This window comes from Sphaeramia orbicularis, chromosome 4 (assembly GCF_902148855.1).
Source record: "Sphaeramia orbicularis chromosome 4, fSphaOr1.1, whole genome shotgun sequence".
Taxonomy (NCBI): Eukaryota; Metazoa; Chordata; class Actinopteri; order Kurtiformes; family Apogonidae; genus Sphaeramia; species Sphaeramia orbicularis.
In genome coordinates, this window is record NC_043960.1 from 39,650,393 (window position 1) to 39,766,783 (window position 116,391).

Below are 116,391 nucleotides of genomic sequence, written 5' to 3' on the forward strand. Positions count from 1 at the left end.
TGATTCATCAGTAAAACCCACAGAGTTTAATAAATGACAGTGGACGGAGGCAGTTGGTTTATGTTCAGTTAATGATATATTTTGGTGAAACTGTGACTTTTTCTTCCATTTTCTCTCTTTCTGATATAATAACTCTCAACTTTAATTTGAGCTTTTATGAAAATCTATATGAGCAGTGCATTAAATATCAGAAAGTACCTGATTTTTACTGGAAAAATGCAAAATACAGACAATTATTTTATAATAAATGGTGACAAATAACATAAGAAATGTCAAACATAGAGAAAAATACATTTGGGACCTGCCAATGAATAGCACTGGGTCTTTATGGGTTAAAAAGTCTGACACATTTTTCATAGATCACTTTGATTTATCATAAATAATTTAAAGTATTTATATAAATCTTGAAAATGAAGAGATGTGTTATTGAGTGGAAATAGGCAATGTGGCAACAAAATGACAATAAATGTCAATAAATCTACATTTACCTGAATGTACATTACATTACATTAAATATTTCAGGCTAAATCAAGTATTTTACTCCCAGCTGAAACATATTAATCACTGCGGTAAATATACAGTGGAAGGATCTGAACTGTTTGTTTAGTTAAAGGGGTCATATTCTGCTAAACCCACTTTTATTGTGTATTTGGACCCTAATAGTTGAAAAAGTTTGAATTTGAACCCTCCAGGTGCTGCAAAGCTATATTTATATTTATTTTTGGCAAAAATCAAGTGGATTTCTACAATTCATTTTAATTCCTGCTTAATTTGTTACGTCTAGAACTAGTTACGTCACAACATTTGCACATATAAGGTCCAGACTTCCGATGAACATTTCTCCAAGTACGACGTAATTATTTATCAGTAGCAGCGGTTGTAGTAAAAACTGAAAATATGCCCAAACTTTGAGCCAATTAGCTAAAATGTTCAGTTGTTGGTTGAACGGGACAGAACAGCACAGCCAACAACCTGGAGGGGGTGGGGCCTGAGGTGGCTCATTTGCATTTAAAGGGCCAGTGCTCAAAACGACCTTTCTGGTGTCATTACTCAGAAATAGGGTTGAAGATGGACCTGTGGAGTTGAATTAAAGCTATACCTACCAATGTGGCACTTCTCACAGCACTTAGTAAAAGTTTGAACATGAACAACCCGCCTCCCTCCAAAGCCCCGCCCACTTCCCTCTGCCTGAGCTCTGAGGCTCCTCCTCCTCTCTCCTCCTCTCACCTGATGCGTGCGGAGGAAGCAGAGGTGGAGTTCTGGTCCGCTTTGTTGTGTCCACGGACCCCTCCCTCAGTAATCACATACATCATCCACCTGCCGCAGGCCCGCGGCCCCTGCTCCATGAGAAGACCCTGTATTTAAGGGTGTGGTCTGTGCAGTACTGGGTCAGTGTCTTCACTGCACCACAGAGATGAGGTGTCTAGGCGTTGGGAGCATGCACTGTGAACGCGTGGCCTCCGCAAATTTTTCCGTGGACATTTGAGGTTTCATAGTCCATACATTTATCATCATACACTGTGTGACACCATGTTACATGTACCTGTTTGAGTCCCACGGTCATAAAAGCTGAGCTTTATGCAGACCTGTTCAGTCCAGTCCACCAGACTTCCGGACTTTTATCTCCATCCTTCATTCATCAGACTCCTGTTTGTTCCCCTTGGTTGTTATTTCTGTTAATAAATCTGTTTTTTCCCTTCCACATGTGCATGTCAGTTCTGTCCAAACACATCCTACACAGTAGACTGTGGTCAGTGACAGGAGAAGCACCGGGAGTGAAGTGTCAGATTCAGAGGGACACATATCGGATGCGGGGATGGCGATAATGGATACGATGCTGGACGGCCGTAATGGATGATTGACAGGAGGCTCAGTCAGGTTCGGCCAATTATTTCATTCGGACCGAATAAAATGATTGATCAGACTTTTATCAGAAATATATGAGAATTAAACATTTTTAAGTTTCAATACCTGGTGGATTTCTTTTACATTTTAGTTTGACACATGCTTATTAGGAGCATTTTAAGATGACAAAAGAAAAGTGTCAAAATGCCACATCATACGGTATAGCTTTAATGAAGAATTCAGACCCAAGCAGAGCATTTACAGTTTATGTAGACCACAGGGAAATGTTTTAAAATGCATAATTCCATTTAAAAAAGCAAAATATGACTCCTTTAAATCCAGGTGAATATGTAACTAAATGTCTGCACACACGCCCCTCACACACAGACAGTGGTGTGGTGCTTTTAGCCTGTTGTTGATTCCAGCAGTAGCCGTGGACACCACAGACGTGTTAGTCACTATCTACCAGGCATACCAGAGCTGGAAACCACTCGGTGATAGCTGGGCCACTCACACTCACTGAGAGCACTTTGATTTCCATGCCAGACTCCTGGGCTGTTCCGGCCTATCTCCTGCCCCATGGCGTCATCAGTGCCAGGCACTCAGCAGCAGCAGCGGTGGCGGGGGGGAGTGGGAGTGGGGGGTGCAGGGGGTGCAGACAGGCCCAGAGTGAACAAACATGGTTCGCTGTCAGCAGGGGAGAGGAGGGAAGGGGGGATGGTGTTGGCAGGTAGGACAGGTACATCTGTTTTAGTGCCCTCCCTCTGACCTTTGACCTCAGACAGACAGGAAAGAACTACCTAACACTCTAACCTAGAGGGAAAAAAACATGGCTTTTAACGTAATCCCTGATTGGAAAACTTCCACATCACTGTTCAAAGTTTTTTCAGTTTCTCTTTCGGAGACCATCTGTCCCATTTGTACAGGGACAATCCCAAAACGGTTTATTTAATCCTAAGAACAAAGTTAGATGTTTAAGCAAGATGTAGGTGGTGCTGCCCAATCTACAAAGGCATTCACAGTTTTCCAACTCATCCTCAGGATCAGAAGAGTTGAAAGCTGCCTTAGAATTGGTACATTATGTAAGCAGGATGCAGTCAAAGCAAAAGCCCTTTTATTTTCCATTATGCAGATATGGACAGTTACAGCTAGAAACGACTTTATATATGGTGATTATGAAGTATTTCTTGAACTAGTAGAACCTTATTAATAATACATTTTATTTGGTGGCGCCTTTCAAGTCACCCAAGGTCACCTTACAGACAATAAAAAGCGCAAAATAACTACATCAAACATAATTACAAATAAAATACTGTTTTATTTCTTCTCTTCATGTGGGTAGCAAAGTTTTATATATGAAACTGGTCCCTAAAAACAGGACAGAGGGGCTACAAATTCAAACCAGACATAGACTAGTTATGAAGCAAGTTTGGAAGCACTTTCGGTCTGTTTTCAGATTCAGATTCAGACCAGATTTATTAATTGTCATTTAATAAGAACATCCCAGATGCTGTTACAGAACAAAATAGCAAAATGCACAGCACAAAATAAAAACACAGAAAAACATCCTAAAAACACCAACTTAAAAACAACCTAAATATATGATAAAAATATAACTGGACTAAAATAAATAAATACATAGGTTTTTTTATTTTAAAAATATTATATTTACTGAGATAAAAGAGAAAGTATTTGTCAGATAAAACACATTTTTATATTATTTTACATTATATTTAATACCAAAATCTGCATTTAACACGGTCAAAAGGACATGAAAATTACGTGCTACTATTTTTTGGAATAACTCTTTATTCTCTCACAGGTACATTTTGGGACTCAAACTAATTATGCAATGCAGTGTTTCACAAAAATGAGCACTGTTGCAAAATCATTCGCAATTTATATGTGTTTAACTGGGCAAGTTCTGCATGTAACGCAAGTGGACACGATGGTTTACACACAAAACCTGGAATGAGACTGAGATTCATGAAAAACCTGCATGTCTGGATTAGAAAAACAACTAGGATCAACAAATTTAACACAGCATCTTTATTTATTTTACTGAATATAAATATTTTATTTATTTATAACGGTATATAAGACCAAGCCATGTGGTCCAGATAAAATGCACTGACACCCTGGTATTTTGGGTGCATATTTTATTAAAAATTCAGTAATTTTGGGATGGCTTAGAGCAAGAGTAATTTTTTTTTTTTTTGCGTTTATCTGAGGTCATCATTAGGTACATCCTGTGGGGAAATATGTCTAAATTTCTCTTTTATTATTGGCTCTAAAAAGCTGGAAAATTGCCAGGTACCAAAATGTGCCCAGTTTCATAGAAGCACTCAAATTATTCAATACTTTTCCAATACTCACTTTTAATTAGAGCTTCCTTTGGCTTTTTTATTCATAAGTACATGCTCTGGGTGTACACTGTTGCCCATAAAGTTGTAATAATATGTTTTTACTTCTCATGATTGTGAAAATGTGAATTAGTCTTGATGCAGTGTAAGTGGGACTCAGTATGTTATCATTGCATCAGGTCAAAGGTGATTACTGATGTGAATAAATAGGAGTAAAAAGAGTAATGTGTGTGAAAACAAAATGATTCCAACTTTACAGGAGACAGTGTAGTTGTAAATGCTTTTTCAGGTCATTTGCCATTGCCCCCGGTGGTGAAGTAGTAAGTGCTCCGAACACAGTCAGTTTAGACAAGGTTTCATATGTTTAACTCATTAATAAGTGATTCCTAAAGTGTTTCGAGGTTTGACAAAGGCCTGCGGTGGTGTGTGCTCTGAAAACGGTCCATTTACACAGAGTTCGCATTATGTTCCTACAGTATTTAAGATAATTGCCAAGGCATTAACACATCCCCCTGAGGTGTTTCAGTTTGTTTCCATAGGTTTTTCAGGTGATCACCCACCACTTCTGGTGACTGCTAGGGGATTTTAGAAGAGCTAGGGGTGTTTTGAGGGTGGATTAACTCCTTATTTTAATACAATTATAAGAAAACAGTTACGGAGATTCAACTGAACCATAGAATAGGAACAGCTAATGGTTAAAACATCTAGTAATGTGCGCCCACTGGGTTAAAAAAATAACAAATGACCTACTGGTTTTCAGTGCAGTGGTTCACATGACAGGGCCTGGTACGCTAAATGTCAACTTTCTATCGTATGGAAATATACTTCAGTTGAATGCAGCAGCTGCAACCTCCACTGTCCACTACCTCTGACTGATAAAAAGCTTCATTTTATTTATCTTTGCTTTTATTCAAGTGACAATCATCTCTATTATATACACGTCAGAGAGAAATAGACTTGAATGAGCAATAATCAGTACTAATAAATGTATTATGTGACATGTAATTATCTATCTTCTTTATCTTCTTTATGAACAAACACAAATTACACTAGAAAAATAATGTATGATTAGTGTTAGCGACAACAAAAATCACAAAAAACTGCAAAACGTCCCTGATACAAATTTATTGCCTCATTCATTTCCAAACAGGAATATGTTATTAAAATAATTACTGTGTCAGGTTACTTTTGAGCCAGTTCCCAAATGGATTTTTCTGTGTATTGAACATTTCTTAAGTGATTTATCACCATTTATTGTAATATTATCCACTGTATTTTGTCTTTCTTCAGTAAACATCAGGTTTTTTCCTAGACTTAATTCACTGATCATGTAAACGTTCATTAAAGCTCAGATTAACCCTTTCATGCATGAATTATGAGAACCTTAATCAAGATTTTTTTTCCTGAGTGTTTTTATTCCTCTTTAGGCATGAAAAAAAAACAATGTGATTGAATTTTTTTTTTTTTTTTTTAAATCAACCTGTTTTTCATGGAGTTACAAAAATGTCCACTCAGCTACACCATGAATTTTATTCTTGAAGCAAAGAAACATGTATTTAAAACCCAATATCATAAAGTGATATGAAAACAGTGAAATGAAACCATGTTTAATACAGCTAATCTGATGTTTTCTCACATTTTAACATATTCTAATACTAGTTATTACTCACTTCATGGAGATAATATGCAAAAAATAAATATTAACAATGGATTTCCACTCAAGAACCAATCAAGAATAGCAAAGTTACAATAATGGTATGAATTGCAGTTTATGAGATGATGCATAAGTGTCCACTGTGTTGGTTGATATGGAACTAAAACAACAAAACCCATGAATATACAAGATTAAAGCTGTAGAGTAACTGTCCTCTGTAGTGACCACTAAGCATGAAAGGGTTAAAGTTGAGGGTAATTATATCAGAAACTGACAAAACTGAAGAAAAAGTGACTTTTTCAGTAAAATATATCATTAACTGGACATAAACCAAATGTCTCCATCCGCTGTCATTGATCCAACTCCATGGGTTTTACTGGTGAATCAGTGTTGTAGAAGATGATGGTGTTTCCATGGTAACTACAGAGCCTCTGAATGTCCAAATGGGTCATATCTGATGACCATGAAAAGATGACAAACTGTATTTTACACCAATTATTACACACAAGATTTACATAAATGCTTTAAATTATTTATAATAAATCAAAGTGATCTATGAAAAATGTGTCAGACTTTTCAACCCATAAAGACCCTGTGCTTTTTTTGTGGCATGTCCCACATGATTTTTTTTCTCTATGTTTAACATTTCTTAAGTGATTTGTCACCATTTATTATAAAATAATCAACTATACAGGGTGGGGAAGCAAAATTTACAATATTTTGAGGCAGGGATTGAAAGACAGTGTATGACCAATTAGTTTATTGAAAGTCATGAGAATTTATTTGCCACAAGAAAATGTACATAATAGAAAATGTTTTTATTCTATGTGTCCTCCTTCTTTCTCAATAACTGCCTTCACACGCTTCCTGAAACTTGCGCAAGTGTTCCTCAAATATTCGGGTGACAACTTCTCCCATTGTTCTTTAATAGTATCTTCCAGACTTTCTCGTAATAGTTTTGCTCATAGTCATTCTCTTCTTTCCATTATAAACAGTCTTTATGGACACTCCAACTATTTTTGAAATCTCCTTTGGTGTGACGAGTGCATTCAGCAAATCACACACTCTTTGACGTTTGCTTTCTTGATTACTCATATGGGCAAAAGTTTCTGAAAAGGTATGGATAATAGTGTTAGGTATGATTATGACATCAATATATGTTTGGTTTCAAAACAATTGACGTAGTGCCTGCTGAGAAAAAACAACTAAATGTTCATTGTAAATTTTGCTTCCCCTCCCTGTATTTTGCATTTTTCCAGTAAAAATCAGGTACTTTCCAATATTTAATGTACTGATCATATAGATTTTCATAAAAGCTCAGATTAAAGTTGAGAGTGATTATATCAGAAAGAGTGAAAACTGAAGAAAAACTTACATTTTAATCAAAATTTATCATTAACTGAACACAGACCACGTATCTCCATCCACTGTCATTGATCAAACTCCATGGGTTTTACTGGTGAATCAATGTTGTAGAAGATGATGGTGTTTCCACGGTAACTACAGAGCCTCTGACCATCCAAATGGGTCATATCTGATGACTATGAAAAGATGACAAACTGCATTTTACACCAATTATTTACATGTATTGATAGGATTAATGGATCAACAGCTATTGAACAGTTTACATGACTAGATAGCTTTGATTGCCAGTGGATGTTTGGGTTTTTAGGGGTTAATGTGGAAACATGGCTGAAACAGGTCACCAGACTTCAGGCCTTATTTGGGTCTGTTTGGATGTCGATACTTAGCTCAGTGTTAAGTTTATTAAGTTCAAGTATTAAATAAGTTTAATGTTCTTTCCGTTTCCCTTAGAGCAGACAGAGGCACTTTGAAATGTCTCAAACATTTCTTTTAAAACTGCCGTTACTCTGAGGTCATTTTCAACCACTGCACCATATTTACCACAAATATAACAGCATTTGTCATCAATGATACAATTCAACCCCTAAAACAAAGTGACTTACAGATTTTGACTTCTGATCCTCGAAGTGACAGGAGTTACATCCACTGTCCAATTAAACCCAATAATGAATCAGGGTAGACATTTGTATTCAAATCTAGAAAAACTCACTATTTACATTGTTTGTTTGTTTTTTTTAAATAATAACCTCTAAACCTCTAAAGTGTTTACGTCAGACATGATATTCAACCAAATCTCCTTTCCTGAATGGTGAAAAGTTTTTGTTGATTCGAGGGACCACCTGTGATGCAGGACCTGTTTTTGAGGTCTACCCTGAGTCAAATTCACGTTTTGCTGACTGATCTTGAATATTTTTCTGCTTAACCCTAATAGTCCTAGAACTATTTTTGTGATAACTTCTCTTTGCTGTGTGATTTATCGCCATTTGTTATAATATTGGCCTCTGCGTTTTGCATTTTTCATGTATTTTGACATTTAATTTACTGATCATGTAGATGTTCATAAAACTGAATACATTAAAAGGTTATTAGATTAAAACAGAGGAAACATAAGAAAAAACAAACTTTTCTGCAAAATATATTATTAATAGAACATTAAAAAAACATTTTTTTTTTTAAATCAAACTTTTCCGGCACAAAGAAAGGAGGATGGATTTTGTAAATAATGAGCGTCTCTGGTGAGTAGGCTATGATGTTTTGTATTTAAATTTTGTATGTTTTTGTCATGTTATTAGATAAATATTGAATCAAAACTGGACCGGCCCCACAGTACATCACAGACCTCCAAATTTATACCCCAGCGCACGCACTGAGGTCTGAGGGCCAGCTCCAGCTCGTGATGCCGAAGATGCGGCTTAAAACCAGGGGAGGCGGGGCTTTGTCTGTGGTCGGCCCCAGACTCTGGAACACCCCCCCCCCCCCCATGTCTGAACAGCTCGTCTTAAGACCCACTTTTATTCTCTGGCTTTTAACTCTGCATGAATTGTGTGGTCCTCTGTGTCTTTTATTTATTTATTTATTTATTTATTTTTACTTTTAGCTATTTGATTTTATTGTTTTGTTTATAGCATTGCTGTAGTTTTATGTACTTATTTAGTGTTTTTAGTGTATTTCTTTTCATTTTTAAATTGTTTTTATGATGTGCAGCATTTTGGAAACGTTCTTCATGTTTAAATGTGCGATATACAGGGTGGGGAAGCAAAATTTACAATATTTTGAGGCAGGGATTGAAAGACAGTGTATGACCAATTAGTTTATTGAAAATCATGAGAATTTATTTGCCACAAGAAAATGTACATAATAGAAAATGTTTTTATTCTATGTGTCCTCCTTCTTTCTCAATAACTGCCTTCACACGCTTCCTGAAACTTGCGCAAGTGTTCCTCAAATATTCGGGTGATAACTTCTCCCATTCTTCTTTAATAGTATCTTCCAGACTTTCTCGTAATGGTTTTGCTCATAGTCATTCTCTTCTTTCCATTATAAACAGTCTTTATGGACACTCCAACTATTTTTGAAATCTCCTTTGGTGTGACGAGTGCATTCAGCAAATCACACACTCTTTGACGTTTGCTTTCCTGATTACTCATATGGGCAAAAGTTTGTGAAAAGGTATGGATAATAGTGTTAGGTATGATTATGACATCAATATATGTTTGGTTTCAAAACAATTGACGTAGTGCCTGCTGAGAAAAAACAACTAAATGTTCATTGTAAATTTTGCTTCCCCACCCTGTAAATAAAGTGGATTGGATTGGAATGAAACTGCTCCAGATGATGTACATGGCACAGTTGTGGTTGTAGTGTAGAGGTTTGGAGTTTCTTGTTTTTTTTTATAATAATGGGATTCACTGTCACTATGCCAAATGTCTCTCTCTCTATTTAATGCCACACCTTGTTATTTTGTGTTTTTTTTATATATTATTGATGGTTTCTAATATTGTGATGTCATAGTGGTGGTATTAGGAGGTGGATTAGGTACCAAATGCACAGGGACTAGTGAATCAAAATGTATGTTCAAGAAATCAAAGGCAAGGACCAACATGAAAGGCAAATGCATATCTGTAACTGGAATAAAATTATGGAACAACTTTGACAAAGAATTAAAAACATGCTCATCAGTCACCACATTTAAAAGGATATTTAAAACTAAGGCATTCAATAAATATAAAATATTACATTTACATTTATGCATTTGGCAGATGCTTTTTTCCAAAGCGACAAATCAATCATCCATCCATCCATTCTCTTCCGCTTATCCGGGGCCGGGTCGCGGGGGTAACAGTCTAAGCAGGGATGCCCAGACTTCCCTCTCCCCAGACACCTCCTCCAGCTCTTCCGGGGGGATCCCGAGGCGTTCCCAGGCCAGCCGAGAGACATAGTCTCTCCAACGTGTCCTGGGTCTTCCCCGAGGTCTCCTCCCGGTGGGACATGCCCGGAACACTTCCCTAGGGAGGCGTCCAGGAGGCATCCGAAACAGATGCCCGAGCCACCTCAGCTGGCCCCTCTCGACGCGGAGGAGCAGCGGCTCTACTCCGAGCTCCTCCCTGGTGACTGAGCTCCTCACCCTATCCCCAAGGGTGCGCCCAGCCACCCCACAGAGGAAACTCATTTTGACCGCTTGTATCCGGGATCTTGTCCTTTCGGTCATGACCCAAAGCTCATGACCATAGGTGAGGGTAGGAACGTAGATTGACCGGTAAATCGAGAGCTTCGCCTCTCGGCTCAGCTCCTTCTTCACCACAACCGACCGGTACAGCGACTGCATCACTGCAGACGCTGCACAAATCAATCAATCAATCAAATTTTATTTATATAGCGCCAAATCATAACAAAAGTTATCCCATGACACTTTACATATAGAGTTGGTCTAAACCAGACTCTAAGCCAATTTACAGAAACCCAACAGAATTAGGATAAAGTAAGCCAATTATCAGTATAAATCTAAGATTTTCCTTAGATTATATTATTTGATTATATTATTTGTTTTATCTATATTATTGTTTAAAACTGTGCCATCTTGTTATCTTGTTTTGTTTCTGCAACTTTCCTTCTTGTAAATAGCATAGGCATAAATAAGCTGTTACATCAGCCTACGCCTTTTCGCCCATGTTTAATATAGAAATCCAAACTGTATATATGTATATATCATGTTTTGTTACATGGACAAATAAATTACTACTACTACTAAAAAATGTATTAAACATTTTAGGTCAGTTGATGCTTTTGGGTTTGGTCTATTTAGGTTTTTAAGGGTTAAATGTACCAAAGTTAAATACTCAACAATTAGGTGCATTTTTAATAACTGCATGAATTCAGTATGCTCACTGCACTCACTTTTATTATTATTATTATTATTATTATTATTATTATTATTATTATTATTATTATTATTATATTTATTTATTCATTTATTTATTTTTTCTGTTGTTGTTGATATTATTATTGTAATTGTTTTGTATTGTGTGCTGTTGCTGATTTTTGGTTTTGTGTTGTTGTGTTGAGTGTATGTACATCCTGTTTGTTGAGTGAGTTGTGGGAAATTGTTGGTGCTTTGTTTTTGTGTTGATGATGACCCCAGGAAGAGTAGCTGCTGGGGTATACAGCAGCTAATGGGGATCAAACCAATAAACTAAACTAAACTAAACTGCATGAATTCAGTATGCTTATTCAGAACTCTGCTGCTAGAGTCCTCACTAAGACCAGCAAAGTGGACCACATTAGTCCAACTCTGAGGTCCTTACACTGGCTGCCTGTCCGTCTGAGGATAGACTTTAAAGTTCTGTTTCTGGTCTATAAAGCTCTGAATGGTTTAGGACCAAAATACATCAGTGACCTCCTGACCCAGTATGAACCCCCCAGACCCCTCAGGTCATCTGAATCCGGTCTGTTGTCAGTTCCCAGAGTCAGAACCAGACATGGAGAAGCTGCGTTCAGCTTCTATGCTCCACATGTCTGGAACAAACTCCCAGAAAACCTCAGATCAGCTGAAACACTCAGTTTATTTAAATCCAGGTTAAAGACCCACCTGTTCTCAGCTGCATTTGAATAGAGTTTGTATTCATCAGTTCACATCTGCACTGTTCCTTTTAAGACAAAAGTTTTTATCTGTTTAATCTGCTTGTCTCTTTTATCTGTTTTACCTATTTATCAGATTTTTGTTTGTTTATTTGTTTGTTTTTCTCATGCCTTCTGCTGTAATGCTTTTAATGTTTTATGTAAAGCACTTTGAATTGTCTTGAACATGAAATGTGCTACAGAAATAAAGCTGCCTTGCCTTACCTTGCCACAAAACAGATACTGCAAATCTTTACTCCATTTGGTTTTATTCTCCACTTTTTATGTCCAAGTAGATTGTGGTGTCAGAAACCAGTATTTTTTCATCAAAGGTACTCAATTTGTATTCAAAAGTATTTAACCTGTATTCATTTGCATGCCAGAAGTTATTCATAGTGTCATGTGAAGATTGTACCAGAGTAGCTGACTTTTTTTCCTTGGAGAACCGCTATAAAAAGACACGTGCGCCCATGGAAAGTTTTCAGATCATGGTGGTCAAAAGTACGCGTGAGTGGAAATTTTGGACATTCTGGGAAATAATTTACATATTCTAGGAAAATGTTAAATATTTATATATGATAAATTAATACTGGGATATAGTTGCATATGTATATATACTGTCCAATTTAGATAGAGACCAGTAAAAATTTACCGTATCATGGACAAAGCCAAAGAGGTGGGCTCTAACGTAACTAGAATACTGTTCTAAATATGGTAAAAAGGGAAGGTCTATAGCGAAAACCCAACCTATTTTTGGGCAAATAAAAATGGTCTCCCAGAGCGAAAAGTCAGTTGTTTCTGCAGATATCAACTCAGTGTTTATTTTGCGTGTGAATAAACACTTTATGCAGCTCGAATTCTGCTTGATCTCCGATTTTGACTTGACTCTGTGTGCATTTACTTGACGAGGCTCCGCTGCATAGATTAGGGAGGACAGAGAATAAATAAATTTAACATTCCAGAGTACAGTGTGGAAGAGCGTCAAAGGGACCAAAGATGTCTCCCACCTGCGGCCGTAAATTTTACACAAGATAATCACTGAATCAGAATGAAGGTAAAGAATCATTACACTGGGTTACAAAAAAATGTTTTTTGCAAGTTGTCTAGGTTTTTTCAACTGAATTAGGACCATTTTGCACCGCTAAATCCAAAAATGACATCTGTTTTTCTCAATCAGGTCAGGTTTTTTTGCTAATTTGATTTTGAAAAATTTGATCTTCTCACAGTCTGCGCCCAAACTTTATCTTGGTCACCAAGTTTAATACCAAAATAAGATTGGTAAGCACACTTCATGAAACTTGTGACTTGATTCCTGTTAGGTACAATGGTGTATTCACCACAGATGTAGCAGAATACATCAGGTTTATTTTTGCAAGATCTTCTAGTCGAAGCCATTTCATTCACCTGTAATATTAAAAAAAAACATTAATCATAAATTGGCAAAAGTAAAATCTTCAGAACTCGTTTATTACAAGAAATATGAAAGAATTTTGTATCATATGATGTGAAAATGCCCATAAATGTAAGCAAAAATGTTAAAAAGCTAATATGTAGCATAGTTCAGAAAGTTGACCTGATTGAGCAAAATGAATGTGATTTTTGGATTCAGCACACCAAAATGATCCTAAATCAACTCAAAAAACTTAAACAATAAATTGTTGTTGACCAGTGTTATCAGAGATTCTGAGCCCATTATAACCTTTACACATGTTCGATAACACCATTAGTAACAGAACTCAAATGCATTCACTATCACATGCCTTTATTGCCATAGAACATCTGTTTCTATAAGAAATATACATAAATATGAACTCATAACCTATTTGTGCTTTATCCACCATATCTGTCCAACATAATGACCTAAACATGAAGGAGTGGAATCATACTGTATTCAAATACAATTTATTTGTTTTACTTTGTACATGTATTGCAGTGGGATATTATAACTGACAGTAATGTTGGCATTGTGAGGAGTTTGCATTTTTTTTTTTTTTTTTTTACAGCCGCACACACACAAAGAATATAATACATGTATGTGGAGACTAAAGTATATGCCAGGCACTAGGTATGCACACTACATGACATGGGACATGACAACTGTAGAGTGTGAAAGATGAGACGAGAAGTGCTTTAAAGCAAAAACAGGTCCTATCTTCTGTAAGGTTTCATTTCAGCAGCAGTAGACATGTTTCCATAAGATGTGAATTTGAAGATGTTTTGAAGAATTGCAGAAGAGAAAAAGCATGAAAACGCAACTTGTCATTTCCATAAAGGTTTTTCTAATGCAATATTTCCAAACACACATAAAATCGGTTTATGGAAACATGGCTGGTGACAGTTTGAGATCAGTGGGTTAAATGAAAGGGATTCGATAGAACTGGTGAAGATCTCAGCATTAACTATAGTTTACAGTACATTTGTCTTTGGGTTTTAGTTGATTTTGATGCTTGGATTGGCTTTGTGCTCAGTCGCTTTATTAGTGAACAGAATAACACACACACACACACACACACACACACACACATACACACACACACACATCTGTGATCTGAGAGTAAAAATAGAAAAGACTAAAACTAGCAAAATAAAATTATGTAAGGGTGGCTGTCACGCTGTTGGTATTGTTTCATATCGGTACAGTAATCTGGAAGAACATATCCACAACCATCACAGGAAAATATGCATTCTGTATTTTTCAGCATGACCGTTTTCATTAGTGTCTTAAAACACTGGTCTACAATTGTTTTTATGAATTATCTGCCTCAAACATTAAATGTGATAAATCTAGAATACTTTAATAAGAGAAATTGGAAAACAAATGACAAAAGTGCTGGTTAGCTGATGTTTTCAATGGTGTTATAACATGTATATCAGTTTATGTACATTTATACAATAGACTTATGAATCTTCCACTGAAAGAACCTGAAAAGTGAATGTATTGTAATGTACAGAAAGTGTTTTGAAGTATATGAAGTGCTGTGTTTTCACCTGGAATTCAAATGGGGTCACCTGAAATTTCTAGGAATTGATAAAAAATAAATAAATAAAAAATACTAAGTAAAAAATACATGGTGAGTTGAGAGAGACAATCACAGTACATAAAAGACATGACAAACTCTGAAGCTGAAACTGAAGCACTGTGGTACTGTTTATCTGTCAAATGTTCACTGTGGTCAGTTTCAGATGCTGCAGCTCTTTCATAATTCATAGTTTGAGTTCTTGTTTGTTCAGTATTAATTGTCAGCCTTGTAAATCCAAGTTGGACTGAATGTACATATCCTGACCAAGGAAAATAAAATTCTCACTTTGTGCAGTAATCTACACCTGGCTTTTCTGCCTCCGTCCATAATAATATATATTATATAGACTAAATGACATCTAAAATTAAAGTTTATTCGCAACATAGTATTGCAAACTATTACATGATCAAAAACAAATTAATTTTAGCAACAACAACAAAAAAAAAAATCCCAATTTTGAATGTCTGAGGTCAGAAATTTGTGATGATAAAATGGAGTCATGAGCCCAAAAAGGTTGAGAAACACTGATCTAGTAGCTCTGAAACAATCATTCCTTTGGAGTTAAACCCATTCTCTTATTAATTTTCAGAATTTAACATTTTGACCCAAAACTGTATCTTGGAAACGACAACCAACCAGCATTTTTGACCATTTCTCTTTATTAGTGACTCAAATTTGGTAAAGTTCTGGAGTTATTTTACTTGTAGACCAGTGTAATCTGAATTCAGTGTTGGTAAAACCATCTCCATGCCAAGCAACAGCTCATGTCCTTAAGCATTTAAACAAAATAAAGATCTCTCAGTAAAGTTTAAATCATCTTCATTTATCTGGGAATACAGCATACTCTCAAAAGGAAAAAAAGATATATGAACAACAGGTTCTAAAAGTGGACTTCACAACCTGGAAAATACAGATGCTTCTGTTGATGTTACTATGCGTGGTAGTGGCACAGATGCTTTCCTTCCAAAGCCTGGAGGGTGCACTGAACACGTTAACAGCTGAGTTGTTGTAACATTTTACATTGCATGTTTTTTAAGTTGCAATATGAGGGGAAAAAAGTGCATTTACAGATTTGTGGGCAACATGCTTTTTAAATAACAGAGGTAACGCATAGAAGCAATAAAAAACAAAACAAAAAAAATAGAGAGAGGAAAGAAAAAGCATTGTTGGTCAAAGTACAAGAATTTGCCAATGGTCTGAGGTGAGAGAATACAAAATAAATAAACAAATGAAACACTTATACAATAGAAGAAACCATGCCGACTTTCTCACAGCAGCTGGCACAGGATTCTATACAAACTGTGGGCGGTGCTGCGAGAAACTGTAGAAAAAGTGATACATCTTCTGTAACGCAAATGTGTTTTGTTCTGCTGTAATTATATATTCAAGTAATACCATTTCATACCAGATGATAATATGCGATTCATCAGATATTAAAAAGAGATTCCATTTCCTTATTTTAGTATATCTACGGTTACAGTAAACTAGGCTAAATAAATAGTCTGTGTTACATGTTTTACACATAGAAATAACAACCCAGTCAAGCTGTTTTCAATAAGAGATCGTCTGCTTAAAACCTCCCAGAACAAATTTGTACGAATTCAGTCGAAAACGTGAAATATTGCATCTCCGAGAACAATTGAAGGATACAACAGATCCTCATCTGCATAAAGTGACCCCTCACTCATTTTCAAGTGGTTATTGCTTTGATATATGAGCGTTAGGTGATATGATATATGTGTGAATAGTAGAATATTTGATTTGAAGCCTTAAAACTTTGGTTTAGTAACATTAAGGCTACGTTCAGACTGCAGGCAAATGTGGCCCAAAATACGATTTTTTTTTTTTTTACCTGTATCCGATCTGTTAGCGACAGTTTGAACAGCGACAGTCTAGTTTATTCAAATCCGACCCAGGCCAGCTTTCATATGTGGTTCTAAATCCGATACATATCTGATATTTTGCAATGTGACTTCAATCACATTTATTCGATCTTTACATCGTTGAAATGCGACAAATGTTACAATTCTGCATCCCTCCATATTTACTTCTGTAAACACAGTGCGCGCCTGCATGGACATGTATTACATCAGGACGTCTTTTGAGCATGTGGGTCACTTCACGCTCGCATTCAGTTCATACTGAAAACTGACAGAAATCGCATTTAATGGGTAATATGAACGAGTACACAAAAAAAATGAGATTTCACCAAAAACTCCGAATTGTGCATTAAGACCTGCTGTCTGAACGTAGCCTTAGTATCAATAGGCTTGAGTTACGTACATCTGCTACTGATTTGAATCAACCTGTTTATTCTCTGTTCAGTGCATTTTACCTATAACTCTTTCTTCGTCGTGTGTTTGGAAATTAGGCCAAAAATGTCCAAAACCTCATTCTGTTCCTTGTCCCAAAGACAAGACCTCCAGAACAGAATACAATTTAAAGTTCAGCAAAACACAATTCTCATAACAAGCCTGTGTATTAATTATTTTTGAGCAAATAGGTTCCACGGGGCATAATTTGGGCATGAAACAAAAACACAATAGGCCCTAAAAGCACTATATAAAAAGACTTACAAACCTCCAACTTTGTCCCATTTGGAACTCTCAAGGTGGATAACAACGCAAGGAAGTGAAACTAAACAAAATGAAAATGCAAAATGATCACAGGAGAGGAACTCATTATTGGCACTGTATAATGAAATCCAATCGAAGGAGAATAATAACAGTCCCAAACAGACCCGAGGGATTCCAATTTCCACTCTCATTACCCAGTAATAGTTTAGGCATTAGTGAGATGAGGTGAAAAGAATGTCAGGTCAGGAGGAAAGGTTCTCATCCAAATGATTTTGGACACAAATCTGCGGCATCCGATGAACTCTTATTGAGACATTAATGACAGAGGCACACTGCAAAATAAATCCTGCACAGTATCTGTCCTGTCCTTGGCTGTTGCTCACTACTGTGGCGTTTACAGTACGAGCTTCACTTGACGCAGGAGTTTTCATCATTATCTGTATGAATCCACTTTGGCATAGTGACACGTTACCCAAACTGCTAAATGAAAATGAGATTCAGGGTTAGAAAAGAATGGATTTACATTTTGATGATTATGATTATGATGATGATGATGATGATGATGATGTGAGAGTGAATGGGTTTTGACTTTTATAAAAATCTGGCAGTGAATTATAATTTCTGAGATTCAATAGCAGATACTTTTGAAAAGGGTCGGATATTACTACTCACATGACTCACACTCATAAACGCATTGTTTACTGAAATCAAATCTGCTTTCGAGAGGGAATTTTTTTTTTGTCATTGTTTCTCATGATCATAAAAGCTGCATTAATCAATGTTTGGACAAAACAAAACAAAATGTGACATCCACAATCTGGACGTCTTATTGATCCTATAATTTCCCAAAATGGGTTGTGGATCTATTTTTGTTGGGTTGCTAATTGGCAGGGTAGAATACACCACCCTGCCGAATAATAAAAATAATAAAAAATCCTTGCAAAATTTTATTCGTCACATTATTTACATCCGTCGTTGAACTAACATTTGGAAAAGATCTTGTATTGATGATTGAGATTTTGGACTCAAATCAAATGAACCCTTTTTGACACATTAACCCATAAAGACCCAGTGCTGCTTTTGTGGAAATTCCCAAATGATTTTTACTTTATTTTTAACCTTTCTTAAATGATTTATCACCATTTCCTGTAATATTATGCTTTGTATTTTGCATTTTTAAGTAAAAATCTGTTATTTTCCTATATTTAAGGTACTGATTATGTAGATTATTCATGAAAGCTCAGACTCAAGTTGAAAGTTACTGTATCCAAAACAGAGAAAATTCATGAAAAAGAATATTTTTTCAGAAAGATCAATCATTAGCTGAACATAAACTAAATGTCTCCATCCACTGTCATTGATCAAACTCCATGGGTTTTACTGGTGAATCAATGTTGTAGAACACAGGTGTCAAACATGCGGCCTGGGGGCCAAATCCAGCCCGCCACAAGATCCAATCTGGCCCTTGGGATGAATTTGTGAAATGCAAAAATTACACTTAAGTTATTAATAATCAGTGGTGTCAAAATCATTTTAATTCAGGTTCCACATACAAATATAATCTCAAATGGGTCAATCCAGTATAATACTATCGTAGTAACCTATAAATAATGACAACCTCAAATTTTCTTGTTGTTTTGGTGTAAAAAAAGTTAAATTACATCAAATGTTTACATCGACAAACTTTCCTTTTTCAAAAAATGTGAATAACCTCAATAAATATGAACAATCTGAAACATCTTAAGAGAAGTGAGTGCAATTTTACCAATGTTTTTCCTGTTAGTAAATATTTTGTGTTTTTGTAATTGTAAAGTAAGTTGTAATGCACACGTGTAAATGATAAACCGAGGCAGGATATTGGTAAAATTGCACCTGTTTTTCTTAAGACATTTCAAGTTGTCTATGTTATTCAGATTTTTAAGTAAACTTTATAGATGTAAACATTGACATCATTTAATTTTTTTTTACTTTTGTCACTGTTATTTCACTGGTCCGGCCCACTTGAGATCATATTGGGCTGAATGTGGTCCCTGAACTAAAATGAGTTTGACACCCCTGTTGTAGAAGATGACAGTGTTTCCATGGTAACTACAAAGCCTCTGAATATCCAAATGGGTCATTTCTGATGACCATGAAAAGATGACAAACTGCATTTTACACCAGTAATTTACATGGATTCATACAATTAGTGGATCAACAGCTATTATTGGTAACCAATGTATGTTTGGGTCTTTATGAGTTAATGACAGAGGTATATCCATGACGTCACAGGTGTTCTCCTGTACATCCTATGCATTCTCACTGTTGATCAGGTCTGATCCATGTGTTAAAATGACATCTCATGCTCGTGAACCACTCGTTCACATAACAGTATGAGCCTGATGAATCCTGATGGTGTCCAACCTTTATGCTTTTTATTAAAACTGATGGTTGTTTAAGGAAAAAAGGATTGCCACTGGCGACCAAAATGATCTACTGTTCTAAAATGTTTAATACCTGTTGATCCACTAATCCTATCAATACATGTAAATATTGGTGTAAATACAATCTGTCATCTTTTCATGGTCATCAGATATGACCCATTTGGATGTTCAGAGGCTCCGTAGTTGCCGTGGAAACACCATCATCTTCTACAACATTGATTCACCAGTAAAACCCATGGAGTTGGATCAATGACAGTGGATGGAAACACTTGGTTTAGGTTCAGATAATGATAGATTTTGTTGAAAAAGTCACACTTTCTTCATTTTTTAAAAATTCCTGATATTGTGACAATCATTTAATCTGAGCTTTTATGAATGTCTACATGATCATTAAAATAAAAATGGGAAAATACCTGCATTTCATTGAAAAAAATGCAAAATAAAGAGGATAATTTTATATTAAACAGTGATAAATCACTTAAGAAAGGTTAAAATAGAGAAAAAATAATAATTTGGGAACAGCCACAAAGGTAGCACTGGGTCGTTATGGGTTAAAGAACTTGTTTCCAATCTAAACATATTCATCACTGTGTTAATTTTCCAATGGAAGGATCTGAACTGTTTTCCGAGTTAAATCCAGGTGTGGAGTTTTTTGGCCATGCTTCTTTTATAATTATGCAATAGTATGTCATGTGTTTGCAAATATTTCTTTCATATCTGTTTGTTGCTGACTAGTTGGCATTATTTTTCTATAGCTGTTGTCACTGTCTGATCTGTGCCTGAATCCTGTTATATTTGGATTTACCAGCCTGTTCAGATAACCATCAGACTATTAACACATGATTCTCAGATTGTTTTCATCCCAAAAGCCTGATTTTTTTAGGTGGAACTGAAAATTATAAATATTTTTGCTATATTGTAGTTGCATTTACTCTGAAACATTACATTTGATAATTACTCTCACATTTCTACATAAATGTCACAGGTGTTATATGTATTTTGAGCCCATATTTATTGAGAAAATGTTGTTGTTTATGAAATATACTCATATATTCATTTTGGGAATGTCATTTTCAGGGCTAGATATGCAGATTTAATGTATTTCTCAGTAAACTTAAAAATGAGCTACATATTTTAGCTTGTTAAGTATCTAATACAGGGTGACCCAAAAAAACGGGAATTTTTGAAGTGCGTATTGGCAGACATGAGCAAGTGGCAGCACTGCGAGACAGTGACCTTGAGCAAGTAAACACACCCCCATTTTAGGAACCATTGGCGGCTGTGCGAGAATTGTTCGGTAACCGTGTGATCTCAAGATTCGGTAACGTTCCCTGGCCCCCTAGATCGCCAGATTTGTCCGTTTGTGATTTTTTCTTGTGGGGCTATCTCAAGGGTAAAGTGTACACGACTCGACCAAGAACTCTGGATGAGTTAAAACAGAATTCAGGATGAAATTCACAGTATCCCAGCTGAGATGTTGCAGCGGTCAATGAGGAATCTCAACAGCAGATTTCAAGAATGCATTCGTACAGGAGGACGCCATCTACAGGAAGTCATTTTTAAAAAATGAAAATTCCATCATTGTTTCTTAAATGGCATGTTTTAAGGTTTCAATTACTATGAATAAAATATTTTTCTTCCATCACTCTTGGTTTTATTGGATTCTTAAAAAGTTCTGTTTTTTTGTATCACCCTGTATATGCTACTAACACTGAATATCTGCTACAGACAAGCCCTGTGATGAGCTGTCATATCATCATTATAGGATTATGACACCTCCTCATAAGACCTAAAATGAATAAAACGATTATCGTGTCAGACAAGTGATAAGTTATAGTTCTTGTGAAATTCAGGATTCATTTACAACAGCTCACCCATGGACCAAACACATATGCTCTTGTATGGCTCCTCTCTTCCTTAAATCATCAAAACAAAAGTAAAAAAAATAATCAAACTCACCAAACATATCACTAATTTCTTCTATCACAACTAAGAAATTCACTCATTTATGTACAATCATGCCATTTTGGGGATGTGTGAAATTCAGTCAGAGGGCAAGAATTATAAAGTACTAACAAGTGGTTCCAGGCACAACAAACCCCGTCCCTCACACGTATTGTAGCTTATTTTGGCATCGATCCAGCTGATGTCATCATGTCTATATGTGTGGTGATGTCAGCGTATCAATTGCCTCTATATATGTGCCAAGTTTGGAGTTAATTGAAACAAACTTGATGTTTTATACATATTCGAAATTTCACCCATTATAAGTAAATGGGAGAAGAAAAAAGATTTTAAAAATTTGAAAAAATTTTTAACTTTGACCTACTTTTCCCAAAAATAAAACCACATCTATTCTGGGTCACTGGTAATCTATAAACCAAATTTGGTATGAATGCAACCACTAGTTTTGCTGCTACAGACATTTGAAATTTCGCCCATTATAAGTAAATGGGGAAAAAAAAAAATATTTTAAAAATGTATAAAAAAATTTGACCTTTGACCTACTGTTCCCAAAATGTAATCAGATCTATTCTGGGTTACTAGTAACCTTTAAACCCAATTTGGCATGAATTCAACCAATATTTTTGGCTGCTACAGTGTTAAAAACAAAGCAAACAAACCGACCAGAAACAATCCCCCTTGCCTCCCCTTTGGGTGGTGGGGTTATATAATAAAAAAATCACAGCATATGTTGGAGGTGATCTTTATCCTAATTTGATGCTTTGGAAAAATTTGGGTGATGTCAGAGACCTGGTCCCATTGGATCACAATAATACATGTGACTGATGTTTTCATTTTTATTACTTTACATTTTCATCAGTGGCTAACCAGTGTAAGAGCAAAGAGGCAAAACTCTGGCAACTGTTTTCAGTCCAAAAAAGTGGAGCGTATCTCTGCTGCAATGCACTGATGTAGCCATTAAACAGAAATTTAGCTTCACTATAAATTGTGTAGCAGTAGTTAACCCTTTATTGGGCAAGTGACTATTTTTGGTAATTTTCACATACATTACAAGACAGTTACAGTGAGGACAGTGAGTCAACTCAGTCATCTCAGGTCCGATGTGGTCTACAGGGTCTGTAAGGTCCACCTCTGCATGAACAGTGAGTGGACCTGCTTTGTTCGGTACCATGAAGTAATGGTACTAATGTAAGGAATGATGTTCAAAGGGATCATGTGGATGTGGGCAGGGGTCTGGATCAGCACTGATGTTGTTGAAATGTTCTAAAAGTGATGTTCCTTTCACCTTACATGCATTTTTCTTTTATTTTTTATATATATTTCTTGGATTTTTTTTTTTTAAATCACTCGTGGGCAAGGAACCAAATATAGTAACTTCACTGGCCTTGATTTTCTACATAACAATAAAACATTTTGGACAATTTCACAAAAGTAACGCATTCGTTTTATGTCCTCCAATAACATATTAACCTCCTGAGACCCAGAAAATGTCAGAAAAGTACAAGTTTTGGCTTTTTTTTTTATTAAATAATTATCTATATTGGAAACATCATGATGCAACATTTTTTTTCAGATGCATTATTAAAATTTTTATGGACTGTCCTTTGCGGTGGACAGATTTTTTTGTGGGTTTTTTGTATAAAGCTGTGAAACTCTTGTCCACAAACGGGGACAGAAAACACATAACTGGGTCACAGGAGGCTAAGGCTGAAATTTTGAATTTCAGAGTATTTCTGTGAGTGCCTTATAAAGGGTTAAGAGTGCAGACACAAAGATTAGAAGAAAGAGATGAAACTGTGTGGTGCTATGGGGGAACCACTTTCAGCCAATGATGGTAGAAAAACAGTTATGTTGCTTTTCTGTTCTGTTTCAATGAACCTGTATGTTGAGTTTCAGTTCTTGACAAATCTAAGTTCTTTGGTGACACAGCCGAAATTTGTCATCCGTCATCTTTAGTTTGGACTCATTGCTGTTGGTTCACTAGCTCACTTGACACTTAAAAATATAAAAAATTTCCACAACAAAAAACAAAGATGAGATTTATATTAACTTTCTTCAAGTTATAAAAATAATTCAGAAATACTGTTGATAGGAATTAATGTTGTGCACATGTGTGAATTAGGTTTTCAGTTTGGATGGGGTAAGGGCAAGACATTTATTAAATTGATTTGACAGTGAAAGACTGTAAAAACTGTAGATTCTATGGCAGTTTTAGGTGTACCAAGGAGACACTGAATAGCACTTTTAGCTTTTAAGGCCAAGACACACCAACTGAATTTCTGGCGTTCAGACGTCATCGTGCCATCGTTAATGCCGTCGCCAGTCTTTTTGGCCGATTCAACATGTGTAATTAACCACTACTCATCATTCAGTCAGACCAATCTGATTGGTGGAGGGATAGCCCTTGATTAGTGAATCAGTGAGCGAGCAGTTTCCATGTGAATACAGCTATGCCAAGGTACTTCACACTATTATTGCCTCCTGTAATAGGCCATTAACTGCTTGTGTTGTATCTGAATGAGTACCAGTCAGTGTCGCCAGTGGACTTTATTCATTTCATGAAGTGAACACTGTTAGCATTGTTAGCATAGTGCGATTTTCCTTAGTTTTCGCCTGCAACATCTTTTTTCTTCCACATGAAGAAGCCCAAGAGCTGACAACGCCAGTATCTTCTTATTACTAGCCATTTGTTCAACAAGTACAACAACAACAACCCTTCTGGACGACTCAACACTCTCTGCTGACAACAATGACTGACGACAGTGCTCTGAGTTTAGAGAGATGTTCCGTCATTTTCCGTTTTTACGTCTCATGCAGCGCAGAATGTACGCTGAAGTTGGTAGTTGATCTGGTGTGTTCTTCACACTTTTTTGACCAAGTCAGAGAGACGGGAGCTGACTTTCTGGCGATGGTCATAAGTTGGGTTGGTGTGTTTTCGCCTTAAAAGGAATGATATTTTGCTTTGTTTAAAAAAAAAAAAAAAGGAATTATGCCTTTTAAAACATTTCCCTATGGTCTACATAAACTATAAATGCTATGGTTAGGTCTGAATTCTTCATTAATTCAACTCCGCAGGTCCATCTTCTACCCTATTTCTGAGTAATGACACCAGAAAGGTCATTTTGAGCGCTGGCCCTTTAAATGCAAATGAGCCACTTCAGGCCCCACCCCCTCCAGGTTGTTGTTGGTTCAACCAAAAACTGAACATTTTAGGTAATCGGCTCAATGTTTGGACATATTTCCAGTAAGGACTACAACCGCTGCTGGCAAACAATTATGTCGTACTCTGAGAAATGTTCGTCGGAGATCTTGACCTTATATGTGCAAATGTCGTGATGTAACTAGTTATAGACGTAACAAATTAAGCAGGAATTGAAATTGGTTGTAGAAATCCACTTGATTTTTGCCAAAATGAATATAAATATAGCTTTGCAGCACCTGGAGGGTTCAAATTCAAACTTTTTGAACTGTTAGGGTCCAAATACACAAATAAATGAACCAAAGACTAATAAAAGTGGGTTTAGCAAAATATGACCCCTTTAAGTTGGAAAAGTCTGGGATCCTCTGCTTATTAGGCATTTTTTACTGCTGTTTAGTTGCACATTACACACTGTACATGCCTTTGTATCCCACTGAAATGGTTTGTGTGCCTTCAGGATAAATATACGTTTAATATTCATTACCCTGTTTGCTGTAGTTTAGTCTCAAAGGAGTCGTGAGAAAATCATTTGGTTTTATCTCTAAATACCCATCTTTCCTCACGGCTAATGTATTGGAACTAGGACCCAAAAAAGCCAAATCAATCAACTAAAACAGGTTAACAAGTTTCACAAATATACTGAGATGAGCCGCAACAAATGACTCTCATCATATTCCACCTTCTTTTTTGATTTACAGTTTACATTGATTAATGCAGCTTTAAATTAAACACACATGTAGACACTTTGTGTGGAAATCAATGGCTTTTCAGGAGCAAGGTAATTTTTCCACTTTTGTAATTTCAGACAGAAGGATGCTCATTATCTGTTTATTTGAATAGATTATCGCAGACTGGCGGGATTTTACAAAAGAGGCCGACAAGATTCCGATTTATAATGTACTCAACTACAATTTATATCAATAGCCTCGAGAAAAATATGGCTTTAAATACTGACGTAAAATCGCAAGGCAGAGTGCGTTTGTCTCTCTATTCTTACACTTAGGTAAGCGCATTTTAGCCAGCCTACTGATAAAATTAGATATATAAAAGTGCCAATTTCGGATGCTATTTGTTATGTGAAGCAGGTCCCTGATTTTCGTTTGGTCTCATTCAATCTGCATTAAATGAGAGGACATGAATGAGAGGACAATGAAGCAGGGATGTCCAGATGCTGTTAACAAAAAGGGCGGAGATGGGAAGAGATGGGAAGATGCTACTTTACCACTACTGTTCTGTGCATCTATGTCTGTGAGTAGAAACATCTCAAAACTGCAGATTCAAAAGTCACCATACAGACTTTATTATTACAGTCTCCTTTCAGGTCCTCCTTGATGCCACTCATTTAACATTCATACATTCAGATAGTCAAACTGGAGTGGGCAGCGAGAGGGGAACTGAAGGACGGACAGAGTTCCTGCAATTGAACCTCTCACGCCTTCCAGTAGAGTTTAATTAAGATCACAAGTTTGAGGATAACCTGGATCTCACTTTGATGTGGTCTGTTTCAGGAAGGCTCACTATTGAGTCCTTCTTGGGTAGCCCTGAGTCCCCCGGACCTGTTCCCAAACCCCCTACCGCCAGCCCTGCACCAGCCCCAAAACCATGAACTGAAGTGGGCAGGGATGCTACAGGGAAGGACCCCACAGACATTTGGTGGGGCAACACCACCCTGTGTGGTATTGCACTCCGAATGCTTGTGTGGCCAGATGGGGTCTGAGGGGGTCCAATGGAAGAAGAGGAGACTCGTGCAGACTGGGGTGGACTTGGAGCTCCTGGTTGTAAACCCTCATGAGGCAGGGAGGGCTGTGAAGCTGACAGCGCCCTGGCGTCTTGGCTCAGGCTGCCCATTTGTAAGGAATGGGTGCTCTTGTGTGTGCTGGGCCGGTGTGCGGGGCTGGCTATGTGCTGGGTTAGAGAAAGCTGGGAGCCTGAGGCCGGACCAGCTAGGGCGCTGGCTCCATACTGGAATGATCGTCCTCCGGCTGCCAGCGGGCTCTGGATAGTGGGGCTGGATAGGACTGGAGCAAAGGCACCAGAAGCGAGAAGCTGAGACTGCAGTGGAGAGGCTGAAATAGGACTGGAAACATTTTGCATCACCTGGAATCTCCTCACCATCCTAGGAGACTGCAGGTTCCCCACTGAGTTCCCTTGCATGGGTGAACAAAAGTTCATAGCTACAGCCTGCTGCAGGGTGGCGATTGCTGAATTCTGCGGCTGGGTGGAGGAACCTGGAGGAAAGATCCCACCAGATAGAGAAGGAGTCATGGACATGGCTCGTGGGCGTGGTACATCCACCTGCTGAACCATCTCCCGATCGTATTTGACTATTTCCTGGATCATCTCATTTTCACGGTTGTTGAAAACACCTGAGTTGAGATCATGCTGAACTTTGTGCATCAGGATCGAGTTCTTCTTGCCTGCAATAACATAGAAACAGCAAAGAATTTTAGTCACCTTTATCAAAAATGTTGGTCATAGTAGAAAAATTAACTAAAATATCATATTTCTAAGTATTTATAACATCTCAGCAACCACTGGTTGAGATTCAATGATCAGCTGTTTAACTTTTGTCGGTTCATGTCTCATCACATACTCAATAATCTGTTTAATACCACTGCGTTTTCCAACTTTTTATGCAAGATGTATGAGGTAAATAACACTGGTCTACAATTTTTTAGAAATGATTTGCTTCAGACATTAAATGTGCTAAATGTTACGTATTTTAATAAGATTAATTGGAAAATAAATGACAAAAGTGCCGGTTTGCTAATGTTTTCAAGGTATATGATTAAGTGTTATTACACATATATATATTGGTTTATGTACATTTATATAATAGTTTTAGAAATCTTCCACTAAATAGAACCTGTAAAGTGAATGTATTCTAATGTGCAGACAGTGTTTTGAAGTAGATCTTGTAGCTCTGAGACAAATATTCCTTTTGAGTCAAACCCATTCTCTCGTTAATTCTTGAGTTTCACATTTTGACCCAAGGCTGTATCTTGGAAAGTTCAGCCAACCAGCATTTTTGACTTGATTTTTCTTTATCATTGACTCTCATGTGGTAAAATTTCATTACTTTTATTCTGGAAGCATTTTCCTTGTAGACCAGTGTAATCCATATGTTTAAGATGGTTTCACAGTTCAAAACTGTACTGAACTTTAAATACAGCGTTGATAAAAATGTTGTGTTCAATTACTTAATAAGTACTGAACATAAGATTTTGAAATTATACAAATACACAATGTCAGGGAGATCATGTCTAGTCCCATTGTGTATTTTCTGTATTCGAACTAGAAAATGATAACTGGCACACATTGGCCTGAATAAATACAACTTATAATGTAATGTCTGACCTGGTTCTGTGTCTGTTTTTACAATAGTCAGGGGGAAAGAATCCATGTGTTTTTTTTTTTGTTTTTTTTTTACTATAAATGTATAAAAAAAATCCCCAAATTTGTTTCTTACATCCAAACATGGAGCATTGAAATATATTTACTCAGTAAGTATTGGACAAAATATGGGGAGAACTTGTCCAACTTGGACAGAGCACAAATGGATTAAACAGAACCACGAAGGCCATGCCACACTGGAATGACTGAGGACACTCTGCTTGAATGGATCATTTATCACCTACTCTCAGAAAACCCTGGGGCACAGTACACAAGTCAGTTTTTGGATGCACTATAACCACATATCACTGCTATTTTAAAATATTAGTTTAAATTAAAATAAAAATATACAGTATGTGTTTTAGGTCATTTATTTTTTATATGTAAATTTCACCTGTCTATCCTTCAAACATGCATAGTTTTCCATGATTCTATTGTTAAAGTCAGGCATGTCCCTGACAAGTGTCTTTTCCACTGCTAATGCATTTAGACCAGGGGCGAAGAGGTAGATCGCATGGCATTAAAAAATAGAAAATCAGTGGAAGGGTTAAAAGATGTCAATGTTACCATTCGAGCTGGGAATGAAAACCCGTCCACCCACACCTTAAGCCATAGTGCTACCCACTGAACTACTCAGCCGCTTGGTGAAAGCTCACTAGTATTAATTATGGACTTATTCACTGATTCAATTTCTGAGGAAGGTCTTGATCCTTTTCGGGATGAGACGTTTATTCCTGTGGTTGGTACTTCATAGACATGTGCTTGGGAGCCCTGAGGCTCTCCTATCTCATGTATTGGAGGGGGTCTACTGCACATGCACCATTTATAATGAGAGTCTATTACGGTATACGGAGAGCCTTGGGTGCAGATTTTTGCGCCCCAAACAGGAAACACTTGACTTGACAGCTCACTAAATGACTGAAAACATTTTAAAACTACACTTAAATGCAGATTATACATGGACACGGGCTGTATCATGTATAGCTCATTTATTTAAATATTGTTTTTGTACAGTTATTTTAGGTGATTCCTATTGTCGTCTTTTTCTTTGTGTGAGACGGTTTTGGCAGCACCACTGAGGTCCACTGGTTCACGCCTGCATTCATGTGATTTTGGTGGCTCACAGCAGCTTAAATGTGACTGCAACGACATGTGACACTAAACTGTGGAAAGATTTGGACCAAAGTGACTTCACTAATAATTACTACTGTCAATTTGGCTTCTTTTTTTTTGGGGGGGGGGGGGGGCAGATGTAAAGCTTCTGCTTAACTCATTGAGTTAGAAAAAAATGAAAGCAGGGAAGTGAGTGAGACACTCATCACATGTGATCTCATCATTAAGATAAAACTGTCAGTGGAAGGAGACGGTGTGTGTCACAAGGCTGCGAAGCTCAAACTCACTTTGTTGTCGTCACTGTCAGACGATGACAACAAAGAGGTGAGGAGATGTGTTTGTTAGAAACTGTTTTGGTGGAAATTTCCAGAGAGTTTCATTCAGATTCCTGCTCTTTTATATAATAACTAAAAAGTTGATAAAGAGAAGAGAAGAGGATGCCTCCTTGGAAACCAGTTTTATCTAACAACTGAATTAACTGCTTCAAAATATGAAAAGAACAACGTGCAAAACCCTTTAACATCTGATAAAAGAGGAGGTGGAAAGATGTTCCCTGAGCTGTTCTGTGTTGTTCAGCAACCCCTTGTTTCAACATAACGTACACCATGCTGGCAGTGAAATTGTAAAGTTAGAGTATCTGGTGCAGCCAGCCTGTGTTGATGATCATTATCTTGCTAAAGGGCACTCTGTGGTCAGCAACTGCTGCTGGTGATGGATGATGCGAAGATTGGGACTGAATACAAGAATTCACCCGCCTGCTGGCCTTCTCAGCTGCATCTGAATGCTTGACCATCTGCTGCTGCCAGAGAAGATCACGCCGACCACAGACAGCTTGAAGAAATGTGCGTGTATCAGTAGGTGACAGATATTCACTTGTTTAAGGTAGAGGCTTATCACAGACTTTAGTGTGGATTTTCCAATGCAGCGAGTGGTCTGTTATTTAGAGCAAACAGGAGAAATAGAGCAGGTGGGGAGTGTAACAAAAGCCCATTGAAGACCAGGCTTTAACATGTGACCTGACTGGTGTGACATTAACCATCCACTAATGTAACCTGTTTAATACATGTCAATCCACTAATCCTATCAATACAAGTAAATAATTGGTGTAAAATACAGTTTGTCATCTTTTCATGGTCATCAGATATGACCCATTTGGACGTTCAGAGGCTCCGTAGTGAACGTGAAAACACCAACATCTTCAACAACATTGATTCATCAATAAAACCCATGGAGTTGGATCAATGACAGGGGATGGAGACACTTGTTTTATGTTCAGTTAATGAAATCTATGCTGAAAACTTTTCTTCATTTTTCTCTGTTTTGATATAGTTAGCTTTGAATGTACTTTGACTTTTCATGAACATCTAAATTAAATATTTGAAATTAAATATAAGAAAATACATGATCTACAGTGAAAAATGCAAAATACAGAGGATAATATTATTATAAATAGTGATAAATCATTTAAGAAAGATTAAATAGAGAGAAAAAAATCATTTGAGAACTGCCACAAAAGTAGCAGTGGGTCTTTATGGGTTAAAACATATCGTTGGCCTCATACCATAATCATGTAAGTCATATTTTTTGCCAAATTATGATATCTGCATATCTCCTAACACTGCTGCTTCATTTTACATCATTAGCTATAATCTGAGCTAATTATGCTATGAGGCTAACGATGTGAATCCTTAGAAAAGCCAGAAGTAGTGCGACACATTTCTAACAGGAGACCCTGTTGTGCTTACCTTATGCTCTAGGTTGATTTTTAAAATTTATTTATTTATTTTTGCCATTGTAACTGTAGACTTCTGAAATACTTATCACAATCTGACCATAAATAATCATTTTAAACCACAAGCAACTATCTAGTTTCTTCAACTCTCACTCAGAAAAAAAACAATCAGCTTTTAACCTCAAAAGAAATCATTATCCATTTGATATTTATCTAAATGGCCTTTGGATGTGAACAGTTATTCGTAAGTGTATGTCTGCTGATGGGTCCGGGGTGAACTCCACCTTTGCCTGATGGTTGTGGGGATAGGCTCCGGCACCAGTCTAGAGGATTAAAAGGTTTGGAAAATCAGTGAATGAATCTGACGTTTATTGTGATACTTACTGATGACAACTGACATAATCAGGAGAATTTTTCAAAGCAGGGTCATGAGAAGTCCTACAAGATGTGCAGTAGGTGTGATGTGTCTGAACATTTGTGTCCATGTTGTGCTTCATAGATGCAGAACTGATTTAGCACAAAAGAATAACACCCATTTTTTCTCTTCATGAGGAAATAGAATATGAGGCCTAAGGTGTATGCTATGCAAGAAAGTGGATACCAACATTTTATTGAGTGGTTAAAACTCCTCATGCAGCAAATAACAGGCACAGGAACGTTCCACCTTAAAAGCTACTTGATGTTTTTGTGCCCCGCAGTGAATTAAAATTAGAGCTGAAACAATTCATTTGCTCAAATCGATTAAAACAATCGTTTGATTACAATTTTCCTGAATCAAAGCTTCATTTCCTTAATTTCGCTGTGGCTAAACATTGGTTCCTTTGCTGTGTTTCACACGGACACATATTGTGACGCACATGACACCAGGATCAACACAAACAACATGGAATGTAGCTCAGAAGAGACGAGGATGAAAAGGCAGAAAATGTCTATATGCTCAGTTTCCCTCATTGTAACCATCACTTACTCCTTTAAACCTTTAACCTTTCACACAAATAAAAAAATTTTTGGCTTTAGTATTTTTTTTAAAAGTTGTATGTTAGTTCCATCTTAAGTTGTTAGTAAGTTACAAATTTGTTGAAGACTGTTGTTTGTAGACATCATTTGATTTGTTTGTTGTTTATATAAATAGATAGATAGATAGATAGATAGATAGATAGATAGATAGATAGATAGATAGATAGATAGATAGATAGATAGATAGATAGATAGATAGATAGATAGATAGATAGATAGATCATCTAATATTATAAAAGGGAAGTGGACTGTGTGTGTGTGTGTGTGTGTGTGTGTGTGTGCGTGTGTGTGTGTTTGTGTGTGTGTCTCAGGCGTCACACAAAATCCAGACAGAGCTGACTGCTGCAGTTTGTCAAACTAATGTATTTTTGTTCAAGGAAGAGACAAATTATTACAGCAAGTTGATAGGACCAATATTTTGGGCAATATTAGTAATTTTGAAATACAATAGCCTTACAATCACTTTGCTATGCCCATGATGGGTGACGGGAAGTGCAGTACCATGCTGCATGATGGGAAATGAAGTTGAAAACAGGACCAATGCATTTACTAACTTCAGACCCTAGATATCGGTATTAATGTATTTATTGTTGTTTAAATTTTAAAGCATAATTTACCAAACAATTTTTGTCAGAATTTATAAAATATAGACTAAGATCTTTTCCCAAAAGTCAGCTCTCCCCAGCAGAAAAACTACCACATCTAGAACCCGTGGTTCCCCATGGGTCAACGCTAGTTTTATATATACTGTGCCTTTATACTGTTATTATTGTTGTTATCCTACTATAATGGACGTTTCTGTGTCCGGCATGTGTTTGTATTTGCCCGGCATGTGTTTGTCCGATGCGTGTCCCGATGATGCAGCACGGGAGGGCGTACGGGTGCAATGCCACTGTTTCACCACGGGATGGTGCTATTGTACAATGGCACCACAGGTACAATGCCGCTAGTTTATATAAATCTATTTTATATAACTTTTACTTTTAGACTTTTTGTGGTTTCTGCTGGTTCTGGAATAAAGGATAAGTTATTTTCAGACACATCTTTTTCACGTTTTTGCTATTTTTTGCTTATTCAGACAACCATTTAATTGAACCAAATCAAAGAGAAAAATTTATTGATCAGTTGCTTATGAAAATAATTGACAGCTTTAGCTCTAATTAAAATACCACTAAAAAGAAACATCAATAAGCCAGTGCGTTAAACTTAAAATTAAAGTTTAAGCTATGACTACAGATGATCTTGGTTATTTGCATGTAGAGAGTTGAAGTTACTTGTCTATTGAATGAAGTACACTGTACTGGACAGTTTTATGTGAAATATGTTGTTTTATGTAGGGACTAAAGATGGAAATTCGCCTTGGCTATAATCTTGCGTATTGGCACATATTATGTTTATTAATATGCACTGTCCCTTAGAAAAAAACAAAAACAAAACAAAAACAAAACCTTCAAATGATGTGAAGATGCCAGGTGTAAACAGACATACGTTGAACTGGCCACTTGGGATCAGGGCCCGTATTCCTACAGATTCTGAGAATCCTCTCATAGAACTCCTAACGTAGCCTAAAAATTCCTAGCAAGGAGTCTTAGCTTAGGAGTGATTCCAGAACACTCTCAGAGAACTCTGAGCAAGGAATGGACAGAAATTCCTATCTTAGTGAGGAGGTGTGGCTGACCCTGTTGCTAGGTATGAGTCATCATTTCAAAAGCTGTGATTGGTTGATCCTAAAAGCTAGAAAAAAATGTACTTTTGGTGAAAATGGGCAAGAGATGGACCTTCAAATCAATAAACTTAATCATAGAATCTAATCTTATGAAGACTGTGTAATTGTAAATAATATTTCACATAAAAGAAAATATCTGGTCAATGAATAGTAAGCTATACTTTAAAATTATCCTACAAAATGTGCGAAAAAACTCAGGCCCACTTGCACGGCATTCACATAGTGACAGTTATATTTATATGCTCATATTAACTGGCACACTGTAAAAAAAAAATCTGTTATTTAACAGAATTTTTACTGTTTATTTTACAGATTTTTCCTGTATTTTTAAGATACAGGAAAATATCTATGAAATGATAAAAACAGACTGTGATTTTACATGCCAAGTGTAAAACAACACAAAAAAACTGTAACTGTGAATAACCATAAAATTTCCATTTTTTAAAAGATTTTTTTTTTCCCACAGAAAAATAGTTATAATGCATTTGCAAATGTATCGTAATTTCACAAATATTTATTTTCTATTCATGAGATTAAACTGTTAATTTAAAGTTTAATACTGTAAAAAATAATCAAATGAGATAAAATTACTGATAATTAACTGTAAAAGAAGTATTTGTTCTGTAAGCTTAACAAGACTTGTTTGTTAATTGACAAATATCTTGTGTAATTATGGGAGGTTTCACAACAAAAATGTTGAATAAATGTATTTTTGTGAATGTATAACATGTATAAGCACTGATAAACTGTCCAAATACAGTTTTTATCAGTGGATTGCACAACTTAGTCTCATGGAAAATTATTTTATATATATATATATATATATATATATATATATATATATATATATATATATATATATATATATATATATATATATATGTATATATAGGTAATTTGATTGTTTTAATACATGTAAATATTCTTTATTAAACATTAAAAAGTCAAAAAATATGCACAATCCCATGTAAAGTTAGGACAAAAAACTCTATTTTAATTATGGAAAATTACTGTATTTTTATGAGATGGTTATTTTCCATTATTTAACAGTATTTTTTTGGTACCCCTGCTGCCAGAATAATACAATTTTTTTTACTTTTTTTTTTTACAATGCAATCTGTAGCGTTTAATTAATACACTGTCATCCAGTATTTGGAGAATATCCCTCCTGCCTCTTCCGTCGGCCATTTTGTCCTCTGCTTAGGGAACTCCTAAGCCCCTTAAAAGTCCTCTTCCCTGCACTTAGCAGATCTCACCTTAAGGTGACCATGCACTGTGCGATTATTTCGATCGTTGCACGCAGCTCTATCTCAAACTGTGCGAATCAATCGTAAAGTCAGGTTCACGATTCATGTTCTCACACTGTACGGACCGATGCTCGTATGCGACCTGACTGCTCACACTGTAGGACCATACACCAGAGGACGCACGACACGTTCCAGTGTTGTATCTGGAAATACAACGTTAAAATACCAAGGGATCTGTAACAGTGCATAGACGATTGTGTATTGGCGTGAATCACGAAATGGTAGTGCTAAACAAAAACCAACGAGCTGCTTTGGTAATATGTGTCATTATCTGCGGGGAATCAAAAAAGAGGAAAAGATGACGACGTGTTTGGTGCAGGAATTGGTTGTCCAGACGTGGACAGTATGGGCTGTCAATCCTACAGCAAAGGGAACTAGAGGTATGCTGCAACTCCTAAATTGCACGAGGACAATAGGCAGCTACTGTTAGCTTGTACGCTACTGTACGCTTCTGTATTCACGCATGCACAGTGTGAGAATTTGAGGCCCATCGGCTCGTGGCACTGCTTTGACAGTGCGATACCCTCACGAGGAGCGAGCAGGATTTCAAACAGCTCCGTTTTCCTTGCGAACACATGATTGCTGGTCATGAGGTGGTCGTGAGGTGTTAATCGCTTCTCCTCACCTCATTGTACACTGCACGACGCATGACACACAATTAGAGGCACATCTGGCCCGATCCCAGAAATAGTCGTACGAGTGAGAAATCATCTCTAAAATCGCACAGTGTATGGCCGCCTTAAGGAGCTCTCTTAAGGGCTAGCATTCTTTAGGAATAGCTTTTATTTTTACTAGGATCTACTCTTAATTTTTAGGGGAAATTCTAAGAAAACATCATGATTCTAAGAATTTTCTTAGAATTTGGCCACTAGGAGCAACTCTTTGTACTAAGAATATTTAGGAATACGGGCCCAGATCAGCAAAATCTCATGTTGATGCCAGGTCTGAACAGGTCTGAACAGGTCACAGAGGTCACAAACTTGTCTTGCATGAATACAGTCAGCAGGAAAGAAAATAATAGGAGAGGGGAGTCATGACTGTAGGGACCGCCTCAGCATGTTTCAGTCTGTGGATGGGAAACATACACGCTGTGGTGAACAAGTCTCTCAGGGTTTGAATGAAAGAAACAGACAGAGGGTTTCCCATATGCAGCCTGGAAAAAACCCAGGGGTAAGAGTTGTTCCTTGGGAGGTTTAACACTTCATTTCTTCTGTGGAGATAAAGCAGGGGCACCGGCCTCTGCCTGGTACTGCAACGAACAGCAACACAAAGGCAGGCCAGCTGTCCTGAGCAACAAACCCACGCTACAGGTAATCTCACAATCGATTAGCGACACTTTGCGGTGACAGTATCTTGATGACAGTACTTGAAGGTGAATTGAGCGACAACAGGACAGGGCATACAACCATTTGAAAGGCAGGTCTCAAGTGCCAAAGCTTTGCTGGGAATTGCTATGCCCTTTCTAGACACAACCACATAGAGGTTGCACAGCTAACACACACGCTGCTGAAGCTTTCACAACATGGCAATTTACCATAGAGATGGAACTTCACCATCAAATCACAGCATTGCAGCTTATAACCAAGGTTGTTACCGTTAACGAAAACTAATGAAATGACGAAAACTAGAATTGAAAAAAAATCTTCGTTAACTGAAATAAATAAAAACTACAATTAAAAGAAAAAATTATAACTAACTGAAATTGTATTGTGTGCTTACAAAACTAACTAAAACATAAAAATTGTGGATAAAATTCCCTTCGTTTTCATCTTTGTCAATGTCGGATTGATATGAAAGCGATTTATGTCGCTCTATAATTTTAGCTAGCGGCACAATACCGCACTTCACGGTCCGCCACTTCTCGTCACTTGTCGTTTAGAGTTGTTTTCTCATCCCCACTCTACCTGGAAACATGGAGACTAAAGTTGGGAGAAAGCAGCAGAGTCCTGTATGAGATTTATTTGAATATGATGGTGAAAAAGATAAAAGATACGACAAAACTAAAATTAATACTAAAATTAAACTACAACTAAGCATTTAGAAAAAAAATGAAAGCTAATAAAAACTAGCAAATCTGCTCTAAAAACAAATTAAAACTAAATGAATTAGAGAAAAAAAAAGTCAGAACTAAATAAAACTAAACTATAATGAAAAATCCAAAACTATTATAACTTTGCTTATAACACTGTGGAACAAAGGCCACAAAAATAGAACTGGTCAGAAACATTTGTAGAAATGTGTTGATGGCAAATCACCGTTTCACACTCCAAGCTTAGTTTACATTTATTGCTCAGGTTGTTTTTTTCGATTTAGCATTTCTCTCTATTTCTTAAATCGTTAGCCTCGTAACATAATTGCCTAAGTCATACACTATATGGACAAAAGTATTGGGACACGTTGAATTCAGGGGTTTCTTTTCTAATAGGTCTGGGATACACAACAACAGTGACAAATGTCATAAAAAATTTTTATATTGGGATAAATATTACATTTATTATTGATATTAGTCAACCTAAACTATGGAACGATCTGCCTCTCCATATCAGACAGACCTCCTCTCTGTCTGTTTTTAAATCCCTTCTTAAAATCCATCTTTTCTCCTTGGAACCATGTGAGATGTTGGAAGGTACTATCTTTATTCTATTGTTTTTATTTGGTAGTGGTTTATTGTTCTTATTTATCTATTTTATTTATTTATTTATTTTGTTTTTAATTGTATGACTTTTTAATCTATTCTTGTATTTTATTCTTTTTATTTGGGTTTTATTTATTCTTCTGTATAGCACTTTTTTTCTTTTTTGTACAGTTTCTATGTCTTTAAATCTGTTCTGTACGTTATTCTTCTATTTTGGTTTTAATTATTCTTCTGTGCAGCACTTTGGTCCACTGCAGTTGTTTTAAAGTGCTTTACAAATAAAGTTGGATTGGATTGGAACCTAAAATTGTCCGTAGGTGTGAATGCGATCATGATTGGTTGTTCATCTCTATATGTCGGCCCTGCGATAAACTGGCGACTCGTCCAGGGTGTACCCCGCCTTCGCCCATAGCTACACTACCAGTCAAAAGTTTGGACTCACCTCCTCATTTAAATGACATCAGATGGACCTCAGATGGCCACAAGTGCTCAACATAACTGGGAACTCCTTCAAGACTTTTGGTAAACATTTCAGGTGACTACCTCATGAAGCTCATTGAGAGAATGCCAAAAATGTACAAAGCAGTAATAAAAGCAAAATATAGCTATTTTGAAGAATCTAAAACATAAAACAAGTTTTGAGTTATGTCACATTTTTTTAACTACATAATTCCATATATGTTCATTCATAGTTTTGATGCCTTCAGTGAGAATCTACAATGTAAACAGTCATGAAAATAAAGAAAAACCATGTGAGTTCAAACTTTTAACTGGTAGTGTAGCTGGGATAGGCTGCAGCGACCCCCGTGAAATTAGTGAGGATAAAGAGGGTTCAGAAGATGAATTAATTAATTATTAATTATTGATATTGATGTTTTTTTAAATCTCAGATCAGCATGAACAGGACACCTTATAGCTATAGCCATGTTGTGCCCCAATAGTGTTGTCCATATAGTTTATAAACATCAATATTTCTTTCAAATTTAATCAGAGATTTTTCTTCCTAAGTGAGATGCAAAGAAAGTAGATGGTTAGTTGTAGTAGAAAATTATTATTTACAGTTAGAGCATGACAAATATTTTAGAAATTTTGAGATAGAACATGTAAAATATTAGTCATGAATAAAAAAATGTAAAAAAAAAAAAATCAGTGTTGCGAGAAATTAAGTAAAAACCATCTCTCTGGCATTTTGGAAGCAAAGATAACAATATAAACCAAACTAACCAATGCAATGATATTTATCCCAATATAAAACTATATTATGACATTTGTCATTATTGTTTTGTATCCCAGACCCCTGTTAGAATAGAAACACCTGAATTCAACGTGTCCACATATTTATGTCCATATAGTGTATGACTTAGGCAGTTATGCTCTGAGGCTAATGAAATGGGGCCAATATCAGATACCAGTATGAACAGGGCATGAACACAGTTTTCATGTATTGACACCCACCAGCAATGAATTAGTTGTGATGTTGTTGTGTGTTTTATTTGACTGTTGTTTGTTTTCATATCCAACTAATTCTGTAAAGCCCTGTTAGGCAACCTTGTTGTGATATAGGGCTCTACAAATAAAATTGAATTGAATTGATGACTGTTGATCTACAGCAGTGGTTCTCAATCTTTTTCTGTCGGGCCCCGAAAAATCTCCAGGCCCCCTCAACATTGTAACAGTGGCGCAATTGTAACTTTTATTGAAAAAAACATTAATATTGAAACAATACTTTTGGTTTTACTTGAATAATTTTTGTTCAGATTAAAAATAACTTCAATTTTTGCTTGGACAATACAAATAAACTCAACCAGACTGCCCCCTGAGACAATATGTTTCCAAATAAAAATAGGAAATGCGTAATTATCTTCCAACTATGACAATAAAGCTACTTTTTTTTTTTTTTTTTTTTAGAAAAACAAACAAATTTTGGTAGCAAAGATGAACATTTTAACAATCTCAGTGGCTGCAATGAGCCTGTTTCCATTGCACATCTCAGAACATTAAAGTGCAAACTGTATAAACTGTGCAAAAACAGAAACCTTGTGCATTTTTCTTTTCCAGTCCAATCCTTGTCCATTCTACAAACCTAAACTCTTTGTCTAGTCCAGTGACAGGTCACCATGGCAGTAGATTGGTTTGTTGTACGTCCCTAAAATGAGTCCAGGGTGCTCCAGTGCTAAAACATTAGTTCCACCTGCTACATGTCCTATCCTGAAGGAAAAAAAAACAAAACAAAAAACTCACAGTTTGAGAAACAGTGATCTAAAGTGATATAAAAGTCTGTCCGACCATGAATTTTTAGATAAAAAAGTTGAATCTGTATCTGATTCATAACCACATACAGTATGAAGTGGTGAGTAATTACAGTTTATCATGCTGAATGTGTTCTAAATAAGTCACCCTGGTCACACCCAATCAGCAGAAGACCTTATGAAGATGCATCCAACACTCACTTTTTACACTTAAAAGGAACCGAGTGTCATTAATCCTGCATTTGTGCTTAGATTTCATTTTCTTAGTGTGGCCTTGTCAGTGTTTGATCCAACAAGAACAAAGTGAAACAAACAAACTCACACAAAATCAGTAATTAATATTCATCCAGTGCTAAATGGAGTCCGGTGAGAGTATGTGGTTGGTGGTTAGTTCTCAGAGCAGACATGTCAGTCTCTCTGTAACTATGTGAGCTGACTGACTGAAGGCTGCTCATGTCTGCAATCCGGCTGCTATGGCAACAGCTGGCAGGTGGTGGATCCAGGGCTCTTTTTTAAACATGTGAAGCATGGTCATGTGACAAAGGCATGTGACGTCAGCAGCACTTTGGGGGCATTGTGGGAGGGGAAAGTTATTTGTATTGTGAAAAAAAAATTACATGTTTGAGTGTACTCGCTGGCAAAGGGGCTTCCAGTGTTTTTCTACAATAAAGCAGCGTCTGTGCATGTTTGTGTGTGTTTGTGAACTGAAGGATGCCGGATGCCGGAAGGATGTTCACATGGAGACGCTGCTGAGCAATCGTTTTAACATATCAAAACAAATGAAACCAGAGAAAGAAAAGAAGTGAAAAAAAAAAAAAAACAAGAGACAGTGCTCAGCAGTTTAGGTAAAGATACCAGTGATAAAATGTCATAGAATCCATAGATAAGTGTTCTCCAAAAAGAAAGATATCCAGAGGTATTCATCTGCAGTTACATGAATGTGCTCAGGAAATACCCTATAAATGATTCACAGCCTTGAATAAATTTGCACCCTCCACTTGCTTCCCATACAGCTCCTGTTAGGATACATCACAGCTGTCAGAAGAGCATGGTGTTTTGACAGAGATCGCATTAATGAATGAATACATTCTCCTCACACCTCATTTCATTTTATGAATGACTCATTTGCTTATCAAGACACTATACCTGTGGCTTTCATCAGACAGAGGAAATGCTAATTGTCTGAGACTAAATCCTTACGAAGCGTGATGGATTCGGTTCTATCTTTTACTTATCCTCTTTCTTTTATTGCTTTTGGTTCAACAGACACAGTTAAAACGCTTACAGGACACATGGATTCTAAGAACTAAAAGACTAAAACATTAAAATAAGCCTGTGGGATTTACATTACCGCTCAGTGCTATAGTATTAGTGTAGCAATAGCCTGATAATATGGGTAATAATTAAGTAAAAATGCTAATATTTAGAGCAGTGTTTTTTAGGCCTGCAACAGTAAACGTACCGAACCAAACCGTTTCGGTACACACCTGTTCGGTTCGGTACACAGCTGTACCGAAACAACACAGTATGTTGAGAAAAAGAAAAAGAAACGAAAGACGTTGTTTGATGCGGAACTTTAAATCCTCGCAAGTTCCACACGGACATATTGAAGGACGCGCACATTGACCCGAAATACGAAATAGCAACTGATATAAGGTAAAAAAAAAACAACAAATATGATATGAACCTGGAAGGAAGAGACTGAAGACCCTCCGCCATCAGTACAGTCCAGTTTGGGATCAGTTCAGGTCCCAGTGAAAGACAACAACGGGGAAAGAGACAGTGATAAGATGAACGTTGTTTGGCCCCTAGGAACTACGGTAGTTCTAAAACACTTACACTAACTCTGTCTGTCTGTCTGTCTGTCTGTCTGTCTGTCTCTCTCTCTCCCGTACGCTGTATAATAGAGGAATGACTTCTGTTTAACGCCAGCGTTGGTTATGTTAGTTATGGACCCCCCCCACCCTGGCTCCGACCAAAAAAAAAAGAAAAAGACAAATCGCACCCTGCATGCGTGCGCACATACACAAAGTGGCCTAAACAATTTGCTCTCTGTCCTGAAATAAATAATTTGGTTAATTTTTTGTTGTCATTGTTGCTCTTCAGTTTGTTTAAAGACAATACCAGTTTGTCCTCTTGTTAATGTTGCACTTCATGTGGAATTTTTTTGATATTTTTATGCAGAATGTGAACTGACAGAACTGTGATCTGATTTTTGTTGTTTGTTCAAAACTACCTGTCAGAGAAAAGTGCAATACTAATGTTTAGAATACATTTAGTAATATTAATAATTTATTTTATTTCCTATTTGATTTATAGCAGCAGAATTATATTCCTGTTTTTCTATATTCTATTGTGTCCAAAAATTGGGGGAAAAATGTAAAAGAAAATTCATAAATGTATTAAAGACATTTTGAGGGGTTTTCTTTCTTCCCGTACCGAACGGAAAAAAAAACGAACCGTGGCTTTCAAAACCGGAAACGTACCGAACCAAAAATTTTGTGTACCGTTACAGGCCTAGTGTTTTTCAACCTTGGGGTCAGGACCTCATGTGGGGTCGCCTGGAATTTCAAGTAATTGATTAAAAAAAAAAAAAAAAATAAAACTTACTAATAAAAAATATATGGTGAGTTGAGAGAGACTATCCCAATCCATAACAGACATGACAATCTGTGAAGCTGAAACTGAAGCACTGTGGTACTGTTTATCTTTCAAATGTTCATTGTGGTCAGTTTCAGATGCTGCAGCTCTTTCATAATTCATAGTTTGAGTTCTTGTTTGTTCAGTATTAATTATCAGCCTTGTAAATCTAAGCTGGACTGACTGTACATATCCTGACCAAGGAAAATAAAATTCTCACTTTGTGCAGTAATCTACACCTGGCTTTTCTGCCTCCGTCCATAATAATATACATTATATAGACTAAATGTCCTCTAACATTAATGTTTATTTGCAACATAGTATAGCAAACTATTACATAATCAAAAACAAATTAATTTTAGCAAAAAAAAAGTCTCCGTTTTGAATGTCTGGGGTTGCCAGAAATTTGTGATGTTAAAATGGGGTCATGAGCCAAAAAAGGTTGGGGACCACTGATTTAGAAAAAGGTATATCAGTCTATTGATGTTTAGTTTAATTACCTTTACTTCTTCTGTTCAGAACCAGTTTACCAGTAGTAGATAGTACACCATTTTGATCACAGCCAGTGTCTTACCGATCCTATCCAGTCTGTCAATGGCGACTGTCTCGAAGGCCCTCCTCATCATGGGATACTCCTCCAAAACCTCGTTGAAGTTGTCCACAGAGAGCGAGTACAGACGACAGTAGGTATCCGCTCGCACGCTGGCCGTCCGTCTGCCGCGGGTCAGCAGACAGATCTCTGGAATGTGACAAAGAGAGACCAGATAAGAGCCAGTCAGATCTGAAATTGGCCGGCTGACAGAGACAAGTTCAAGGGTGTCAAAGTCATGTTAGTTCAGGGGCTCAAGTGGAAAAACAGTGAAAAAAGTACAATTACATTATGACAATGTTTACAGCTACAAAGTTTCCTTCAAAATGTGAATAATGTGAATAAGCTGAAATGTCTTAAGAAAAATAAGTGCAATTTTAACAATATTATGCCTCAGTTTATCATTTACACATATGCATTAGAACTTACAGATCACAGTGGATCTACAAAGACACCAAACATGTAATAACAGGCAGAATATTGGTCAAATTACACTGTTCTGTTACAGACATTTCAGGTTGTTCATATTTGTTTAGGTTAGTGAGATTTTTTTGTGAAAGGATAATTTGTGATTGTAAACATTTTCATGTAATTTTAGTTTTTTTTACACTGAAACAAACAGAACAATATGGAGTTGTCATTACTAATAGGTTATTACGTTATTACTAGTGCACTGACCCATGTGGAACCACAGGCTCTAGATCCTCTGATCCAGTTCATTCCTTTACTTTCTTGGCAAATTCCAGCGGCATTTTCAGTTCGATAACCTCTCAGCTGGCATGTCTGTTTCTGCACATGAAATTTGACACCATGGGAATGTGTCCTTATTGTTTATCTGTTGCTAAGTAACCCACGTCAATGATGATTCTATGATTCTGGGCATAGCAACGTGATTGGTCATTGGTAGGCTACTGTATTCCAAAATTACTAATATCTCCCAAAATATTGGTCCTATCAACTTGCTGTTTTTGCTAGTCTCTTCCTTGACCAAAAATACAAAAGTATGCCAAACTGCAGCAGTCAGCTCTTTCCGGATTTTGTGTGATGCCCAAGACACACAGAGTCCACTTCCCTTTTATGATATAGGACTTATCCCATGAAGACCCAGCACTACTTTTATGTCAGTTCCTAATTGAAATTTTCTCCATATCTAACCTTTCTTAAATGATTTATCATTATTTATTTCTTATATTTTCTTTTGTATTTTGTATTTTATCAGTATAAATCAGGTATTTTCCTGTATTTAATTTAATGATCATGAAGATGTTCATAAAAGCTTAAATTAAAGTTGAGGGTTATTATATCACAAGCAGAGCAAACTGAGGAAAGAGGGACTTTTTCAGTCAAATATACCATTAACTGAACATAAACCAAGTGTGTCTATCCACTGTCATTGATCCAACTCCATGGGTTTTACTGATGAATCAATGTTGTAGAAGATGACAGTGTTTCCACGTTCACTACGGAGCCTCTGAACGTCCAAATGGGTCATATCTGATGACCATGAAAAGATGACAAACTGTATTTTTCACCAAATATTTATATGTATTGATAGGATTAGTGGATCAACAGGTATTAAACAGTTTAGATCAGAAGATGGTTCTGGTCACTGATGGATGTTTGGGTCTTTATGGATTAACTTGAGATCACATTGGGTGGTATGTGACCCCTGAACTAAAATTATTTTGACATCCTTGACTGTTAAAATCTTCAGTGTAAATTTTGCATTTCAAATTCATCCCATAGGCTGGACTGGACCCTTTGGTGGTTCGGTTTTGGTCCACGGGCCATATGTTTGGCACCTGTGGTCTAGTTGGTTAGACATCAACAGAAAAAACTCCAGATCTTACAAATATAGAATCATTCTGACATGTGTCGTCTTAGCTTTAGTGTGTCTTACGTTTCATAACCTTGGGAAATGCACCAGTAACACTACGAACATTTTACCATTTTAATTCCACTTACTTTGCAAACTCTGTGATGTGTGAGAAAATGTGTGATCACAAAGAACCTGGTTAATGCATTGAAGGGATGTTTGTGGTACCTGTGACCCACTGACAGTACCAGAGCTTCCTGCAGCATTGGCACAGCACTGACAGCTGGCTGAAGGAAGCTCACTCTATATTTGGAAATGTGCCGCTAAGCTTCATTACATTCAGTTGTTCCCCCCTTCCTAACTCCGACTACTTCCTCCTCTCTGTCTTTCTTCTTCTAAGGGCGGGGGCTCACTGTTGTCTTGACAACTACATGCCCCCCTCCTGCCTGAAAGGTCGACCTCTTCTGACTTCTATATAAGTAACAAAATATGAGGAGACTTAAATAAAAACATGCATAGGTGCAAAAGTCTGTATGTTTCCAACGGTGTCACCTCCACCGCTGAATGGATGCTGCATAAAGTCATAAAAGAAACACTTACATTCTCTTAAAAAGCTTTTGACACTAGAAAGAGTGGCACATATTCTCATCGTGGATAACGACAATTTATTCACAGTAAATTCATACACATACACACTTATTTATATGACTCAGGATATGGTAGCCTTTTATATTATTTAATGGAGATCTTGGGTGAATGTTTTCTGCTGATCTGATAAAGGATTTATATTTCTTCTATAGATTAATGTTTAATAGTACAACAATGCTCTTACAGGCAGATGTTTCATATATACCCCCCCCGGAGGTGCGTCTGTGAATTGAGGGCCATGTAAATAAAACCGTCTTGATGTGATGTTGTTTTTTGCGTGTTATTTCAGTGTATTTCTGAATTTGAGACCAACATTTATGTGTTTTTGTTCAGGACCAACTCTGCACAAGATTCAAAGAGTGCCCCAGATATGCCCCCTTCATAAATTGTCACTTGAGATTTTTTTGGTTATGCATAACACAATCATTTCCATATTTCCATTTCCATCATTACTGTGCAGTTGGAGAGGATAATAATACAAATGAAACCACTGGGGCTGCATTAAAAAACTGTTCAAAGCTGTGACGGGTTACTATTTGCACCTTGTAGATAAGACAAGTGATATTCTTACATTTGTTGAAAAATAGGAGAAATGTCTGATGAGTAAGTGAATGTTGAGGATTGACTTGTGCAATGGTCGCATTACGTGGTATCATTACTGCCTTAACCTTTCCTCTTGTATGGACTGCAGTGTTTCCTGGTCCCATTTTGCAGAATACACGGCAAGAGGAAAGAGTCGAGATGTTTCTTTTACAGATTTACTGTCTGATCTCTCCACAGAGAAGAACAACCTCCTGTAAAGCTTCTTGTTTTATTCTATCTACATGTTTACAACGGGTTTATCACTGATGATGTGTCCAAGTATCATTGTGAGGTGTACTCATATTCTACAATCTATAGGTCAAACTACAAATAAGCTTCTTTTTCAAGATGGATATTATTGTACAATCACAGTCACAGTTAAGATTAAGTCACTAAATGAATATGCAGCTGTACTAAACTCAGTTGCTATTATTTTAAACAAGCAACATTAAGGATTAAACAAATATTCTCTGAGCAAATGCTAGATATTGGGACGGCTGTGGATGAAAAAGGATGTATTGTTTGCAGATACAGTCAAAGCACAGCTGCAGACACAGTTTTGTTTACAGCGGAAAGTCTTACAAAGCTCTGTCTCAAATGTACAATATTAATATAATAGTAATGTTACCTTTCTATACTTTTTCTTGCAAATACAGGGTGGGGAAGTAAAATTTACAATGAACATTTAGTTGTTTTTTCTCAGCAGGCACTACGTCAATTGTTTTGAAACCAAACATATATTGATGTCATAATCATACCTAACACTATTATCCATATCTTTTCAGAAACTTTTGCCCATATGAGTAATCAGGAAAGCAAACGTCAAAGAGTGTGTGATTTGCTGAATGCACTCGTCACACCAAAGGAGATTTCGAAAATAGTTGGAGTGTCCATAAAGACTGTTTATAATGGAAAGAAGAGAATGACTATGAGCAAAACTATTACGAGAAAGTCTGGAAGTGGAGGAAGCAACAAAACACGTACCAAAGCTTTTATTAAAGCTCTCAAATCCAAAATCCTAAAGGATCCAACCAAATCCATGAGAAAAATGGCAATTGAACTTGAAGTGGACAACAAGACCGTTAGAAATGCAGTAAAATATGATTTGAAGTTAAAATCTTACACAAGAACACCAAAACACTTGTTGACAACAGCAACAAATCCAACTTTAGCAATTTTTGGGAATCATGTTTATGGCCGCCTTCTAGCCCAGATCTAAACCCTCTGGATTCTGCTATTTGGGGCGTTTTAGAACATGCTACCAATAGAACATCACACAGCAATGTCGACTTTCTTAAAGATACTATTAAAGAAGAATGGGAGAAGTTGTCACCCGAATATTTGAGGAACACTTGAGTAAGTTTCAGGAAGCGTGTGAAGGCAGTTATTGAGAAAGAAGGAGGACACATAGAATAAAAATATTTTCTATTATGTCAATTTTCTTGTGGCAAATAAATTCTCATGACTTTCAATAAACTAATTGGTCATACACTGTCTTTCAATCCCTGCCTCAAAATATTGTAAATTTTGCTTCCCCACCCTGTATAACAATACAGTACATAAAAACAACATCTCAATTGTACTGTTGTGAAATGAGAAAAAACAGGAGAGGTTTGAAACACAGATGATGAAACCTCTACTGTCTGACGTGTCAAACCTGTCACCTCATAACTCACACTAACACCAATAACAAAATCCTCTAAATAGGAAATGAATCTGGGTATAGGTTTGTTCAGAGATGTTACCACTTATAAATGCCCCAGTGGTGGTTAAACCATGGTGAACTGAACACCAGTCCAAACCCATTGTTAGTTTTTCAGATGAACACAGGTCTCTAATTTCCCTCCTAGAGGCAGCGCCGGTGATGAACAATGTATGCTTAACATTACAAATGACCCTGTCATCACCATTCTGCTGCGCTAATTAGCTCTTATTAATTGGATGTGTGGCCGTGAGCTGTGTGCTCCCCGTATCTATGCCACTCAAACAGCACCCCAGGGCTGTAGCACATCACCACCGCTGGTCTGCTGCCGAGGCTGCAGGGTCTTTAAAATGCAGCCCCAACAGTCGACCCATGAGCCCCCGCCCGCCTCTGAGTGTGTTTGTGCACATCTACGTGGGCTTATGGGTAGTGATGGTGGCAGAGCGACGGTGTGTGTCTGAACTGCCACAGACGAACAACAGCCCATGAAAATGGAACAGAAGTAGCTGTAAGGCAAGACCGGCCAAGAAGTCCAAGTGTCAAAATGTCAGGGTTTTATTCTTTAGTTTCTTGATCCAATGATTTGAAAAGCAAACGCTGTGATATTATAGAGGTGGATTCTACACATTAACATGTAAAGAATGTCAGTGACATGACAGAATAGAATAGAATAGAATAGAATAGAATAGAATAGAATAGAATAGAATAGAATAGAACAGGATAGGATAGGATAGGACAGGATAGGACAGGATAGAATAGAATAGAATAGAATAGAATAGAATAGAATAGAATAGAATAGAATAGAATAGAATAGAATAGAATAGAATAGAATAGAACAGGATAGGATAGGATAAAATAGAATAGAATAGAATAGAATAGAATAGAATAGAATAGAATAGAATAGAATAGAATAGAATAGAACAGGATAGGATAGGATAAAATAGAATAGAACAGGATAGAATAGAATAGAATAGAATAGAATAGAATAGAACAGGATAGGATAGGATAGAATAGAATAGAATAGAATAGAATAGAATAGAATAGAATAGAATAGAATAGAATAGAATAGAATAGAATAGAACAGGACAGGACAGGACAGGACAGGACAGGATAGGATAGGATAGAATAGGATAGAATAGAATAGGATAGGATAGAATAGAATAGAATAGAATAGAATAGAATAGAATAGAATAGAATAGAATAGAATAGAATAGAATAGGACAGGACAGGACAGGACAGGACAGAATAGAATAGAATAGAATAGAATAGGATAGAATAGAATAGAATAGAATAGAGTGAAGATAGTGACCTACCTCCAAAGTAGGAGCCATCCATCAGCTTCATACCCATGCTTCCTTTGGTCAGGACGGTGACCACCCCGTGCTGGATGAAGTACATCTTCTTTCCAATGGTTCCCTCTCTGATGATGTAGTCTGCGGGCTGGAAGACTTCGAATCTCAGTTTGGTCAACATGGCTGTCACAAAGTTGGGGTCAGCATTGGCGAACAGAGGCATGGAGGCCACCAGCTTACGACAGTTAAAGTTGACGATTTCCTAAAGGGTGACAGAAAACTCTGAGACATGACACATATTCAGTACAATATTGTTGAACATACACCGATATATGTTGCTTTTTTCACCCCTGCTGCATTTGTTAATCATCACAAGTAGTGTTAACTGATTCTTTTTTTTTTTCTTTAATAATCCTTCCTGGCAGAGTACATTTGAGTTTTCTATTTTATCATTTTTCTCTTTTTTGCTCCACCATGAAGCGTATTGTGAGCAGTCCTTGAAGAAAAAGGGTCTTGTTTTCTTTTAACTTTAGTAACTAGTGTCCTCTGGCAGGGGGAAAAATATTTGAATGGTGTGGGAACATTAAGTCCCTGCAAAGAAATCACCTAAAAAAGGTGACTATTTTTCAGTGGAAATGTAAAAAAAACATGAATAAAGATCCACTGCTACTTTTGTGGCAGTTCCCAAATTCATTTTTCTCTCTATTTAACCTTTCTTAAGTGATTTATTACAATATCATCCTCTTCATTTTGCATTTTTTCACTGTGAATCATGTATTTTCTTATATTAATTCACAGACCATGTAGATGTTCAGAAAAGCTAAATTCAAAGGTTATTAAATCAAAACAGAGAAAACTGAAAAAAAGTGACTTTTTCAGCAAATCTATCACTAACTGAACATAAAACAAGTGTGTCCATCCACTGTCATTGATTCAACTCCATGGGTTTTACTGGTGAATCAATGTTGTAGAAGATGAGTGTTTCCATGTTCTCTTCCAAGCCTTTGAGCTTCCAAATGGGTCATATCTGATGACCATGAAAAGATGACAAACTGTATTTTACACCAATATGTATCAATAGGATTAGTGGATCAACAGGTATTAACCCATAAGGACCCAGTATGACTTTTGTGGCAGATCCCAAATGAATTTTTCTCCCTGTTTAACCTTTCCTAAGTGATTTATCACCATTTATTATAATATTATCCTCTGAATTTAGCATTTTTTACAGTGAAAATCATCTCTTTTCCTATGTTTAATTGACTTATCATGTACATGTTCATAAAAGCTCTAAGTAAATTTAAAGGTTATTATATAAAACAGAAAAAACTGAAGGAAAAAGTGACTTTTTCAGGAAAGATATATTATTAACTGATTATAAAACAAGTGTGTCCATAAACTGTCATTGATCCAACTCCATGGGTTTTACTGGTGAATCAATGTTGTAGAAGATGACGGTGTTTTCACGTTCACTACGGAGCCTCTGAACGTCCAAATCAAGGTTATAATAGTTTGGGATTTTTTATTATAGTTTAGTTTTATTTAGTTTGGACTTTTTTTTCTCTAATTCAGTTAGTTTTAATTAGTTTTTAGGGCAGGCTTGCTAGTTTTTATTAGTTTTGGTTTTCTTGCAAATGCTTAGTTTTAGTTTAGTTTTCTTTAGATTTTCTTTTTTTTTTTATTCACATCTTCACCATTGTATTCACATAAATCCCAAACAGGACTCTGCTGCATTCTCCCAGTTTTAGTCTCCATGTTTCCAGATAGAGTGGGGAAGAGAAGACGACTCTAAACAAGTGACGAGATGTGACGGACCTTGAAGTGTCGTATGGTGCCATCAGCTAAAATTGCTAATTGCTAAATAAATCGATTTCATATCAATCTGACATCGACAAAGACAAAAACTAAGGGAATTTTATCCATAATTTTTTATATATTTTAATGAGTTTTGTAAGAACACAATACAGTTTCAGTTAGTTATAGTTTTTTTCTTTTAATTATAGTTTTTATTTATTTCAGTTAACGAAAATGTTTTTTCAATTCTAGTTTTCGTCATTTCGTTAGTTTTCGTTAACGATAATAACCTTGGTCCAAATGGGTCATATCTGATGACCATGAAAAGATGACAAACTACATTTTATGCCAATTATTTACATGTATTGATAGGATTAGTGGATCAACAGTTTAGATCAGTAGATGTTTGGGTCTTTATGGGTTAAACATTTACATCAGTAGATATTTTTGGTCTACAGTGGTTGTTTGAGTCTGTATGGGTTAATTCTAGGAGATTATTAAATACAACCACCAAGCAAATACAGAAGATACAGGGAAAAGCAGTTTAAAACCAACTCAGTTCAGAGGCACAGACTAGAAATGACACGTCTTAACAACTAGTTTGCATCTTTAACAGGAAGAGACCACAACTGAGCGTAATAATGAATGTACTCCGGCCCACTTAGTTGGAGAGGAGCTGAAAAGTGTGTTTGTTTTTGGGTGAATGAGCACATTATAGTGTACGCTTGGCTGTGTTCGTACCTCACGCAGAGGCTCATTAAGCTCCTCCAGGATGCTTTCCTCATCAAACATCTTGCCCTGGTATCTGTGTTCATAGTAGTCATGGATTTTCTGTCGGAAGTCAGCCGGTAGTTTGTGGAACGACATGTACTGCTCCACTTGTTTGTACTAGAAGAGAGAGAGAGAGAGAGAGAGAGAGAGAGAGAGAGAGGGATGATGGACAGAGGGACAGACAGGAGGAAACAGGACTCAACTCTCATTTACTAAGTGTGACAGGATTGAAAAGCTTGTCATACTTTACGTCCTATATTTATCACCTGCAGCAGCTTTTGCAGTTTTATGGTTTCTTCTGACAAACAGAGATAAACATTAAACAAACATGCAGCGTCACAGCCACCTTGAAATACATAAGATAGTGCAGATCTGCGGTGTATTTCTCATTTTAACTTGAAATGACTTCTTCTGCTTCTTTTCACTGGCTCTTTATCAGCTGTACCGTTCATGTTTACAGTTATTAGGACAAACACATTAAGACGCTCTGACCCATTTATACTTCGTAGCTATGGGAGAAAAGTGTGATGAAGCTGTTAAGGAAACATGACAGCTCTGTAAAGCCCATGAGGATTTATCATGCTCGACTATGTTTAGAGAAGAAAGATGTTGCTATTACACGTCTTAACCACGGTCTGTCAATCTCACTGCTGGTCTTGATGTGCTAAATGTTTTTCTTTATTTATTTTGAGGAAAAATTATGTCAGTGTTACTTTTTTTTTATGAGGGAAAAATATGGAGCAACTGCCAAGAACATTCTGTAAAAACCATAGTCAAAACAACCTTCACCCCTTGAGATCATATCCTCCACGCTGAATAGTTACAGTATGTTATGAAGACGGTAAAAGAAAGACATATATTAGGGAAGAACATTTTCATTAGGTTTTGAAGTCAAAAAATGAAGCCACTGTCATTGTTAACATGTACCCACATATAACACATGTAAAACATATTGTTGATGTTGTGGCACAAACCTCTTAAGTCCATTTTTGGTCTTTTTTTGGTCGTAAAACAATTTTATTGGTCAGTCATCACACTGGCCTGGTTTTAGAAATATTTAACCAATGAAAAGTGTTGACGACGGCTTGCGACTACATCTCTTAACTTCATTTATTCTGGATATACATCTTTTTTCCAGTTTCCTGAAAAATAACCATTGTGGATGTAAGAGGTTTCCGCCCGACAGCAATGATATATAACAAGAAAATAATTATAATAATTTGATAAATTACAAACCTAGAGTACGTAAAGTGCAAGTATATGACTTCATTATTTTATAAGACTAACAGACATAGATACAGCTCAACTTGATTAACCCACAAGGGGAAAAATAAGCCAAATAACAATTAAATAATCAAATAATAAAGAAGATCCAGCTCTTCAGAGAGCACCTCCTGTCCTAGCACTTTCAAATATTCCATTTAACCCTTTCATGCATTAATTATGAGAGCCTTAGTTAAGATTTTTTTCTTGAGTGTTTTTATTACTCCATAGGCATGAAAAAAATAACGTGATCGTTTTTTTTTTTTTTTTTCACAGAGTTACAAAAATGTCCATGCATCTAATTTTTGAAGTAAAGAAATGTGTTTAAAACCCAATATCAGAAATTGATAATAAAACGATAAAATATGATGTTTTCTCACATTTTAACATATTCTAATCCTAGTTATTACTCTTTTCATGGAGATAATATGCAAAAAAAAAAATTTTTTCTAACAAATAACAATTGATTTACACTGAAATATGTTACTGCAGATCAGGTTTATCAAAAACAGCAAAGTTACAGTAATGGTATGAATTACAGTGAATGGGATGGTGCACAAGTGTCCATTGTGTTGGCTGATATGGAACTAAAACAACAAAACCCATGAATATACAAGAGAACAGCTGTAGAATAACTGTCCACTGTAGTGACCAGTGTGCATGAAAGGGTTAAATGTATTATTATGTTTATTCTGTTGTTTTACTTGGTATTTTTATTTCACTGTTTTTAATTGTACAGCTGTTTTTATGTCTTTTTAATCTATTTTTGTATTTTAGTCTATCATTTTGCTTTTAATTCTTCTGTACAGCACTGTTTTAGTTGTACAGCCTTTTTATGTTTTTCATCTATTCTTGTATTTTTCTTTTATTTTTGATTTTTCCCCTGTAAGTCGCTTTGGAAAAAAGCACCTGCCAAGTGCATAAAGGTAAAATGTAAATGTAATAAAATGGAAGTAATAATCAGTCTGTCATCAGACTAAGGTGTTGTACAATCTGATAGTACTGGGAATGAAGGATCTTCATTTGCATTTTATACGATCTTCATCACTTTAACCCTTTATCAGGCAAGCGACTATTTTTGGTAAATTCAGCATGCATTACAAGACAATGAAGTAATAGTACTGATGTAAACTGATGTTCAAAGGGATAATGTGTTTGTTGACAGGTGTCTGGATCAGCACTTATGTTGTTCTAATGTTCTAAAAGTGATGTTCTAATGTTCTAAAATATATGTTCCTTTCACCTTATATGTGTTTTTCTTCTTACATTGTATTTTTTATATATACTTCTTAGAATTTATTTATTTATTTATGGGTAAGGAACCAAATATGGTAACTTCATTGACCTCAATTTTTTACATGACAATAAAAAATGTTGAAAAATTTCACAAAAGTAAGAAAAGTCTTGTTATGTCCTCTAATAACACACTAAGGTATTTCTATCAGTGCCCTATAAAGGGTCAAACACTTTTTCAGACTTTACTTAACAGCTGCATCATTTGGGCAGATACTGTACCAAAGACAGTACATTAGGTATGAGGAAAAAACAACATCCCCTCTAACCTTCACCCAAAAACTTGACCAAGTCTTAAAAAAACAGATGTTGACTATGTCCGCTGCTGTACATCTCTGATCTTTATATTATTGCTATGTTGTGTTATATGTTTATAAATGTAGGTGTGGCTTAGGCAAGGACTGAGTGGGTGGGTTATGGAAATAATGACATCAACCTGTTTAACTACACCACTGTGAACAAGAACGGACACAGTAACATAAACTTATGTCACATTTTAATATCTAATGCAACACACAAGGTTACATATTAGCTGGGCTGTAAAGTTAGGCTAATGTGAGCCAAAGTTAGCATAGTGGCACAGCTGTTATCAATCAATCAATCAATCAATTTCAAAATTATTCCAAACAATTAAGATCAACAATTCATTTACAAGATACATTTTGTAATAGGACACCTCAGAAGCAGTCCTCAGCTTATAAACATGTGATAAGAGACACAATTTACATTATAATCTTTAATAAATTCAAATGGTCTAAATAACTACAAACATATTTAAAAATATTTGTCTATCCACCTAAAGATGATTCATTTCCTTATCCTGCGTCCTATTGTCATCAGCATATTTCAATATTCTCAGATCATTTAATAGTCAGACATGGGGCTTTATCTTATTTGATCCAGACCAGTAAGAAATTGATGAAAGTGTTAGAACAGTTCATGGAACACTTAAAAATCTAGACATTGAATACACAAACTACACTGTTCTTTTGTAACTAAAGGCACAACTTCAACGGCCGTGGCTCAGGAGGTAGAGCGTGTGGTCCAATAACCAAAGGGGATGGCGGTTCAAATCCTGATGTGTCCTAGTCATGTACTGTTGTGTCCTTAGGCAAGACACACCAGTGTCACTCACACTGGCGTATGAATGTTCACGACCTGGCAGCCAGGCTTCCATCAAGGGGAATGTGTGAGTGAATGAATAATGGATCCACTGTACGCACTTTGAGTATGCGTTCATAGAAAAGCGCTATATAAGATAATATATCTAATCTATTATTATTATTGACAAAACAAAACAAATCAGCCAATCAATGTGTGTTAAACATAAGATGAAGAGTACCCAACAAGTAGATTTAGAAACAAAAATATAATCTCATTTCCAGAACAAACAAAAAACAGATAATTTCGATAAACACTGTTGTTCAACATATGTGTGACTTTTTGTCAGAGCAATAGTTGAGAGAAAAAGAAAAAAAAAAAAGAAAAGAAAAGAAGGCGCGGGTAAATTATTAAGTAGAACCAGTGGGCATTTGTGTACTCAAGTTACTATTCTGAGAAAGAAGGATGTTCGGTATTTATGTTGGAATTGATAAATATGTAACTACGTGGCTTGAAAAATGAAGATGTAAAGGAGCCGCAGCACATTGTGTTTGTTCAGTCAAGGGTCAAACTGAACCCAAGTGATTCACACTATCACGTATTCGCCAGTGCTATGTTTATCTGCTGTACATCAAACACAGCCTGAATGTCCACTTCTACCGACTCATTACAACAGCCCATAACGCATTTCATGCCTGGATTCCCAATGAAAATAGAAGCAGCTGGATCTACTGTTCAGATTCTCCTATGAGATGAAATTGCATGATATAATGTCAACTGCGGACAAAATATGCTATTATTCCCTACTATTCCCATTGTGCACATGTGGCTTTGAGATTTAGTTTCATTTATACCATGAAAATGGGACATTCTATGTGTTTTCACGCACCAACGCCTTCCTGTAAACAATAAAAATGTGCCCTTAAACTGCACACAACGTCAATGCCCTGAGGTGGAAAACTGGAAAAGAGGTCAAATGGCTTTTTATTCTTTTTTTTTTTTTTTTTTTTAATAAATAGAGGGCCAACGGGATAAAATCCAAACAACTTTTCATTTCCAAGGTTATAATAGTTTTGGATTTTTCATTATAGTTTAGTGTTATTTAGTTTTGACTTTTTTTTTTTCTCTAATTCAGTTCATTTTAATTAGTTTTTAGAGCAGGTTTGCTAGTTTTTATTAGTTTTGTTTTTTCTAAATGCTTAGTTTTAGTATTAGTTTTTGTTTTTTCATAGCTTTAATCTTCCTCGTGGTGGTATTTAACCTCCTACGACCCACTGTCCACCACAAAAGACATTCCATAAAAATTTTAAAAACTGCATCTGAAAAAACTATTGCATCATGATATTTCCAATATAGGCACTTATTTAATAAAAAACAAAAAAACTTGTACTTTGCTGACATTTCCTGGGTCTTAGGAGGTTAAATAAATCCCAGATAGGACTCTGCTGCTTTCTCCCAACTTTAGTCTCCATGTTACAGGTAGAGTGGGGACCAGAAGCCGACTCTAAACCACAAGTGACGAGAAGTGACAGACCCTGAAGTGCAGTATGGTGCCGCTAGCTAAAATTGCTCAGGGGAAATAAATCGATTTCATATCAATCCGACATTGACAAAAATGAAAACTAAGGAAATTTTATCCATAATTTGTATCCGTTTTAGTTAGTTTTGTAAGCACACAATACAGTTGCAGTTAGTTATTGTTTTTTCTTTTAATTACAGTTTTTATTTCAGTTAATGAAAATGTTTCTTCAATTATAGTTTTTCGTTAGTTTTCCTTAACGATAAAAACCTTGTTCACTTCCTGTGATGTAATCAGAACCAGCTCTTTCAAAGACTGCCACACACAAGAAGCTACAATTACCACAAGTACAGTCATATTTTCATCTCTGTAAGTGATCGTCAGGTAAAAGTGTAAGAGCAGAAGTAAAGTGAATGAATACGTTTTCCTTAAGCCTTCGAATCAAAGTGAAAAGCTGCTTTACCTCAGTAATCAATAGTGAGTGAGGCACGGAACAAATCCACGTGGCCTTGATGTTGGAGTTGGGTTAAAATGTTACATAACATCTCCCATTTCCCTTTTCTTCCTTTTGTGTGTGTGTGTAGGTGTGTGTGTGTGTGTAGGTATGTGTGTGTCTGTGTGTGTGAGGTAGTGAGTCATTCCTCTGTGGAGCAGACTGTCAATTGGATTGAGTAGTAGAATTCAAGCACAGGGTCAAAGGAGAACTTCCCTGGTTCAACACACCCCTCTGTGTAACACAACAACAAGATGCTGCAGAACTCAGTAACACAGCGCTCAGGGTTGTTAGAAAAATATAGCTTATTATTAAAAAAACCTTGAGCGATAAACACGTTGAATACTTGAAACACATGCATCTGGCAGCAAAAAGAATATGTTATGAAACTGCAGTCTGTCAGAGCAAGCTGTTGTTTACAGCTTATTGTTTTTCAAGTGATGTAATGTAAACATTTATTATCAGGGTCAAATGCTTTTGTCTTCCAGTTGGTGAAACTAAAACGCTTATGGGGAATACAACGTAAACGTAACTGCCCCAAAGTGTGAAAGGTTGAGTGAGTCATTTTTAGTGGCATCCAGAGATGATTTTACTACCACAGCCTCACTTCACCCTTAACTATAGTTGGGCGATCTAGTCAGAAGATCATAAAACAATCTTTGGAGGTAGAATCCCAAACCATGATCTGAATCACAATCTTCTGGAGCCTCATAAAATGTAGGTGATTTACAGCAAGTGTTCCTCTAGTTTCCCTTGGTGTCTGGAGGCTTCGGCTGTTTTTTTTTCTATATAATTTTGTATCAGTGTTATTACAATATTAACACAAGAAAAGCACTCAGAGAGCGCAGACCTCCGCTAGGACAGATCTGCCCCCCCCAATCACCACCAAAATTTAATCATTCCTTCCTTGTGCCAGTATTAACATTTCCTGAAAATTTCATGAAAATCTGTCCATAACTTTTTGAGTTATCTGGCTAACTAACAAACAAACAAACATGCACGCACGCACACAAAGCAAAAGCGATCACAATACCTCCTGGCGGAGGTAATAATATTAACCCATAAAGACCCACAGTTACTTTTGTGACAGTTCCCAAATGAATTTTTCCTCTATATTTAACTTTTCTTAAGTGATTTATCACCGTTTATGATAATATTATCCTCTGTGTTTAACATTTTTTCAGTGTAAATCAGGTATTTTCCTATATTTAATCCATTGCTCAAGTTGATGTTCTTTAAAGGTTGGAGTAAATTCAAAGGTTATTAAATCAGAAACAGAAGAAAACGAAGAAAAAGTGATATTTTCAATAAATATATCAATAACCGAGCATAAAACAAGTGTGTCTATCCACTGTCATTGAGCCAACTCCATGGGGTTTACTGGTGAATCAATGTTGTAGAAGATGACGGTGTTTCCATGTTCCCTACGGAGCCTCTGAACGTCCAAATGGACTGGATCTGATGACCATGAAAAGACGATAAACAGCATTTTACAACAATTATTTACATGTATTGATAGGATTAGTGGATCAATTGGTATTAAACATTTTAGATCAGTAGATGGTTTTGGTCACTTGTGGCTGTTTGGGTCTTTATGGGTTGAAGTAAATAACATAAATCCATACGTATATATGTATATATGTACTGTACTGTATATATAGCTGCAGTTTTTCCATTAAGTACCTGTTGTGGCCTATTTTTTCCCAGCTGGAGTTTTATGATGGATCAAAAATGTTTTTGCTCAAGTGACTGTACAAAGCACAATAACTGAATGTCAGAGTTTAGAAGTTAGACCCGTCGCTGATAAAATTACAGTAATTCTTTGCCGTTATTCAAAACAACATTATACAAACTCTGCAAATCAACGTGGACAAAGCCTGGACACTTGAGTGCAGACACACACACACACACACACACACACAAGTTTGGCAATAAACGGACTGAAATAAACTCACTAGCCCAGCGACCTACTTTATGCAGACATTAATGCAACAAATACTGTGTTTAAACTGGTAAAGGAGCCATTTAGCTGAGTAGAAAAGACTAAGCAGCACTGTTATTGATTTTTAAAAATGATATAATCTATACAATTCCTCTGAAGAGTAGGTCAAATGGCAAATTAAGATCTCTCACAGTCTAAGATCATCTAGAGATAGTGTTTGTTTGAACTGTTAGGGGTTTTTTGGTTAACAGATGAACTCTGGTCCAAACTCAAACACAGTAGGTGACAGTACTGTAGGGCGTCACGGATGGACAGTCCACTACTTTTGGATTCATAACTGCTGAACCAGACAAATTTAAGACAAATATTTCACATAACTGGAAAGATCTAAATGCTATCTTAAACATACTTGAAAGGCAAAATTTTGTTTCAAATATTTTTAAATGAAAAATATCAAAAACTACTGTGTCATGGATGGACAAATAACTAACGCCCATTTTTTGCAAGAATTACAACGTTCTCAAAACTGAAGTTCCTTTGACATTTTCATCCTAAAATGTATTCAGTGTATACCTTAAACCTTCTATTTTACAACTTAACAATTGGTTAGAGGAAAAAAAAAAATTATCATACCTAAATAGCAAGAGTTTTGACAAATGGCAGCGTCACAGATGGACAACAAAAGTAAATATAAGTAAGTAAATTAAGTAAAAAATATAATAATATAAGTAAATTAAACATGTTTTATTTCAATTATAAATATCATAGACTTTTTTTTTTTTTTTTTTTTTTTTACAATATTTACAACATACAAATAATATTAATATTATATTCAAATGTATTTTGCATGGATATATGCATTTATTAATTTTAAACACTGTGTGTTTAGAATATGACATAAATAATATAATAGTCAAATATCAATGTATTTGGAATAAATTTAGTTTATTTATCAGAGTTTATAAAATGAACCCAGAATGACGGCAGAAAACTGTCACTTTGCAAACACTTTGTGTCACACTCATAAAACTCCTCAAATTTTTTCTCACAATTTTTTTCCTATTTCAAAATACATTTTCCTGAAAATATAAGTAATTACCTACCCAAAAATATAAGTTTGATGTAGATTATGGTAATTATTGTAATCCCTTGACTTTGCCCTGTACTTTAATACTGGACACTATGAGTCAAATGACAGAAAATCAAGAGCAATCAGTTCTGAACCACTATAGAAACATGGCAACCCTCTCCCTCTATAGACGTAAACATGTCATTCTGTGGTAATAAAAAACATGATGCATATTTTTGCATGATTGTACAATAAAAAAAACACAATTAAAAACATAATCTTCCATTTCTGTCAGTACATCCTCTTAAATCTCTCTTAATCTTACATTCTGGATATGTTCATGGTAGAAATGGTTTTGCCTTTAATAATAATGGTTTTGTGAATCACACTTTGATTCTTTCATTGTATTTTTTCAACTTCTATAAAACCAAAGCTTTTTCATAATACCTGAAAAAATATGAGACAAAACTGGGAAAAATTAGCCTGCTAGTCCTCAAATAAAACTACCTATAAAACAAATTAAAACAATTCCTCTCATTCTTTAACCAATAAAAACCCAGTACTACTTTTGTGCCAGTTCCCTAATGAAGTTTTCTCTATATTTAACCTTTCCTAAGTGATTTATCGCCATTGATTGTAATAATATCTTCCTTATTTTGTGTTTTTTCAGTGTAAATCAGGTATTTTTCTATATTTAATTCACTGATCATGTAGATGTTCATAAAAGCTCAGAGTAAAGTTGAGGGTTATTATATCAGAAAGAGAGAAAACTGAAGAAAAAGTAACTTTTTCAGCAAAAATATCAATAACTGAACATAAAAAAAGTGTCTCCATCCACTGTCATTGATCCAACTCTATGGGTTTTACTGGTGAATCACTGTTGTAGAAGATGACGGTGTTTCCACATTCACTATGGAGCCTCAGAACGTCCAAATGGGTCTTATCTGATGACCATGAAAAAACGATAAACGGCATTTTACAACAATTATTTACATTTATTAATAAGATAAGTGGATCAGAAGTAGGACTGTGTATTGGCAAGAATCTGGTAATATGATACAAATCACAATACTAGGATCATGATATGATATATCACGATATATCATGATAAAAATGCAATTTTTTTGTTTGCTTCTTTTTTTCTTTTTAAAGATTATTTCCTGGAAGAATTGAATTACACCAGAAATATGTACAAATACTAAACACATTTTTATTTGATCAGACCAGGATCTAATACTATATCACAAAATTTTTCTAATTCTCCTAGTTTCCAAAGGAACTCACATCTACCTCTCAGACAGTAAAAAGTGCCTTTAAGGATGCTTCAAATAACTATTATTTAACAAAACAGTGTTAAATAATAATAAATAACATATATATAATAAAGAAAACAAAAACAAAAATGACCCTCCGCCATTTCTGCATTTGAATAAATACCTAAAAATATCTATACAGTACATTTTAATATCGATAAAGTATTATGAAATGAAATACCACAATATATTGCAAAACTAATAATTTCTAACACCCCTAATTGGAAGTTATTAAACAGTTTATATCAGTAGATGGTTTTGGTCACCAGTGGAGGTTTGGGTCTTTATAGGTTAAAAGATATATTCATGTATTTTCTAAATGTATTTATATACATGTATTTATCCAACTATTAAATAGTGTTTATTAGGATACATTGTGTTTATGTTTCATTTGATATTATCTGTATGGTATTAAATGACTGGATATTTAAGACTGAAATGTAGAAGCAGCGGGGTAGATACAGTGGTGCAGTCCAGGGTATACAGCGGTTTACGGAGTATACCTATTTATTTTTCAGTCAGCATTGCGTATACCCACTTCCAAATTCCCATTGATGCTCACCATTCAGTAGTATCTGAGCTAAATTGCCTATTTTTTCTCCTAGGATGGTGAAGCCATGACCCGCCCTACTCTGCCTCTAATTGGCAAGTACTTGGTACCGTCACTGATTAGACTGGTTAACTTTAGGCATGAGGACTGATGAGCCAATCAGAGGCAGAGTGGGGCGGGTCATGCCGAGGAAAATATTGCTAACTTGCGCTGGCCAAGAGAGCCTACTTTCATGGAATACATAATTCTCAGGTAAGTTTTAAGGTGGTTTCAGAATGAGTCTCTGTTTTAAACTACTGACCATAGGACTGCACATTTAGAGGAGAAGAGATTATGTCACCAATAGTTCAACTGTGTGGATAAGCTAATGTTATCCTAGGATTTCCTCATGTTGAATACATTTACATTCATGCAGCTGCTTTTGTGACCAGTAAGACCTACAAACTGCTCCTGATCGAGTCATAATAATTTTATAATACTGAGCAAATACTACTGACGGATTTTTGAGTAAACTAAATATTTAAAAAAATAAAATAAAATAGGACCAATGGCCCTGTAGCTTACCAGCCAAATTAAAAGCTTTGGGAAATGTATCCAGATGCCATTTATTATCACCCAGTCCTGTGTATTTATTATATTACAGAAATAGCCCATGTTTTGGTCATATTCCAATCAGATCTGTAAAAAATTCAAATTCCAACTTGATATCATTGATACTTACTGATTTATTGGATCAATTCACTTCCAATCTCTTATAATGGGGAAATTTTTCAAAGTGGCACCAAATCCAGAATCAGATCCAGATCGAAATAATTTCAATACCTTGTGTTGACATCATCATACAGAAGCTGTATACCAAGTTTGAAGTCAATCAGAACTGTAGTTTCGGAGAAGAAGACGACTGAAATTTTTTCCCCATAAGAACCCATGTTAAATTTTTCATAAGTTCCCGGATCCAGAAGAAGATCCTGATCAGCATGTGGTCATTATGTTTTGGTCATCTCCCCATCAGGGCTGGACTGTAGAAATTTCAGCTTGATATCATTTATATTTACTGAGTTATTGCATCGATCCACTTCCTATCTCTTATAATGGGGAAATTTTTCAAAGTCGCACCAAATCCAGAATCAGATCCAGATCTAAATAATTTCACTAACTTTTGTTGACATCATCATAAAGAAGCTGTATACCAAGTTTGAAGTCAATCGGAATTGTAGTTTCAGAGAAGAAGACGATTGAAAGTTTTGTAACGGACGACAGACGACGCTGCCGGACGCCGCATGACGACAATAGCTTATGACCTGTCGGCTGGTAAGCTAACCAGAAAAGCAAAGCACTCGGAGAGGGCAGAACTCCGCCAAGGCAGATCAGTGGCTCCCCACCCCACCCCTGATCATCACTAAAATTTAATCATTTGTTCCTTGTGCCAGTATCAACATTTCCTGAAATTTTCATCCAAATTCCTCCATAACTTTTTGAGTTATCTTGCACACAGACAAACAGACAGACAAACCAACGTCGGCAAAAACATAACCTCCTTGGTGGAGGTAACAAACAAACAAACAAACAAACAAAAACAAAGGCAACTAGAAAAGCACTCAGAGAGCGCAGACCTCCGCCAAGGCAGATCCGTGCCCCCCACCCCCCGAATCACCACCAACATTTAACCACTTGTTCCTTGTGCCAGTATCAACATTTCCTGAAATTTTCATTGAAATCCGTCCATGACTTTTTGAGTTATCTTGCACACGGACAGACAGACAGACAGACGCCGACAAAAACATAACCTCCTTAACAGGGGTAAAAACTGAGATTATACCCACTTTTCTAGGGACCACTACACCACTGGGTAGATACATCAGAGGACGGTCTCCAGCCACTCATGTAGGCGGATACATCCACCTAATACTTGAATTATATAAAGTGCCGACAGCTTCCTTCTTCTAAGTCGACATTTTCTAGGCTTCATAAAGACTCTCCATGTATGGAACAACAACAGGGCTGCTGACAATGACCTTGTGTGTTACATTCGATGACACATGCACGGCTGCCGGAAATTACATTTTGTCACACATCAAGGTGACATATGGGTTAGTGAAAAAATGGAGCCCTGACACCGCTGGCTTAGGTAACATAGCAAATCACAATATATCTATACCAGCTGTCAGGGACGTTATTAATTCACTTTTCCTACAGGAGGATTTTCAGTCCATACAGGCGGTGACAGCGCTGCTTGTGAAAGTGAATGACACATGTCCCAATTTTAAGGAACAATTTTCTTCATTTTTGTTCAGGTTTATATCTGTCACAACAGTTTACTCTTCTTTTTCTTCTACTCATATTTGATTCTGTCATTTTCTCTTTTATTCTGTCAGATCTGATCACTCACAGTAATGAATGGCATCACTGATTTATATTTAGAGGAAATATTTCAGCATTTTTTGTCAAAAGAACAGCCTAAATGCACGGTTCATGGTTTGTTTAGTTTCAAAAACAATGAGACCACTGCATATAATTTTATACACAGCCTGGCCAAAAACACAGTTCCACAAAAAGCTGAACGGATCACCTTTAGCTTTGATTATATCATACACACATTTGCATTGTTTCAATAGGCTTAAGCAATGTCAAAACATTTATTTGTGTAATTTTTTAAATACATAACATTATTGACCAACTGAAGTGACCTCAGATCATAACACTGCCCCCACAGGCTCATACTGTAGGCACTAGGCATGATGGGTAATCACTTCATCCTCCTCTCTTCACACTCTGATGCATCCATCACTTTGGAACAGGGTCAATCGGGACTTATCACACGACCTTTTACCATTTTAACACAGTCCAATCTTTAAGTTCTCTATCAAATTGATGGTTGTTTAAGAAATCCGTAAAAAAAAAAAATTGTAGCGGTTGAAATACTGTCATCGTAGCAGTAATCATCTAATTCATGACTATTATCTATTTGCTTCACGTAGATCCAAGTGGAGACTTTATTTGGCCAGGCGGTGTAAGTTTGACTTCCACAGTCATCACTTCTTACGTAACCCTTTAACCTCTGACGTGTCTGTGGTGAGTGTTCTGAATGTAGGATTTATTTTAAGTCTTCATAAAAATTCAACTGTTTGCTCAATAGGAAAAAACACAGAGCAGTGAATGAGACCGACTCGCTATAAAAATAGACCTTTTTTTTTAACACTGTTTTCCTTGTCATTTTTGGTTTTTACTGCTGTTTGCAGTGTTGTCGTTATTTTCCCCCTTTTTTTTGTTCATTTTTTTTTACCATGTTTTTACTGCGTTTTGACCATGTAACTGCTTTTTGGAGTTCAACCCGGTGCCAAAAAGCAGCTGGACTGATTTAGAAAAAAAGAACCCCAAAACAAAAACTACTGAGCTAAAATTCAAATACTTGTTATTGTTAAGTGTGTTCCAGTTCACAATTCATGTTCAACATCCTAAATCTCTTATTGATGTACATTCTGAGTGCATATTTTAGCAAAAACCTGTAAAACTTCAATTCCTCTTTTTGTCTTTTTTGTTATTCCACCCTGTTTTGACCCTAAAACACACAGTAAAACAAAATCAGTGAAGAAAATGAACACAAGCGCAGACTCACAGCAGCTTTTATGACACTTCTACACAGCAGCACATTTATCTAAAATGATGTCTCAGGGGTTAAAGTGTTAACACATCTCTTGCAAAGACAAACAAGGAAAAAAATCTGCTCTCTGTTAACTTGCATTAGGCAATATAAGTCATTGAAGCCTGGGGTGTCAAACATGTGGCCTGGGGGCCAAATGTGGCCCGCCAAAGGGTCCAGTCCGGCCCTTGGGATGTTTTTGTCAAGTCAAAAATTCCACAGTCTTGAATTGAATTAAGCAAAAAAAAAAAAAAAAAAAAAAATTAGCTCGAATTAAGGAAAAAAATGTTGAATTAAGCAAAAAAATAAAAATAAAAATCTTCAACTAAGTAAAAAAACAAAATCTTAAATTTAGCAAAAAATCTTGAATTAACAACTTCAAATTTGTTTCTTTGTTTTAGTGCAAAAAATAACATTTAATTATGAAAATATTTACATTTACAAACTATCCTGTGACAATAAAATGTGAATAACCTGAACAAATATGAACAACCTGAAATGTCTAAAGAAAATTAAGCACAATTTGAACTATTTTCTGCCTTTTACTAAGTGTTGACTGACTTTGTAGATCCGATCCATAATGCACATGTAGAAATGATAAGTTGAGGCAGAATATTGTTAAAATTGCATTCATTTTTCTCAAGAAATTTCATTTTTTTCAGGTTATTCACATGTTTTTTGTTTGGATAGTTTTTAAAAGTAAGTATTTTCATAATTTAATGCTTTTTTTTCTTTACCCTAAAACAAAGACAAAAATTTGTAGTTGTCATTATTTATATATTATTATGTTATTTTTTTACTGGTCTGGCCTGCTTGAGATCAAATTTAGCTGAATGTGGGCCCTGAACTAAAATGAGTTTGACACCCTGGATTTAAGCTTTCACAGATTCCTCCAAAATAAAAGTACTTAACACAAACCCTGTGAAACTGTCGGAAAAATGAAGCTCTCTTACTTAATCTTGACTGAGTCCTCCCTATTTGCACTGTGTCAGTAACAATAAAGATGGAGCTAACTCCCAGAGTATCCGGCTCATTCAGTCAAGCACAGAGATAAACTGGGAGCCTCCTATTAAGTGTTTCCTGCTGAAGGATTCAGTGTGTGGCAGTCTCAATTAAAGTGAAATGACATCTCTCTCTCTCTCTCTCACTCTGACTCCTTTAAAAAGTCGTTGCTGGAGTTTTATTGACTTTCTGATTTTCTCAGCATTACACTTAGATTAACGGCCATGTCACTCAAGTCGGTCACATGGAAGCGAGGCTTAACCGGCCCTGTCCGGAATAAAAACGAAGTCTGCTCGCCTGCCTCTGAGCTAGAGAAGTTGAACAGTGAGAGTTGGTGGAAAGTAACATCTGAGAGATAAATGGGGAAAAAGTGGGATTTATGGCTAGTGTATGCAGTGAAGTGTAAACACACAAAGCCCATATACAAACACATGAACATGGTAATAGCCTCCACTACTGTTAACATTCAAGACAGTGGGTTCATAAAGATTTAACTTCCAAATATTTTCCCAGCTGTGCTCATTTTGTTTTAAGGTCTCAAATACAAATACTCAAACATCTGGCAGAGCCCAGATCTGAAGTGTATGTGTACAGCTGTGTCCACCTCACAAAGTCTAACTGCATGACTGGGGAAGCCGATAAAACTGGACTCCTGCTGCTGAAAAAAGACACTAAATTTGTTACGTTTGTAAAAATCCAATCTGTTCATATCAGCCTATGGACAAACTTACCAGGGAGCGAAGGCAGCGCAGAGGGTTTTTTATGGGACATAAAACCCCTGGTTGGTGGCTCACGAGCCTGATGCATGGCTGTCACTATAAGCCGCCACAGAGGGAAGGCAGAAATTGAATTGGCCCTCCTATTAATGGGGCATGTCACCGAGCGTCAGAGCTCAGGATGTGACAAGTCTTATATCTGTGTGTATAACTCTGTGTGTACAAGAGAGAGTTCTTATTTATGTGTGTGTGTGTGTGTGTGTGTGGTTGTGAGGGAGTGTGTGCAATGTCCTGAGTGTATAAAATGGGAGTTGACTTCAGCAGTATCCTTTAGTTCAATAATGACTGCGGAGCACAGACAGACTCACACAAATAAACACATATGTGCACACACAAATGAACAGACACACTGAGTACGTACTGTTCGACTGCTGTGTGCACTGGTGACAGCACGGAGGAACTAAAAGGTTCATTAAAGTGGTGTACATGAACACAACACAGTAGGGCCAGATGAAACGGTGACACAGGGACTCATTTCATGTTCAATAAGCTCTGTGTTGAAAACTAAATAACTTATTTCCACGTTTAATACATGTATGAATAGGTCTCAGTAGGTACTTTCGCATGACACATGTTACAATTTACACAAATAATTCCAAATAATTCAAAAATTACTCCTGCGTGACACAGGGACTCAAAATCAATATCTTTTTTTTTTCACTTTACACAAATGTACAAAACATGCTGTTCTCATAAGAAATTGATACTAAATGAAACATAGGGCTTTAGCTATGATGTTAAAATACAAGTGGGATCAATATTGGATAAAATGTTAAAATGATAAATTTTTATGAACACACATATGTTGTGACACGGGGACAGCAGTTTGTACCTTTGTTCAATAGTAAGAATAAAAGAATTTGCTGGAACTAAAACACTACAAATATGCTTATAAACTTTTATTTGACATACATATTACAACTGAAGTGATATATACAGGTAATAGCAGAGCATATTTAACAAATAATTTGATTGTACATAACCTTTCTATATTCTTGTACTGTTGAATAATTAGTTCCTACAGATTCACAGCCTTAAAATATCATTTATACAAGCAACAAAAAATATTATTATTGAAGTTAAAAGTGCATGTACATACTGTATTTGAGTCCTTTTTAGGTTTCATTTTATATTGGTAATATCTTTATATCTTTTTTTTCTACAAGTGATACTGACATTTTGTAAACAGTTTCATAAAATAGAGTTCTTAAGCTAAGAAATGAGCCTATTTGAGAAATTAATAGGTGAAACTTTAATTTTTGACAATGATATTCACTTTCGCTTGTTCTGGCCCAGTATGCACATGAAGAATATTAAACAGGGGATTTGAGGACAAACTCACAAGAGCAGTGTTAGAATAGAGCATTTCTCTTGCTTATTATCCAAATCCTGTAATTATGATTTGCAAAAATCTTCTCTAATGTTAGAAACACATCTTTTCATGAAAATGAATGAGTATCATTAGCAAACAAGAGCCTAATTACACATCCACACACACAGCAACATTTGCATTTCATTTGGATATGTGTTTGTTTTTTTTGTTTTTTGTTTTTTTGTTTTTGTGGCCTCCTACTGATTGTAAATTCAACATTTAATCTCCTTTCAGCTCTATTTTAGTCCCAACAAAATCCTGTTGGAAATATCTGCTCTTAAGATCTTAAATGGCCCACCAGGTCCATCACTAGTTTGGTCTGTCGGCTAATTGGGGCTGGGGATGTTTTATAAGAAGGATTGTGACGTGTTTTACATGAACAGAGCTGCCCGTGGCATGGGTTGTGTAATGGGCCAAGCTGTCACACATCAGTGCAACACTCTCTATTTGAACACTTTGTACATTAAACACAAATCAGCATTTCTCAAACAAACTTCAGGGAATGTGGGTGGTAAATTGTGATAAAGTAGTTACCACAAAACAAAACCTAAACCTTTCTGCTCTTACTGAAGCTTTTGTCTGCATCTCAGGGTTTGACATTACCTGCCATCCAAGTCAGAAGTTTACGCTCATCCTCAGATATTCACATTTCCGAGCTTTTCATTTCAGTTTCATTCATTCCAACTGCTTGATTTTAATGTGATGTGAAGTTTTGAAATAATTGTACAGAGGATGTTTATTTTTCAGCTTAGACATTTTACAGTAACTTTGCTCATGTTTAGTAGCATCGCCTTGTGTAGCTCTAATCAAACGTTTAGTATAATTTCCTACAATGTTCTGCAGGAATTTTGCTTCTTAGAGATAAGGTTATTGGATCACCTGGAACAGAACATATCTTCAGTTGGGTCAGGACTTTGTAAGGGACATCTTCAAAATAAGTTAAGTCACATTATGCCAGTGTTTTCCAACCGTGGGGTCGGGACCCTACTTGGGGTCGCTTGAAATTTCTAGGAATTGATAAAAAAAAAAGAAACTAAAAAACTTACTAATAAAAAATATACGGTGACTTGAGAGAGGCAATCAATACATGACAAACTGAAGCTGAAACTGAAGCACTGTGGTTCTGTTTATCTTTCAAATGTTCATTGTGGTCGATTTCAGATGCTGCAGCTCTTTCATTATTCATAGTTCGAGTTCTTGTTTGTTCAGTAGTAATTGTCAGTCTTGTAAATCCAAGCTGGACTGACTGTACATATCCTGACCAAGGAAAATCAAATTCTCACTTTGTGCAGTAATCTACACCTGGCTTTTCTGCATCTGTCCATAATAATATACAGGGTGGGGAAGCAAAATTTACAATATTTTGAGGCAGGGACTGAAAGACAGTGTATGACCAATTAGTTTATTGAAAGTCATGAGAATTTATTTGCCACAAGAAAATTTACATAATAGAAAATGTTTTTATTCTATGTGTCCTCCTTCTTTCTCAATAACTGCCTTCACACGCTTCCTGAAACTTGTGCAAGTGTTCCTCAAATATTCGGGTGGCAACTTCTCCCATTCTTCTTTAATAGTATCTTCCAGACTTTCTCGTGATAGTTTTGCTCATAGTCATTCTCTTCTTTCCATTATAAACAGTCTTTATGGACACTCCAACTATTTTTGAAATCTCCTTTGGTGTGACGAGTGCATTCAGCAAATCACACACTCTTTGACGTTTGCTTTCCTGATTACTCATATGGGCAAAAGTTTCTGAAAAGGTATGGATAATAGTGTTAGGTATGATTATGACATCAATATATGTTTGGTTTCAAAACAATTGACGTAGTGCCTGCTGAGAAAAAACAACTAAATATTCATTGTAAATTTTGCTTCCCCACCCTGTACATTATATAGACTAAATATCATCTAAAATTAATGTTTATTTCCAACATAGTATAGCAAACTATTACATGATCAAAATTAAATTAATTTTAGCAAAATGTCTCTGTTTTGAATGTCTGGGGTCGCCAGAGATTTGTGATGTTAAAGTGGGTCATGAGCCAAAAAACCAACTGGGAACCACTGCATTATGCCCACTGTCTGCCAATGCTGTCCCGCTCAAAAATCCATTTGTACCCTTGCTTTAGCTTCCAGATTGATGTTTGAAGGGTAAAGCTTGAAAATATCTCCACAGTTCTCCTTCATGATTCTATCAGATATAGGAGGTGCTCTTGGATATAAACAACCGTAAAAGCTGGTGCTTTTAGAAGTTAAAAGTCTTTGAGTTCTTTCTCCATACGTAACATTAATGACTCTGGCTAAACAAGGTAAGATCTTTGTTATAGTGCTCATTTGCAAGCGTTCATCTTATTTTCATGCAGGCTCTGGAGTAGAAACTTAGTCCTGTGGGAATAGCCTTTCAGGTTATGACAATATAATGACACTCTCTTTAATGTAGATGGAGATAATTTTGGAACAATTACCCACAACACCTTTATCAGTTCCTTGTCTACAGTCCTTGGATGCTTTGAACCTATTGCACCAATTTCATTTCTAGAAGTCGACAGGTCTCCTTCCCAAACAAGTCCATGCCTGTGTGATCAGTTATCAGTTATTTAAAGACACAATAAACCTCTCTGAGAGTGAAATAAAAGAAAAAATAGCTGACATTGAAAAGTGAGTATTTTGGAAAAGTTGTTTGAAAAAAAAAAACAAAACAAAACACTATTAATATCAAAGTTCATGTCATCAAAATAAATAAAATGAAATAATCAGAAGCTTTTGGCCAAGGTGTGTCTAAACTGATATATGTGGAGTTCTGCTTTACATTTGGTCTATATTTAATAATTGTGCAGGGTATGAGGTGAGCAGCTCCTCAAATCCCTGTTTGATGTGTGGAGTCCCAGCGGGTGTCATCACCGGAGGCCTCAGAGGTCACACCTCACAGCTACTGGGACACACTGCTGAGCTGCTCTTCAACAGGAGGAAGTAATGGAGGAGGAGAAGCAGGAGCGCAGTTACATAACGGCTAATGTCCTCAGTCCATGTGCAATGTCCGCTGGCAGATGGTGTATTGCCCAACAGTCAAGGGCGAATGGACAGATGAAGAAGGGGAGGGTTGGGGAGATAGAAGTGGGATGAGGGTTGAGGGGGAAACACGGAATGAGAGCACCAGTCACCTCAACATGAATGTAGAAATGACAAAGGAATGCTAAGCTGTCGCTGCCTTGACATTTTCACTGTGGTGGTGTTTGTACTGTATTAACACCCACAGGCAAATGTACAGGATGTCATTCTGATGTCACCAGTGTGGGAAGTAATGTATTATAAAAGTAATGCATTACAGTAGGGTCAAAACATGGTATTCGAAATCTCTCTGACGGGACATTTTAGAGACAATTTGACAGATTAGTGTTGCTAAATGACCCACATTTTTACTTTTAAATTCATTTTTGCTTTAGTTGGACTATAAGGGATTATCCAAAACAAGGAGCTACTTTATATTGAAATAAATGTTGGAATGGCAATCAATTAAAGTTCACTCTCTGATGGGAAATTACTGTGTTTTGACCAAGTAACAGATTACTTTTTGCTGTAATGCAGTAGTATAGGGCATTACTAATTAATTCTACAGAATATTTTATGTGGTACATGTTCAATAGCGCTTGTGTTACACACTTTTCGCCCATAATTTAATTGCCCAAATGAAAAAAAAAAAAAAAAAAAGCAAAACTGGGAGGCCTTAAGGAATCAAAAATGCAGCAGGAAAGTTCTATTTCCTGTTGGTGTTCAGCCAATGGGTGAAGATGGCAGAAGATGGTACACTGGCCACATGGACGTATGCTCATTACTAACCCTGACCCTGCTTTACAGAAGCTAGTTAGCATGATCCCTGTGATCAGCAATGACAAGGGAAGCTAACGTTTCTATGACTAGTTAGAATCAATTGCATGTAAAATGTTTGCAGACCGTAGCATTACTTAATGAGCTATCCGTTCGCATGTACTTAGGGGTGCAAAATTATGCGTCCCAAGGCTCTCCTATCTCTTGTATAGAGGGTATGCACATGATGTCACCGCAAGTGGAAGTCACCATGGTTACGCTCACTGAGTGGCAGAAAGAGGGAGATGAGTGACAGCGTTGGCTTCAATACTGTCTAAACTGAAGAACAATATTCAATAAAAAATGAGGAAGAGCTGTTGTGAGATTGATCGTATGAACAGGTTTGAAAAGCAGTCGGAGCTATCGTTTTACAGACACCAAAAGACAAAGAAAAGAGACGTAGATGGATCCTCAAATCCAGGAAACCAAACCTAGATTTGTGGATCCCGTTTGGTGTCAGCTAACATTAATTTATGTTGTATTTTTGGGTCAAATCAGACCTTAAATGACGTATTGTTTTGGCTAACGTTACTTCTTAGTAAAGCTCTTGGTTTCATGATCAGAGCTTTTATGGTTTTTGTCTTCATTTTGTGATTATAAACCTTGTGCTCCTACATGATTTGTAAACTAACTTAAACTGAGGCTAACCTAGTTAGCTTACCGGCCGACAGGTTGTAAGCTATTGTCGTCATGCGTAGTCTGTCGTCTGTCGTCCGTCGTCCGTTACAAAAATTTCAATCGTCTTCTTCTCCGAAACTACAGTTCCGATTGACTTCAAACTTGGTATACAGCTTCTGTATGATCATGTCAACAAAAGTTAGTGAAATTATTTGGATCCGGATCTGATTCTGAATTTGGTGCGACTTTGAAAAATTTCCCCATTTTAAGAGATAGGAAGTGGATCGATGCAATAACTCAGTAAATATAAATGATATCAAGTGTAAATTTCTACAGTCCAGCCCTGATGGGGAGATGACCAAAACATAATGTCCACATGCGGATCAGGATCTTCTTCTGGATCTGGGAACTTACGGAAAATTTAACATGGGCTCTTATGGGGAAAACATTTCAATCGTCTTCTTCTCCGAAACTACAGTTCTGCTTGACTTCAAACTTGGTATACAGCTTCTGTATGATGATGTCAACACCAGGTATTGAAATTATTTCGATCCGGATTCTGGATTCTGGATTTGGTGCGACTTTGAAAAATCTTCCCATTATAAGAGATAGGAAGTGGATTGAATCAGAAAGTATCAATGATATCAAGTTGGAATTTGAATTTTTACAGATCTGATTGGAATATAACCAAAACATGGGCATTTTCTGTAATATAATAAATACACAGAACTGGGTGATAATAAATGGCATCTGGATACATTTCCCAAAGTCTTTCATTTGGCCAGTAAGCTACAGCGCCACTGGTCCTATTTTTTTTTCAAATACGGGGGAACTGGAGAATAAAGCTACGACAGCGTATTAGGGCCACATAAGAAAATAAAACACTTGTCACTACGAGTTTGAAGTCATAAAATATCGATATAAAACCCATAATTTTATGATAATAAAGTCGAATACAAAAAGAATCACAATGTTATGAGGATAAAGTCATAGTTATAAAAAAAAAAACCCTCATAATTTTACAAAAATTTAACTCGTTTATGAGATTAAAGTCGTCATATTCCGACAATAAAGCCATAATATTACAAGAATAATGTTGTAATTTAAAAACAGGTGGGAAAAATATAATTTACAAGAATAAAGTCGTACCCCGCTTGTACACAGTAGTTGAAGCTCTCCCAGATAGCGAAGAGATATTGGGACGGATCTGGAACAGAATCGCTGACCGACTCGGCCCGAAACCGCTCAGCAGATCCGTCCCAGTGTCCAAACGCACATCGGGCCAAAACACATACTGCTTCGTGAAACGGATCTTCTACTGAAACAGTCCAGCTCTGGCCCAGCTCCATATAAAGTGGTTGATATGAACTAGACTTAAATCTCCTCAGTCCCAGTAGATCATGCATATACCCACTGGGGTCAGTACACGGTCTACTGTAAATGCACTGTGGATCAGCTGGTTCTGGGGCCTAGTTTTGGACCCGGGTTGTCAGTAATGATGAAACCATGTATATTTGTTTCAGGTAAAAATAGCGATGATCCCCTACACCCTGGATATGATGTCTGGATTTCAGGCCACATGTCAATGCTCGTGGACCACTTGTTCTTTGGTAGCTTGTATGGATCCATGTAGAGGCCAGTTGTCCTGAATTTAACCCTTTCATGCACGAATTATGAGAACCTTAATCAAATTTTTTTCCTGAGTGTTTTTATTCCTCTCTAGGCATGAAAAAAACAATGCGATTGAAAATTTTCTTCTGAAAAATAAATTTAAAAAGAATAAATAAAATAAAAATAATTAAAAAAAAAAAAAATTGAAAATACATACAAAAAATAATAATGAAAAAAAAAAAAAAAAATGAACCTATTTTTCATGAAGTTGCAAAAATGTCCACTCAGCTGGACACCACATGTTTAATTTTTGACACACAGAAACATGTATTTACTGATAAATTGTGTGAAAACTATAGAAAGGTCTTGTGATTCTGGGGGTTTATCCTCAGGAGAGATCTACATAATGTTACCAATTCATGTCAGAAAAGATATGTAGTGTCTTAAAACTTTAATAAAGATATGTGTAAAAAAAACAAAAAAAAAAAAACATAAAACAATGAAAAGAACAACAAAATCCATGAATGTACAAGAGAACAGCTGTAGAATAGATGTCCACTGGAGTGACCAGTATGCATGAAAGGGTTAATTTCATATTTCACATTTTCCCGGTCTGGCTGTGTTTACTGCTATACTCTGTCATGTTGAGCAGGTTGGTTTTTGCCACTCAGTCTGATTTAGAGGGGAAATGATGTATCTGCATACCCTCAATCGGGGGGGGGGGGGGGGGGGGGGGGGGGGGGGGTGTAGTGCTATTATTTGATTTTTTTTTTTTTTTGGGGGGGGGGGGGGGGGGGGGGGGTTACTGCGCACGTGCCATTTATGATGAGGTTCTGTATATAACTCAAAAGTAATACAGGAGTCATGTCACGCATTACAGTTCTGAGACAGTAATATTGTAAGGTAAGGAATTACTTTTGAATAACAGTAACATGTAATCTGTAATGGATTACAGTTTGGAACTTGCACCACACTGCACATCATGGAAACTCAGCTTCACATATATAAAAGGTGGCTTTATCTCCCAGCTTGTATTTCTGGTCACCAACTGGGTTATCACACACTTAATGCTGGTCTTTATTTCTCCAGTATGTACCTGTTCAAACACCACATGTTACCTCTGATATGGAATAAAAAGCACGCTATCTCTAAATTGTGAGCACACAGTAAACAACTAAATCCATGTCCTCCTTCGGTCACTTGGGTTTCTGCACGCAGACAAGACAAGATGCCAAGAGCCCGAGCTATTGGGATATTTCTGTCTGAACGCTTGGTGCAACGCTAGCTGTTTACTCTGTCAATACAAGGCCGTGCTGTCTCCAGCATTTATTCTATCTCGTACTAAGAATCTGTTTTGTCAGCAGGGGAAGTTCAAACTCATAGGTCTGTCTCCAGCCTGTTATCTGACTGATAGAACTCATGACAGACTGTGGCGCAGCACAGTTCAGTTAGTTTCTTAATGATGAACAAAGAGTCGAAAGAAAGTGCAAAGGGAGAAGATGTTAGAGGCGTTGTTTTAGTTCATCAAAACCACTTGATGCTTTGGACGTTCAATGTACCTCATGGAGGAAAAGAAGAAGGTTAAGGAGACCGACACGATATTTACTTCAGACGTCACTGCAAACGCTAAATGATTAAACAAAGACTCCAAGGCTGCCTACTTGTCTTTTCCTTTGATTTATCTCTTTATTTTCTCTTGGAAGAGAAGCTTTGTGCTGCGTCCATATGAGAAAATACCCTTTACACCATATTTTAACAAAAAATGGCGACAATGGCAAGTTCAGTTATACTGAATGTGACACACTGGATGAAATGTGTTGTAGGAAAGATGAAAAAAAAAGGGAAAACAAATCAACAAACTGAACCGCAACTCTGGCAAACGGACAGTAAAAGTGAAAACAAAAAGTCTAGAAAGAAATAATGAAAAAAATGAATAAAAGACAAAACACAACAGAAATATAAATATAGAAAACATGATCAAAAGAAAAGAAACTTCAGAAAATGAAACTAGAGTCTAAAAAATGCATGGGAAAGAACACAAGGTTAAAATTTGGCAAGATCAAAAGGTAATTATATAAAAATAAGTCTGTATAAGTTTATTAGGAGAAGTAGACGGTGCTGAATTAGCGAGTCTGAGTTCTGTGGGAAGAGCAGTGTTTAGATCTGAGGGAGCTGACAGAAAAAAAAAAAAACTGAAAAAAAAAAAAAAAAAAAACTGAAAAAAACCCTCATTGTTAGTCTGGTGTCCAAACTGTGGGATAGTCTCCATGTTTCTCCCATTACAGCAAAGGTGAAAGGAACCAACCACTAGAACCGTGCTCTGTATGCTTTGTGAATATTAATGCCGCACCTCAGATCAACTACCATCAGCTCCCCACTCCATGTACCATGCCCATTCATCTGACAGCCGCTTCAGTATATGATTAAGCTGTGATTGAGAAATACTTGCTGTAAACTCAACAGCCTTACAGACGCTCCCTGATATCATCAACAAGACGATTATCCCTCTAAGATCACACCCAGCTGAGCCACAAGACCCAAACAAGAAAACAGACAAATCCCATGTTGACACCAGAATAGCCCCACTCAGAGAGAAGACACTGTCCTGATCTCCTTTGTTCTGAGCATTGGCCAGAGGCTGCAACTCAAGAACAAAGCATGACCATCAATTTGACGTGCACGCGTGTGTCTGCTTGCATGTATGTGAGTGATAGATTGCGTAAAACATCTCCGTATCAGTCAGGATCTAAAGCAAGCTAACAAGAAACAGAGCACAGATGACACCATGTTCTTATAAAGCAAGAGCGAGCTCCGCCTCCCTGGCCTGCAGACACCCGACGCTTTGATCTGCCGTTGTACTGAGATGACAGACGGGCCGAGGCCCAGCGAGCTGCAGCCATGAATATCGAACTAATAGAACAGATGCTGTTCCTATCAAAGTGTGTTGGAATCAAATGAGGAAACCCTCAGTGTTCATATTAGATGTGATAACCTCATCTATAGTGTTGTAGAGGACATGCACAGTTTATTAAATCGGCAGAGCGCCCTGATGATGCCTCGCCATCCTGGAGTCAGAGGGGCCACCTGGGTACTGTAAGGTAACGGAGGTCTCTGCAGTAGAACCTGCCTCTGCTTTTTGGTTGTCTTCTATTTTTATGAACTCATTGTTGTTATTATTTCATGTTAGTTTCCTCTGTGGTCCTTACTGCAGATCCATAATCATTCCATTATCACCATGTGTTGAATCCAATCAACTTAAGCTCTCGTGACCATCGTAAGTTCCTCTTCAACTTGACTAAAAATATAATTAATGTAATGTTAATGTGTCTAATCCACAGTTGAACCTCCTAAGAAGACCGTAATTCTAACTAGTTTTTTAGATTCTGTTTTGTTTTTATTTTTTTCTTTCATTCTAACAAGACTTACTGGATTTACAACCACCTTCAGGCTCTGTGTTACCCATTTTCTGTTTTTAGAAACATTCATGATGTTTGAAATAAGATAAAAATGAAAATAAATGTCAAATTATAACCTTATTATCAAGTAGCCTACTTCCTATTTTCACATTTAATGGACAACCGCACTGTCATAAATATTCTAAATACCCAGTTTAGCTTAATCTTATATACATATATACTGTATTTCTTAAAAATACTGAATTCTCCCATTACCAGATTTTTACTATCATTAATGTGTAACAGTATAAACTGACCTACAAAGTTTTCACTCTTATTATTCTGCAGTAAAATGTTAGTTTCTAGCTACAGACACAAGATCAACTTTAAAGCATTTTTAGTGGATCAGACCAACAAATAGATGAAGTCTGCTTATTATGTTGTAGTTCTGCTAACCCTAGTAACACAGAGGCTATTGATGACAGAACATACAGAAATGTTACAACTATACGATACAAGACTATACTATACGATACGATACGATACGATACGATACGATACTATACTATACTATACTATACTATACTATACTATACTATACTATACTATACTACTATAATCAGTCTCCAACAAGGTAGTAGTTTGAGGGCTGGTTTGAAGACAATTCTTTGTATTTCAGTAACCAGAAAAAAACATGTCATCTGGAAAATCTCATTCCAATATTCACACTTTGTTGGTCTTGAACCTAGATACACTTAGATCAGGGGCTGGGGGTGGGTGGTACTTAGACCAACAAGCTTTGCGATCACCAAATTTCAAGGTGTAACATCAGATCTGTGTAAACCAAAGAAGAAGAAAAACCAGAGCTTCAGCACAGATATGAAATCAAAGCAGTAGTGGTACTGAGGAGCTGTACACAAAGGTGACTGTAGTCCGATGACAAGCAGACGGTTTGTAAGTTAAACTCCAAAAAGAGCAAAAACCCAAAACCAGTATTAGTCACGTTGTTGGTAAGGGGATATTAGAAGACTAAGATAACAAAATTAACTAGAAGCACTCGGAGAGCGCAGACCTCCACCAAGGCTGATCAGTGGCCCCCCCCACGCCAAGGAGGTTATGTTTTTGCCAGGGTTTGTTTGTCTGTCTGTTTGTTTGTCTGACTGTTAGTGTGCAACATAACTCAAAAAGTTATGGACAGATTTTGATGAAATTTTCTGGTCTGCGCCCCCCCCCCCCCCCCCCCCCGTGGGCCCCCCCCCCTCCCAATCACCACCAAAATTTAATCATTTCTTCCTTATCCCATTTCCAACAAACCCTGAAAATTTCATCAAAATCTGTCCATAACTTTTTGAGTTATGTTGCACACTAACGGACAGACAAACAAACAAACAGACAGACAAACAAACCCTGGCAAAAACATAACCTCCTTGGCGGAGGTAAATATAGTCATATATGGGGTAATGCGGTGATGCAGTGGTTAGCGCTGTCACCTCCCAGCAAGAAGGTCCTGGGTTCAATTCCCTGGATTTTCAGCATTTCAGTGCAGAATTTGCATATTCTTCCCATGTTTGCATGGCTTCCCTCTGGGTACTCTGGCTTCCATCCAAAGACATGCACTGATAGGTTAATTGCTATCAGTCAAAAAGCTAAAATTTCCCATAGGTATGAATGTGAGAGTGATTGGTTGTTCATCTCTGTATGTCAGCTCTGTGATGAACTGGTGACACGTCCAGGGTGTACCCCGCCTTCGTCCATAGGTAGCTGGGATAGGCTCTAGCAACAGCGCAACCATTTCAAGGATAAAGTGGTTCAGAGGATGGATGAATAGTATTTTGAAGAATTTTTTCTGATGACCAAAAAAGGGGTGTCTAAAAACAAGATAAAAACACTAACTCTGAAGAAAATGGTACACAAAACAAGTCAAATATCTGTCCATGCAGCAAGATAATTTCACTTGACAAGATTTCTTGAATTAAGATTGTTAAATCTAGAAATTAGCATGTCTGTGTATGAACACTTAAAATAAGAAATTAACTCTTAAAACAAGATAAATTACCTAACACTTCTAAATCTATGTTTTTTAAAATTTTGCTAAGAACCAGATAGTTTGCAGTACAACCATTCAACAAACTACAGGTGTCAAACATGTGGCCCGGGGGCCAAATCCGGCCCGCCAAAGGGTCCAATCTGGCCCGTAGGATGAAACTGTGAAATGCAAAAATTACACTGAAGAAATTAACAGTCAATAGTGTAAAAATCATTTTATTTCAGGTTCCATACATACACATAAAAACCAATTAGATCTCAGCTGGGTCAGACCAGAAAAATACTGTCATAATAACCTATAAATAATGACAACTGCAGATTTTATCTTTGTTTTAGTGTAAAAAAAAAAAGTAAAATTACATGAAAATGTTTACATTAACAAACTATCCTTTTACAAAAAATGTGAATAACCTGAAAAAATATGAACAATGTGAAATGTCTTGACAAAAGTAAATGCAATTTTATCAATATTATACCTGTTACTAAATGTTTGGTGTATTTGTAATTGTAATGTAAGTTATAATGCACATGTGTAAACGATAAACTGACGCAGAATATTGTTAAAACTGCACTTGTTTTTCTTACGACATTTCAGGTTGTTCACGTTATTTAGATTTTTAAGGAAACGATGCAGATATAAACATTATCATAATGTAATTTTACTTCATTCACTGGTATTATTTTACTGGTCCGGCCCACTTGAGATCATATTGGGGTGAATGTGGCCCCTGAACTAAAATGAGTTTGACACCCCTGCAGTAAACCAACTGTTTCAACACTGTAGGTAGGACACCAGAAAATAGCCAGATGTTGTACCTTTTCTTGGTATTGCCGTCTTGATGAGTCCAGAGACTGGATGAGTGCGGTAGCGTGGCCGATGAACATGGCATAGCAGGTGGCTCCTACGATCATACTGAGCATGGTCAGCCAGATGTCTGACATGCTCTCTGGGGCTTGTCTTCCATATCCAATGCACAGCATGTGGCTCATGGCCTTAAAAAGGGCGAAGGAGTAGAGCTCGCTCCATGAGTCATTCTGAAACAAAAAAAAGAGGAAAAGTTAGGGAGAGTGACATAAAGATAACAGGGAGGACGGGAAAAAGATCTGAACATGTAATCAGGGATATTCTGCCCTCTTAGGAGAACCCTTTCTACTTTCACGCTGCAGTGATTTTGAACTGATGACCCAAGCCTGTCTTCTCTCCTAAAAGTAGACTGTTGAAGCATATCGCAATGAAGATTCATACAAATTACAGTGTGACTGAATCAAAAGAGTGAATTAAAGTCTAAGAGGGCTAAAGGGTAAGACATTTCTGGTGAAGTACACGACTCTGTGTCTGGTGATTGTTTCAGGTTTGTAGAGAGTCCAATCAGCTTCACTAAGCACCCTCGCCTTGTCTTAGCTGAACAGAAGGAGAAGAAGGAAAAGTGAGTGTTAATGAGGAGCCTGTACATCTGCCTGCTGCAGTCTGCCTTTGATTGGCGCTCACACACTCAGTCTACCTTAATTCTACCGGGTTAGATTCATTAGAGAGCCCTCCACAGGCACACACTGAACCTCGCGTCCTCTCATCAAACAGATGTGGTTCACACATTGTCCACACATTCCGGCTGCATGTGTGTGTTGAAGTGTGTCTTCTCAAATACCTCCTGTCCCTCACTGGGACAAATGATGTCATCAGTCACTCACTGACTGCTTAGACTTTTATCTGCTTTGTATTTTTCCGAAGACTATTTGCATTTTATTTGAAAGTCAAATGCTGTTGCTTTTGGAGGAGGTGAATAGAGGTGCATGAACAAGGGGCTGCAATATGATTTTTGAAAATTAGTTATCAGCAGGTGATTTGGAAAACTCTAGACACAGAAAAGGAGGATTTTATAGGGCTGAGTTTTGAGCAGCAGGACAAGCAAAAGATTTTTTTGTCACTCAAACTTTCATATCTGTTTTGACCTGTCAGCTATATCAGTTTTTTTTTTATTTGTTTGAGGAAGTAAAGTGGACTTTCTAATCTGACTTCAAAGACAGAGACGAAGACAAACCCTGGACAGAATATTGTAGGATTTTAAGTACCAATGCTGTTGCTGGCTTTGTTATTTCAATAAGACGAAGCCTTGTAATTGCAGCCCTTGTGTCTCTCTGTCAGCTGTGGTCCTTAAGCCTTTTACAATAAGTAATATTTCCCACAAACTGTGGCTTCTTGGTTGTGACAAAAAAAATGTAAAGACCCCTGCTTCAGTCTAAGCCCCATCCCCACATATCCCTGGGTGGTTAACAGCTAGAGTTGCATCCCTCCAGTGAGCCATCAGCATGCTGGCCACATCACTGTGGGATAAACAGCAGGAGTAGGAGACCTGAACCCTAAGCCCAAGCACAGAAATAAACACCTTCTCACTCTCGGCTGCATCTGTCTGTCTCCACTGCCTTCCTCTTCCAAATGCATAAATATAAATATACAGTATGTGCAGTATTTCACAGTGCAGGACAAAAATGCATCCAACCTCAGTGGCTTCCTGCCATAAATATAGAGTGTAACACAGTACAGAGACGACAAAAACAGATGGAATCCAGCAAAAAATGACGAGAACCTAAAATCATTCACATCTATAAATCTAGTTCACTGTGCCTCTGTAACTGAGATCTATAGGACAGCTCTGCATTATCAGTGAAAAGCAATAGCAGCTCCTGTCAAATGTCATTGTGGTGCTTATGAGAAAACATAATCCAGATCTTTAACTGTCAGAACAGATAAGGAGGAGCTAATGCGACTCATCCATGGGTTGAAGGTGCATTTCCCTTCACTCTGGCATAAGGAAGCCCATTTCCCATGAATTCCTAGAAGTGCTTTTTCTACCAGTGCTGGTGGTGAGACTCCTTATACTGCTCTGATTTCCATGCTCACTGAAGCCAGGAAGTGTTGGAGTCAAGTTCACCTAAAGCAAGACAAAGGCAAGACCAAGACCAAGGCAGGACGAGACTGAGTAAAGATTGATCATGGTCTGCCTGGCTGTCATCGCTTATCAGGATCAAAAATGTAGTTTAGGCGCAACAGTGTTCTGTCCTCTGTGATAACATCCAGTATGTGATAACTAACACTACGTTCAGACAGCAGGTCTTAACGCAGAATTTGGATTTTTTTGTGAAATCTGATTTTTTTGTGTGCTCGTTCATATTACACATTAAATGCGACTTCAATCAGTTTTGAGTATGAACTGAATGCAACCCTGAAGTAGGGATGGAAATCGTTAAGAATTTAACGATTCCGATTCCATTATCGATATTGCTTATCGATCCGATTCCTTATCAATTTTCTTATTAATTCTCATTGGGTGAGGTAATAAGAGTACAAACAGGTGTGTTTGCATTAACTGTGTTTTATATTTCCATCTCTGCACAGAAAATATAACATATACAGTATGTACAAATAATAATAACAGATGACGCTGGGCCTGGTTGGGGGGGTGCAGTGAAAGTGAAACTACAGACACTTTACTAATTCCTCTATTGCTGCTTTTCTACTATGTGGAACCGGTTCGACTTGGCTCAGCTTGTCTCCTGTTGTTGTGCACCTCATTTCCTTTCCCTTCTTACCTTCGGAAACTTGTATTTGAGGAGTTACGACGTTTGTTGCCCACACCGGAACTGGCCCGGCGTTCACTCTGCCGCTACATTCACAAGTGCCACTAAGTAGCGAATCAAATACGTGACATTCCTGTAAATGATTCACATGCTGAGGACAAATGTTTGAGGATATTGGAGGGATTCCACCCTTTTGAAGACATGGAAGCTTTCCAAGTGTTCCAAGTAAGTGGACCTGGTGTCATCTTTTTAGACAGTTTCCGCCTCAACGCCATGTTGGCTTTGTTCTGACCAAAACAATACAGCGTACGTGTGATGTCATCGCGCATACACAAAGAAGGCAGAATCGATAAGCAGAATCGTTAAGCAGGCAGGCAAACAATTCTAAGGAATTGAGCTGCTGGGAACCGGTTCTCAAAAAGAACCGGTTCTTGATTTCCATCCCTACCCTGAAGTGACCCACATGCGCAAAACAGGTCATGACGTAATACGAAACCACGCAGGCACTCAGTGGCTGTTTCTCAACATGCGTTCTTGTCTGTTCTTCCGTTCTCGCGTTCTTGTGAAACATCATCAGTCGCGGCCCAGGTGCTGTTCCAATTGCAAGTTTGCATAAAACAAGAACGCATGGAATATCCAGATGTTGCTCTTGTCAGCTAGCTTAAATTGAGCATGCACTGGTTGGTGACTTGTGTAGACTTGGCTGGGAAATAATTCCCAAGATGCAGCTCGAGTGGGACCCGGGCAGCTTGCTAGCCTGCTGGCTTGGCCGGGACCCGGATGGCTGTGCCAGGCTGAACCGACGACATGTATTACAGTTTTGGAAAATATACAAAATGTATAAATGACATGTAAATACTAGTACGAATGTATTGAAATCAAATCAAGTGATGTGGTGATTTGAGGGAAATATGTTAGGGAGCAGATGGTGGGAAACATAACAGAGACAGGGAGGAAAGTTCACAAGTACCAGCCATTCCAATTACAGCGAGACTTGCGTTCTTAGGAAGTACGTACTCTGGGACTGTTCTTACCAAGACCGTACTTGCTGAGTTCGCAAGACCATACTCTGCGTTCTTGGTATTGAGAAACGGCCACTGTGTTTACGGAAGTAAATGTGGAGGCATTTCATCTCAGCGCAGAATTGTGCTGTTGCATTTCAATGACGTAAAGGTCAGATAAATGCGACCTGGCCATTCAGACTGAAGTTGCATTGCAAAATATCAGATACGTATCAGATTTAAGACCACATGAAAAAATGGGATTTGTGCTGTTTAAAGTGTCTTTAACAGATCGGATACAGGTCACATATGGGCAAAAAAAATCTGATTTAGCCACATTTGCCTGGAGTCTGAACATAGCCTATGATACTTGGCACACTCAGCTGCACTGTATATGGCAAGCAAATTAGAACAGAAATATATACTCTGAAAAGTACAATATAAGTGGCTAATATCCATAAATCATATTCACTAGATGTTTTTTGGTGAAGAAAGTTTTGGTACAGTTTGGTCTCAATAGTGATGCTAACATTAGCTCACTCCCTTAGCTTCCATTACTTACACTACCTTCCTTCATGGTTCTTGTTGAGTTTGTCACATATCAGCTGTCTCACTGAGAATTGTAAAACAGAATTAACATGTCCTTTTTCTTTTGGACACCGTTGTTACAGATGGACTCTTTGTGCTTTAGGTTGTCATGTTTAATTCAAGATTCAAGAGGTTTTATTGTCATAAACAGAGGATGAGTCATAGCAGTTGCACCATACTATGAAATTCTGGTTTGCACTCCCTAATTTCATTGTAGAATAACTGTACAAAAAGAGAAAAAAAAGTACGCATGTTAAGAGTATTAACATTGACTGGGAAAGAAGACCATAGACAGGAGGTATTATATATAATGTGTATACAATAATGGCTGGAGATCAAAGTGCTCTGAGTATAATGTAAATTCCACTTGTATATTAAAGGTTATTGTAGGTGTGAACAAAAAAATTGCAGTAATAGAGTACAATTATTCCAGCGTAGTGGCAGCAGCATGAAGGATTTCAGGTTAGAAGGTGTTAAGTGATTCTGCAATTATTGGCATTCAGTATAAAGTGTAAAGTGGTATTCAGTATAAATACACAGTGGCACTCAATGTAGAGCAAATTACAATTATTACACAATAGATTTGGCTGATATAGCGATAAAATAGCCATAGCTTCTTCTCCAATGATGTTAACAAATAAGAAAATGCACAGGAAGTTTAGTGATATTGCAATAGTTCCTGTATTAACTGGTCCAGGATGAGACTAAAACCTTAAAAAAGTGGTATTGAGTTCTACTATAACAAAGTCAAGCTTGGGTGTTCTTTCTAATACAGCCGTACTCAAACAAACATGTAAAACCTGCAATATACATGTTAATGTGACTAAGCAGGAGAGTCGTAGATCCAGATCCAATCTAGTCAGTGTGTCTTTAGGTTTGAAGTGGTAGTTTACTCTAACTGACAGAGTGTACAGCTGTCTTTTACTATTGGAAATTATAACCTTCATAGTAACGTAATAAAGTAATTCTACAGAGATGTCCTCCCCTCTGAATGAATGAGGAAGGAAAAAGAAGGAGGAAACAAATGAAATTAGTTTTGTTTTCATTTTATTTACTGTTGGTCTTGACAGAGCAGCTCGGACGGTAGATAATCATATATAATACACTTAAGGAGGAACACAAAGAGAGTATCAGACATCTATGATATACGATGGTGTAATTATAGAAAAGGGTGTGTACGTGCATGTTTACACACCCATCTGGGTTTACATGCTGTTTGAATCTCAGCTTGTATTTGAATGTGTGTGTGTGTGTGTGTGTGTGTGTGTGTGTGTGTGTGTGCCAGTCATGCTGCTGAGCATCTCTCTGACAGGATGCAGTCTCCCTCTGACAATGGAAAACTGACACAGGGTGTTTGGTTTGCTTGAACGGACTCACATTTAGAATTTTAATACATAAACTGCTGTAAAAGACCTTGTTAGCAGCGGTAGGATTCATTATTTAGAACCAGTGGTTTCTTTTTTTACATTCATTATTTATAACCAAAGAGTACATAGCCTTGCAAGATGGCTAAGCATCTTCTAAAAGTATTTAACAATATTGATGAAGAACACTGACATTAAGAGCAAAAAAGATCCATATACGCTGCCCGGCCCAAAAAAACAGTCACACATGCAATATTTGAATGCACCACCTTTGGTTTTGATTCCAGGAGACATTCACTGGGACATGTTTTTTGCCACATAATGCTTTTGTAGTGTCACAATAAGGTTCATTATATTATTTCCATTCATAGTTGCATTAATTTTTGATTATTGATGATGGAGAATCGGACCGCTGCATCAAGTCTTCATCACATCCTAAAACGGGTACACACATTAAAGGTGGAGATGAGATCTTAGAAAAACAGTTCGAGCAAGCTACATTTTGAAAATACTCAATTCAAAGTCCAAATCCCTTTCTTCAGACATCCCCCCCAAAGCCACGCCTCCAGAGTACTGACACACACAATGCTTGTTCCCGAGGGTTCACGAGCGCTGCACAGCAACAATTCACCCCGGGTTCCGGCCCCAGCTCAGGTTCCGGCTCCGGCTCCGACTCCCATCCTGATCCATGCGTACCTCATTCAGTCTCCTCTAACACCTCCGCTCTTACAGAACAGCCCCAGTTCATACCTATCTGGCTAACGCTACATTTCCTAGTGATTTATGTTAGTGACAAAACAGTTTGCTGGTGAACTTTCCATCCTAATATAGCTAATATAGTTAAGTTCTGGCTCTGGCTGTGTTTGCTGTACCAGTGCTCCAAGCCTCTGAGAATGCACAATTCATGCACGAAGAGGGGTACGAACAGAGGAGGGAGGGAGGAGGGACAAATGGCAGTTGAGTTTGATAGACATATCAGCGTTCAATCATTTCGATTGGGCACTTCAAATGATTGGATGGTGTTTTTTCAGTCCTGTCTGTTCCAGAGGTGACAACATTTTTTTTTAAATTTTTGTATTAAAGCATTTAATTAATTGGTTGTAATCAGGATGCAAAGGGGATTTTAAGTAATATAGTAAAAAATGCTCCAGGAAAACATCTCCTACTCCACCTTTAACTCTAACTGCAGTAAGTAGCCTCTCATTTCTTTAATGTCAGAAAGATTGGACAATTTACACCTCTGTTGCAAATCAAATTACCCTTCGGGGACATTAAAGATTTTTTAAATTAAATTTCAGTTCAATTCAATGCCAGGATTGATCAGGATCACGCTTGTGACAGAATGGTTCAGACAGAATGAAACATCATTTTCTCACATGGATTAGCCTCCATAAAGTCCAGATTCTAATTTGGGAAGTGATGAAGACTTGATGCCACAGTCTGATTCTCCATCATCAAAAATAAAAAAAATTAATGCAAATTTGGAAGGAAAAAATATGATGAACCTTATTGTGACACTACATAAGCATTATGTGACCAAAAAGTGAATGTCTCCTGTAATCAAAACCAAAGATGGTGCTGTCAAATATTGTATGTGTGATCTTTTTTTTGGCTGGACAGTGTATAAAAACTCCTAATAAACTGATGTGTTAAATGTCAGTGCATCATCATGGTATCACTTACGTCATCCCCTCTCTTTTACAATTATTATTCTGCATTTTCTATGACACTGCATCTGACTTGTAACTGTGTGAACTTGTTGCGTGTATAATTTACCTGTGTTTATGCCAAGGTAACATACATCAAACAGTAGGATCAACTCCACAATAATCTTCTCAGGTGAATCAAAGTATTACATTTGCTGCGAAGTGTCGTAAATAAACAGCAAGCGTCTTCAGTGTTGTTCCCGTGACAATCTGAGGGGCTCCACTCAGCTGATTCGTGTGTTAATTGACTTCATCAGAAGTGAAATGGATCCTTGTAAATTATGTGGAGGCATTTTTAATGGATATGTGAAATAATTTGACTCGGTGGAACAAAAGTTATCGCCCAGTAAGCTGTGGTTAATTTGGTTGGAGCTCATTTGGCTTTAATTGGTGCTTCTCCTTTGACAGATGCCAACATGAGGGAAGCTCCAGATCACTGTCCAAGGAAAATAAAATTAGAAATAATCATTTGCTTCAAAATTTCTTCCTAATTTGTTTACCTGTTGATGATTTTACATGTGTAATTTCTGCGGAGCCCCACTAATCATGTAATACACTATTAAAGCTGCTACTACAAACTTGGTTTTGCCACATGTAGTCATTTTGCAGCGTGTTCATCCTTATATTAAGAAAAGCCCTGAGGCGTTCTCTATTGGCAGCATGGTGTTGATGAACATCACAGCTGGCATACGTTTGCTTTCAGCAAAACAGACAATTCAGCCATGCAAGTTTAACTCATCACAAATGACAAGAGGAAAAATTATGGGTAGACAACTGCAACTAGGACTTAACTGAAGTGAACAAAAAGTGACGGCCTTATTTACAGAGGACGGACAGGTTCTGTCATATTAGCCTGGGTCTTAAGGTCTTGTGAGGGACCTACTTTCACTTATATAATGACAGAATCTTTGAATTGTGACTCAGATGCCATTGTAGATGTGCAGTCATGTGCAAACAAAGTATGTTTCTGGTTGATCATGCAAACTATGGCCATATGTAGCCTAGGCATCTGTTCTGGTGAGGAGAAGAAGAAGAAGAAGAAGAAGAAGAAGAAGAAGAAGAAGAAGAAGAAGAAGAAGAAGAAGAAGAAGAAGAAGAAGAAGAGGAAGAAGAAGAAGAATCTTGAAATGTGTGGTGTTTATTCTAAGTCAGGGGTCCAGGAAAAAGTAGTAACACATGGGGCCAGTTTTTGTGCATCTGCCTGCATGTATCCCTTGTTGCTTTCACTTGTTGTTTGTGCTCTTGAGTGTTCCTTATTTTTCAGAAGTTTAAAACAAGAACAACAGCGCTTGCAATAGAGTGAATAATTATCTTGTTTTCAATAAAACACTGCACTCACTACCACTGCATTACTAAATATGACAAGTCAACTTTTCTTCTAAAAATGGGGTTGGTTTCAAAGGGGCAACCTGCCCCAAAAAGACTCCATTTTTATCCAGGCTATGCAGCTTTTTTTCTTTTTTTTTTTTTCTTTCTTTTTTTTTTTTTTTTAGCTATGACTTGACCTAACAAACAAAAATAAATCCATACTGGAGTAAATAATCCTAATGAACAGATTCAGCGTAGTAATCATTTCTGAACTTTACTCTTATGATTTATCATAGGAATTTTCAAGTTGTGTCTGTTACAAAAGCTACAAAACACAACGGCATATATTTGATAAGTGTGTGACAGTCCCTCTTGTGCTGTTGCAACACTACTGTGACATTCAAGAACCACAGGCTTCTCCGTGTATCTGCTCTCTAAGGCTGCGTTCAGACTGAAGGCAAATGTGGTGCAAATCCAATTTTTTTGCCCATATGTGACCTGTATCCGATCTGTTAAAGACACTTTGAATAGCACAAATCCGATTTTTCAAAGTTGACCCAGGCCACTTTCATATGTGGTCCTAAATCCGATACATATCTGATATTTACCTCTGCGAAAGAAATTATGTTTTCATCTGGGTTTGTCTGTTTGTTTGTTTGTCTGTTAGCAAGGTAACTTATGGACAGATTTTGATGAAATTTTCAGGAAATGTTGATACTGGCACAAGGAACAAATTATACAATTTTGGTGGTGATTGGGGGGGGGGGGGGGGGGGGGGCGGGGCTGATCTGCCTTGGCGGAGGTCTGCGCTCTCTGTGTGCGTTTCTAGTTTGCAATGTGACTTCAGTCTGAACGGCCAGGTCGCATTTATCCGACCTTCTTATCATTGAAATGCGACAAACGCCAGAATCTTGCATCCCAGAAGGAGCGGCAGGAAAAACATATTTACTTCCGTAAACACAGTGCGTGCCTGCGTGGTCACGTATTATGTCAGGACTTCTTTTGTGCGTTGGGGTCACTTCAGGGTGGCATTCTGTTCATACTCAAAACTGACAGAAGTCCCTTTTTTTTTTTTTTTTTTTAACTTGTCTTGTCCAGCGTCCTAACAGCAGAATGGTAGTCTGGCTGCCTTTTGGTGCTGAACAAATTTGCTTTGCCAAGGGTAACTTCATAAAGTATAGGAAGCTCCCCTTGATATTCTGCTGTGTTTATTATGAGTTTTGCTGAACCGCATTTCGATGCCGGACCTGACATGGGGGGTGGGTGAAGGGGAGAGAGTAAGAGAGAAGAAGGTGGCAAAGACCCTCACAAGAAAGTATCAACAATACAAACAGTAACAGCCATGGTGATAATTATAATGGAAACAGTAACTACAACCAGAACTGAGTAAACTGGGCAGAAGAGAGCGGAAAAACAAAACAAAACAAACAATACAAAACTACAAAAAAATACAATAAAATACATAAGACCTATTATATGATGAATATAAGAAAAGAAAGCATGAACAAAATATCGTATACCACGTTCGCACAAATAATACCTATAACAAATAATTCCTGTAACAAATCAACACAATATCAGTCGTTCACATTCACCTGCTGTGACTGAGTGAACAAGGCAAACAGACTGAGGTGAAGAACACAGACATAAAACTGCAACTGCACTCCCTCCAAGGATCAAGGACTGACTGAGAGGGACCCAAGACCCGGCCAACCAGCAGACACCACAGAAAGGGGGGATCCAGACTGCCCCCCTGAGAGGCGACAGTGTGCCCGCCCCGAAGATGGTCAAGGGAGGCCCCCGCCAGAGGCCCCACAGCAGCCGAGCACAGGCCCCAGGGGACCAGGGACAACAGCCACCCCCCCCCCCCCCCCCCCCCCCCCCCCCCCCCCCGCCGGGGGCAGGCCACCCAGGGGCAAGTTAGGCGCTGGTCCCTGAGCCGTCAAGCCCAGGAGCCACCCGTCCCCCCGGGCAGGGGTCCCACCCAGCACACAGGGGGCCGGGCCGGGCCGGGCCAGCCCAGACAACCACCCGCTGCGGGCCAGTGCGCACCCCAATGCCACAGCCAAGCGCCCCGGGGGCCCGAATGCTCACCCCCCCATCCCTGCCCCCCGTCCCACCAAGCCCAACCCCCAAACCCCACCCACCCTAAAGTCCCCCACTCACCCACACAAGCATATGCACACACATCCACTGACACCCAGACACACACACACCACTCATCCCACATGTTCGAACACTCACGCACACACACCCACACGCACAAACACCTCCACCCATGCCCATACACCCACCTACCCACATGCACACCCACACACACACCTACATGTACACACATACCCACACATGTACCCACACCCATCAACAGCCCCTCCCACCCACCTGCACACACACCTGCACGCACCAGACACGTATATGCATACGTACCAAATGCATAAACATAAACATATCTGGAGCGCCGCCACCCCCCCCGGCAGTGAGCAGCACCACCGTGAGTCCCCCCAAGGCGTGGCGCCCGAGCACAGCCCCAGCACCAACCAGTGCCCAGAGTGCCAACACCAGCCACCAGGAACCCCACCGTGGTCCACCACCCCGCCAACAACCGTCACACCCCCAATGCCTGCACACACACATCTTTCCCGGTCCGAACACGTCCTGCGGCGGGCAAGAGGGCAGCCAGCCCAGCAGAAAGAAGTCCCATTTAATGTGTAATATGATCAAGCACACAAAAAAAAAATTGGATTTCACCAAAAAAATCCAAATTGTCCATTAAGACCTGCTGTCTGAACGTAGTCTAATACTTCACACAACACGTCCACTTGAATGTACAGTGTACCATTCACAGCTTAATTCCCTCCATTTCTAAATTAATCATGTGCCTCTGAATCTGTGAGTCACAGGGGAACATACAGGTTCTTACACTTAACACTACATATAACAAATTAGATTGGTGAGGGGCTGTGCAGTCATAATAGGCAGTTGTCATTCGCACACACATCCATCAGTGCTTCCACACACACATCCTGCCCATTATTCCTATGTGTCCTGACAGGCCTGCCTGCCAGTTAGATCACTCCAGTAATTGAATGAATAGAGAATATCCTTATTAACTTTCAAAGCAGCAGCATTTCTTGAAACGTGTGCGCACGTGCATGGAGCGCACCAGCACAGAAAAAATAACCATACAAATAAAATATTCCTCTAGCCGGCTAAATATTAAATATGGAAACACAGTTCAGAGAAAAGCTGAGTTGAGAGGAATAGACGGGCTTTATTCTAATGCCATTGATCTCTGAGCCAATCAGGCTGAAGTAGACAGGACAAAACCACCTGTCATCCACGTAACTGAGTGTCACTTACATAACAGGCTGTGTTGAACCGATCTCTTGTGATAGCTATGCTGCAGAAACCTGATTATCAGGCTTATAATAAATAACACTTTCCACTGTGTGCAGATCATTTGCAAGTCACAGATATTACTTTTGAGAGTTAAGAGAAAAAGTTACAATAACTATAGCTGAATGCGTGAAAGAAAAGAGCAGAACTGGAGACAGGCTTCTTTGATTATCACATATTTATCTATTTATTGTCTCACACATGCTCAGGCAAACACACACAGTGTAACGGCAGGAACTCCAGTGCATAATTTAATCACGCTCTTAGAGGAAGAGTGTATCATTTCTACTGGAGGTTATCATGTTATCATGTACTCAGTCTACTTCCATAGCCTAAGTACATTAATGATGTGAAAAAAAACAGTGGGCAGGGGTCCAGTACATGTTCAGTGCATGCAGGCAAACAACCGAGCAGCTAAACAGAAACAGCCTGACATAGAAGCATGAGGACAGTATCATTTAACGCTGTGTCCTTGATTTAAATCCACTCTGAAGAGGTTCCCTGACCTTGACTGGCCCAAAGGAGCAGTGTCAGAGCAGAACACAGCACGCCGCCACACCCAAAGAAGCACTAAGACTCACACACAGCACAAACAACATGCATCACATAAGAGGAAGGGAAGGAGAAAAGGGAGGAAGTGAGTCAGGAAATGACAAAACAAATTTATGGATGATAGCATAAAGAACTGTATGTTTACTCTGCATTTAGTATGTCCTGAGGTGGTAATTAACATCATGCACAAAATGTCAACACATAATAATGCACTGAAGTGGAGCTAATAAGAAAATATCACCACAGTTGCTGTCTGCGACTGTGAACTAAAAAAAAAAAAAAAAGTCCCCTTAGACCTCCATGTTAAAACATTAGCCTTCCAGCAAAAATAAACATGTTTACGACTAAATAGATAACACATTTAGGTCTCCATAGATGTTTTCATTGTTTCTAACTGTACAGGGTTCCAGTTTTTTAAAATCATCTGTGTCTATGTTAGGCTGTCTTAAAGTTATGCATAATGAAAGGGTTGGCTACTGTAAGTGACAGGAGAGCACTGTCCATTTATGCCCCAGGAACATTTATTCAACAATAAAAAGGCATCTCTGCTGAGCTGTGACAGAAAAACAGGGGCGGTTTTTCATATGGGCGAAGTGGGCAATTGCCTAGGGCGACATTTAATGAGGAGCGCTGCACCACGAGCTCTTAAAAAAACATTGAGTCAATCTATCAATGTGTGCCAGGGAATTGGCACAATAGCACCTCCTCTGTTGTGCAGGTGCCACTACTTGCTGTGGAGAAACAGGCAGTAGATAAAGGTATGCAGATGTTCTCTCCATGTAACTATAAATGTCAAGAAAATAGGGCTTAGGTGAATTAGGCAGGTTATAACTCTTACATTTGTTACCTCCACTAAGGAATGGCGGAGGTTATGTTTTCATCTGGGTTTCTGTTTGTCTGTTAGCAAGATAACTCAAAAAGTTATGGACGGATTTGGATGAAATTTTCAGGAACTGTTGATACTGGCACAAGGAACAAATTATTACATTTTGGTGGTAAAGGGGGGTGGGGTGGGGATGGGGAACTGATCTGCCTTGGCGAAGGTCTGCGCTCTCTGAGTGCTTTTCTAGTTGTTGAGGTTATGTTTTCATCAGGGTTTGTTAGTTTGTCTGTTAGCAAGATAACTCAAAAAGTTATGGATGGATTTTGATGAAATTTTCAGGAAATGTTGATACTGGCATAAGGAACAAATGATTACATTTTGCTGCTGATTGGAAGACAACTGATCTGCCTTGGCAGAGGTCTGCTTTCAGAGTGCTTTTCTAGTTGAAAAAAATTTTTTTTTTTTTTCCACACAGACATGTTACTTTTTCTATATTTTTAGATGTCCTTGTGGACATATAATACCACATCACAGTTAGCTCAACCCTGTTATGTTTGTCTGAATTTTTTTTTTTTTTTTTTTTTTTTGGGGGGGGGGGGGGGGGGGGGCGGTGTCGCCCAGGATGTCATTCAAGCTTGAACCGCCACTGATTGAGAATGTTGTGCAATGAGAGGATCAGAGGATCTTTAATCTGAACTTTTATGAACATCTACATCAGTGGTTCTCAACCTTTTTTGGTTGTAGGAAAGTGGCAGCACAAGCAGCGCTGGAAACAAAGTTTCTTCTGATATGGATATTTATACATTGTGAAAAATAACACTGACCAATGCCCTCCCATTTGTGCCTCAGTGCCCCCCTCTCAGCCTCCTCCTTCCAAACTCCCCCCACTGTTGTCCCAACGCCCCCTGGGGGGCTGTACTGCCCCCATTGAGCAATACTAATCTACATGATCAGTGAATTGAATACAAGAAAATACCAGATTTTCACTGAACAAGCACAAAATTCAGAGGACAATGTAGTAAAATATGGAGCTAAATCACTTAAGAAGGGTTAAATAGAGAGAAAAATTAATTTGGGAACTGACACAAAAGTAGTTTTGGGTCTTTATAAGTTAAGATACATTCACAATGATTCCTTGCCTCTTTGTTTTCACCCCTGGTTCTTTTCCAACTATCCAAATATGCACACTTTCTGTTTTTAAAAACCCAACATGGCAACAGAAAAATGCCAAACGAGGCTTCAAAACGACAGTTTGTCGATGATTTATATACAATTTACGATGAAAACCCATAACATACAAAAACTACACATTATTCCACCCAAGGGTACGATGACTTCCATTTTCCTGCATCGGAGTACAGATCTAGGATTGGCAGTATCTGTCATCTTTGTGGAATAATAATATGTGGTTTGTAAACAGTGTATACATACTGTGTGTGTTTGCGCGTGCGTGTGTGTGTGTAAGAGAAAGATGGCTAGAGATGAAACGAGAAATAAGAGATGGAAGGACGGCGAAGCACCAGCGCTGTCCCCTAGGGTCAACGGGTGTGACATCCATCTGTTCCTGGAGATCTCTCTATCGCTGTCTCTCCCACACACACACCAACACACCTACACGCACGCACACACACACACACACACACACACACACACACACACACACACACAGACACACACACACACACACACACACACCTATGCATGTATGCATGTGGAGAAGTACGTCACAGTACACACAGTTTTAAAGGCCTGAATGTCACAAATCTATGTGCCAAAATTAGACGGTTGATTCTGCTGCTATGAAGCATTTCTTAGCAGCAGCATCAGACAGCTCAGGAAACAGCCTGTGCCTGACAAAAGCACCTAGACAAAATTATCTGGTGTGCTGAACTTCCTCAGAAACACAACAGGAATGCAATGTTTCCACCGTGAAACAGTTTAAATCCATCTCATTGGTTCAAGTGTGTACAGTGGCTAGTGTCAATCAGCATCATTTGGTAGCATCGGTGTCGGGCTCATATATAGAACAGACAACACTGATACTTCATCTGTTATTGTTTCCATGCAAAAAAAAAGTGTGAATGTGTGCAAAATACATTATATAAGTGTCTAAAACACGCGTGCTAATGTTCCTGTTTTGTCACTATGTTCCTGAGGAGGAGGACGAGGAGGGGAAGGAGGAGGTCGGACTTCAGCAATGAGATCCTCAGATCAGACTTAAAGTCTAATATTCCCAAAAAAGACAGACGTTCCATATCTCACATTTCTAAGTCAAGGAAGACAAAATACTCACATTTCGCTAATTTATTTAACATGAGCCAAATGAGTAAGTGAAATGGGAGTGTTTTGTCCTTCTTGACTACATTTCATATAACTCCAGGAATTTAAGGAACATTCTTTCCTGTATAATTTTGTTGTTGTTGGGGAATCTTGACCCTTTAATCAGACAAGTGACTATTTTTGGTAATTTCTGTATACATTACAAGACAGTGACAACAAGCCACAGTGAGTCAACAGTCTCAGGTCCAATGTGGTCTTCAGGGTCTGTAAGGTCCACCTCTGCATGAACAGTGAGTGGACCTACTTTGTTCGGTACCATGCAGTAATGGTACTAATGTAAGGAATGATGTTCAAAGGGATAATGTGGACGTGGACAGGGGTCTGGATCAGCACTTATGTTGGTCTAATGTTCTAAAAGTGATGTTCTAATGTTCTAAAATATATGTTCCTTTCACATTATATGTGTTTTTCTTGTATTTTATATATACTTCTAGGGTTTTTTTTTTTTTTTTCCCACTTACGGGCAAGGAACCAAATACAGTAACATCATTAACCTCGATTTTCTAAATGACAATAAAAAATGATGAAAAATTTAACAAAAGTAATAAAGTCTTGTTATGTCCTTCAATAACACACTATGGTTGAATTTTTGAATATCAGAGTATTTCTAGGAGTGCCCTATTAAGGGTTAATTTACAAATGATAGAAAAAAAGACAAAGTGCTGTTTGTGGACCCCTTTAATCTGGGACCCCGTTATCTTCAATTTAGATTGGTGAAGAATGTCCTGTGGTCATGTCTAATGTCTAAGGTCTAATGCCACTGCCCCGTTTCCTTTAATATTAGCATCATATAAAGTCTAATAAATGCATATAAAGCACAAACAAACACAACCCTCTGCCACGTTATAATGATATTTCGACCAAAACTACTTGGATTCATTCAATATCTCTGCAATATTAGCCAAGACTTAATCAATTAGTCAAGACTTTTTTTTTAGCTTTTGTTTTAACTATCTCTTATTCGTGTTTTAATTTTCTTCTTTATTTTTATCTTTTCTGCACTTTCCTTTTGTTTAATGTTTTATTTTCTATGATTTTATTGTAATTTTATGCCTTTGTGAAGCACTTTGAATTGCCTTGTGTATGAATGGTGCTATATGAATAAATTTTCGTTGCCTTGCAATAATTTCTACATTCAAAAAAGTTCCAATAGCCACAAAAACCAAATGTCTTAACTGCCAGTAGAGGTTAATAGAAAGGTTAATAGCAAGTGATGCTCCTGTTTTGCTACTACCAGTTGGTTGATATAGATGGAAAATCCAAAATTAACATGTTTTTAATTATGATTATTGGCCAGATAATTGTTTTGATGTTGTTCCATTTGCTCCCAAGAGAGGTTCTCTTTCTTGGCAGTATTTTTATTTTTTTTTTTTGTGGAAAAAAACCCTCTTTTAATGGTCTGTCTATCAGCAGATGGCCAGAAGGTACCTGCCAGCTACAGAGGGAAGGAAAGGAAGAGAAATAAAGAAGAGAATGGCTCAAGAACAAACCGCATGATGAGCTGTATGAACTGAGTCGAAACAGCTTTTTTCATCCCTCACTTGTGCTTTCTTTTCACTGGCATGTCTCCTGGGTTTAACGAGAGAGGGTCTAATTGAGGCCGATTCTCTCTCTCTCTCTCTCTCTCTCTCTCTCTCTCTCTCTCTCTCTCTGTGTGTGTGTGTGTGTGTGCTTACAAACACAACTTTAAATAAATCCTATTCTCCCATCTGCCTCTAAATCACATATTTTAGCCTCCATGGGGAATAAGTTCTACATTTTATATTTATATTATTTATATTTTATTTGTAACTGTGTCATTAGTCGCTTTTCCATTGACCCTCAAATTGCGCAAATATAACTTGCACATAAAAATTTACCAAATGGAAAAACGACAATTTCGCCAAAAGTCTCATTTTTCAATTAAAAGTTTTTGCACTGGCAAGAGGTGGTTTTTTTGGGCATTGCGTAAATGGTATATCACGCAAAACAGCAATGAAAAGACCTTTTTTCGCAACTAGAGTTTAAAAAAAAACCAAAAAAAACCGATATTGACGTACGTTACAACAAGCGAAGAAGAAGAAGAAACATGTCATGGTATGTGTGGACACACCAGGAAACCCAATCATTTTTGAATTTAGTACAATATAGAGCGGTAATATATAATAATAATAATGAATATATCTGTAAATCAACACCATATTTACATTCGTTGCCATGTTTATGGAATGACTTCTCGTGTCATCTTGTGATAATAAATAAACAAATCATCGCGTTTGTGATTTAATGGAAAAACCGACATTACGCACTTCTGTTTTTTCAACATTTAGTAAACATCGGTAAAGTTTTGAGCAGATGTCCAATGGAAAAGCAACTGTTGTCACCTTTAACCCTTACTAGCACCTGTGCACAGACACTAAAACAAACAGAGCATATACAGTACTTTCCAGACTATAAGCCGCTACTTTTTTGTCGTTTTGAACCTTGCGGCTTATACAGCGATGCAGCTCGAGTATAGATTTATACAGGCTAACGGCCTCCAGGGGGTGCTCTAGCAGGAAGAGAAAAGCGAAACAGACAGGTGGAAGAGGTGATGAAGAGGAGAAGTTTGAATCTTAACTTTAACAATCATTTTGTGTGTCATGCACAAACCCTCATCATGGAAAACACACGAAGAAATGCATATTTTGCAGCTTTTAAGTTAAAAGCAATCGATGTGTCTGTCTAAGAAGGAAATAGAGCTGCAGCATGGAAGTGCCACTGAGCAACAACGGAGGAGAGACGTAGAAGGTGTGTGACGGAGCTGAGGCTGTTCAACTCCAACACTGAAGAAGACGACTGCAGTGGTTTCAATGAGCAGAAGCAAGATGAAGATACAGATCAATGACTTTTCTGGGTTTTTAACCAGCTGTGTTCCTGCCCTTTTACTGCCGTGTTACAGGCACTGTTTGGAAAAAAGCAGTTAAGATATGGAAATAAATATTTAAATAATCTGTTTACCATATTTCTGTTTAAATATGTCATGTCACAACGTGGACACCTGCGGCTTATAGTCAGGTGCGCCTTATAGCCCGGAAAGTACGGTATCTCATAACTTACCACCATCTTGTTGAGGGATACCCAGCAGTCGGAGGGAAAGTCCTGCAGCATGGGTACGAGGAACTGGAGACAACCGTCCCAGTGACACAGCAGCAGCATCATACCAATCAGGTTGAATATTCGCATCACAGCACTGGCCAGGTCGTACGTCATGTGGAATATCTATAAGGAGCAAAAAGATAGGAGTGATGAGAAGAGTATGATCTGGCAAGAAGAAATGAATAAATCAGAGTTCATTCAAGAAGCAGATTATGTGTTCGGTAGGTGGGCTTGATTAGATAATCAGAGAAGAGAATGAATGAACCGCATCAGATCAGCCAGACTGACTTTTCAGTGCTTGACTTAAGAATGAAATGTGCAGATAAAGGGAATTGTTTGAAACTCTAATTTTCTTTCATTGTTATCTAAGCAGACAGTTTGGCTTGTCCCACATTCTTATGTAAACCAAAAGTCTGTAGGGAAGCATATCTTTAAAAAGTCAGTGGATTTAGCAGTAGTGAAAAACTAGCCGGGTGCACAGGATGGTGCACAGCTGGACGCACTGATGCACACGCATTTTAAATCATTAAAATCTCAGGAACAACGATGAGATGCAGTGAAATGGAAGCACACTGAGATACTGTCAGTAACTGGTGACAACAAGGGCATTTTTATAGGAGAGGGGGGGTTGCGTACTTCCTCCTCAATCTCAGTTCCAGTGTGACAGTTCCACATTAGAACCTGATGTGAAAACAAACAGGTTCAGAGACTGTGGTGAAGGTTGATAATGAAGGACTGATCAGCCCAACCCGGGCGTCGCTCTGCTGTTTCTTAGTACAGTTGCGGAAAAAAATTATTAGACCACCTCTTGTTTTCTTCAGTTTTTTGTTCATTTTAATGCCTGGTACAACTGAAGGTACATTTGTTTGGACAAATATAATGATAACAACAAAAATAGCTCATAAGAGTTTAATTTAAGACCTGATATCGAGTCATGTTCCCTGTTTTCTTGATAATAACCCAACTCATTTAAAGGTGGGGTAGGAGATCCTGGAAAAATGGTTCGAGCAAGCTACAATTTGAAAATACACAATTCAAAACGCCAGACCCCTTTTTTTAGACTTTCCCCCAAAGCCACGCCTCAAGAGTACCGGAACGCACAATGCTTGTTTCCGAGGGTTCATGAGCGCTGCACAGCATCAATTCGCCCCCCCCCACATGTTTTAAGTAAACTTGGGCTAGTAAGAACAGCTGATTGCAGTAGGACTGGTGTTAGGCTAGCAGCCCACTGAAGTTTGCTTTGCTGTAATCTGTGCATTTCACTGTTATGTTTGTCGGCAGATCAGCCCCAGTTCATACCGATCTGGCTAACATTACATTCCCTAGTGATTTATGTTAGTGACAAAACAGCTTGCCGGCAAACTTTACATCCTAATATAGCTAATATAGCATGAAGAGGGGTATGCACAGAGGGAGGAAGGGGGAGGGACAAATGGCAGTTAAGTTTGATAGACATATCCCCGTTCAATCATTTCGATGGGCCGGTTAAAATGATTGGATAGTGTTTTTTCAGTCTTGTCCGATCCACAGGTGACTAAAATTTTTAATATTTGTGTTAGAGCATTTAATTAATTGGCTGTAATCAAGGGGTGAAGGTAAAAAAAATGGTCCAGGAAAACATCTCCAACCCCACCTTTAAGTTCTTACATCAATAGCTATGGCATTGTACTGCCAAAAACAGTGCTTTTAGGCATTCCAGGTTTTCTTTTCTGTCTGTTTTACTCACATGATACACACAGGACTTAATACTGGATTGCATAACCATTGTTTTTGATGACTTTTGATGGCTTAATAATTTTTCCATGACTGCCTTTCTCGCCTCTACAGTAAGAGGTTTATTTGTGTGGAGCTGGCATCGTGGTCACAGCCTTGTAAGCACTGCTCGCTGTGGCTTCCCTGGCTGTTGGCCAGTGGTGGATGCCACTATGTGTGTATGTGGGTATATTTACATATGTGTGTGTGTGTGTGTGTGTGTGTGTGTGTGCACTGATGTGAGAGCCTCCCTGCACTGCTTGGCCTACTGGATGCCTCCCTAAATCATAAGCAAGAGCATTCCCCACAGAGTATCACCCTTGGAAGTAGGTCAGGTAGTATATGGATGTCTGCATGTCGTGTATATATTAATGCGAATAGGAAAGAACCACTTTGTAGGCCAATTTGGTAGTTTCTTCAAAAACAAAGGCTTATTTCTCACTGGAGACACGTGAACTAGGCCAGACACTGTGTATATGTGTGAGAGTGGAGACATAAATGAGAAGCCACTCTTTTACAGTTTGGCAGTGGCCAGGTCGGGATAGTGACTCATCCCGTCACCTCAGAGGCCTCACTGCCCTCCAGTCACAGTTTGCTGAATATCAAAACCCGTTCTGCAGAACCCCAGGGTGCAAATGGCTCTGTTTGATTACAGAGCCAACACAAGAAAGCACGCCAGTCGACAATCTCCCTCCACTCCAACTCCGATGCATGTGTTACCCAAATAGCTTATGTGCATGATTCCATCTGAAATAGAATCTATTAAAGGTCTGTTTTTGTATTACCCTAAATAGAAAAAGGCTATTATAACTAATGTTTCTGTTGTGTTATAGCACTGGAATATTTCTACATGTCTGTCAATGTTTGATTATTCTTGTTATTCACTCTCCTGCATATTTTAAGTTTTATTCTTTTCTGTTCATTCATCTGCTGTGAATTAAAAATGTAATTTAACTGCAAACTGAATTCCAAAGCCATTATGTATAAACTACTTTTTCCAAGTCGCACTGTCTTTCATCAGTTTTCTGTACAGGGTTCCTACGGGTTTCTACAAGTTTAATTTAAGACTACTAAGATTACTTTTTAAGACTACTTAGAACAGAATTTAATGCCCATTTCACAAACTATTTCACAACCATACAAAGACTAACGGCTGCACGTGTGTTGGGCTGAATGTTCTATAATAATTTCTCATCGGGGCTGCAAAGTTAGCGATAATTGGTTCCTAATTTCAATATTAATTGTCAGGTTGGGATGAGTGGAACTACGTAGACTAATGTTACTTTCTTTGTGGTTTGGATGTTTCCCAGACACAATGAAACACAATACAGCGAAAAGGTTTGTGGCAACATACCTTAAGACCTACCATATTAAAATTAAACTCCTTTTAAAGACTTTTTAAAGGTATTAGATGCAGATTTGTAAATTCAAGACTTTTTAAGACTCTGTGGGAACCCTGCTGTATCTTCTACAAACTAGTATCATCTATAATAATCTTTTGCTAATTTGGAGAAGCAGAAAGGGAACCACACTGTGAGGCCTTGCCCTGTGATTAGGAAACATTCCCATCATGATTAATGAGGCTCCAGGACTAATGTTCCCCATGACACTAGAACAGCACCTGGCTATGTGTCACTGTCAGACCACAATCTAGGTCAAGGCACATGACTGTGACCACAACTCTGAGCCTGAAAAACACAGATAAAGTACTTTATAATCCTCTCCAGTTCAGCGCACGGTGATATTTGATGACGTCCATTTAAAAAACGATTAAACCAGAGAGGCTTGTTAGCTTATTCCCCAACTATTATATCCTTACTCTCGTGCTTTTATTCCCATTCCCACTGAAAAAAACTAAACAAAACACATCAACACTGCAAAAAATATCTGTCCATACAGCAAAATAATTTCACTTGACAAGGATTCTTGAATGAACCCATAAAGACCCAGTGCTACATGTATGACAGTTCCTAAATGATTTTTTTTTCTCTCTAATTAACCTTTCTTAAATGATTTATGACCATTTATTATATTATTATCCCCTGTGTTTTGCATTTTTCAGTGAAAATCAGGTATTTTCCTATATTTAATTCACTGATCATGTACATGTTCATGAAAAACTCAGATTAAAGTTGAGGGTTATTATATCAGAAACAGAGAAAATTGAAGAAAAAGTGAATTTTTCAGCCAGTATATTAATAATTGAACACAAAACCAGTGTCTCCATCCACTGTCATTAATCCAACTCCATGGGTTTTACTGGTGAATCCATGTTGTAGAAGATGACGGTGTTTCCATGGAAACTACAGAGTCTCTGAACGTCCAAATGAGTCATATCTGATGACCGTGAAAAGACGACAAACTGCATTTTACACCAGTTATTTACATGTATTGATAGAATTAGTGGATCAACAGGTATTAAACAGTTTAGATCAGTAGGTGGTTTTGGTCAGTGGTAGATGTTTGGGTCTTTATTGGTTAAAATTGTTAAATCTAGAAATAAACATGTCTACAGATGTATGCACATTTAATATAAGAAATTATCGATTAAAACACCCTTCTAAATCTAAGTTGTTGTCTTATTTTTTTTTTTTTTTACCTCGGTAAGAACCAACTAATTTGCAGTGAAATGCATTCATACTATAGCTTCTGGCCTCAGGAAATGGATCTGGTTATATCTAATGGTGTTGTTTAGTCCTACACATTCCTGGTTTTAGTCAGATACTCTCTACGGCTGAACTGAACAGAGGCCAAATTATCATGTGACTATGATGATCTTTTAGGGAACCTCCCCATAGAGAGCTGAGTTAAGCTGAGCCGAGCTGAGCTGGGCAGAGGGGAAGCACAGCCAACCATGTTTGGATGGAGCAGAGCCAAACAGAGCTCAGCTGAACTAAGCTGATCAGGCCAAGGCTGAGTCGAAGCTAAGGAGCATTCAGTTGTGAGTGTTTGAATCAGTAATTAGGGTTCTCCTTGAGCTCAAATTACTGCTTTGTAATCAAAAGAGAAGAGGGAACTCACACATTTGAAGCTTGGGTGACCTAGATAAGGATCCTCACTATATGTATATATATATACGGACAAAAATGCCACATGTAGGCCATCACAGGTAGGGACGGACTTCGTAAAAATGTTGCAAAACATTAAATGCATCTATTTTAGGATACATATTCCCGCCTCATAAGGACGATACATATCACAGGACAACATAATAAGGCCTATCATTTTATATTATGCTTTGTCCTTTATATCTTGGGTGCAAATCACACTCTTTACAGTGATAGTTTTTCTAATTCAGCTGCTTTCCATCCATCCACACAGCATGAGGGGAGAGAAATCACATGAAGGCAACACAGAATCAGAGAAAACAAAATCTAGTTTATTATCGTGTCATAATTAATACCATTAAAGTGACATGATATAATGGACAGAGAATATGTTGGCTGCATCACCTACACTACCTAATCATATGTAATGTACTTGGATCGGCTACACATTACAACGCTTAAGGCTTTGACGGATTGAAACTGAGAATGAAATGGCACTTTTACAAACTAGACTGAAAATACAAGCCCTTTTCTAATGAACAAAAGTTTTGTTAAAATTGCAGGTTGTTTTATGTTGTTTTCACCATGAAGCACACGTTATTTATTCCTGAACCCAATCTTACAGAGGACTCTTATCTGGAAATTGGGGTATTTCAACTGAATAAGAATTAACCGATTACAAAGTACTTGGCCATTGCTGATATTTGAAATTACTTTTTGGTTGATTGTCAATGTTACTTTCTCCCCCTCCCAAGTTTGAAATACGTATATCAAAAACCTGTAATGTAACACCACAGATAAATGTCTGCCACTGTCATCTTTTATGCCAATACTGATATTGATACTAACATATCAGCAAACACTGGCTGATACTGATGCATTCCTATAATAGAATATGGTAAAAAGTACTTTATTTATTAATATTATTATTATTATTATTATTATTATTATTATTAATAATAATAATAATAACAATAATAATAATAATAATAATAATAATAATAATAATAATAATCAGAAAGTGATTACATTAAGAGAGAATACCACAATGGACATGCTGGATGGTATTTTGAGGACTGACATGAAGATGTTTCTGCATAGAAAAAGCTGATAAATGATCAATCATTCAATATCAGAGAAAACTAGAAAAGCACTCAGAGAGCGCAGACCTCCGCCAAGGCAGATCAGTGGGCCCCTGTGCCCCCCCACCCCCGATCACCACCAAAATTTAACCATATGTTCCTTGTCCCAGTATTAACATTTCCTGAAAATTTCATCCAAATCCGTCCATAACTTTTTGAGTTATCTTGCACATGGACAGACAAACCAATGCTGGCAAAAACATAACCTCCTTGGCAGAGGTAAAAATCAGACACCATCAGAAATTAACTATTTTTGACTTTATTAGAAACCGGATAAACTCTTGAACTCAATATTTAAGTCCAAGTCAAAGTAAGAAACACCTAAACTGGTCAATAAGTGACAGACTCTTTGTGCAAAATCTAGGTGATCCTGAATTATTTCTATTTTTAATCTATGTATTACTTTCCTGCAAAATCTAATTTTAACCATCATCCACTAGATTCGACTGATGTAGATTTTGGTTGCAAAACTTCCAACTGGCACTGATTGATCAGTGATCATTAATACATGTGCAGTGACATAAACAACTACACTATGAGCGTCTACAAGTCAAACTAGACTGAGACTCATTTCTTTGTTCATGAGCAAATGCACTTCATGGTTGTCGGCGAATCATTTCATATTCAAATTTACAGATTAACCCATAAAGACCCAAACATCCACCGTCATCCAAAACCATCTACTGATCTAAAATGTTTAATACCTATTGATCCACTAATCCTATCAATACATGGAAATAATTGGTGTAAAATGCAGTTTGTCAGCTTTTCATGGTCATCAGATATGAACCATTTGGACGTTCAGAGGCTCCTTAGTTACCATGGAAACACCGTCATCTTCTACAACATTGATTCACCATTAAAACCCATGGAGACTGATAAATGATAGTGGATGGAAACACTTGTTTTATGTTCAGTTAATGATATATTTTGTTGAAAAAGTAGCTTTATCTTAATTTTTCTCTTTTTTTCGGCCATAACCTTTGAATTTACTCTGAGATTTTACAAACATCTACATGATGAGTAATTTAAATAAAAAAAAATACTTGATTTTTACTGAAGAAATGTAAAATAAAGAGGACAATATTACTATAAATGGTGATAAATCCCTTAAGAAAGGTTAAATATAGAAAAAAATTCCTTTGCAAACTACCACAAAAGTAGCACTGTGTCCTTATGGGTTAAAGATATACAATATACTGATTGAACAAGCAGACGCTGAGTTACTGTATGTTTAAACGTGTATACAGCATATGTCTGGATGCTGACTTGATTATAATAGATATTTTCTCCATATGTATTGAAAGTATAATCCTAAACGATGTGTTTCTTTTCCTTTAGTGTTACTCATCGTCATCTGCTATGAGCTGTTTCACATTCATTAGCATGTGTTCAGATGGTCATTTTATGCGAAGTGTAGCTGAATGTAGACAGACTGAATCATCGATTATCCAACCAAGGTCCTTACACCCAAACCTTTATCGTCTCATTGTCTGTGTGGTGTAAGTGTTGATGAATCTCAGCCTACCTCCTCCCACTGATGGATGTAACGGATGAGTCTGGACAGCCTCAGCAGGCGGAGAAGACTGAGGATCTTAGTGAAGCGGACAATGCGGAGTGCCCGGGCGGTCTTGTACACCTCAGAATCGATCCCTTTCTCTACGATGAGGAAGAAATAATCCACAGGTATGGAAGAGACAAAGTCAACGACAAACCAACTTTTCAGGTATTTCGTCTTAATCTTCTTTGGATCCAGGATGATCTCAGTGTTATCTTCAAACACGATCCCTGTCCTGAAGTTGAGCACCAGGTCCATGAGGAAGAAGGTGTCGGAGACAACATTGAAGATGATCCAGGGAGTGGTGGTCTCATCCTTGAAGAAAGTGATGCCTACTGGGATGATGATCAAATTGCCCACCATGAACATCAACATGGTAAAGTCCCAGTAGAACCTGCCAGGGTGGAGCAGGAGGGACAAGAAAAAGCAGCAAAAATTAAGTCAATCCTTCATATACCTCCGTTAAATGTATGAACAGACAGAAAAATGCAACTACAACATACTGTAAACTGTGAAATGTCAGTCACTTTGTACATTACTATGGACTATAACATGATCACTGCACAGCAAATTAAAAAAAAAACAACACTCCAGTCTAGTATCTATGAAGCAAACCATTGAGTCTGACAGCAAAAAGATTAATTAATTATCTCATAGTGCAGGTGACAAGTCTGAGACATTGATGCTTCATGAGTGTCTATGTGTCAGGAATTAACGTACACCAAGGGAAGACGTCCCAACTACAGCATTTAGAAAAATTCTGATCATTTAGTACATTTTTTCTTAACCCATAAAGACCCAAACATCCACCTTTAACCTAAACCATCTACTGATCTAAACTGTTTAATCCCTGTTGATCCATTAATAATAAGAAATACAGTTTGTCATCTTTTCATGGTCATCAGATATGACCCATTTGGACATTCAGAGGCTCTGTAGTTACCGTGGAAACACCATCATCTTCTACAACATTGATTCGCCAGTAAAACCCATGGAGTTGGATCAATGACAGTGGACGGAAACACTGGGTTTATGTTCGGTTAATGAGAGATTGGACTGAAAAAGACACTTTTCTTCAGTTTTCTCTGTTTCTGATATAATAACCCTCAACTTTAATCTGAGCTTTTATGAACATCTACATGATCGGTGAATTAAATGTTGCAAATATTTCATGTTTTCAATGGAAAACTGCAACATACGGGGGATCATTTTGGAGTAAATTGTGATAAATCACTTGGGAAATTTTAAATATAGAGAAAAAAAAAACATTTGGGAACTGACACAAAATTACTGGGTCTTTATGAGTTGAATGTACTTGCATTATTTATATCATGACTGATGTTACGATGAATTGAATGGCAATATAGTTGAATTTACACAAAAATAATGTGAAAAATCACTGGGGATGTGGGAAGAATCATGTGTCATTTCCACTAGTTTAGTGTTAAAATGGTGTGTATGGAATAGACCTTTAACAACAGCCAGTGCATTAAAAGCCAGTGTTAAGTATGGAATTGTAACCACGGTATCATATGATATGCATGATTTGATACTGCGGTTCAGTGAACTGACATTTAAATAAATATGTATAAAGTTAAAGGTAAAGCAAACCGTAGTCATACTCGCCTAAGCGCGTTCCAATTTTAGAAACGCTCCTGATGTTGCACAAAATATTTGACAACATCCCATTTAAGTATACAAAACAGTTTTTCCTCTAATATTTTCTGTAAAATTCGAAGTCTAAGCCAGTCATGAGTTCAAATCGTGCGTCTTTATCTGCAGACAGGTCCTGTTTTACGCATTAAATAATCCGGTGAACTGTCCTTGGTGCTGAAACGTCCGATCGCAACTTTCTTAACTTTACGTCAAGTTTATCTTTAAGACGAAATATATCAAATGAAACCATGCTGACAGCGCTTTCTTCTAACAAATGCATAAATTATATTGTAATTACTGTAACTTATTAACTATTATTATTTTAGAGTTAGTTCTCCTAAATGTCCAAATGTGTCTAAATGGTCTAAAACGCATCCACAAAACGCAGAAAACCTACGAGCAGAGGGTTGATATTTATATTAGTCTGCATGAACATATAGATGATTCCTTAAATGTTATAAATGATCTATCTGAAACAGGGATATTCAGTATATGTGTGTTCTATAATTTTACTATGGGTGGAAATCTTAACTAAACTTTTTCCCCACATAATTTTAACTGCGACAAAATAGATGCGTAAAAAAGCTGCAGTTGTATTCTTTATGCTTTGGGGGGACTGAGGTTGACTATGTATGGTGTGTAGGAAAATCTCTCTGACGTCTAATGTCATTGCAGCTCTATATTTCTATATATTTTAAAGTTATTTTGTATAGAGATGTTTACAAGAGGATGCGTAAAAGTCATCCATGACGCATGGGCCTCCAGTGGTTTGTCTCTGAGGCGCACCGAGTCTTACAGAAGGTTTGGTAAATTCAGCTGTAGTTTGACCCATACCTGAAGTCGCTGTATGGGTGGATAATCCAATTACCCGCTGACTTTACGCGCTCTTGTTCTTTTTCCACTGCCTTCTGACTGCCAAACATGCGCAGGGAGAACTTGTTAACTCCAGGCTGAAGCATGGCACTGAACTGCCGCTGCATGTAGGTCTGATTCCCCCTGGAGTCCCCATCGTCCGGAACTATCTGGGTGCCGTCCTCAGCTTTGGTGAATGTGACTGAATTCCCGGACTGCTGACTGGGAGTCTGTCCTTTACTAGCTGGAGGATTGGAGAAGGACACTCTGGAGTCCTTTTTGTCCATCGCTGCCACCGTCTTGACCTCGGCCCCCGGCCCCTGTGTCAGGGACCCCGCAGAAGTGACAGAGCCGTCCATGCTCGCAGCCTGACCCTTGCCGTCTCCAGCGGCTCCTAGTCCATCTGCCTGCTTCTCCTGCTTGGAGATGAGAGAGGAGAGGCTCCCTGAACTGGTCGGGTCCCTTCTACAGTCTCCGTTTTTGCTGCATATCATACCGATGGCTTCTTCGCCTTTCACGCCTGCCTCTGACACTGTGTCCCCTCCACTCGTGTGCTTTGACTCGGAGCCTCCACGGCTGCCAGGAGCATCCCTGTGGCGTGACAGAGCAGACAGTGTGCCGCCAGTGCCACTGAAAGGTGCGGAGTCCTCGTCTTGCAAGAGCCACAGCTCATTGTTGTTGGAGTTTTTGCGCGCAATGGACGCGGCTCCGCCTCCTGGCGCACATTTCTTCATCTTGGTCCCTCCACCGCTCCCATCCTCGCATCCAGTCAGTCTGGCTCCTGGAGGTGGTCGAGGAGGCTGCTGGGATTTGAGCTCCTCCTCACCGTCCTCCGCCTCGTCCATACCGAGCAGAGACAAAGGCTGACAGCAGCCACTCCCGTGTACCTTGAAGGTGTCGAGACTGGGCGTCGGCGGAGGGAGAAGTGAGGGGTTCAAAGCAGCCCCAGCCCCAGCCCCAGCCCCAGCCCCCTGTCCTCCATCCACACCACTTTAGGAGATCAGCACCGGTGGCGTTGCTATGGCTGCAACCTGGCTGATGTTACCGTGTGTTTGTGTGTGAGAGACACAGACGAGGGGGGGGGGGCAGCATTATCTGTGGGCTAGAACCACCTACAGGTGGCTTTAGTCAATATTACACAAGTAGACAGCACGTGCAGAGGGGCCCCACCAGGCCACGCCCAGCCCGGAGGTGTGGATGTACCTGTATACAGCAGAGCCACTCAACATGGAACCGCTTCACACCAGTGGGTCATCTTCAGAGTGTCCCTCTTAGTGATGTGTTAGCAGAAGCAGAGGCACCTGGACCTTCCTGTTCCACCAGAACCAGTGCTCTGAAGCTGGCTGAGGCTGACTGGAGGAAGGGGCCAACATTATGCTGAATATACAGACTTTACTGAGCATTAAATGTAAGTTAGTAAGTAAGTAAAGCTTTATTTATATAGCACTTTTTAAAACAACATGTTACAAAGTGCTTCACATAAAGGGGAGATAAATCAAATCAAATCAAATTTTAAGCCAATTTACAGAAACCCAACAGAATCCTCCAGGAGCAAACACTTATGACTGGTGACAGTGGTGAGGAAAACTTCCCTTTAACAGCAGAAACCTCGAGCAGACCCAGACTCCTGAAGGATGGCCGTTTGCCTTGGCCAGTTGGGGTTAGAGCGAGAAGGTAAAGGAGGAGAAAAGAGAGAGCAATAGAGATAGAGAGAGACTGGGGGAGAGGGGGGAGGTAGGTGGAGACACATGCACAGATAACCGAACTAGAACATGTATAAAACAGTATAATAAACACTATCGTAACTATGTGGATAAGTGAGTGATGACGATAAATGTGCATTACATGTGTTTAATGAATCACTTTCTTCAGCTAATATGTATCCTTTGTATGTCTACTCATAAATATGTATAAAAATGTATTAATTTGTTACCAAGTGCTTGAATAAACTATTGAAACTGTATACCTGTCTTTTCTTTCCCTACATAACCATTTAATTCTTCAAAACTCAAGCCAAAAGTCATAGTTATATTTAAAAAATAAAAAATGCATCCATGGTTTATCAAAATACCCAGCCAGCCTATCCATGTGGGCCCCAGAAGGGTTACAATTAGGCTGCATATAAGGGTCCCATGTGGGTTTGTCTGAAGTTTCCATGGTGGCCCCACATGTTTGCCCATATCAGAATCAGAATCAAAATTAGAATCAGAATCTCTTTATTGTCATTGTACCATGTACAGCGAAACTGAGGTAAAGCTCTCCATTTCAGTGCAAGAATTTACAGACTGACAAAAAATATCGGTAAAACAACAACAAATATCAGTAAAAGGCACCGTTATTTACATTAAAAAATAAAAAGTATTGCAAACCAAGATATTTGTAAAACAGAATTTAAGTTGTGCAAATAACATGAGAAGTAGTGCAAATGACATGAAAGATAAATATTGTGGGATAAAATAGTGTGAAGAATAAATAATATGAGATATTCAGGTCTCTGATTCTGATTCTGACATGGGCAAACACATGTGGGGTCACCATGGAAACTGCAGACAAACCCACATGGGACCCTTGTATGCAGCCCAAATGTAACCCTTCTGGGGCCCATGTGGACATGCTGGCTGGGTAGACACCTTAAAGAACATCTCAGCAAATTTTCATAGTTAGGAGACACTTGCAACCGCACTTTTAAAACGTTTAGAAAAAAAGGAAAATTTAGATGTTAATTTTTGTTCCCTACATAACCATGCAGTTTTTCCAAATTTTTATGGTAAAAGATGGCACTATAGCTTTTTTTCTTTTTATGAGCTTCAAGTACTAGTTAATACCTTTAAAATGATGTATTATTCATGTCTCTATCTTAAATACTTGTTGAATTACAGTATAAAATGTAGTCGGGCACTCCCTACATAACTGCGTGACTTGACCCATATACACTAATAGAGCTGTGGAGTGAACACATGAATGTACTAACATTATCTATGACAAAGTCACACATGACCACCAGGATCTGGGTCTTTGCTCATCCACATAACTACAGGCGGGGAAAAAAATTATGAGACCATCAAAACTCATCAAAAACAATGGTTATGCAACAAGTAGTAATTCCTGTGTGCATCATGTGATTAAAACAGACAGAAAAGAAAACATGGAATACCTAAAAGCACTGCTTTTGTCAGTACATATTGATGGAAGAACTGAAGTGAATTTGGTTTTTATCAAGAAAACATGGAAAATGCTTAGATATCAGCTCTGAAATGAAACTCTCATGAGCTATTTTTGTTGTTATCATTATATTTGTCCAAACAAATGTACTTTTAGTTGTACCAGGCATTACAATGAACAAGAAAGTGAAGAAAACAAGGGTGGTCTAATAATTTTTTCCACGACTGTATAGATCAACACGGTTCATCAGCTACTGCACTCATCTAGTAATAACTCCATCAGTTCTTAACTCTGTCTTATTTCCTACTAGAACAGGCCTGTAGCAGCAGGTTCAGCCTGTTGATTCAACTTTTAGTCTTCCCTTCATTAGGGGTCATTCAATGGATAAATGGCTCCACCTTGTGGTCAAAGGCTGTCACAGTCTCAGGCATCTGTTTTGTAACCCCTCACCAAAAACCTCAAATATTTACAGTCGCAGAAAAAATTATAAGACCACCCCTTATTTTCTTCAGTTTCTTGTTCATTTTAATGCCTGGTACAACTAAAGGTACATTTGTCTGGGTAAATATAATAACAACAAAAATAGCTCATAAGAGTTTCATTTCAGAGCTGATATCTAAGCATTGTCCATGGTTTTCTCGATAACACTGGGTTACAAAAAAATATTTTTTGCAAGTTGTCTAGGTTTTTTCAACTGAATTAGGACCATTTTGCACCGCTAAATCCAAAAATGACATCTGTTTTTCTCAATCAGGTCAGGTTTTTTTTTACTAATTTGATTTTGAAAAATTTGATCTTCTCACAAAATTGATTACATTTTTGTGACTTTATCAGTTGATTTTTTATATACAGGGTGGGGAAGCAAAATTTACAATGAACATTTAGTTGTTTTTTCTCAGCAGGCACTACGTCAATTGTTTTGAAACCAAACATATATTGATGTCATAATCATACCTAACACTATTATCCATACCTTTTCAGAAACTTTTGCCCATATGAGTAATCAGGAAAGCAAACGTCAAAGAGTGTGTGATTTGCTGAATGCACTCGTCACACCAAAGGAGATTTCAAAAATAGTTGGAGTGTCCATAAAGACTGTTTATAATGGAAAGAAGAGAATGACTATGAGCAAAACTATTACCAGAAAGTCTGGAAGATACTATTAAAGAAGAATGGGAGAAGTTGTCACCCGAATATTTGAGGAACACTTGCACAAGTTTCAGGAAGTGTGTGAAGGCAGTTATTGAGAAAGAAGGAGGACACATAGAATAAAAACATTTTCTATTATGTACATTTTCTTGTGGCAAATAAATTCTCATGACTTTCAATAAACTAATTGGTCATACACTGTCTCTCAATCCCTGCCTCAAAATATTGTAAATTTTGCTTCCCCACCCTGTAGTTCTCACCCAAAAAAGGTTTTAAGAGAAAAAAAATCATTTTCTAACAGGATTCCTGTTAGGTACAATGGTGTATTCACCGCAGATGTAGCAGAATACGTCAGGCTTATTTTTGCAAGATCTTCTAGTCCAGGGGTGTCAAACTCCGGTCCTCGAGGGCCGGTATCCTGCATGTTTTAGATATTTCCCTCTTCCAGCCACACCTGGTTCAATTAATGATCAGCTCATCTTCATGCTCTGCAGAAGCCTGATAATGATGTAATGGCTTCCAGGTGTGATGGAAGAGGGAAACATCTAAAACATGCAGGATACCGGCCCTCCAGGATCTGAGTTTGACACCCCTGTTCTAGTCAAAGCCATTTCATTCACCTGTAATATTAAAAAAAATATTAATCATAAATTGACAAAAGTAAAATCTTCAGAACTCGTTTATTACAAGAAATATGAATTTTGTATCATATGATGTGAAAATGCCCATAAATGTAAGCAAAAATGTTAAAAAGCCAATGTGTAGCATAGTTCAGAAAGATGACGTGATTGAGCAAAATTAATGTGATTTTTGGATTCAGCACACCAAAATTATCCTAAATCACCTCAAAAAACTTAATAAATTTGTTGTTGACCAGTGTAATAACCAGAATCACTTAAGTTCTTACATTAATATCTATAGCATTGTCCTGCCAAAAACAGTGCTTTTAGGCATTCCATGTTTTCTTTTCTGTCTGTTTTAGTCTCATGATACACATAGGAGTTAGTACATGATTGCATAACCATCGATTTTGATGACTTTTGATGGTCTAATACATTTTTTCCACAACTGTACAACTGTAAAACATCATTCCTGGGCTGGTATATTTTGTTGAACCACATTATTTTACTGCAGTTTCTCATAGGGAAGAGAACATTATTGTTGGTATGTGTGTAAGGTTCCGGAGCACAGGTTATCATACAGTGTATCCAATCTTTGTGATAAATAAGGGAGTTGATAAATTATGCTAAGTTTGATTTATTCCAGGAATGTTGGCAAGATTATGTTGTTGAGCAAGACAGGTTGAGAATTCATCATTTACAAGTCTTAACAGATCTTAGACTCACAAATAAAGCTTCCAGGGAATTTTGATGACTTTGTGCTAACATTTTACACCTGGCTATAG

The 116,391-nt window shown here is 37.5% G+C and overlaps 1 protein-coding gene across 1 annotated transcript; it reads right to left on the minus strand.

Moving 5' to 3' along the window:
* Nucleotides 1-25,349: 25,349 nt before the first annotated feature.
* Nucleotides 25,350-111,520, minus strand: hcn2b (hyperpolarization activated cyclic nucleotide-gated potassium channel 2b). The gene is made up of 8 exons (XM_030132705.1): nucleotides 110,658-111,520; nucleotides 108,138-108,561; nucleotides 100,630-100,791; nucleotides 81,714-81,932; nucleotides 52,001-52,147; nucleotides 49,487-49,727; nucleotides 43,411-43,575; nucleotides 25,350-27,441 (listed from the first exon to the last, which is right to left on the minus strand). The coding sequence occupies exons 1-8, from the start codon at nucleotides 111,518-111,520 to the stop codon at nucleotides 26,483-26,485; spliced, it is 3,180 nt and encodes a 1,059-aa protein (XP_029988565.1). The 3' UTR covers nucleotides 25,350-26,482.
* Nucleotides 111,521-116,391: the final 4,871 nt, after the last annotated feature.

Bases quoted from the DNA above. Each gene is read 5' to 3' on its own strand.
- hcn2b (XM_030132705.1), bottom strand. From the start codon at position 111,520: ATGGACGAGGCGGAGGACGGTGAGGAGGAGCTCAAATCCCAGCAGCCT. The intron at 108,562-110,657 runs GTATGGGTCAAA...CCACCCTGGCAG, and splicing joins CACCCATACAGCGACTTCAG to GTTCTACTGGGACTTTACCA. The intron at 49,728-52,000 runs GTACGAACACAG...GTCACCCTTTAG, and splicing joins TTAATGAGCCTCTGCGTGAG to GAAATCGTCAACTTTAACTG.